This window comes from Heteronotia binoei, chromosome 18, assembly GCF_032191835.1.
Source record: "Heteronotia binoei isolate CCM8104 ecotype False Entrance Well chromosome 18, APGP_CSIRO_Hbin_v1, whole genome shotgun sequence".
Lineage (NCBI taxonomy): Eukaryota > Metazoa > Chordata > Lepidosauria > Squamata > Gekkonidae > Heteronotia > Heteronotia binoei.
In genome coordinates this window covers 29434591-29578273 of record NC_083240.1, presented here as the reverse complement: position 1 = coordinate 29578273, position 143683 = coordinate 29434591, and the positions used below count along the sequence as shown (strand labels likewise).

Below are 143683 nucleotides of genomic sequence, written 5' to 3'. Positions count from 1 at the left end.
CCTACTGGAAGCGTATTGATGGTCATACAGGTGTCATGTTGGAGACCCTTCAGCAAGAAGATGTTCTGTCCTGTTCTTCTTCCAAGAAGCTCCGGGTGACACCTGTGGTTCTCCCTTCCACAGTTTATCTTCACAAAACGAGGTTTAATGATGGGGGGTCCCCAGGTCCTACCTGGAGGCTGGCATCCCTAGCGCAATGCAGTGGTAGACATAACTGTTCTGTTAATCCTGCCAAATTACAGTCATTGCAAATGTGCATCAAATCATAGCTTCTGACTCTGGGTTGCTGGTCAGTTTTCAGGCCAAGGTCTCTCATTGTGCCAGGCTGTGCCTAAGGCTTTCTTGACTATAGTTTGGTGTGATCACTGAGCCTTAAGCACAGGATATGAGATGGATTGGGGGCGGGGAGGGGAGCTGTGTTGGCCTGAGCAGCAGAACAAAGCCGTGGGGCCGCTTTCAGACCAACTAAGTTTTATTCTAGGTATAAGCTTCTGTGTGCATGCTAATGAAAGGTTTCTGAAAATTTATACCTGGAATAAAACTTTGTTGGTCTGAAAGGGGCCCCTGGACTCAAACTTTGTAGGCCAGGAGTGGCCAAATTTGCTTAAGTAAGAGCTACATAGAATAAACGTAAGATGTTTGAGAGCCATAATACATGAATATCAGATGTTTGAGAGCTGGAAGGAAGGAAAATAGATGGGGAGGGAGAGGTGGAAAAAAAGCAACTTTAACTTTAAATGCCTTCAAGCTGTTGGCTGGCTTGGATAGGAGCAGTGATTTAAAGAGAGAAATGCTTTCTCCAAGTCAGCCAACAGTGTGGTGGGGGCTCTGAGAGCCACACAATACATGTGAAAGAGCCACATGTGGCTCCCTAGCCACAGTTTGGGCATCCCTGTTGTAGACCATAGGATGGTTACCTCTGTGGGTGCATTCACACTACACTAAAGAATGCGTTTTGCAACTGGATTTTTACTGGGTAAGAATAGCAAAAATCCACTTGCAAAATGCATTGTTCAATTTAGTGTGAACTATATGACTGCACATAAAAATAAATTATCTGACCATGTCAGAGAGGCATGGGTCTAACACAAGCTATCAAGCACTTAAGACACTGTCTGGCATCTTCTGTTCCCATATGACTTATATTGCATGGTCTTTTTTCATTTTACCCTGATTAGGAATTTACCAAGCTGAGGTCCTAAGATACCAGAACTCGTTGTTGTTTGTTGACCCAGCTGCCTTCTCTGTGCTGCCAAGACACGTATGATCAGAGTTATAAATTAAGCTTTCTTAGTAGTAAATAATATTTTTTAAACGTATGGGTCCTCTGGGTTTTTCTCTCTTTGCAATTTAAACCTTTCTTTCATGCCTCTATGCTCTCTAGTAATGTGAATACAGAAAGACCACAGATTTATGCAAGATGAATAAAGAAGATATTGAAGATGAAGAAGATATTGCATTTATATCCTGCCCTATATTCTGAATCTCAGAGCAGTCACAATCTCCTCTATCTCCCCCCCCCCCACAACAGACACACTATGAGGTAGGTGGGGCTGAGAGAGCTTTTTATAGCAGCTGCCTTTTCAAGGACAACTCCTGAGATAGCTATGGCTGACCCAAGGCCATTCCAGCAGCTGCAAGTGGAGGAGTGGGGAATCAAACCCGGTTCTCCCAGATAAGAGTCCGTGCACTTAACCACTACACCAAACTGGCCTTAATTATAGGGTTGCCCTAGGGTTGCCAAATCTGACTCAAGAAATATCTGGGAGCTTTGGGGGTGGCGCCAGGAACAAGGGTATGACAAGCATGATTGAACTCCAAAAGCAGTTCTGGCAATCATATTTAAAGGAACCTAAGACCCTCCCCTCCTTCCATAGGAAATAATGGAGGATAGGGGCACCTTCTTTGGGGGCTCATAGAATTGGACCCCCTGGTCCAATCCTTTTGAAACTTAGGGGGTGTTTTGAGAAGAGGCATCGAATGCTATGCAGAAATTTTGGTGCCTATACCTCAAAAAAACAGCTCCTCTGGAGCCCCAGATACTGATGGATGAATTCTCCATTATACCCTATGGGAATTGATCGCCATAGGGTGTAATGGAGTGCAGCAATTTCCCTCCCCCCCCTCCATTTCTGATGACCCTGAAGCAGGGGGAGGGCCTCCAAACCAGGGGATCCCTGGCCCCCAACTGGGGATTGGCGACCCTACTTAATTAGTACACAAATGTTAATGACTGCAGGTTGCATGATATTGTGGGAAGGTTCCAAATGTTGCACATGGGCTAAAGCCAAGCAAGTCTGGGCATGGTCAGCGCTTGGAGGGGAGGCCTCTTGGGACCCGCCCCCCCCCCCCATTTGCTTTGAGCCTGCTGACCGAAGACAAGCAGGATACAAAGGAAACACGAGTAATTGCTTACAAAGGAAAACAAACTATTATGCAATTAAGATTTACAGCGTTCTGAGCAAACAACGAAATAAAAGTATGGAAGACGCACTTCATGGCTGTAAATCCTAATATTCCCTAAGACCGAATTGAGTTAAGAGAAGCAAACAATTTAGTTTCCATAATTTAATTGCCCTGCGGTTTTAATGCTGTCTGGTTTAGGCCACCGAGACCATAAATTAGTGTCTCTTATATGTCTCAGATAGAAATAGTGATCTGACAATTGGAATCCAGTGGTTTTACAGCACCCTCAATTGGATTGTTATTCCAAACTAATTTTTGTGTAGCTCAGCAAGGGGTGTAATTTTGCTAGTCTTCTAAGGTCACCCCTGGGAAGGCAGAGCTGTTCCAATCTATGGATAGATGAAACAATGCCTTTACAACCCTTAGCGCTTTCCCCTGTATATTTGAAGAGGAAAGAGTTGGTTTAAAATTTATTTTTCAACACCAGATGCTAGCTAACGGACTGACGAGAGGGGTACCAAACGGATCTTTCTGAAGTTCCTTTCACAGAACTGCCTGATTTCTTGTGGGGTGAGAAAAAAATGATCAGAAGAAATGCTGATAAGGACCATGAGGACCAGAAGATTTTGTTCTTAAAAGTAACACCTGAATAAAGGTGCCCTGAAGTTAAATCCTGGGAATGTTGTTGCTAGCAAGATCTTCATCATTTGCTCTCTCCCTCGCCATCTTTTGGAGTACCATTCTGTCACAGCACGCAGTGCTGGATTAAACCCTGTGGATGCCCCTAGGCAGTCAAAATCTTGCAAATTATCTCAGAGTCGGAGCGCTGGCCCAGCCCCCGCTGCAGCCTGCAGGCACCCTCCTAAAAGCCTCTTTGACAACACTGCAGGGGAGAGGCAGAGAGAAGCAAACTTGGTGACAACGCCAGCACCAACTGCACCAGGCAAATTGGCCAAAGAGCGGCTCAGTTGCTGGCTGCAAGGCTCCGAGGGCTGCAAGCAGGGGGGAGGGGGGAGGAACACGGGGAAAAGCTGGCCTGAGGCCCCTAAAGGTATGGGGGCCTGTAGGCCAGTGCCAGCTTGGTCTAACTGTTAATCCGGCCCTGACAGCACGACTACTACATCTGTCATGAGAAACTAGGGAGACTTGGGTACAGACAGATGTGAACCAACCCTCCCATTTTCTCCACTTGGACCAGAGAAGCCCCACCTCCTATTTCCCCCAGAGACTCTTCTGTCCAGTGGGAGAACAATGATGTCATTTCAGTGAAAACCCGGAACAAATATCAGTCTTCATTAGGAATTCTGTAGGAACCTCTGGTGATTCCTAGAGAGGCATCCTCCCATGACCTACCCCCAGCTGGCTGAAAATCCTAATGTTGATAGCCAGCTTGGACAACTTGGAAAGAATAGTATATTTTTGGGGCCAACAACGTTTTATTGAAGGCGTGAGCTTTCGTGTGCACACACATTTCCTCTGGCGCATCGGAATGGAGGTTAACAGACAGATGCTTCTACATAGACGAGCAGCAAATTAGCATACAATTTAAATAAAATGTTTTGACGTATGCAAAGGCCAAACAGCAACGACTAGCTAAGTTCATCGGGTCACCATTTGTTTGGATTGAATTAGGGGGGAACAGCAAGGCAATAAATATGTCTAAACAGGAGACAGGTGTAAAAGTATCCTCCTTAACTGTTAAGAGTAATACTGATTATCTGTTATTGTGCCCTATTAGCATTGCCAACTTCCAGATGGTGGCTGGAGATCTCCTGGGATTGCAACTGATCTCTCAGTTCACCTGGCTCCACCCCCCCCCCCAAAAAAAATCTCCAGGTATGCCCCAACTTGGAGCTGCACTCTATCCTTTTCAAATTCTTTCCTATCAAACATGGAGTTAATTAGCAGCATCCTTTTCTTAGGGGTCAGGGAATACATTCCAATATATCACACAGCATTGCAATCATTATTCCGATATACTATTCCAAAAAAGTAAAACACTAAAATACAGAGGATATATAGCCCTTCTTGGTGGGAATACATATGTAAGGACAGAATGAGTTTGGCATACCTTTGCAATAAAACTACTACTTTGAGGTCACCCATTGAAAAAAAAAATGATTTTTTGGTTGTTTCTACATAAGCTTCAGACCCCCTAAAACCATTCCTCTCTGTCCACCCTCATGTATTCCATTCCTTTTCCAATTATTTATTAATGCTCACAGACCAATTGGTCATAAGGAAATGAAGAAAAGGTACAAAATACATCACTATAAATACAGCATTTACGTTATAAGAGACCATTATTAAATGCCATAGGCAAAAACTTTACCCCTGCAAGAGTCACATGAGGACTGGCAACAGCTAACAATTTGTCTACAGTCTTCAGCGTTACAAAACCACGGATTTATGGTGTCTTGGGTTGCCAACTTTGGGTTGGGAAATAGCTGGAGATTTATAGGAGCAGCCTGGGAAAGTGGGGTTTGGGGAGGGGAGGGACCTCAGTGGTGTATTATTTATTTACTATTTTATTGGATTTATATCTCGCCCTCCCCGTCGAAGCAGGCCAATGCCATAGATTCTACCTTCCAAAGCAGCCATTTCCAGGGGAAACTGATCTCTGCTGCCTGCAAATCAGTTGTAATTCTGGGAGACCTCTGAGAACATAAAAGGACTGCACATCTACATTTTTAAAAAAAGAGCTCAAACACAATTTTGCAGCATTTCCCACCATCTTTCTTTTTCTTTTTTTTATAGTCACAATGCAAGGGGGAAATAGTACCACCGATTTAAGCAGTCATTCACTCCCTTGCCTTTGCTCTGGGCTAGGGTTTTCAGCTAAACACTGGCAACCAGCAGGAACGTTTGAGGGGAGAGCAGGGGAGTGACGTTACATAATTATATGTGATCGCACTTCCAGTTTGCACCTGAAAGCGATGTTATGATGCTCTAGGACAATGATGGCAAACCTTTTAGAGACCGAGTGCCCATACTGCAACCCAAAGCTTACTTATTTATTGCAAAGTGCCAACAAGACAATTTAACCTGAATACTGAGGTTTTAGTTTAGAAAAAACAACTCATAGTGAAATTAACAAACTGAAAGAACACTTGGTCTGGATAGCATTTGCTTAGGAAACCAACAAAATAGTAATATGTCAGAATGGGAGAATGGCGGTAATTGGAGAATGAAGGCAATAAATGGAGGCTGTTCATTGCTCTGTTGCTTGCAGGTTTGGGTTAAACTGAGAACATGCCTTTCCCAGAGGTATTCCTGTCTAATTTACTTTTCTACATGTAACATACATTATAAACATCATTCTAGTTTGCCATAGGAAAAAAGAATACATTAAAATATAGTGTGTTTAGTAGGAGCTGGTGGTTAGGGTGTTCAAATCAGATCTGGGAGGTCCTGATTCATATGCCCACTCTGCCCTGGCAGCTTGCTGGGAAACCTTGGACCAGTAATATACTCTGAGTTAACCTGCCTCATAGGTTCGTTGTGAGGATAAAAGAGAAGGGGAGAGTGTGTCAAACCACTTCAGTGTCCTATTGGGGGAGGAAGGCAGGGGATACATGATATTAGTCAATAAATTAAGTTGATGAAAGGATTCCACTGATTTATATGACTAAATCTGAGTCCAGCAGCACCTTAGAAAACAGGATTTTTGAGAGTCAACGCTCCTTTTATCTAATCAAGGGAGCTCTAATGCTGGAAAGCTTGTGCCCCCTCCCCAATCTTGTTGGCCTCTAAGGTGTTCCTGGGCTCGAATCTAGTTGTTCTACTATGGACCAGCACAGCTACCCTTGGAAATTTCAGGGATAGTCTGAATGGTATTAACTAGAAAGTTTGATGTGAGAACGGAGGGCCAGTTTGATGTAGAGGTTAAGTGCGTGGACTCTTATCTGGGAGAACCAGGTTTGTTTCCCCACTCCTCCACTTTCAGCTGCTGGAATGGCCTTGGGTCAAACCATAGTTATCATAGAGCTGTCCTTGAAAGGGCAGCTTCTGGGAGAGCTTCTCTCAGCCCCACCTACCTCACAGGGTGTCTGTTGTGGGGGAGAAAGATAAAGGAGATTGTGAGCTGCTCTGAGACCCTAATGGGTCCCACTTCTTCAAACCAAGCCAGCCAGTGGCTTGGAGAATGCATTTAAAATTCAAGTTGCTTTCTTTCCACCTCAATCTCTCTCCCTCCTCACCTATTTTCCTTCCTTCTTTCTCTCAGACATCTGACGTTCGTGTCTGGTGGCTCTCACACATCTGACATTTATTCTATGTGGTTCTTATATTAAGCAAGTGTGGCCACCCCTGCCCTAATGGGTCCCATCTAACCCCCTCAAAACTGCAGGGACACCTGCAAGGAATTTTCCTCTGTGTGTTGTGCTTGGGGGCTGCATTGTGGTTGCACCCACCCACCCACGTCAGAATTCCAAAGGTGCTCAAAAAGTTTGGAGTGCCCTGTTGTCTCTCTGAAGGAGGTCCAGTTAGGGTTGCCAGGTTTGGTTTGGGAAATACCTGGAGATTTGGGGGAAGGAGCCTGAGTTTGGGGAGAGGAGGAGCTTCAATGAGATATGACTCAGAGCCTTGTGCGCGGGGGGTGAGGGGCGAAGGAGCGCGTGTGCCCACAAAGAGGGCTCTGAGTGCTGCCTCTGGCACCCGTGCCATAGGTTTGCCGCCACTGCTCTAGGAATTCACCAAGGCCTATAGCTATGGTGGGGCCTGTGGGAGCCCTGCCCCCCTGATCTCCTGTTGGGTGCCCCTGACCTTCCCTCCCCCTGCCATTGCAGTGGGGGTGAAAGCTGAGAGGTTGGGGGCTGCCCCCCTCCCCCTATGATTTAAATTGCATGGCTGGGGTACCCAAGAGCAGCCACTGCCCCTCCCATTCCCAATGGCTGCTCCTGGGCACCCCAGCCATGCAATTTAATTCGCAGGGGAGGAAGGGGACAGCCCCCAGCCTCTCCGCTTTCACCCCTGCAGCCCCTCAAGCATTGGCGGCAGCAGGGCTGGGTGGGTGGGAAGGTCAGGCATCCTGAGTCACGGTGGTGGCAGCCAGGGGAGGGGAGCCGCTAAGTGCCCCCTTACTTTTAAAATCCCGGCTACGGGCCTAAATTCACCCATCTTTGGGCTTTTTACCGTAGAGACATGGGAATTGCTAGAACAGTGGGATGTCATTTCTGGATATCAACTGAATGTCACTCCCTGTCCTTTGCTCCAGCTGGACAGAAGAGGCCTGACAGGGTCTGGAGGCTGAGGGCGGGAGCTTGGCTGCCACCAAAAGGAGGATTAGCACTCAAATGGGAATCTACACGGTTCTCTCCAGGACTACCCACAGGAGGATGGCAACCTTAAACTGGGCTGACTTTTTTGAGATCAGGCGAGATGTCCACATTGTCAGTGGAGGACAATATTGGTCCCCAGGAGACCCAGGGGGTCGACTCACAACTAGAAGGCTGTCATTTAATTTTTGTAAGAAATAAATAATTTTTTTTTTTTAAAAATACATAAGTGGAAAAAGGTACAATTAAAACTTTTGCAAAATATGTTTTCAGTAATTACGGTGTACATATATTGTACGTATTACTGGCAGCATACAGTAGATACTAAATGTAAATACAGGCTGCATTTTCTCCAGGGCAGCTGACCTCTGCCCGCTGGAGATCAGTCGTAAAAGCGGGAGATCCCCAGGCCCCACCTGGAGGCTGGCAATTATAAATACAACATAAATTTTAGTTGCATTACAGTAATGATACTGGAACTTCTAATATATTTTTAAGCTACTAAAAGGTCATTAACATTTTAAACACATTGTTTAATGTTTAAGTAGGGTTGCCACGTGCAATTCAAGAAATATCTGGGGACTTTGGGGGTGGAGCCAGGAGACATTGGGGGTGGAGCCAAGATCAAAGCTGTGACAAGCATAATTGAACTCCAAGGGAGTTCTGGCCCTCGCATTTAAAGGGAAGGCACACCTTTTCAATGCCTTCCTTCCATAGGAAGTAATGAAGGATAGGGGCACCTTCTTTTGGGGCTCACAGAATTGGACTCCCTGGTCCAATCTTTTTGAAACTTGGGGGGAATTTTGGGGAGAGAAACTAGATGCTATATTGAAAATTTGGTGCCTCTACCCCCAAAAACAGCCCTCCCAGAGTCCCAGATATCTGCGGATCAATTCTTCTTTATTTTCTATGGGAATAAATCTCCCTAGGGAATAAGAGAGTTCCCAGCAGACATTTCCCTCCCCTCCCCCCCCCCCGCTTTCTGACGACCCTGAAGCGGGGGGAGGGCATCCAAACCGGGGGATCCCCTGCCCCCACCTGGGGATTGGCAACCCTATGTTTAAGGGGGTCCACAGGGCCCACTTGCCATTGGGCAAGCTGACACACTGGCCAGTCCGCCACTGCGCACTGTACTCATAAAAGGTTATCAGCCAATCCGCGGTTTGATTGACTCAGAGAGCAGGTACACTCAGAAACCTACTCTGATCTCGTCAGCGGAGGGGTAAGTCCAGAAAAGCGTTCTTAGGATTTATTTTGTTATTTATTAAGACATTTATGTACCACCTTCCCCCATGGCTCAAGGCAGCTTACGGCAATGAAAGCATCTAACATCAAAATCTCCTGGGATTACAGCAGATCTCTAGGTGGAGAGATCATCTGGAGAAGATGGCTGCTTTGGAAGGCGGAGTCTGTGGCATTGAACTGCATTGATGTCCCTCTCCTGTGCTAGGGATGCCAGCCTCCAGGAGGGACCTGGGGTTCCCTTGGAATTATAGGTCATCTCTAGACTACAGAAATCAGTTCCCCTGGAGAAAATGGATGCTTTGAAGTGTGGTCTCTCTGGCATTGTACCCCAATGAGGTCCCTCTCCTCCCCAGGCTCCACCCCCAAATATCCAGGAGTTTCTCAACCAGGATCTGGATAACTCTCGGGGGTGGAATTCTAGCAGGAGCTCCTTTGCATATTAGGCCACACAACCCTGATGTAGCCAATCCTCCAGGAGCTTACAAGGTCTCTTTTTTTGTTAGCTTTTGGAGGATTGGCTACATCAGGGGTGTGTGGCCTAATATGCAAAGGAACTCCTGCCAGAATTCCACCCTTGGTAAGAAGACTGCAGATTTATACCCCGCCCTTCTCTCTGAATCAGAGACTCAGAGCAGTTTACAATCTCTTATATCTTCTCCCCCCACAACAGACACCCTGTGAGGTGGGTGGGGCTGAGAGGGCTCTCACAGCAGCTGCCCTTTCAAGGACAACTCCTGCAATAGCTATGGCTGACCCAAGGCCATTCCAGCAGCTGTAAGTGGAGGAGTGGGGAATCAAACCCGGTTCTCCCAGATAAGAGTCCTCACACTTAACTTTCTTAGGCTGCACCCCCCAATCTCCAGGTATTTCCTCAATACAGAGCTGATGACCCTAGACTGAAGAAATGTGACATTTTAAGCAAAATAAGCATTTTGGATGTCTCAAGAATTTCCTTAAGTGTTGAAAATTCTATTTTTTTTCCTCAACAGCAGCAAAACAACAAAAAGGAAACCCAAAGCTGCCAGTGTCGCCCATTGAAGGCGTGTAAAACAAAAAAAAAGGAAACTCCAAGCTGTGTACTGGGTAGCTTGGGGAATTTAATCCCCGCAATTATAATTGCAATTTCTGAGAATAATTTGTTGCTACTGGAACCAGCAGTTAGAGCCCCCAAGAAAGCGGCTCACAGACTGGCAGCTGCAGGGAAAAACAAAACCAAACGGGTGATTTTCCACCTCCATTTCTTGCTGTTGAAATAAGGAACAATTCTCTCAGTAGCATGCAAATTGTTCCAAACTAATGGGTCCTTTTTTCCCCTTAGGAAGGGGTGTGCTTTCTGGAAGGAGGGGGAAATTATAGAGTTATATTAGGATAAAATAAGCTTGTTGAAAGACTAAGGTGAAGGAGAGTGGTGCAAATTGCCAGCCTCTGTACTTCAAGGATACTCGAAAATGGCTTGCTATTCTGCAATTCGTGGTGAGGAAAGAAACAAGAGCATTAAAAGGGGAAATGGCCTTGCTTCTAATGGGCAAGAATCTCTGCTCTAAAAATCTTGATGTTGCCTTATCTGGGGGCTTCCCTTGGCCTGCTAGGGTTGCCAGCCTCCAGGTGGGGCCTGGAGATCTCCAGCTGGCAGAGATCAGATCCCCTGGAGTAAATGGCTGCTTTGAAGGGTGGACTCTGTGGCATTGCACCCTGCTGAGGTCCCTCCCCTCCCCTCCCCAAAACCCACCCTTTCCTAGCTCCACCCCTAAAGTCTCCAGGTATTTTATAGCACAGACCTGGCAACCTTATTTTGCCACTGTCTTTTTAAATGGTTTCCATGTGCATAGGCAAGCATAGGGCTGCCAACTCCTGGTTGGGAAACACTTGGAAATTTTTGGAGGGCAGGGTTTGGGGAGGGGAGGAACTTCTGCAGAGTGCAATACCATAGATGCAGAAAGAAGCAAGGGAGAGAGAGGGAAGCAAATGGCAATGAGTTGTTTGCGGGCCTGATAAGAGTCCTCTGGGGGCCTGACACAGCCCTTGGGCCGCGTGTTTGCCAACCCTGGCCTATGGGATCTCTGTGAATCGACTGCAACTTTCTACCACGAAGCTAGGTGGATATAGGGTTGCCAAATCCAATTCAAGAAATATTTGGGGACTTTGGGGGTGGAGCCAGGAGCAAGGTTGGGACAAACATAATTGAACTCCAAAGGGAGTTCTAGCCATCACATTTCAAGGGAACCGCACGCCTTTTAAATGCCTTCCCTCCATTGGAAACAATGGATAGGGGCACCTAATTCTGGGGCTCATAGAATTGGACCCCCTAGTCCAATCCTTTTGAAACTTGGAGAATGTTTTGAGGAGAGGTGCCATATTATATGCTGCAAATTTGGTACCTCTACCTCAAAAAGCAGTCCCCCCTGCCAGAGCCCCACATACCTCCAGATCAATTCTCCATTATACCCTATGGGAAGCCCTCTGCCCCCCGCTTTCTGATTACCCTGAAGCGGGGGGAGGGCCCCCACAGGGGGATCCCCTGCCCCCACCTGGGGATTGAGCAACCAACAAAAGAACTATGCAGATAATGGAGCAGGAAAACAGGAAAAACCCTCCGCAAAAACCAGCCTTTGAATTATAAATAAATCACAATTTTCATTAATTGCATAGATAGCTGAGAACTTACAATAGAAAATACTCTATAAGTTTATGAAAGTGCATAAGGAACACCAACCCACACCCAAAGTCATTTAAGAGACAAGTCAATGTCCAATCCTTCTCAATAGTTGGGCGTAGACAAAATACCATAGGCGAAATATAGACGGAGGTCCACACTCCGGAGAATATTTGTTCAGTGAAGCAGTCTTCAAAGGAGAGCCTTGCCGTGTTGTACGGAAGAAGACATTTTTGGAGCAAGGCTCTCCTTTGAAGACTGCTTCACTGAACTAATATTCTCCGGAGTGTGGACCTCCGTCCATATTTCGCCTATGGTATTTTGTCTACGCCCAACTATCTATGCAATGAATGAAAATTGTGATTTATTTATCATTTGGAGGCTGGTTTTTGCGGAGGATTTTCCCTGTTTTCCTGCCCCAACTGGGGATTGGCAACCCTAGGTGGATATGAAAAACAGTGGAAAGGATGAGTAATTTGGATATTCTGCCTCTTTCCCCCCAAATCTCTTTCTCTCTCTCTGAAATTCTCTATAAACCGTATGAGCAGCTCTCTCTCCTGTCCTCCAGCTGTTCTCAACATTCTCTGTACTGATGCTGTAATCGTGAAGCATAACGTGACATAATTAATATTCTTAAAGAAATTCTTAAAGGTCATTCCCCAAGCTTAATTTTAATTTGAGATTTTATCTGTTTTTTAAAAAAATACAAACTGTGCTTTGTTGCCATCTTGAATCACTGCCTGGATTAATGTGGTTTAAAAGCAGGGCTTTTTTTGAGCAGGAACGCAGTTCCAGCTGTCTTGGCATTAGGACAATGTTCCCTCTCAGCTGCAGAGTCTTGAGAGCAAAAATTCTACTCTGTGAGCTACTGGCATTAAAGTGGTGAGCTGCGGCATAAATTATTGTGCTCTGGGGTCACCCTTCCTGAGCTAAGACAAAAATCTGTGAGCTGGAGGCTAAAAACCAGTGAGCTGGCTCACACTAACTCAGCTTAGAGGGAACACTGCATCAGGGGTGTGTGGCCTAATATGTAAATGAGATCATGCTAGGCTTTTTCTACAAAAAAACAGAAATAAAACAGTGTGAAATAATGATGACATCAGGGGTGTGGCCTACTGTGTAAATGAGTTCCTGCTAGGCTTTTTCTACAAAAAAGTGTGAAATAATGATGACATCAGGGGTGTGTGGCCTAATATGTAAATGAGTTCATGCTAGGCTTTTTCTGCAAAAAAACAGTGTAAAATAATGATGACATCAGGGGTGTGGCCTAATATGCAAATGATTCCTGCTGGGCCTTTTCTACAAAAAAAGCCCTGGTTAAAAGATTCCTGTGTGTGTGTGTGTGTATTCATATCTCCATTTGTAGCTTGAGAGATTTGGATTCTGTAGGCTAAAATGACATTCAGAATCGGCAAGGCTTAAGAAAAATGTTCTACATCGGTCTGGTTTTTCATTACTGACTCCAAATCACCGAATATGTCAGGTTGTTTCCCATTTTTAATATAGAATTTCATACACAGTGTGCTTTTTTAATACAAGAAGCATTAGATGTGCACAGTTCAGCTAAAGGCTGATTTAAAAAACAAAACCCAGAACAGGAGATTCTCATAACTTCAGAAGAGATTTAATAAGTCTGGAGTACTTGAGAATGTTTAAATAATGGATGGGCTGCACTGACTTAACATAACGAACTCCTCCTGAAGTTTTATGTCGCTGAAAAGAAGCTCAAAGAGACAAGGAACAAAATTGCCATTCACAGGCAGCAAACACATTTAATTGGACCATGAAATGTCAGTGTGAGGGTATTTAAAAAAAAGAAAAGAAAAGAAACGGACGTGCTGCTTTTCAGAGAGAGGCACATATGTCAGCTTCCTGCACGGCTGCATAAATTGAGTAGTATTCACTTGATGGTTTCCCTGCCCCTCACTCTTGGAAAGCTCCCTCTCACCCCCTGCCACCGCAAGGTAAGGACCTGGCAACCCTAGATCAGGGTCACATGCTCCTGAGAGCTCCCCCCCTACTGCGACCTTTTGTCCCCGACCTTCCAGGAAAGAGGAAAGCCACTGTAAGGCCAACCCCTGAATCCCCGCGTCGGCGAGGCGGCACGTCAGTAGCCGATGGACCTGGCAACCCTAGATCAGGGTCACATGCTCCTGAGAGCTGCCCCCAACCAGAAACCCAGCTCAGTGTTCTGCACGACCTCCAGCTTCCAAACCCTCTTCAAGGGTAGCCCCAAATTCGATGCATTTCAATCGTAACTAAGATTACGATCGGGGTGGATCGGGGTGGCTCGGCGGTGGATCGGGGTGGCGGTGGATCGGGGCGGCATCTGGATCGGGGTGGCTCGGCGGTGCTGATGCTGTTAGACCTGTCGGCGGCGTTCGACACGGTCGACCATCGGCTACTGACGTGCCGCCTCGCCGACGCGGGGATTCAGGGGTTGGCCTTACAGTGGCTTTCCTCTTTCCTGGAAGGTCGGGGACAAAAGGTCGCAGTAGGGGGGGAGCTATCCCAGAGGCGCACACTTGATTGTGGTGTGCCCCAGGGGGCGGTTCTCTCCCCGATGTTATTCAATATCTACATGCGGCCTCTTGCCCAGATAGCCCGAAGGTATGGGCTGGGGTGTCACCAGTATGCTGATGACACCCAGCTCTATCTACTGATGGACGGCTGGCCGGTCTGCGCCCCGGAAAATCTGGACCGGGCATTACAGGCCGTGGCTGAGTGGCTCAGACTGAGTGGGCTGAAGCTAAATCCTACGAAGACAGAGGTCCTTTGCTTGGGTCGCCGCGGCCCGGGGGGGGGGATCCCCCTGCCAGCTTTTGACGGTGCGCTGCTGATGGCGGCGGACAGAGTCAGGAGCTTGGGGGTGCTGTTGGAGCCTTCCTTAAAGATGGAGGCTCAGATAGCAGCCGCTGCCAAGTCCGCATTTTTTCATCTTAGGCGGGCAAGGCAGCTGGCCCCCTTCCTGGAGCGCGACGACCTAGCAACAGTGATCCATGCTACGGTCACCTCGAGGTTGGACTACTGCAATGCCCTCTACATGGGGCTGCCCCTGTCCCAGACTCGAAAGCTGCAGCTGGTGCAGAATGCCGCGGCCCGGCTGTTATTGGGTCTCCCAAAGTGGGGACACATTCGGCCGGGTCTTCGGACTCTGCACTGGCTTCCAGTGATGTATCGAGTCCGGTACAAGGTGCTGGTTATCACCTTTAAAGCCCTATATGGCCTGGGACCTGCCTACCTGAGGGACCGTCTCTCCCCATACGTTCCCCAGAGAGCACTGAGGTCAGGAACACAAAATCTCCTCTCTATCCCCGGGCCAAAAGAAGCCCGCCTGAAAGTCACTCGAGATAGGGCTTTCTCCGTTATGGCCCCCACTTGGTGGAATCAGCTGCCGGAAGAGGTGAGGGCCCTGCGGGACTTGGCTCAATTCCGCAGGGCCTGTAAGACGACCCTCTTCCGGCTAGCCTACACCTAGCCGGGATGGAACCTGACGTAACTGGCCTGCCATCTGTTTATATAAAATGATATGTTATTGGTTTTAAGCTGCATTGTTTTTATGAATTGAAATGTATTGGTTTTAATGTTTTAAATGTGAAGTATTTAATTGTTTATATTTAAATTGTTAAATTGTTATTGTTGGAAGCCGCCCTGAGCCACTCGTGGGAAGGGCGGGATACAAATCCCGAATAAATAAATAAATAAATAAATAAGGCATGCATCGCTGTGACTAGATCTAGGGTTGCCAAGTCCAATTCATGAAATATCTGGGGACTTTGGGGGCGGAGCCAGGAGACTTTGGGGGTAGAGCCAGGAGACTTTGGGGGTGGAGCCAGGAGACACTGGGGTGGAGCCAGGAGCAAGGGCGTGACAAGCGTAATTGAACTCCAAAGGGAGTTCTGGCCATCACATTTAAAGGGACAGCACACCTTTTAAATGCCTTCCTTCCATAGGAAATAATGAAGGATAGGGGCACCTTCTTTGGGGGCTCATAGAATTGGACCCCCTGGTCCAATCTTTTTGAAGCTTAGGGAGTATATTGGAGAGAGCCACTGGATGCTATACTGAAAATTTGGTGCCTCTACCTCAAAAAACAGGGCCCGCAGAGCCCCAGATACCCGCAGATCAATTCTCCATTATTTTTTATGGGAATAAGCCTCTTTAGGGAATCATGAGTTCTCAGCAGACATTTCCCTCCCCTCCCCCCACTTTCTGGTGATCCTGAAGCGGGGGGAGGGCCTCCAAACCGGGGGATCCCCTGCTCCCACCTGGGGATTGGCAACCCTAACTAGATCTGACTGACCCAGGATAAGGTGCAGATGACACAGCTGCTGAAGCTGGGCAAAAGTACTGCGAACCACTGCAGCCACCTGGTTTTCTAAGGTGATCACTAGGACCCTTTCCGCACTAACCTTGCTCCGACATTGCTCCGGGCCAGGCTTCTGTTTCTCTCTGGACCAAGCTAGCGATATTGCACCAGCCGCTCTGCACCGCCATTTTGTGCCAGGGCAACCCGCGATTTGCCGCGCAGCAGCGTAAACCTGAAAAAACAGATTTAAGTTGCTGTGCAGCAAATCGCAGGTTGCCCCGGCACAAAATGGCGATGCGGAGCAGCTGGTGCAAAATTGCTAGCTTGCTCTGGAGAGAAACAGAAGCCTGGCCTGGAGCAATGTCGGAGCAAGGTTAGTGCACAAAGGGTCTAGGATTCCTAACCTCAAGGCGGTGGCTGGAGATCTTCTGGGATTACAACTGATCTCTGAGTGACAGAGATCAGTTCTCCTGGAGGAAATGGCTGATTTGGAAGACAGACTCTATGGCACTATACCCTATTGAAGTCCCTCCCCAAGCCCTGCTTCCTCAGTCTCCACCCCTAAAATCTCCAGGTATTTCCCAACCCGGAGTTGGTAACTCTGGTGATGTGTTTGAGTAGTACTCCCAAGCTGTGAACCCATTTTTCAAGGGGAGCATGCCTTCATCCAAGATGGGAGAGATCTGAAATCCCTAGTCTGACGTTCTGCTAACCCAGAGAAACTCTGTATTGTCAGGATTAAGTTTCAGCTTCTAACTATTTTGAGGGTGGGGGACTGGAGTTGAAGGCAGGGAATTTGCCGCTGGGACTGGACAGTTGGGAAGCCTACACTGAGAGTGGGTGTATCCTGGGCTCGCTCTTTTTTTGTAGAAGAAATCAGGAACTCATTTGCATATTAGGCCACACCCCTGATGCCAAGCCAGGTGGAACTGTGTTCCTGTGCATTCCTGCTCAAAAAAAGCCCTAAGTGTATCCTTGTTACTTGAGTTGCTCGAGTTCAGTTCCATCCCTAGGGTTCCTTGAAGATTCAGTCTCCATGTTGGTAATGGATGTATCTTATCTCCAGTGCATGTGCTGTAAAACTTTGCACATTAGTAATGTGCTACATAGAGCACAGCCTGCTGTTTCTAGGCTTGTTAGCTCTTGGTTTGAAAACACTTGGAGATTTGAGGGGTGGAGCCTGCAGAGGGGAGGGACCATCAGCAGGATATGATGTCACAGAATCCATCCTCCAAAGCAGCCATTTTCTCCAGGGGAACTAATCTCTGTCATCTGGAGATCAATTGTAATAGCAGATATCCAGCTGTCCCCTGGAGACTGCTGTAGGTCTGAAGACTTTTTGAAAATTGTAACTTAATTGTGTGCAAAGAATTGGGATCTTGCCGTGCTCTGATAGAGTTATTGAAAGCTGGTCAAAGCTTCTAGTGAAACGAGGGAATATAAAGTACTACGTCGTTGCTGTGTTATGCTGTGTACATAACATATTTGGAATTGGAACTATTCAGAAACACAACGGGGTCTCCTCAGGAGCAACTGGAACGAGGATTCCTTTGAATGTGGAAGGACTGATTGTTGAATATGTGGGACTGCTTATTATGAACTAGGGTTGCCAAGTCCAATTTAAGAAATATCTGGGGACTTTGGGGGTGGAGCCAGGAATATTTGGGGGTGGCACCAGGAGACATTGGGGCGGAGCCAGGAACAAGGGTGTGACAAGCATAACTGAACTTCAAGGGAGTTCTGGCCATCACATTTAAAGGGACTGCACAAATTTTTAAATGCCTTCCTTCCATAGGAAATAATGAAGGATAGGGGCACCTTCTTTTGGGGCTCATAGAATTGGACCCCCTGGTCCAATCTTTTTGAAACTTGGGAGGTATTTTGGGGAGAGGCACTAGATGCTATACTGAAAATTTGGTGCCTCTATCTCAAAAAAACAGCCCCCCCCAGAGCCCCCGATACCCGCGGATCAATTCCCCATCATTCCCTATGGGAATCGTTCATAGAGGTGCATGATGGCTCTGGGGGAGGGGCTTCCCCCGCCGGCCAGCTGGCTGGGGGAGGGGGGAAGCCTGTAAAACCGGGGGATCCCCCTCTGGGACCTGGGGATTGGGAAGCCTATTATGAACTTTCTAGATTATGTCCTTCCTTTGTTTTCACTTTAGGTGTTCTGTATATCAGGGTATGTTTATGATGGTTTGTCTGAGAGTGTTTGGAATAATATAGAAGTGTGGTTTGTATATTTGTATAAGTGTCTTTATGCTTCTTTGGAGGCTGGTTATCATGGAACCTTTTCTCCCATCACCTGGAGATTGGCAACACTAGCCACTTCCCATAATGCAGACTGCAGGGGTATACTTTGGTAGTCTACTTTGGGAACAATTGTATTGCCTTGCTGTTTCTTTTTTAAGAAGGAGGAGGAGGTGGTTGGATTTATACCTCGCCCTTCACTTGGAGTCTCAGAGCGGCTTACAATCGCCTTCCCTTCCTCTCCCCACAACAGACACCCTGTGAGGCAAGTGGGACTGAGCAGGGCTTTTTTTGTAGAAAAGCCCAGCAGGAACTCATTTGAATATCAGGCCACCCCCCCCTGATATTACCATTGTTCCACACGGGGCTGCTTTGTGGGAAAAGCCGAGCAGGAACTCATTTGCATATCAGGCCACAGACCCCCTGACATGAAGCCAATTGGAACTGCGTTCTTGTGCGTTCCTGCTTTTTAAAAAAAACCACTTGGGGCTGTGAAAGTTCTGTCCGAGAACGGCTCTTGGGAGAACTGTAGCTTGTCCAAGGTCACCCAGCAGTTGCATGTGGAGGAGTGGGGAATCAAACCTCGTTCTCCAGATTAGAGTCTGCACTCTTACCAGAGCTGCACCATGCTGGCTTTTTAAAAAGTAGTGAAAAGACTAGCTAGAGCTAAATACCTAAATGTAGCAGATACAGGGGCATTCGGAATATTCAGGAAACATATAATAATAAGCTAATGTGTTCCTTCCCTTCTTCAACTTGCTGCTTGTATATCAATTTAGAATCTTTGTGTTCCTCCTTCCTCTCTGTTTTATCCTGTGTAATAAATAGAGAAGCATGCCAGAGACTCGGTAGGCTCTGTTATTGGTGGCGAGGGCCTCCTAATGAGAAATCTGATTGCAGTTTGGGGCTTCCTTTTGATTTATATCTTCTCCTCCCAGCAGATGGGGAAAAGGCCTTTCTGTGATTTAATCATTCTGAGTGGTGCTTTGGCAAAGCAAATAATTTCTTTTTTTTTTGCCTTGTTAGATTGTTTTCTAGAAATGGGTTTCCAGGAAGAATGCTCATGTTTGCACATTTAGAGAGGGGAAAAAATCTGCTGGGGGGGTGTACGTACATGCTTGTTTTTAATAATGTTCTGCTTTGATTTCCCTCTTGCTATAAAGCCCAAACTCAGAAAATTCCACGCTGCTAAAACTAGCAGCACTGTGCTCAGCTGTTTATGTTTCTGCAAGTTGCTGTTCATTTGGATTTTGTGACAGCGGTGCAGGGAAGGGTATGGGAAATATGTGCCACTACCCCTTTGTTCAAGCCATTCCAGGTTTAGCAAGGTGACTTCTGCAATAACAGGTATGATGACTAGACTTCTAAGCTCCCGCCCTCACCCTCAATTCCCCATGCTTGGTCAAGCAACAGGAGAAATAATAAATGTAAAACCGGACATGGAGATAATATGATCAGTTGGGGCATTCTGAGCATCGTGCTTGGCCTAATATTACAAGGATGATGGGTGAGATCCAACCAGATTCTTGGGTGTATCTCTTCCAGTTCTCCTCCTTTCTTGAGCCACTGCCCTTGGCTTTTGTCCATGCAGTCCCATTTCTCCCTCGCCCCCCCCCCCCCAGCATAGCTTGTTTGGATATACCACCATCTTTCACCGATAGAAAAGCTGCTTGGATTTCACCCAGTTTGTTTCTGTGATTCTTCGTGTTTAGTGTTCAGTTCTCTCCCCACCCTTCCTATTTTGAAAAGAGCAGGGAGAAAAATATGAAGAGGCCCACAGCCTTGGAATTTCAATTCCTGATCTTTTGCTCTTTCTGCTGACCCACTGAAATCTTTCCAAAACAAATAATCAAATTCTGTTCAAAAATATGACATTCCTCTTGACAGACAGAAGCAGCTTGAGAGGAAAGGGGAAATGATAAATTTTTATATATATAAAAAAAATGAAGCAAGCAATATCAAACTCATTTTAAAAAACCAGGCCTTGGGGCAAATGGAGATAGGAGTGTATGATGCTAGATCATTCTTGTAAAAGCATTTTCAAAGTCAAAGGGGGAAAGACGGCTCTTCGTTCAGGGTTGCCCCTTCTGAACAGTTCATGGTTGCGAATGCCTTGTGATAGCTGAATGAATTGTTAGCAAACTGCAGATTCTGCCAGTTTAAGAAGAAGAAGACGACGATTGCAGATTTATACCCCGCCCTTCTCTCTGAATCAGAGTGGCTTACAATCTCTTATATCTTCTCCCCCCACAACAAACACCCTGTGAGGTGGGTGAGGCTGAGGGCTCTCATAGCAGCTGCCCTTTCAAGGACAACTCCTGCGAGAGCTATGGCTGACCCAAGGCCATTCCAGCAGATGCAAGTGGAGGAGTGGAGAATCAAATCCGGTTCTCCCAGATAAGAGTTCGCGCACTTAGCCACTACACCAAACAGGCTATCTTAAGGCTTGGTGAGGCATATTTTCTTTTCAGTTACTGTTTGAACGATGTCCCATCAGAGTGTTTGGATCGCAGTGATTGCTTTTGATCAATAGATATCCATTTTCTGCCTTCTCTGTGTATTAAATAAATGCTGGGCTAAAACTGTGGCTCAAAGCCAGCCTTCAGTTCAGTCAGTAGCTAAGTTCTGTTTGACTTCCAGAGCTAGGCAGCCAAATTTGCTGTCACTTCTCCCCCCCCCCCTTTTTTTCTCTTCCTCAGAAGCTTTTAATCCTTCATAAAAGTTATTGTAATAAAACTGACATTAACATTAGAGTGAGTCTTTTGAATCTCAAAAATATTAAGGTATGTTGAAGCACAGGAAGTTTGCTTGATCATTTTCCAAGCTGAATACTTAAGACTGCCGTCCACTGGTTTTGTGATTCTTGATAGTGCTTTGTGGGCATACAGAGGGAACAAATTTGGGCACAGCTTGCTTCTAACTAGCTCTGTCCCAGTTTCCATAGATTCAACATGCAATTTGCATGTAGCCTATATAGATACATGCAAACATGTAGGCTCTTGTATACTTGTATCTGTTTAGGGTTGTCAGACCACCTGCCCCCTGGTAGAGGTGAGGATCCCTCTCCCCCAGGCCCTACCTCCAGCCGCCAAACAGCTAGCCGTCAGGTGGGACCATCAGAAGGAAGGTGGCCTAAGCCTCGTGGTTGGCATTGCACAGGAAGTGATGTCATTGCACCAACAACATCAAGGTGATGCTCTGATATTTGGGCAAAAACTCTGTGGTAGAAGTTGATTTTACCATAGAGATTTTGCCCAAATACCAGAGTGTCACCCAGACATCACTGGCGTGATGACATCACTTCTGATGTGACCAGGGCTTTTTTGGTAGAAAAAGCCCAGCAGGAACTCATTTGCATATTAGGCCACACCCCTGAAATCCCCATTGTTTCACACAGGCCTTTTTTTGTAGAAAAAGCCCAGCAGGAATCATTTGCGTAGAAGGCCACACCCCCTGACACCAAACAAGCAGGTTCGCTAAAAAAAAAAAAAAGCCCTGGATGTGACACTGGCTACAAGCCCTAGGCCAGAGGTGGCCAAACTTGCTTAATGTAAGAGCCACAGAGAATAAACGTCATAGAATAAATGTTTGAGAACCCCAAGACATGAATGTCAGATGTTTGACAGTCACAAGACAGGGAGGGAGGCAGGCAGGCAGGCAAATAAATGAGGGATGGAGAGAAGGGTGGAAAGAAAGCAACTTTAATTTTAAATGCATTCTCCAAGCCACCGGCTGGCTCGACTTGGAGAAGTGATTTAAAGAGAGAAATGCCTTCTCCAAGCTGGCCAACAGGGCAGTGGGGGCTTCAAGAGCCACACAATATGTGTGAAAGAACCACAGTCTGGCCATCCCTGGCCTAGGTCTTTCTCTTTTTCCTCATAAGTCTCCCCCATCCTCTGCTGCTTGCTTGGCAACCCTATAGCTCTGGGAGAATTATTCTTGGTGATCTAGAAAAACTTTTATTTATAACCCATTTTTCTTCCCAATCGGAACCCAAAGCAGCTTACATTGTTCTCCTCTCCTCCATTATACACTCGTGAGCTCAGTCTCTTACCCTAAATCTGCCTTTCTCGGCCTTTGCCTCCAAATCTCCAAGAATTTCTGAACCCTATTCTATATAGCTCTGCAGAGATTGCTTCTGTGGCTCGAGCATTCTGCCCAGGAAAGCCTCCAACCATGGCCTTGAGAAACAGAGCTCGGCTAAACCCTTTATAGAACTAAATGCGGTAACGGCTAATCTTGCCAATGTCACTTAAGTCTAGCGAGAGAGAAAGAAGCTTTGCTACTCTTAACAGCCCCTGGCAAAACACACACAATCTTTGTGCACTTTCTTTTTCCTATCACAAATCCTCTTTTAAAACAGCTTTTTGGTCTCTCTGCTGGGAATTAGTAGGAAACACAGCAACTGGGTTTCTATACCTTGTTCCCTTTCATGTTGGCCTATAGATTTCATTTTATTTCATTCATTTGTACCCTGCCTTTCTCCCCAGCAGGGCCCCAAAATATCTAACATTGTTCTCCTCTCCTGCCGTCACAACATCCCTGTGAGGTAGGTTAGGCTGAGGGAATGTGACTGGCCCAAGGTCACTCAGCGAGGTTCTATTGCATCAGTGGAGATATGAACCTGGTCTCACAGATACAGTCTGACACTCTTAAATACTACACCATGCTGTGATTCTGTAGTAGGGTTGCCAAGTCCAATTCAAGAACTATCTGGGGGCTTTGGGGGTGGAGCCAGGAGACTTTGGGGGTGGAGCCAGGAGACATTGGGGGAGGAGCCAGGAACAAGGGTGTGACAAGCATAATTGAACTCCAAGAGAGTTCTGGCCATCACATTTAAAGGGACAGCACACGTGCTTAGATTTCAGTATTGATCTTTATCTTAGTCACTGGTTTCCTTACCAGCCCACTCCTCAGAACTTCACTCACACCCCCAACCAAGCTAAGGGAGCAAAGGCTACTCAGCTCTTGTTGAGCCCCATCGGCCCCTGTCATTAGGGGAGCGGACGGGGCTGAGGGCACCGGTCTGCCCTGAGATCCCTCCTACTCCCCGAGAAGAACAGACTACTATTAGAACCCCCAGCCTCCCCTCAGAGCGCTAACCCCTTTCAGTGGCCTACGCGACCACTGAAAACTGACTGACACCAGACTTCAGCCGCCTCCCTCCCCTTCATACTTATATCCAGGTACCTGAACCACTCTCGTGAAAGTCTTCCGACCACAACTGCTTAACTCTCCGGGATCGGAGAACCAGACGCCTCCTTCCTGGATTGGCTATGCTATCAGCCTATCAATGAACAGAGGCGTCTTCCTCGGCTGAGTGGCAGGAGTTTTGGACAGTAGGTGTAGAGAGATGCCGTAGGCCAGGAGAGAGCGGAACCAATGCAAGAAAAGAAGGCGGCTAGCTTTCGGTCGCGATTATTTCGATGCTGCGGTTTTCCCGCGTGCCCGGGGTTAGGTGCCATATTCGAGAGTGGGCTTAGATTGTATGGCCGAAGGGAAAAGAGACGGCTTTTGTGACTGATCATGGATTTAATATGTATGATTTTGGAGATCGTAGAGCTGTTGTTTGCCCACACACAGTGGGAAGGGAAGGGGTGAGGAGAAGCTGCTGGGATCGAGGCTGGGTGGGAAGGGCTTCCATTCCCCATCCCCCCCCCCCGCGCTTTCCGGATTTTTGGCGAGCGGGAGGCTCCAAATCGGGGGTCCCCCGCCCAGGCGGGGGATTTGGGAAGCCTATTCTGTAGTGAGTGTAGAATATCATACTGGGTTTAGAATTTGGTTTTCAGAGGGGAAGGGTAGCCAGACTGCTGCTCCTTATGACTGCAACAGTTATTTATTTAAAATATTTTACACCCTGATTTTCTCTTTAATGAGGACCCGAAACAGTTTGTAACATTGTTCTCCCTACCTTTATTTTATCCTCGCAACAAGCACCCTGTGAATGATATAGGTTAGGCCTGGAATCCCCAGCCTTTGGCCAGCTTTGGAATTCTGACACAGGAAAGCGGAGCCAACCACAAAATGTCGGAGAGTGAGGTTATGCAAAACTTTGATAGGAGATCTTCAGCATTTCAGGCAGAAGCTCTGTTTAGCAGGATGCCTTTAAAAATTGCTGGAAAAATGTTTTCTTCCATGCACAAATAGTGAGCTAGCTAAGAGACCTACATCTGGCTTCGTTTGGCATAAATGTAATGCACTTCTGCAAAAAAGAAAAAGGAAAAATGCTGCTTCTCCTGACTTTCACATTACATGAGCACTGCTCCCATGAGTCCAGTCATTTTCAACCTGCTCTAGTCTGTTTCTTGAACCAATGATGGTTGATGCTGAAGGGCAGGTGAGAGCTCCTTGCTTGTGTGCACAGTGAAAGACTGTGGCCAGATTTTGATCAGACCATAACTGATTTTTGGGAAGTGACAAAATTTGATATAGTGATTATCATCTTCCACTTTAATTATAAAAAAGACTTTTAAGAGTGGGAAGACCTGATGACTTTAATAGAAGTTACAGTTAAGTGCATTCAGCATTTTAGCAGTGCAGAAGACCAGTCACATTTAGGCAGAATCAGTTCCCACTGTGTTTTTAGAATATCCCCTTGCTATTTGCACAGGTAAAGCTCTCCTGCTATGGCAGGAGGTCTTCTGGAAATCCCTCTCGTTCCCCAACAGTATCTCAAAGACAGGTGTGTGGGAGAAATGGGTGAGTGCACTGGCAATGTACTACCATCAGGGGTGGAATTCTAGCAGGAGCTCTTTTGCATATTAGGCCACACACCCCAGATGTAGCCAATCCTCCAAGAGCTTACAGGTAGGGTGGCCAGACCGTCCCGGGCACCCGGGAATGTCCCGGTTCTGGCCCCCTATTCCTGCCTCCCGGGCTGGCTATACCGGGACCATTAGAGGTCCCGGTTTAGCCAGCCCCGGAGGCGGTGGGCCGCGGGCGCCGGCGAGGGAGGGAGGGAGCGTCCCTGTGCGTGCGCAGGGATGCTCCCTCTCTCCCTCGCCGCCTTCCCCGCCCGCGCGCGGGGCCCGGCGGCGGTGGCGGAGGCCTCTCCGCGGCCTCCGCTGGTCGCTGGAGGCCCTCCAGAGACTCTGGAGGGCCTCAGGCGACCAGCGGAGGCCGCGGAGAGGCTGCGGAGCGGCGGGCTCTGGTCCCTGGAGGCCCTCCAGAGATTCTGGAGGGCCTCCAGCGACCAGCGCCGACCCGCGGAGGCCTCTCCACGGCCTCCGCTGGTCACTGGAGGCCCTCCAGCGACCAGCGGAGGCCGTGAAGAGGCCGCGGAGCGGCCGGCGCTGGTCCCTGGAGGCCCTCCAGAGACTCTGGAGAGCCTCCAGCGCCGACCAGCGGAGGCCTCTCCGCGGCCTCCGCTGGTCGCTGGAGGCCCTCCAGAGTCTCTGGAGGGCCTCCAGCGACCAGCGGAGGCCGCGGAGAGGCCGCGGAGCGGCCGGCGCTGGTCCCTGGAGGCCCTCCAGAGACTCTGGAGGGCCTCCAGCGACCAGCGACGACCCGCGGAGGCCGCGGAGAGGCCGGCGCTGGTCCCTGGAGGCCCTCCAGAGACCAGCGGAGGCCCTCCCCGGCCTCCGCACCCGCTGCCAGCCTCGCCAGCAGCACCAGCCGCCGGGAGGAGAGGCTGCCACCCGCCCTGGAAGAAGGTAAGCAGGGAGGGTGGGGGCCGAAAGCGGGGGGGGGGCTGGCGGGAGGAGGCGGCCTTCCTTCCTTCCTTCCTTCCTTCCTTCCTTCCTTCCTTCCTTCCTTCCTTCCTTCCTTCCTTCCTTCCTTCCTTCCTTCCTTCCTTCCTTCCTTCCCAGCGGCCCACTGAAGCAGCCTGTCGGTCACTTCCGGGTTCCTGTCCTGCATCTCGACCTGTGTTATTAGTGACAGGCTGCTTCGGCGTGCCGCTGCGCCAGCCCCCTGGGTCCCACAACGATGGGACCGATGCCACAGGGACGGGCTCGAAACACTCTATATCCCCTCAAAAGAACAGCAGTCTAGCTCGCTTCCCCGAGCCCTGCCGCCATAAGCCTCAAGGGGGCTCATTTTGCGGCATCTCCCGGCGGGAGGGTGGCACCCGCACGGGACACATATCAAATGAAAGAGGGGGCGCAGGGCTATCAGAAATAGCCGGCGGAGGGAGTCGGGAGACCACCCCACTGGGGGATCCACACCCCGAAAGTGATGAAGGTGGCGCAGATAGAGCCAACAGAGCAAACAGGACAAAATAAATAGGCTGCATTATGCAGCACAGTTGGGAAAGTGCCTTATCCCATATACTGATGAAGTATATACAGGATTTGAGAACAAAATTGTTTCCGGCGGTGATATTTGGGGGATTTTTGGGGACGTCACAGGAAGTGCTGTGAAGTCACTTCCTGTTTCCGGCAGTGGCATTTGGGGGAAATGATGTCATTTGGGGGAAGTGATGTCACAGGAAGTGATGTCACTTCCCGTTTCCGGCAGGTGATGCGGGGAAATGATGTCACAGGAAGTGGTGTCACTTCCTGTTTCTGGCTGTGGCATGACATCACCGGAAGTGACGTCACCGGAAGTGACATCACTTCCTGTTTCCGGCGGCGCGCACGCTTCGCGCGCACACACCCCTACCTCCCCCCATCCCCCAAGGTGTCCCTGGCTGGCCTTCAGACATTATGGTCACCCTACTTACAGGGCCCTTTTTTGTAAGCTCCAGGACGATTGGCTACATCAGGGGTGTGTGGCCTAATATGCAAATGTGCTCCTGTTAGAATTCCACTCCTGACTACCATGCAACATTTGCATTTTTTTAAAAGAAAGAAGATGATGATATTGGATTTATATCCCGCCCTATACTCTGAATCTCAGAGTGGTTACAATCTCCTTTATCTTCCTCCCCCACAACAGACACCCTGTGAGGTGGGTGGGGCTGAGAGGACTCTCACAGAAGCTGCCCTTTCAAGGACAACTCTTCGAGAGCTATGGCTGACCCAAGGCCATTCCAGCAGTTGCAAGTGGAGGAGTGGGGAATCAAACCCGGTTCTCCTGGATAAGAGTCTGCACACTTAACCACTACACCAGGGGTGGCCAACGGTAGCTCTCCAGATGTTTTTTGCCTACAACTCCCATCAGCCCCAGCCATTGGCCATGCTGGCTGGGGCTGATGGGAGTTGTAGGCAAAAAAACATCTGGAGAGCTACCGTTGGCCACCCCTGCACTACACCATGTGATGGCTTCAGGCAGGGGCACTCGAGGATTTGCCGAAACCTCTGCCTTATATGAACATATGAAGCTGCCTTATACTGAATCAGACCCTCGGTCCATCAAAGTCAGTCTTGTCTTCTCAGACTGGCAGCGGCTCTCCACTCCAGGGTCTCAAGCTGACGTTTTTCACACCTCTTTGCCTGGACCCTTTTTTGGGAGATGCCGGGGATTGAACCTGGGACCTTCTGCTTCCCAAGCAGATGCTCTACCACTGAGCCACCGTCCCAAACTGTCCCTCCCATCCCTCCCGTCCCACAGCCTTAACCACAGGACTTCCCGCAGAAGCACAGACCTGGGAAGGCTGAGCAGAGGCGGCAGAGAGGTGCTTGGTGCCACACTGCCTGCTGCCACCATGCTTGCCTTCGCCGCTGCAGGCATGGGGCGGAGGGACGGGGCCTTAGGGCACCAAAATCTCTGGAGCTGGCCCTGGGTTTTGCAAGTCCTAGTCTGACCCTCTGACTGCTACACTAAGATCGATCAGTGAAATCCTTCACGGGGGTGACTAGATATGGTTGAAGGATGAGATTTAATTCTTCCAGGCCCCTCCATCCTGTGATCAGCAGGGGGAAAAAAAAACCTTGCAAAATCAGGGAAATAATAGAAGTTGTAAAATTCCACTTTTTTTCTTGGCAGTGAATAGCTGTCGCAGGATTCCAAAGCCTCCGACTTTCACAGATGACCATATGGATGTGCTTGTGACAGCTCTTGTTCTCATTACCAAAGATCACTTTGTGAGCTCCGCCCCCTTCCCTGTTGACAGCTCTGCCATATGTTATATATTGTGCTGTTTTATTCCACAAACAGCCCGAATTGCCGTTGATTAAGAGGCCAAAGAAGGGCGATTTTAGGAAGCAAAGCTAATGGTTCTGTCATCGATAGTTCGAAACCTTCTCAAGTAGCGACAACATGTGAACAGCAGATACCACATTGATGTTGATGTATTGCATACTGTCTTCCTGGTTATTTATTGTTTTGCTTCCTTTGTTTATTGATTTGCTACTCTCTCCCAGATTGAGAGAACTAGTAGCTGCGTTATTGTGCTACGCACGGGCTATTATATTTCTAGGCAAAGACTATGAACATTTGACCAATTTTGCTTCTATCCACTGCTTCTCTATGATATCATTTTAACTACCCCTTGGACAGTATAACTTTTACTGGATTTTACCCCTTCTGATCTTGCCTGTACTTTTATTTCACTCTTTTATGCCATTAAAGGTTTTCTGAATTTGATTTTTTGATTCGCTGCTCTGACTTTCTCCCTGAGGAGCCAAAGAGGGCCTATGTTGTTTTCTTCTGTATTATTTCCCTCACAATGTTCAGGGCTTTTTTTTGAGCAGGAACGCAATTCCGACTGGCTTGGCATCAGAGTGTGGCCTAATATGTAAATGAGTTCCTGCTGGGCTTTTTCTACTAAAAAAAAAAAGCAAGCCCTGACAACGGCCCTGTGACAGAATTTATGCGGACAGATCAAGGTTATCTGATAAAGCTTCTATGACAGAAGGGGGACTGGAACCGGGATCTCCCAGCTTCTAGTTCAGGGGTGGCCAAACTTGCTTAACATAAGAGCCACACAGAATAAACATCAGATGTTTGAGAGCAGCAAGAAAGGCAGGAAAGGGAGGGAGGCAAATAAATGGGGAGAGGGAGGGGTGGAAAGAAAGCAACTTTAACTTTAAATGCATTCTCTAAACTGCTGGTTTGGCTTGGAGAAATGATTCAAGGAAAGAAATTCCTTCTCCAAATCGGCCAACAGGGCAGTTGGGGGCTTTGAGAGCCGCACAATATGCATGAAAGAACATGTGGCTTCCAAGCCAGTTTAGTCACCCTGTCCTAGTCCAGCAGGGTAATCACTACATGAAATTGGCTCTCTATGTGTCTGTGTGAGTGTTAAGGTTGCCAGCCTCTAGTTGGTGGCCAGAGATCTCCTGAGATTATATGTGATCTCCAGGCAACAGAGATCAGTTCACCTGGAGAAACTGGGTGTCTTGGAAAGTGGACTCTTATCTCTGGCATACCCCACTGAAGTCCCATCCCTTCCCTCCCCGAGCTCCACCTTCCTCAGGCTCCATTCCCAAAGTCTCCAGGTATTCCTTAACCTTGTGCTGGATACCTCCATGTGTTACTGTGTGTGCTTTTATAGGGTGTACCCTAAAGGCAAGGCATCATTCACAGATCAAATTTCTAGAGATTCCGTGGTGGGAGCTGCCTCCCTGAAAACTAACAGCGTCAGAAGCTCAAACTAACAGAATTTTTCACAGGGCATCTCCCTAAAGAATATGAAAATGTACCTGCATGAGATGCCAGAAGATAAGGGCTGTTCTGTTTAATCTTTTGAACTGTTTATATGTCCACATTTCTCCTCAGCATCTCAGGACCCATGGCAGGTAAAACAGCATATAGCAAACATTGAAAACAACAGGTATAAAGACCAGTTGAGAATCGCTTTATTTAATTTATGTCGCTTGCGCCTGTACAGTCCCCCTCTGCCAGGGCTCAGGCTACCGCCAAAGCTCTCCATAAGTTCTGCTTTGCATAGGTGTCAGCTGGAGTGTGTGACGTTCTGATTAATTGTATGCTGCTGAGTAGACCTAGCCTTTAATAGAAATCAACCCATGAGAAATGTGCTCATCACTATGCTCAGGGGACACTTTACTTGTGGGTTTGGACTGTTGAGGAACCTCTACACACCTGCTGGAGAATCCTAGCAACAGGGCTTTTTTTGAAGAAAAAGTCAAGTAGGAACTCATTTACACATTAGGCCACACCCTCTGATGGTATCATTGTTTCACGTAGGGCTTTTTGTAGAAAAAAGCCCAGCAGGAACTCATTTGAATATTAGGCCACACCCCTGGTGTCATCATTGTTTCACATAGGGCTTTTTTGTAGAAAAAGCCCAGCAGGAACTCATTTGAATATTAGGCCACAGCCCCTGATGTTATCATTGTTTCACATAGGGCTTTTTTGTAGAAAAAGCGCAGCAGGAACTCATTTGCACATTAGGCCACACCCCCTGATGTCATAATTGTTTCACATAGAGCTTTTTCTACAAAAAAAACCATCAGGGGTTGTGACCTAATAACAAAAAAGCCCAGCAGGAACTCATTTGACTATTAGGTCACACCCCCTGACATTGTTTCACATAGGACTTTTTTGTAGAAAAAGCCCAGCAGGAACTCATTTGCACACACCCTGATATTCCACACCCCCTGATGTCACCATTGTTTCACATAGGGCTTTTTTGTAGAAAAAGCCCAGCAGGAACTCATTTGAATATTAGGCCACACCCCTGACACCAAGCCAGCCAGAACTGCATTCCTGTGTGTTCCTGCTCCAAAAAAGCCCTGCCTAGCATGTTTTAGAGGTTTCTAAGTGTCAAATGCCAAGGAGTGAATGGGGCAGAGTAGAGTTGACCAAGTTGGGCGAGAGGTCTTGTAGCCAGAGGTTCAGACAGATGACATGATCAGAGAGTAGGGCAGCAACTGAATTTGAAGTAGAGCCAGAAATTAGGATCTTTGGCGCGTTGACCAAGGTTTAGAAAATGTGTTGTGTGTAGTGTTCCAAACATTGCCTCAGCAAATTCTGGGAGTACTTGGGGAAGGCAGTGTTTGAGGAGGCGGTGATGTCATTTCCAGGTGACAGTCTAGTCTTTACCATACGAGATGAGAGGACATTCCTAGATTGTCATGCTATTTTTGCTACTCTTCAGGGGTGGAATATTGGGGCTGGGGGCAAATAATAACCATAGAGTTTTGGCTGAACGCTAGAGCGTCACCCACCAGCACAGTGATATCACTTCTGAGGTGTGCCCTCCCAAAACAGTAATTTCTCACCTCCCACATCTCCTGCCTCTGCCAAGCTATACCTGGCAACCCTTACAGGTGACCACAGTGACTGGGTTTAGACGTGATCTCCAACATTGTGGATTCCATCACATATTAAGATTTGTTGACAATTCTGACATCGTTTTTAAATTCCGATTTCTTGTTTGGGATCTCTCTCTTTGAATACACATTCGGTATGTTATAGCAGAAAAATTATGGCATTACTATGGATTCCTGTGCAACTTGAGAGATGTTTTTGCATTCTGGCAAATGGGGGGGTGCTGTTTTCAGAGAACAAAAAGCGAAATCTGGAAAATTAAGGTAACAGAACTTAGCAAATACAGTGTGGGAGGTAAACTTCAGCGCTTGCCTATATTTCTTTCCCAAACGGAGATATTTTTGTCAAGCTCTCCTCCTCCTCTTCGAAAGCCTCATGAAGAAAGTGATTTATTCTCCAAACGATTCTTTTCTTTGTGCTTGTAAAAGACCAGATCTGCTTGAAGAGACGCAAAATGTTTATAGAGCTCTAGGAATAATGAGCTCGGCTTGAAGTCTGCTGTATTAAACAAAGTTGGAGGCCCTGCATCAAAAGGGAGGTGTGGGAGATGATAAAAAGTGCTCTTGGCCTTGAGAGAAGGAGAAGCAGCCTCTAACAGGGAGGGCTTGTTCAGGGAGGGGCTGTGGCTCCGTGGCAGAGCATCTGTGTGGCAGGCAGAAGGTCCCTGGTTCAGTCCCCGGCATCCTCACTTAAAAGGATCGAGACCCTGATCTGGATAGCCCAGGCAAGCCCGATCTCGTCAGATCTTGGAAGCTAAGCAGAGTCAACTCTGGCAGATACTTGGAAGGGAGATCTCCTTGGAATACCAGAGCCTGAGGCAGGGGGTAGGTTTTATTCAGCCACCTCTTTAAATATCCTCCAGGCCCCAGTAGGGGTCAGTCACCAGAGGTCGCCATGATTTCTAGGCGCACGCATGCACACACACACACGCGTACAAAAATACCAAAAGAAGAAAAAGGATCAGCGAGAAGGTGGCCCTGTTTGGTCAGGCTTGATACCCAGCTGGTCCAGCTGAGCTAGGTTTGCCAATCTCCAGGTCAGACCTGGAGATCTCCTGCCGTTACAACTGATCTCCAGGCAACAGAGATCAGTTCCCTTGAAGAAAACGACTGCTTTGGAGGGTGGGCTCCATGGCACTGGGGCATGCTGAGGTCACTCCCTTCCCCAAACCCCGCCTTCTCCTGGCTCTATCCCCAAAATCTCCAGGTATTTCCCAATCCAGAGCTTGGAACCCTAACTCTATGGCACTCAACCCTGTTGATATTCCTTCCTCTCCTCAATTCTGTCCTCCCCAAGCTCCTGCTTTAAAATCTCCAGGTATTTCCCGGTCTGAAGCTGGCAACCTTATCTTTCTCCCTTAAAAATGTAGTCCCCTGTGCAAACACCAGTCATTTCCAACTCTGGGGTGACGTTGCTTTCACACCGTTTTCACGGCAGTCTTTTTACGGGGTGGTTTGCCATTGCCTTCCCCAGTCATCTACACTTCCCCCCCAGCAAGCTGGGTACTCATTTTACCTACGTTGGAAGACTGGAAGGCTGAGTCAACCTGGAGCTGGCTACCTGAACCCAACTTCCGCCAGGATCGAACTCAGGTCATGAGCAGAGCTTAGGATTGCAGTACTGCAGCTTTACCACTCTGCGCCACGGGGCTCTTTCTATCTTTCTCCCTTACTAAAGAACAAAGTTGGAGTCCAGTGGCACCTGTAAGACCTTTCTCCCTTACTGCCAGCTACCATCTTCTGCACCCAGACCCCCCTGGACCCCACCTCTATCCAATCAGGTCCTGTCCCTAGAAGGGGTGCCAAGTCCAACTCAAAGAGTATCTGGAAATGTTGGGGGTGGAGCCAGGAGACTTTGAGGGTGGAGCCAGGACATTTTGGGGGGTGGAGCCAGGAGCAAGGGTGTGACAAGCATGATTGAACTCTGAAGGGAGTTCTGGCCATCACATTTAAAGGGCCTGCACACTTTTTAAATGCCTTCCCTTCATTTGGAAATAATGAAAGGTAGGGACACCTTCTTTGGGGGCTCATAGAATTGGATTCCCTGATTCAATTTTTTTGAGACTTTGGGGGGGGGGTGTTTTGAGGAGAGGCAGTAGATGCTATGTTCAAAATTTGGTGCCTCTACCTAAAAAAGCAGCCTCCCACCTCCCCCACCCCGAGCCCAGATACCCATAGATCAATTCTCTATTATACCCTATGGGAATTGGTCTCCATAGGATATAATGGAGTGCCCAGAAACCATTTCCCTCCCCCTGCACTTTCTGATAACCCTGAAGTGGAGGAAGGGCCTTCAAACCAGGGGATCCCCTGTCCTCAACTGGGGATTGGCAACCCTAGTCCCTAGCCTCCGAAGCTCTGCCCCATAACTTCCTGGCTCTGTCCACTCATTTCAGGGTCTTGGGAGATTTGTCTGCCTTATCCCAACGCACTTAAAACAGAAGGCAAGCAGCTTGTCATTCACATACCTTGCAGGGGGATATTAACAGGCCTCGAGACTTCGTCTGACTTCGTCTGACTTCCCTGTATTCTCATTTATGGATGCTGTTGCCATAAATTGGCCTTCTGAGCTTGGGATTTCCTTAGGCTTCAGCCCGAAACATATATTAATATATTATGACACAGTGGTCGAAGTCAGCATGGTGCCGGTGCTTCATACAGCCTTTCCCAGGAGGCCCAGCTGTGAAACAGAAAAACTCTCTTATCAGAAAGGAAGGCTCGGTTATCCAGACAATTCCTGCTTAAGCCTTGTCAGCAAAAAAGAGTGCCGTGCAATTACATATTCGTGCTTTTTATTTAGCTGTTTATTCCCTGCTTTTCTCCCCGAAGGGGACCCAAAGCAGCTTACGCTATCATGTGAACACATGAAGCTACTTTATACTGAATCAGACCATTGGCCTAGGGATGCCAGCCCCCAGGTGGAATGTGGGGATCCTCTGGAGTTAAAGCTACTTTCCAGACTACAGAGATCAGTTCCCTGGAGAAAACTGATATACTGGAGGATGGACCCTACAGCGTTGTACCCCACTGAGGCCCCTGTCCTTCCCAGGCTCCACCCCCTAATCTCCAGGAATTTCTAGACCTGGATCTGGCAACCCTGCCTCCCCATTCCCTGATGGTGGCTGCAGAACAGAGCATGGAATGGTAGAGCTTGTGGTGATCTCCGGACAAGGCCTGCTGTTTGATGCAACTGTTAGAAGACTCCTTGCCTATATAAAATTTTTTGCCACTGTGACACAGAGTGTTGGACTGGATGGGCCGTTGGCCTGATCCAACATGGCTTCTCTTATGTTCTTATGGGGGGTGGGGGCTGGCTTTCTTACATTGGTCCATCAAGGTCAGTATTGCCTCCTCAATAAAGAAAATCAAGAAAGAAGCGTATGCGCAGGCTGAAGCGCAAAAGGAGAAAGATGAGGCAGACGCCCAAGTAGACATCTCCTGCAGTGTTTTGCTCTTAGAGGGAATCAAACCTATTCTCCTTGAATCACTTTCCCACCAGTCTCTCTGTGCCAAGTGTAGCCGCTCATCTGCCTTGGAAATCTGTCCTTTCCCCCACCCTTGCCCCCCAGAAGAAGAAGAAGATATTGGATTTATATCCCACCTTATACTCTGAATCAGAGTCAAAGCGGCCTGCAATCTCCTTTACCTCCCCCCCCCACAACAGACACCCTGTGAGGTGGGTGGGGCTGAGAGAGCTCTCCCAGAAGCTGCCCTTTCAAGGACAAACTCTGCCAGAGGTATGGCTGACCCAAGGCCATTTCAGCAGCTGCAAGAGGAGAAGTGGGGGAATCTTCTCCCAGATAAGAGTTCCCACACTTAACCACTACACCAAACTGGCTCTCCTTTCTCCAGCCCACCTTTCCCCAGTGCTTTTCAAGTTCAGAGTATGAAGACTGTAATCTTTCAAGCACCTTTAATTCTGTTATGCAACACCAAGGGAAGAAGGAGGTGAACATCAAGGAAAGTGTGCTAATGCCCTGGAAGTGGGGAGATGCAGCCAGGGCTGCACAGAAGCGGAGCGCCGCTACAGGCTTCCAGTGCATGTGCTCTGAGCATGCTGAGTTGCGGCTCTGGGATGCATTGGGGTCTAGTGAGAAGGAGTTCACTAGGCTGGGGAGATTGTGGTGAATGTGTCTAAAACATAACTGCTAAACCTCACTTCCCATCTGACAGCATTGCAGATTTTGTGAATTTAGGCAGATCTTGAGAGGGAGAGCTGGAAGTGATAAGCCAGTGTTCAGCTCTTGTGGCCCTTTTTTACATGCCCAGGGAAATGGCAATTGCCCTTTTGGGGTCAGGAAGGAATTTTAAGGTCAGATTGGCCAGGTTTTTTCACTTCCTCTGGGTTTTTTCACTTTCTCTGGAGGTTTTTTCACTTCCTCTGGGCATAGAGCAAAAGTCATTGGGGGGAGTAGTTGTGGGTTTTCTAAACTCTGCAGAGGGTTAGACTAGATGACCGTTAAGATCCCTTCCAGCTCTATGTTTCTATTTAAGAGAAAAAGAAGAGAAGAGATTGGATTTATACCCTGCCCTTCACTACCTGAAGGAGTGGTTTACAAGCTCCTTTCTCTGCCCCTCCTCACAACAAACACCCGGTGAGGTAAGTGGAGCTGAGAGAGCTCTCTCAGAACTGCTCTTGAGCAGAACAGCTTTGAGAGAACTTGTGGCTGACCCAAGGACACATCAATAGGTGCATGTGAAGGAGTAGGGAATCAAACCCACTTAACCACTACACCAAACTGGCTTTAATGTGCATATACACACAGGGATGGAATTCTAGCAGCAGCTTCTTTGCATATTAGACCACACACCCCTGATGTAGCCAATCCTCCAAGAGCTTACAAGGTTCTTTTTTATTGGCCGCATCAAGGAGGTGTGGCCTATTATGCAAAGGAGCTCCTGCTAGAATTCCACCTGTGTATACACACATGTGCATAAGTATATGTGTAGACATACGCATGTGCTCTCATGCATGGCCAGTCATGTACACGTTCTTCCCTTTCACCTTTGTGTTACTTTATACAGGTTAAGATTTGCAAGAGGTGGAGAATCGCAAAATTAACAATAGCTTTGTGCTGGGGATGGGGGTAGTGGCAGGAAAGAAACCGCCTGTTCCTGTTGTGATTTGAAATAAGGATGCCAAATCTGTGAATTAGCATTTGCCTGGTGGGGAAGCAGATGTTTTGGAGTTCTTGATAGGGTAGGTTGCCCTTGCTTTGACAAGCCAACAGCACACCTGAATAAAAACATCTCATCGTTCCCAGTGGCGGGCCGAAGGACTCCAGATGGAACTGAATAATTGCAGCAGCGCCTTAATTTAGATACACAGAAAACACAATTAACCAGAGTTTGGAGGAGGGTTCGCCTCTCCCTCTATTTTTCCTAAGTGTTTTTAGAGCCAGCTTGGTGTAGTGGACTCTTATCTGGGAGAACTGGGTTTGATTCTCCACATGCAACTTGGCCCAGTCATAACTCTGTCAGAGGCTGTTCTGGAAAAAGCTGTTTCTGTCAGAGCTCTCTCAGCCCCACCTACCTCACAGAGTGTCTGTTGTGAGGAAGAGAAGGGGAAGGAGATTGGAAGCCGCTCTGAGACTCCTTCAGGTAGTGAAGGGTGGGGTATAAATCCTATCTCTTCTTCTTAGAGAGTCAGTTTGATGTAGTAGTTAAGTGTGCAGACTCTTATCTAGGAGAACTGGGTTTGATTCCCCACTCCTCCACTTGCAGCTGCTGGAATGGCCTTAGGTCAGCTATAGCTCTTGTAGGAGTTGTCCTTGAAAGGGCAGCTGCTGTAAGAGCTCTATCAACCCCTTCTACCTCACAAGGTGTCTGTTATGTGGGGGCGGGGAAGGTAAAGGAGATTGTGACTGTTCTGAGATTCAGAGTATAGGGCAGGATATAAACCCAATATCTTCTTCTTCAATAGCTATCACAGGAGTTCTCCTTGAAAGGGCATCTTCTGTAAGAGCTCTCTCAGCCCCACCTGCCTCACAAGGTGTCTGTTGTGGGGAGGAAGGTAAAGAAGATTGTAGGCTGCTATGACTCTGAGATTTGGAGTGAAGGGGGAATATAAATCCAATATCATCATCATCATTTATAAAGACAGTACCTCCAAAGCTCTAGACTGTGAGCATAATTTTCAACTGAAAAGCAATCTTCTAAAAACAATTTGATATCTGCTGGGCTCACAGCTAAAGGTCTTTTGGGGGCAGGGGCAGGCCTCATTTTGGGCAGGAGCTCACAGAAGCAGAGCTCCGGAACCTCTAAATTTTATTCTTTCTTAACCACCGCCCCCCCCCCCCCATACTTGCTTCTGGGCTCCATTGTTCAAACCTCCTTTGAGAATTTTGCTGAACTATAAGATTTGACCAACTTTCTAATATTTCCCCCCCACAAAAAATAGGAAAATAACCCAAACATATAAAGCAGACAGATGGAAATCATCATGCCACTATGGCCACATAGGAGAAAGTAATTTAAAAAGTATGATGGAAGTAAGGTTTTAGGATGACAATTATAATTCAAGAAGCATTTTAAGGTAGATGCTGAACAGTGTTCCCTCTAAACTGAGTTAGTGTGAGCTATGTCACAGGGTTTTTTTGCCTCTGGCTCACACATTTTTATCTTAAAAATAGCCCCAAAGCAAACTAACTTATGCGGTAGCTCACAACTTTCATGCCAGTAGCTCACGAAGTAGTTGCTCAGAATACTCCATAGCTTAGAGGGAGTATTGGTGCTGAGCTGATATAGCAAATCTTTTTGTTGTGTTTGGCAACTTACGTTGCTACCCCTCTGGAGTTCTTCTCTGCTATGTAGCTAGCAAGGAAAGCACATAAAACTTTGCCCCCCCAAGTCAGAATAAAGAGGCGGACACAATTAGATTGGTAAAAACTATGGGCCACTTTATTAAATAACACAGCAACGGCAAGGGCAACCGAACTGCAGCCAGGTCAGGGCCAGGGGTCTCCACAGACTGCTCCCCTGCCTTTTCAGCGGGTGAGAGACCCAGCCTCTCAGCCGGAGCTGTGTGCCACAGCTCCCGTCAGGCTGGCCCAGCAGGGAGGCTCCCACCAGAGGGCCCAGACACCAGACGCGAGTCTCAGTGAAAGGCACCCATCCAATCGAGTCTCCAGGACAGTCTGCATTCACACACCTCGGGCCACACCCAAAGGTGGATCCTGCCAGACCCCTAAGGGGGAGGCGAACCGGTCCTCCCCAGGCCACATGGTGCCATAAACCCCGTAAAACCTGCCCTAAAAAGTGACCAATCTATAATAAGGCACCATCCCGAAGCCAATTCCTCAATCCACTGATATGCTATGCAGGGTAGGCAAAAAACACACCCCAGCCATAAGCCAAACAGCCGAGGAGTAAAAAATTCCTACCTGGCCCCTCCACAAAAGAGGTGACCCGCAGATGCCTACATAACAAACAGGGCGGGCGGGAGGGCTGAGCAACTCCAGAGGACTGCGAGGGGGGGAGCGGAGGCTTCCGACGGCACGCGGAAGCCATGCCCCCTGCAAACGCGCCAAAAGTGCGCTAGCTAGCCCACTCTCTCCTCCGGAGGGGGCAAAATCTCCTCAGCAGCCACGCCTGATGCGGCGGGCTGCAGGAGGCTCCATTCTATACAAATGCAGAAGAACCAACCCCTGCTGGATGAAAGCCACACAACCGTGCTGGGATGTGCATTTTAGGAGAGGGGTTCGTTTTGAATGTCTCACCCCAGTGGTTTGATTTGAAAAATCCTCATTTAGTTCTCTGTTTGGCAGTTCAAGCCTGTTATTGTAATGCCATGTTCTGTTTCGTAGACTGATTTTTTCCCATAGTATAATGTACACATTTTCCCAACATTATAGGCCCCTCAATACTTCACCATCACACATTTTGCCCCGTGGCACAGAGTAGTAAAGCTGCAGTACTGCAGTTGGAGCCCTCTGCTCATGACCTGAGTTCGATCCCAGTGGAAGCTGGTACAGGTAGCCGGCTCCAGGTTGACTCAGCCTTCCATCCTTCCGAGGTTGGTAAAATCAGTATCCAGCTTGCTGGGGGGGGGGGGGGGAATGTAGATGACTGGGGAAGGCAATGGCAAACCACCCCATAAAAAGTCTGCTGTAAAAATGTGAAAGCAACGTCACCCCACAGTCGAAAATGACTGGTACTTGCACAGGGGACTACTTTTACTGTTTTATACATATAAATGGCAGAGATTATGTACAAATGCTGCATAAATAGGATATAAACTGTACAACATGCATACACAATATAAACAAATATCCAAACCAAGAGCAAACAGTGGAGAACCAAAAACCAATGGGAAAAGTATACATGAACGTAAAAAGAAATGAAACAGTACACTACACTGCCTGTTATACAAGTTTTCTTTAATCCTCTCGCCTGAGTTTCTTGCTGTTTACCTTCCCTACCTCTTAAAATCCTGAGCCTCAAAGTCTGTGAGAGAAGTTTTAATCCCCTCCAGGCAGACAACATGCCCTTCTCTCATGAAAGTTGGACTGCGGACCTTCTGACGGTTTTGTTCCCTGAGCAGTTAGAATGTTCATGAACACTCTGTGCCATCACACCAGCTTAGCCAATCATTGCTAGAGTTGGTTCAAGGTTTTTTGCTTCTTACGGAGCAGTCTCCTACTTGTACAGTTTCCCATAATAAATTAGTGCCTTCCAGCACTGACACCCAAAATATGCTTGTGATAGCCCAATTGTCATTACTAAAGAGCTCATAAGTGTCCTGGTAATAAAGTCCCCCCTCTTCTCATATTGTTAATGGCACTTTTCTGCCTACTTGATACTCTTTTCATTTCCTTGGCAATAGCCTGTCTTGGTGGTTTAAATACCAAGGGCGTGTTTTTCTTTTGAGACATGAGAGACAGTAAAAACCTCCTTCTGCTACACAGTAAGTTCAACATTTAGTTGAGCAGAAACAGGGTACAAAATGTCAACTGTGCACTGCAGGGTATCTTAGTGTTCAGTCACTTCTATGTTTACTAGAGACAAGCCCTGTCCGCTCCTCTCTCAGAGATTTCACTTCTAGAGACTCTTTGGAAGAAACTGAACACTACAATCAAGCAGGGTGTATTATTATTATTATTTTAAAAACCAGGGCTTTCCCTCAAATGCACAAACTGTGGGTTTCCTGGGACAGATGTTTGTTTAGTATGTTTACATTACACTTTTCTCTCCAATAGGAACTGAAAGCAACTAACAATACAAAGAGAAAGAATGCAACAGAACAAACAAGGAAGGAGAGGGAAATCGCCAAGCAATTATTTTTCCCCCTCTGCTAGCTAATCTTCTGCCTAGCTCTAGGCTTAAGGTTCCCAACAATGCCTCAGCAAATGCCAGGAGATCCAGGGGTGGGGGGTGGGGGGAATACCTGAGGAGAACAAGCTTTGGACAGAGTGTGATGTCATTTCTGGGTGATGCTCTAGGATGCCTCTCCTAGTCTCTATGGTGTTTACTGTAGGGACTAATGGAAGTTCCTAGAGCATCACTATGCGGAGGGCATTTTTTCCCTCCTGTTCCTCAGTTCCTCGGGGATGGGAAACTGCGGCTGTGGTGGGTAACTCCTCAATCTGTGTGAATAAATTGGATGTCTATCTGGGCTCCAGTTGACAGACTAAGAGCTGAAAGACAGGATCTCTGGGCCTATCCAGGTCTTAAATGTGTGTGTGCTGAGAGGAGACCAACTTCAGCAAGTTGTTACTCAGCTTGTGCTAACTTGCTCTTCCACAGTTCCTCCACACTGCCAGAGTTGAGGCTTCCTCTGAGTAGGACTGTGCATGCTTTGGACGTTGCCCCCCAGACACAGAAATGACACGGTTTTCTCCCGTCTGCAGCTTCTCATTTTTTCGTCTTTTCCTTCCCAAGAATGACTGTAAGCAATCTGTTGCCATAGCGACGACAACTACCCCATCACCCGGGAAGCGCATAAATACTTAAAATGCCTGGCTTTTCTGTCAGCGGCAGCCATTGTCAACTTCCTCAAGTTTTATTGTCATTCTCACACTAAAGCCTTCCAAATCTCTTCCCACTTCATAGTGGGTTTTTAGAACTATTAATAAAACGAGCTGTTGGGGGAAGGCGAGGAAAGAGCCTTTATTCTCCAGAAGTATTAAGTATCACCAGCCTCTAAGCTCTCAGGCGGTGCTCAGAAATGCTGTCTTTAGAATTGTCAGCCCTGGGTTGGGAAATTCCTGGAGGTCAGCAGGGTTTGGGGATAGGGTTGCCAATCCCCAGATGGGGGCAGGGGATCCCCCAGTTTGGAGGCCCTCCCCCCCCCGCTTCAAGGTCATCAGAAAGCAGGGAGGGGGGAGGGAAATGTCTGTTGGAAACTCTAACCGATTCCCATAGGGTATAATGGGGGATTGGTCCATGGGTATTTGGGGCTCTGGGGTGGCTGAGCAGAGAAACCAGTTTCAAAAAGATTGGACTAGGAAGTCCAGTTAATTCTGTGAGCCCCAGAAGAAGGTGCCCCTATCCTTCATTATTTCCAAATGGAGGGAAGGCATTTAAAAAGAGTGTGGTCCCTTTAAAATTTAATGGCCAGAACTTCCTTTAGAGTTCAATTGTGCTTGTCACACCCTTGCTCCTGGCTCCACCCTCAAAGTCCTCAGGTATTTCTTGAGTCAGACCTGGCAACCCTATGTGGGGAAGGGCCTCAGCAGGGTGTTAATGCCATAAAGTCCACACCGCCCCCCCGTGGCATTTTTCTCCAGGGGAATTGATCTCTGTTGTCTAAAGATCAGTTATAATTCCAGAAGAGCTCCAGGACCCACCTAGAGGCTGGCATCAGCAGCTAGTCTGTCAGTTCAGAGGTCATGATGGTGCCCATTTTTCAACGGCTAGAGTTGCCAGCCTCCAGGTGGTGTCTCGAGATCTCCTGCTTTTACAAGTGATCTCCAGCTGGCAGAGATCAGCTCCCATGGAGAAAACGTCAGTGGAGATCGGGACCACAGAGGTATAGAAACTGGAGAAAAACAACAAACTAACTCCACGTGAAAAATAATACTCTATATAATCCGCAATATAAACCACAATATACAAAAACTTAGTATATAGTGCCCCACCCGCTTTCTAATTCTAATTACTCTGAAGCAGGGGGAGGGCCTCCAAACCGCGGATCTACTGCTCCCACCTGGGGATTGGCAACCCAACATAGAGCCATTTTCTCCAGGGGAGCTGATCTCTACCAGCAGGAGATCAACTGTAGAAGTGGGGGATCTCCAGGTCCCACCTGGAGGCTGGCAACCCTAGTTTCCCATGGAGATGGCAAAGATACTGGATCTCAGGCCTGCTTGCTCGACCGCCAGAAGTCTTCCAGAAGTCTTCCAGAGTAACAGCCTTCCTGGAAGTTTTCCTGTCAGTTAAATGGCCAATCCAGTCCCATTAATGGATGCAAATGGAACTCTAGGATAAGAAGTGAGTTTGAAGTTTTGGTTTTGTCAGTGATCAATGGATCATTGACTTTTGAGCCCATAAAAGCAGCAAAGTCAAGAATTGTGGCTTCAGTTCGCACATCAGAGAAGGAATATCAAAAAGGGTGTTCTGGGATTGAAACAGTAGAGGTGAGAATTTTGATTTCTTGGTAAAACATTGGTATTGACAAACAAGTTCTTTGACTAGGAATGCTTGGCTCAGAATTAACAACTGGAAACAGGCTGGGTCATGCTGAGGTATTTAAATCCAACCTCCCCCCAAAATCCCTCCCAGTGATGCATAATGAATGGTGTTAATGACACAAATGCTTTAAAAAGTAGTTAGCATCTATTCCTATAAGATTGATAATCCCATTAAAAACCTCATTCTGTTCTCTCAAAGATGATAAGATTCTTGATCTTCTGTTCTATTTTAATGTCACATTAGGCTTGTTCTTGTGTTGGGGATACCCTCCACAAGCAATACCAAAGGTCAAACTAGGCTATGGAAGTGAAAGGGTAAACCTTGCCCCCCCAACCCCCCCACCCTCAAGAAATCGAGGAGTGTGTTAGGCTGGATGTGGCCTCCCTAGTGATGTTTTAGGACAGGGGTGGCCAAACTGCAGCTCAGGAGCCACATGTGGCTCTTTCACACATATTGTGTGGCTCTTGAAGCCCCTCCCCCACCCTATCAGCCAGCTTGGAGAAGGCATTTGTCTCTTTAAATCATTTCTCCAAGTCAAGCCAGCCGGTGGCTTGGAAAATGCATTTAAAGCTAAAGTTGCTGTCTTTCCACCTCTTCCCACCTTCCTTCCATTTTGCAGCTCTCAAAACATCCGATGTCCATGTCTTGTGGCTCTCAAACACCCATGTCTTGTGGCTTTCAAACACCCAATGTTTATTCTACATGGCTCTTACATTAAGCAATTTGGCCACCCCTGCTCTAGAACTAGGCATCTCTCCATGTCTCTGTGGGGTTTGCCATCGAGATTAGGGAGGAATTCTTAGAACCTCAACTGGAAATGATATCACATCCTCCCCAAGCATCACCCACAAGAGATTCTGCTTTTTAAAAGGCAGTACTGACGGTGCTACCAGTGATCCATCTAATCCATCATCCAGTTTCACACAGTAGCCACAGAAAAGTTCAACTTAAAGATATGCAACAGAACAGGCCCTTCATGTGCCCTCTCTTGAACTACAAGACCATCCCACGCTATTGCTGCCAGCACATCGCACAGAACCAGAGCCAAGTTCTAAGGGCTGTTTGTGTCTTGCCCTTTGCCTTGCAAATCAATGGAGGGGCTGATCTCAAATGCAGGGCTTACTCAACTGGCTCAGGTCTTCTCAGTTTCCTCTACCTTTGTGTCTCTGGCAAAACCCCAGTTTCAAATACTACTCATGTGGGAGAAACTGAAGCGGGCACTCTTTGCTCCCCTTTCACCAGAAGTATCATAAGTCTGCTTAGCGCAATGTTAGCACACATTCTTAGCCCCTGTCTATTTCCTTTTGCTGGCACCCAAAATTTGGTGGGCAATGAGATGAGAGGTCTGGTATCCCTATTTGGTGCCCAGAATTCAGGCACGCCTTGTGTTTGCCAGTACTTGGCTACTTGCTGTAAAGTTGAGCTTTAGGATCAGCATGCCAGTTTGCAGCCATTTTCACGAGGACTAGCACCCTTTCAGAAATCATGTTCAGTTTGCAGCAAACGACATTATGGGTAAGCTGTGTTTCTGGGTATTTTTTCCTTGTTCCAAACATTTTTTATCTTGTCAAAACTACCAGGTTACAATCACAGTTTAACTTTTTCCTTAATGTATTTTGTTGGTTAAATTTCCTTCTGGGAGATATATTTCCCCCACTACTACCTTTTCTGGGTAATTTTTGGTTGATTATTGCTTATACATGCAATTAGGATAATTGCATCTGATTATGCAAATGGGCATCATCATGTAATTAGAACATGGAACGATAAACTAGAGCGCGTTTGTGTGTTCTCTTTTTCTCTCTCAACTTCCTAAACCAGCTACATTAACATGAAAGGTGGCTCTAGATCTTTTTCCTTGAGGGCTCTAGATCTTTTTCCTTGAGGGCTTCTTCTGAGCTCGGATCTTGGGTAATATCATGCTTGTTTGCTTATCTGAAATGCCAAGATTGCCAATGAATTATAAATTTGACTGGACAGACTTCAGGAACTGTAGAGACTTGGTTTGAGCTGGAAGCTGATGTCTGGGGTTGGCATTGCTGGGAAGCTGCCTTGCAAGATTTGGGGGCCACGCTGCAGCAGTCCTAAGGGAAGGATTTGGGGCTCCAGCCCCTGCGGTGACCTGGTGCTTGAGCCTTGGCCCTACTTAGCTTGGGGTAGTGCAATTCCTGGAGATTTGGGGGCGGAGCCTGGGGATGGCGGGATTTGGGGAGGGGTGGAAATCGAGCAGGCTATCATTATGGAATTCTGACTTCAATTGAGCAGCCATTTTGTCCAGGGGAACTGATTTTTGTAGTCTGGAGATCAGTTGTAATTCTGGGGGGATTCCAGGGCGAGGGATGCCACCCTCAAGGTGGGACCTGGGGACCTCATAGTACAGCTCATCTCTAGAAATCCGTTCCCCTGGGGAAAATGGATGTTTTGGAGGGTGGACTGTCCGGCATTGTGTCCCACAGAGGTCCCTGTCCTCCCCAGGCTCCATTCCCAAATCTCCAGGATTTTCTCAACATGGATCTGGCAACCCGTCCAATCCCTGTCAGTGGCCAGAGAGGACCTAGCAACCCTGCCCAGGGCCTATCTGGAAGTTGGCAACCATAGCCCTGCTCCTTCCTTGCATGTAGCCTTTTAAATCCCAAGCTGACCTGGAGATACAAGATGAAGAGCAAAACTCAAGGGGCTCTGGACTTTCTTCCGTGCAGCCCCCTGACAAATAATACTCCCCAGCAGTGTTCCCTCTAAGTTGAGTTAGTGTGAGATAGCTCATAGATTTTTGGCCTCCGGCTCACACATTTTTGTCTTAGCGCAGGAAAAATAACCTCAGAGCAAACTAATTTATGCAGTAGCTCACAACTTAAATGCCAAAAGTAGAATTTGTGCTCAGAAGACTCCATGGCTTAGAGGGAACATTGTTCCCCAGAGGGGTTGTTTTGGGTTAGGAAATAGCAGGGAGGGAAAGGCTGAAGTTCCCTGCCCCACACCTTGGTCCCAATCCAAATTGAACTTCTGAGGCATCTGAGCAGGTGCTGTCTGGAATCGGGTCGGGTGAAAAAAAAATAGCATCTCTTTAGTCCTTAGCCTGGAGCCAGAAGAAAGCTCTGCTGCCAGAGAGGCAGATCTGCCCTGCACTTGGAAACCATCCCCCTCCTTCTCCTGTTAGAGTGTTTACACTGTGGGTTTGTATTATAAACGCCTTGGAATCCACCCTTCTCGGATGAGAAAAGCAGCATATAAAGGCATATGTGTGTATGCATTTATATGCTGCTCTTCTCATCCGAGGAGGGTGGATTCCAAGGCATTTACAATACAAAATCACAGTGTAAACACTCTAACAGGAGAAGGAGGGGGATGGTTTCCAAGTGCAGGTCAGATATTTGTAGAAATGTGTATAATCTCTCGGCTTGACTTCGCGAACGAAGATTTACGAAAGGTGCAGTAGTCCACGTCTGCTGCAAGCTCGCTGGTGGCTGACAAGATCAATGCGGGACAGGCAGGTCCAGCCACAGTGGCTGCAGGGAAAAGTGCAGGTCAGATATTTGTAGAAATCTGTATAATATATTTGTAGAAAAAGCCCAGCAGGAACTCATCTGTTTATTAGGCCACACCCCCTGATTTCACCCTTGTTTTGTACAGGGCTTTTTGTAAGAAAAGCCCAGCAAGTCCTCATTTCCATATAGGCCACACCCCCTGACACCAAGCCAGCTGCAACTGTGTTCCTGTTCATTCCTGCTCAAAAAAAGCCCTGATCAATATCCTTGCACTTTGAGAAAAGACAATGGGGAACGCGGCTCTGCTGGAAGGGTAAGGATTAGTCCTGCCCCTCCCACCCTCATTGCCCCCATTGCAGGTGGACAGATTGATTCCTCCGCTTTCTCAACTCTATCCCTACCAGGTAGTCAGAGGGCAGCAAGTCTCCCTGACTGCCAGCTGCCCCCAGCTGCTCACTAGCCCAGAGTGTTCAGCTTTGACTTCTTGGAGCAGCCACCTACCAGAGAGAGAGCAGGGTAGTCACATGTTCTGCAGTTCCTAGTGGTAGCAGGTGCTCATTCACCTGGGCAGGTGATCAGCAAGCCATGGGGGCTGGGAGTGCCAGCTGCACTTCAGGTGGCTGTGTTCTCAGCCTGTGTCATGGCCACACTTACGATGTGGCCTGCCGGACAGCATCCTGCCAAAAACAAACCCAACCTGGGACCTGGCCCTGTTTTGAACCAGAGCGGCAGCCTGTGTGTGTTTGCCTATAGGTCTGTCACATGGACCCAGCTGCATAGCGCTAACAAGAAACCTGGCAATAAACGGCACGGAAATGCAGCCGTTTTTAGAGCGGCTCTGGGGGTTTCTCCTTAACAGATGCTCTGCAGGGACGGAGATGAATTGTAAACAATTATGGACTAGAATCTCGTAGGGAAAGTTGGGGTTTTTTTGTTTTGGAACGGTTTCATTTCCTTTCTGGCAAGACCTCAAAATACCGGCTTATGGTTCCCTTCCTGTGGATTTACCTTCACGAGGACAGAAATGTGTTTTTGGCATTGGAGAAGATGATAACATTACCAATAATAATGGACTCTTATTAATATTGATGATGGTGGTTAGCAAAACGTTCCCCATGCATTGGCTCCTTCGTATTCTGAACCAGCTGGGGAGGGAGGACTGTGGCTTAGTGGGTAGAGCATCTGCTTTCCGTGCAGAAGGTCCCAGGTTCAATCCCAGGCTTCTCCAATGAAAAAGATCAGATAGCTCATGGTCAGTGTTCCCTCTGAGTTAGTGTGAGCTAGCTTGCAGTTTTGTAGCCTCCGGCTCACACATTTTTGTCTCAGCTCAAGGAAAATGGCCCCAGAGCAAACTAATTGATGCGGTAGCTCACAAAGCAGAGTTTTTGCTCACAAGACTCCACAGCTTAGAAGGAGTATTGCACATGATATGAAGGATTTTTGCATGAAATCCTAGAGAGCTGCTGGCAGTCCAAGTAGGCAGCATTTAACTGGATGGACCAAAGGTTTGACTCTGTACAACGGGCATGGCAATCATATGTGTTGGTGTACATAGGAAGCAATTAGCCTATTAGTTTAGGATCAGAGAGATGGATGGTCAAATCCTCACTGCTTTTTGGGTGACCTTGGCCAGCCACAGTCTCTTGGCCTAATCTACCATATAGGGTTGTTGTGAGAATAAATTAGGGAAGGCGGTAACTGCTGCACTAAGATCCTGGCAGAAAGGTTGGGCTTGAAATGTAAGAAATAAAATCCTCTTCCTTTGGAGTACTCGCTACTACATCTACAAATGTCATGCCAAACAATTTCATTTCTTCTTCCTCTAAGGTTTGTTTCAAGATGAGCTAGAATGATTGACAGGTTTTTGTGGCTGGTGCCCTTATGAGAGTGTTGTACTACAAAAGGCGGATAGGGCTTATGGGACCAAGAGCTCTGTCCTATGAAACAGATTCGTGGTGTACAGAAAATTGGTTTAATGGAGAGGAAACCACTAGCGCAGCATTCTTCCTTGATGGATGCATTTTCTGTATTGTGAGATTTAAATATATATATATATATATATATATATATATATATATATATATATGATGTTCCTTCTAACCTGCAGTCTAAAAACAGTTGTAGAATACAGTTTCTCTTGGAAGATGGATACCACACTGTGCAGTTTAATGCAAGTGCAAGGAGGAAAACCCTTTTCTCCAGAACTTGTGACAAGAATTTACAGGGATCACAGCTACGATTTCAAGACGTTCCCTTATATTTTCCTGTGTTGAGGAACTGACGATTTGTGGATTTACCTCAAGTGGTAAAACAAAGCTTAGTTATTGATGTGACAGTGGATCTCCAGGGTCTCAGGAAAAGGTTTTTCACATCACCTACTCCCTGAACTTTTTAACTGGAGTTGTTGGGGATAGAACTGGGATAAACTGCAAGCAATGCAGATGGTCTGCCTGTGAACTACATGCCCTCTCTTTAACAAGAACACATGAAGCTACCTTAAGCCAAAACCAAAGCCAGTATTGTCTGTTCTGACAGGCAGAGCCTTTCAGGGTATCTGGTAGAAGTCCTCCACATCCCCTATTTTTTTTAACTGAAGATGCCAAGTACTGAACTTGAAATCTTCCACATGAAAAGCAGATGTTCCACTACTGAGTTACTGGCAATCCCTAAGAGCAATGAGCAAGCAGAGACTTTAAAAGAAATACACACCAGCTGATGCTGTGATGTCACTTCCAGGTCTGAAACACCACAGCATCGGTGATGGTCTAGGAATTTCTCAGATCTACTGTTTTCACTACAGAGATCTGGGAAATTCCTAGAGCATCACACAGTACTGTGAACCAGAAGTGGCATCATAGTGTTGTGGTGATGCTAATCTTTGGTCTCATTTTGCTCTCGCTACTCCACAAAGCAACATAGCGGGCAACTGGGCAGCCCTAGTCATGTCTTCTGACTGTGAGCAAGCAATCAACTTTACAAACAGGGATTGATCAGTGGCCACAACAGCGTTTCTGTCAAAACTCCCCATCAAAGAGGAATTAATGACATTGCACATTGGTTTCGTAATGTGAGCATATTCTGGGGGGGTTTTTCCTCCCTCAGGGGAGGCTGCCCTCTTCCACTGAACAGTTCCTCCTCCTCCCCCTTCATGCTCATTTCCTTTGCTTTCATTTAAAAATAGAACTGCCTGTTGACTGGGATGTTAGAAGCAGAAGTATCTTTTCACCCAGTTTGCAAAGATTTGTGCTTTGAGAGCTAGATTTAGAAATGGTCTTTGCTCTCCTCCCTAGCCTTAAGTACCTCTAGCCTAGTCAGTGCAAGAGGGCCAACCTGTGTTTGTTCTTTTTCATGAAAGCCTTTCCCACTTCCTTGTAGATCAGGTGTTAAATACTTTTGCAAGCTTGTTTTTCCAGAGAATTTGTACCGGTAGGGTTGCCAAGCCCCACGTGGGGGCAGGGGATTCCCCGGTTTGGAGGCCCTCCCCCCACTTCTTCAGAAAGCGGGCGGGGGGGGGGGAGGGAAATGTCTGCTGGGCACTCCATTATTCCCTATGAAGACTGATCTTCATAGGGTATAATGGAGAATAGATCTGCAGGTATCTGGGGCTCTGGGGGGGCTGTTTTTTGAGATAGATCCACCACATTTTCAGAATAGCATCCAGTGCCTCTCCCCAAAACTCCCTCCAAGCTTCAAAAGGACTGAGCCAGGGGGTCCAATTCTATAAGCCCCCAAAGAAGGTGCCCTTATCCTTCATCATTCCAAATGGAGGGAAGGCATTTAAAAGGTGTGTGGTCCCTTTAAATGTGATGGCCAGAACTCCCTTTGGAGTTCAGTTATGCTTGTCACACCCTTGCTCCTGGCTCCACTTCCAGTGTCTCCAGATATTTCTTGAATTGGACTTGGCAACCCTGTGTACTGACCTTCTAAACTGGTGCGGGCCAGAAGGTGTAGATCTGTTGGCCAGTTTCTCATAGGCTGCATTGCACATGTTAGTTGCTGAGTCACAGGCTGGTGGTTGGATCCTCCCAAGCATTTCTGTTTATAAACAAACATGTGGATTCAAAACCACAGTTTGGGAAGCTTCAATTAATATGAAGCACAGCAGTGAGATACTAGGAATCGGGGTTGCAATCTAGGGTTGCCCACAGGGCCCAAGGATTCCCCAGAAGCACAGCTGATCCCCAGATGGCAAACATCAGTTCATCTTTGTGGCTTCTGTGCAGTCCCACAAGCAACAGGCTTGGCAAGATGACAACACATCGCTCTGAGCCGTTTTGGCTCCACACTCAGTACATTTTTAAAAAGAGCCATTCTCAGAAGTCCTGAGGGAAATAATTTCTCTCAGGAAGATTGTCAGCTTGCTGATAAACGTCCTCTGTTCGCAGTAACGGAGGGAAGAGTGCTCCCCCTTCCCACATCATGTGATTTTGGGTTGGGAAACTCACAGGAGGAGGAGCACTCTTGGGATATTAGGAAATTCTTTAAAATGCTTGCTAGCACCTCTCCGCAGTAGGCCTGTGGTGGTGCAGTCCTAAGTGTGCCTGCACAGGAGACCAATCGATGAACAAAGGTTTCAGGAAAGTGCAACCCCTTTCCCTCCTGGAGAAAACATCTGCTTTGGAGACTGGTCTCTATGGCATTATAACCCGTGGAGGTCCCTCCACACTCCACCTCCAGGTTCCACCCTCAAATATTCAGGAATTTCCCCACTCTGAGTTTATTTATTTACAGAATTTATATCCTGCTTTACTGCCCTTAGAACGGCTGCCAGAGTTGGCAAACATAGCAAATACATTTTATGCGCTGTTGTATGTACCATAATGGCAAAGCCATAATATGAAAGGTCCCCAGTTCAATCATGCCTCTAATAATTTTATTGGGTTTTCCCAATATGACGTCACCCAGACGTTTATTGGGAAAACCCAATAAAATTCCCAATAATTGAGTTTTCCCTCCCAAATTGCTAGAGCATCCAGGAAAACCATAAAGTTTTCCTGGAAACGCCTAGAGTGGTCGCGCGCGACATCGTCGGTGCAATGACGTCACTTCTGGGTGTCATCATTGCATCGTACATGCAAAGCGCACGTGAAAGTCACCCGCCAGAGGACACAGGGAACTTGGCAACCCTATTAGTAGTAAACCAGAAGCCATTTGGGCAGGGGTGGAATTCTAGCAGGAGCTCCTTTGCATATTAGGCCACACACCCCTGATGTAGCCAATCCTCCAAGAGCTTACAAGGGTCTTTTTTGTAAGCTCTTGAAGGATTGGCTACATCAGGGGTGTTTGGTCTAATATGCAAAGGAGCTCCTGCTAGAATTCCACCCCTGCATCTTGGGCAAATTCCTACCTGGCCCCACCCAATTCCTAAATATGCTTGATGGGTACCAGAAAAGGTGTCAGGGGGCCCTTGGTGCTCACAGGCACAATGCTGGAGACCCCTGCTCTACTGAAGTTCAAGCCCACTGGCTTGTTGGTGAGACTCATGTACAAAGATCCAGGTTTGAGCTTGCTTCAGTTTAGTATTGAACTACGAGTTCTGCTGTGTCAGGCACCCATGTAACGTAAAAGACACAGATGAAGGGAATAAACACATAAAAGAGGGAAACAGATACTAGAGAACAGAAGCACAATGGTTATGTAACATCTGAGGCATCTTGTTATATAAATAGAACAAAATGTTAGCTGTTGTTTAGGTTTGAAACCCAAACTCGTATTGGAAATCTAAATGTTCCTTCCTTCCTACTACGACGTCCACAACTCAAAATGACAAGGTTTTAGGGATTTAGCCAGAAAAACTGATGTGTACACTAAAATGTGTTTAGAGGGGGGAAATGTTCCTTTCCAGTAAGCTGCTTTTAACAGCCTCCCTGAAATTTTCCTGCGCATAGCATTGTAACTAAATTGTGGGATTTTCTGCCACATAATGTGGCATGAGCTCAGATTTATTCATTTATTTGTTTGCTTGTCAGATTTTTTTGGACTTCCGGGGTTGGAAAATGGCGAGCTGAGTTGCTTTCCCTAACGGGGGCAGGCTGGCACTTCTGTTCAGGGTAGTAAAAGATTTTTTGGGACTCTGTTGACCTAGAAGGTCTTGCAGTGACTTGCAACACTGAAACAACCCTGACCTGGATAGCCCAGGCTACCCTGATCTGGTCTAATCTTGGAAGCTAAGTAGGGTTGACCTTGGCTAGTATTTGGAAGGGTGACTTCCAAGGAATACCAGGGCATGAAGCAGAGGCAGGCAATGGCAAACCAGCTCTGAAACATCCCTTGCCTTAAAAACACATTTTGCTTGTCACCTAGAGGCACATAAAGCTAAAAGAGCTAGAACTTCTGGTTGCCAGACAACCTTAGGAACTCCTGGCTATACTACGCACACTGCCATACAATAGAACAAAGCGAGAGTCAAGTTTCACCTTTAAGACCAACAAAGTTTTATTCAGAATGTAAGCTTTTGTGTGCTAGAAGCACACTTCATCAGACAAAAGTATGGCATGGCAAGCAGTCCTAAATATAGAGATAGTGGGCAGTGAGTTAGTATGCAGAGTCACTCACTGCCCACTTTCTCTATATTTTGGACTGCTTGCCATTCTATACTTTTGTCTGATGAAGTGTGCTTCTAGCACACGAAAGCTTACATTCTGAATAAAACTTTGTTGGTCTTAAAGGTGAAACTTTACTCTTGCTTTGTTCTACTGCTTCAGACCAACAAAGCTGCCCATCTGATGAAACCTAACAAAAAACAAGTAATACATATCAGATATTAAGATATATTACTCAGCTCCATAACATTGTCAGACCAGCCCCCATCATCTGGTTAACTTCCAAAGGCCAACCTGAACCATTCGGTTTTGCAAACCCGGTAGAAGGCAAGCAAGTCCTGCAGAAAATGGGTGTCGTCCCAGCGTGGTTTGGAAATAGTTTTGAAAAGGGAGCAGACCAGTTCAAAGAGGGATAGATCTATTACAGGGGTGGCCAAACTGTGGCTCTCCAATCCCCTGCCACCCAGCTGGCTGGCTTGGAGAAGGCATTTCTTCAAGTCAGCCAGCCAGCGGCTTGGAGAATGCATTGAAAGTTAAAGTTGCTTTCTTTCCATCTCTTTCTCCCTCATCCCTCCTCTCATTTATTTGCCCTCCTTCCTGCCTGCCTGCCTTGCGGCTCTCAGAGATATGACATTTATTCTATATGGCTTTTACATTAAGGAAGTTTGGCCATTCCTGATCTATTAGCTATGATGGCTAAGTGAAACCTCCATGTTCAGAGGTGGTCTACCTCAGAATACCAGTTGCTGCTGAGGAAGAACTGGGTGGGGGGTAGCTGTTGCGGTCATGCTTTGCTTGTGAACTGCCTGGGAACATCTGGCCATTGTCTGAACCAGATGAGTTTTGACTAGACTGGATGAGCTTTACAGTTTGTCCCTGCAAGACTCTTGTGTTAATTACTAATTTTACTGTATTGTGCCTCTCAGGCCAACTGGGCTTTGCAAAGTGGGTTGAGGATCAGTCTTTTCTGTTCGCTTCGCCTTAAAAAAAAAAAGTTGTTTTTGTTTGATTTTGTTTTGCTGTTCTGATAGCAATCAAAATTCAATGCAAACGATAATTAAAATTCAATACAAATGTTATGTGGGAGTGGATTGTCAACTGAAACTAGTTATGACTGATGGATGACTGTATCTGTTTTGATGGAGGAAAGTGCCATCAAGTCACAGCAATTTATGGCAGCCCTGTCTCTTTCAAGGCAAGAGATGAACAGAGGTGGTTTGCCATTGCCTACCTCTGCGTAGTGAGCCTGGGCTTCCTTGGTGGTCTCCCATCCAAGTCCTAACCAGGGCTGACCATGCTTAGCTTGTGTGGGCAGGGCTTTTTTGTAGAAAAAGCTCAGCAGGAACTCATTTGCATATTAGGCCACACCCCCTGATGCCAAGCCAGCCAGAACTGCGGTCCTGCTCCGAAAAAGCCCGGATTGTGGGCAAGAAAGAAAGCTTCTGGACTTCCCTGAAACATCAGGCTGACCACTAATTAAAACAGAATGGTGAACAAAATGGACGCCTAATCTAATCTTGCATGGCTCTTCATATGTTCATACATAAACCAGAGGTTTCCACTGACAGGTCCTCGGCTCAGAGGTTACAAAAGCGAATGAATATGGAAACAGTTTTGATAGTGAAAAGATAGGATACCCGTTGAATGAGGAGCCCTGTGGCGCAGAGTGGTAAGCTGCAGTACTGCAGTCTAAGCTCTGCTCCCGACCTGAATTAAATCCCAGTGGAAGCTGGGTTCAGGTAGCCAGCTCAAGGTTGACTCGGGCTTCCATCTTTCTGAGATCAGTAAAATGAGTACCCAGCTTGCTGGGGGGAAAGTGTAGATGACTGGGGAAGGCAACGGTAAACCACCCCGTAAAAAGTCTGCCAAGAAAACGCCATGATGTGACGTCACCCATGGGTCCGTAACGACTCGGTGCTTGCACAGGGGACTACCTTAACCCTTTTACATGCTGAACACATCAGCTAGTCACTGAGAAATCGTAAAGCTGTGCCATTGCTTAACTCTTCCTTGTTGTGATTCTTTCCAGAAATTCATGCCGGCAGAGCCTCTGCTCCACATGCTTCCCATGACCTGTGAAACAGCCTCCATCGCGGTCTGAGAAACCCTGAAAGCAAAGAGGAACTGAGGATGGGAGATTCTCTAGCTGACAACACAGGCAGAAGCCCAGAGATGTATTGTAAAGACACCCAGACAGAACTTGCCGAAAGAGTAGCTGCTATTGATGTTGACGTGGGTCCCGACATTGTGACCCAAAACGGTCAGGAAACGGCAAAAGAGAATGAAACTGTGTGTTCTAAGAACTCTGCTAACAACCAACGGAATGGGGTCAGCCTTGAATTGGGATCATCTGAAGAACTGGACGGGGCTCATGAACTGACGGCGCCCAAGAGAGTGCCAACGAGGCCCCTTCTGTCTGGTAGGAAGTACTCTCTTCAAGAGAGGCCGGCTGGAAACTATCTGAGCTCTGCCGACCCCCAAGGCTTTGGTCTTTATGCCACTGGGCCTTCCCCGCGGATTGTGAGGAGACCAACAATAGAGTCCCATCGAGTCTCCATCTCTGATGCTGCGGTAGGTTTGCCGTCCGCTCTTGATGGTGGCCCACTGTTGTTGCAAGCAGAAATAGCAGCCTAAAAAGATCTTTTTGGACATTCAAATGACGCAAAGTTGTGAAATGGGCGCATGTGCTGCCCACAATCCGCCCAATATGTGTGGTCCCTCTGTTGTGTGAATGAGAGCCATCTATGTATTTACCATGCATGTATAACTTCAGAACAAACTGACCACTGGGTTTTTCAGGGTTAATTTTCACATGTACCTGACACCTGTACGCACCTGGTAAATATGCATGTTGCCTTGGAGCTGTCCTGCTCTTAGGCTGACTCTTGAACCGCTATGGCTCTGTAGGAAAAACTGTCCAGGGGTAGAAGATGAAGATATTGGATTTATATCCCGCCCTCCACTCCAAAGAGTCTCAGAGCGGCTTACAATCTCCTTTACCTTCCTCCCCCACAACAGACACCCTGTGAGGTGGGTGGGGCTGGAGAGGGCTCTCACAGCAGCTGCCCTTTCAAGGACAACCTCTGCCAGGGCTATGGCTGACCCAAGGCCATGCTAGCAGGTGCAAGTGGAGGAGTGGAGAATCAAACCTGGTTCTCCCAGATAAGAGTCCGCACACTTAACCACTACACCAAACTGGCTCTCCTAGAAAGGGTAGACCCTGATTAGGGTAGGGTAGACCCTAGAAAGATGGAAAGGGCAGACCCTGATTTCTGATCCCTGTTCTTGGTAAACGATTGTTCCTTTTGTCTTGGAGAAATACTTTGTTAACAAATTTTATTATGGAATGCTGGACAAGTTCAGGGATCAGCTCTCTTCCCAGAGGCTCTTGGAATCTGGACACATGAAGCTGCCTTCTACTGAATCAAAATATTGTTCAATCAAGGTCTGTGTTGTCAAAAACTCTCTGCAGTGTAGAAACGGAACCAGAGCAAACCCTCCATGTGGAAGCAGCCTTGGTAGAATCCTGTTTTATCATGGAGCTATTCACTGATGATGAAATCTAGACCGATTTCCCACTCGCCTTACGCCACTCTCAAGCTCCTCTTCTTAGCGGGGCTTCCCTCCGATTTCACACTATCTGCCCTGGAGCTGCAGCTAGTGTTGGCTTTTTCACTCTGCAAAGAGAAACCTCTAAAAACTAGTTTCTCTTTGCTGCACGAAAAAGCCGATGCTAGCTGCAGCCCTGGGGCAGGTAGTGTGAAATCGGAGGGAAGCCCTGTTGAGAAGAGGAGCTTGAGAGGGTGTAAGGCGAGTGGGAAATCAGTCCTAGCTTCTCAAATGTCCTAGAGCTTAGTTGGGGCCTCAGTTGGAGCCTCAGAAGGGAAAAACATTTCCCTAGGCCAGTTGTGACCAGATAATTTTTCATGTTCTTTCAGAAAGTCAACATCCATAATTTCTTCTAAGGTTTTTCAACCCTTAGCCACTTCTGCTACTCTGGTGAGCAGTGAGAGCAAACATGGAATGGGGAAGGGTGTCATTTGACAGCTTTTTGGCTGAAAAAACAGAAGCGACAACCACCACATTGCACAACACTGTAGGAATCCCTCTTATGTCTGCAGTAAAAACCAAAGAGCCTGGGGGGGGGATTCCTAGAGCGTTATATGACACCATGATGTCACTTCCAGTTTTTCAGCTGGAAATAACATCACACAATGTTTGGTCCTGCTGCTCCTTAGAGCAGCAGTGGAGACCATAGCATGAAGAGTGGGAGGCAGCCCTAGTATTAATAGCTGTTAACAATTTGACACACGATGCCTGTCTCCAGACACACAGAGATGCCAAAGAACCTAATTAATATAGATTACCAATATAATTTGATGACGTGTGTGTGTGTGTGTGGGAGGGAGATCTATAATGTCTGTGTGGAGAACTCCACAGTCCACATATTGGCAACAGCTCTCTGTGGTTTCAGGCAGAGATAGTTTGCACTGCCTGTTTTCTGATCCTTTTAACTGGAGATGCTGGGAGTTGAACCTGCATACGCGGCAGACACACTATCACGGAGCCACAGCTCCTCTTCTAGTACAGAGTGGATGAATCTTGTCTCTTCTGGACATGCCTGTAAATGCATGAACCCTAAGGCACCTTGGAATGCTGTTTTACATCCTGCAGCTGCAAGAAGCGTGTTTCCAGTTGCTTCCGCACAGGGCACAACCCTCAGGTTAAAATGGGATCAAAAATAAAATGATCTGGTTCAGAAGGAGTAATTTGAAGTCATGAAAGTCAGAGCATTTATGTGACTACTTTGCTCACATCCAGTACAGGGCGGGGGACTGGACTAAGCTTTGCCTTCAAAATGGTGTGGCTAAGTTCTGCATCTTTCCACCTTTTACTGCCCCTTATAGGGCTTTCCCCGCCCCTCCCCCACCCCCCGCTGAGTATAATATTACAGCCTAGCTGGGCAAAAGAAAAGAGAGGGTGGGGAGGGTTTCCAACATCCAGATAGCACCTGGAGATCTTCTGCTAATACAGTTGATCTCCACAGGGTTTTTTTTGTAGCAGGAACCCCTTTGCATATTAGGCCACACCCCCATGATGTAGCCAATCCTCCAGGAGCTTACAGGGCTCTTAGTATAGGGCCTATTGTAAGCTCTTGGAGGACTGGCTACATCAGGGATGTGTGGCCTGATATGCAAAGGTGTTCCTGCTACAAAAAAACTCCTGGATCTCCAGACAACCAAGCTCAGTTCCTCTGGAGAAAATGGTAGTTTTGGGTGGTGGATTCTGTGGGATTAAACCCTGCTGAGGTCCCTCCCCTTCCCAGCCCCCACCCCCCCAAGCTCCTTCCCCAAAATCTCCAGTTCTGGCATTTCCCAATCCAGAACTGGCAGCCCCAGTCCCACACCACCATGTGGTAAGGCAGCAAGGAAAAATGGGGGAGAACTGTTGTCACTTCACTATGGTGAAATTTCTGATACACACCCAGAAATGACATCAATCAGCACATTGAGGTCAATGCTCTGGGAACCCCAGGTGTTTGAGGGAGGCCATTGGTCCGCCTAGTACAGTTCTAATTTCTGAGTTGGGAATACCAGGTGATTTTGGGAGCGGAGCCTGAGAAGGGTGGGGTTTGGGGAAGGAAAGGATTGCAGTGGGGTATAATGCCAAAGTGGCCATTTTTTCCAGGCAGACTGCTGTCTGTCGCCTGAAGACATCCTAGCATCCCTAATGGCCAATCTGCCCCTGCTGCTATAGCCCTTTCAGTCTACCTTGCTGCTTACCCCCCTGCTTTATTCCAGTTTGATTTTTATTGTAAAATTTATTGCATTTTTGTCAAATATTGACAGTTAGTACCTCAGAATTTTTTTTTTTTTTTAATCAGCAGGATGGCATAAAAATAAATCGCGTCAATCAAATGCTGTCAGTTGTGCTCAAAACAGATGCTTGGTGATTCATGATCACATTTTCTTGGTGTCTTTTAAAGCTTGATGACAGCTTTGTGGGGCCCTTACTTGAGGGTCAGGTTGAGGGGCTTTGTGGGGAGAAGAGTTTAACCCTTTCATCCCCACACAGTTTTGCAAGTCAAAATTGCCTCCTGCTGCTCTGTTGTGTATCTTGAAAGAAGGAAAAAAAGATAATGGATGGATACTTGCAGTCCTAGATGAACCATTAAGCAAAATAAGCTCGTGCTTCAAGGGAAAGGGGAGCAACACATGATTTTTTTGCTTATCTTGCTCACTGCTAGTTAGTGTTAAATAAATAATTTTTTATAAGTTTATATTTAATATAGTTGTGGGGTCTGGCCTGGAAGAAAACTGAATAAAATATCTTATTTCACTTTCAGCATTTATCGAGTCTTAATGTTTTGTCAGTTAAGCAATGGAAAGGCTGAGGGGGCACCATTATTGGGCTGCGTTTAGGGCATCATCTGGCCCTGGATACCTTTCTTCTATCACATACTTATAGGGTTGCCAATCCCCAGGTGGGGGCAGGGGATCCCCCCATTTGGAGGCTCTCCCCCCCCGCTTCAGGGTCGTCAGAAACCGGGGGGAGGGGAGGGAAATGTCTGCTGGGAACTCTGTTATTCCCTATGGAGATTTATTCCCATAGAAAATAATGGAGAATTGATCCGCGGGTATCTGGGACTCTGGGGGGGCATTTTTTGAGCTAGAGGCACCAAATTTTCAGTACAGCATCTAGTGCCTCTCCCCAAAATATCCCCCAAGTTTCAAAATGATTGAACCAGGGGGTCCAATTCTATGAGCCCCAAAAGAAGGTGCCCCTATCCTTCATTATTTCCTATGGAAAGAAGGCATTGAAAAGGTGTGCCGTCCCTTTAAATGTGATGGCCAGAACTCCCTTTGGAGTTCAATTATGCTTGTCACAGCCTTGATCTTGGCTCCACCCCTAATGTCTCCTGGCTCCACCCCCAAAGTCCCCAGATATTTCTTAAATTGGACTTGGCAACCCTACATTCTTATCAGGCCTTTCCTTCAAATAAATTCAGGGCAGCATAAGCAATTGCTCCCTTCCTCCATTTTATCCTTACAACAGCCTTGTGAGGTAATTCAGGCTGAGGTAGAACGGCTTGCCCAAAGTCACTTAGCTGGCCAAATGCAGACATAAACCAGGAATCATGTAGCATACTCGTACTCATGCACTTTAACCATACACCAGACTGTCTAATAACAGAACAACCTGGTTTTGATTAGCAAAACTCTGCAGGGGTGGACCCCAGAGGCCATCATTCCACTCTAAGGTCTGTCCTTCCAGGCTCACTTCTGCTATTCCCAGGGGCCATCATTCCACTTTAGGGCCTGTCATTCCAGACCAGAAATTCTGGTACGTCTGCCCACACCTTTGATAGTGAAAAGCTGACACAGAGCTGAGATGACTCAGCACTAATTGGTGTGAGGCTCTAAGATTTGTTCACAAAAAAAGGCTGCAATTTGCTGCCACATTGTAATTCTTGTGATTACCAAAACCTGAGATTACATTCTGAGGTAATTCTGAGGTAATTTTAAATTTCAGATTTATAATCCAAAATCCTGAGATTTTTAAAAAAATAAAATTCAGAATCTAGCGGTGATTTTTAGTCCTAAATTGGGCATTTTTCAATTGCTTCTGTTTATTTTTTTAAAAATGAGTAGCGTAACCTGTGCAATCTGATTTTTACATTCTGAGTGTGAAATGCGCCATGCAACCACATCCTGTTCATGTAACAATACACTGTCCAGTAATTACCAGCGTTTGTGCTGGTTTACCTACTGCATGTGCTATACTGAAATAGAAAAGTGATTCATGAGAGCCATTTGTTGATAGGGTTAGACATGGATTTTAGGGCTCGCTTTTAAAAATTTAATTACCCAGCTTTAATCTAGGCTCATTTTATAATCTTGATCAAGTCATTATAGCTTTTTCGAACCTACATCTCAGGGTTCTTTGGAGATATTTATTTACCTCACTGGTACCCTGTCCTACTTCCCAATATAGGGTTGCCACTTGCCAGCTCTGGGTTGAGAAAACCTGGAGATTTGGGGGGCGGAGCCTGAGAAGGTTGGGGTTTGGGGAGAGGAGAGACTTCAGTAGCCATAGAGTCCACCTTCCAAAGCAGCCATTTTCTCCAAGTGAACTGATCTTTGTCACCTGGAGATCGGTTGTAATAGTGGGAATATCCAGCTATCACCTATCAGGGGTGTCAATCATGCAGTTCAGGGGCCGAATCAGGCCCCCAGAGGGGTCCTAGCAGACCCCCAAGCAACTGGCTGTCAATCTGTTTCCTTCTCCCTCTCTCTTGCTACCTTCTGCATAACAGATTGCTTTGCAAGGCTTGCTCAGTTGCACAAGAGCTACAGAGCAAAACCTCTGTTTTCTCCATTGACTGAGGCTCCTCCCTTGGGGAGAAAGGGGGGAGGAATAGCTTGCTTTGCCAGGCTCTCTCAATTGCACAGTAGAGCTACTGAGCCAAGCCTCTCTTCCTTCTATTGGCTGAGACTCCCCCCAGTCCCCTGGGGAAGGAAGCAAAGAGCCAGGGTTTCCTTTGCCCAGTTCCCTGGTTCCCATGGAAGAAATACAAGGAAAGCATCTTTAAGACCAATGAGTGCTAACATTTTAAGCTTGTTTTAAGTTTTTTTAAAAATATATGTATTTGTGTTTGTCTGTGTTCTTTATAAAATGTATATCTCTGCTACGTAATCTTAAATAGGTACACACACGGCCTGGCCCAACATGGCTCAGCCCAACCTGACATGGCCCAGCCCAACAAGGTTTCATTTATGTCAGATCTGGCCCTCATAACAAATGAGTTCGATACCACTGACCTAGATGGTTGGCAACCCTATCCCAACAGGGACTGAATGTGAGAAAGGGGCCCTGGCTATACATTCTTGCTCAGCACCTTCAAAAACCTGGAATCAGCCCTGTCTCTGACCTTCAGTTTGATTCTCAAGGGAGACCCAGTGGTAGCTGATGTAGTGGTTTAACCGAATACAAGACAGCTTCTTAAAGGTTTGCTGTATTTCCGTCCATTGTGGCCCAATCCTGTTGCAGGACTGCAGACCTGGAAAGGTTGAAGCCTCTCCCATTTTGTCTCTGCTCGAGTAGCAGGCATTGATTTTCATCCTCTGTCTCTTTGTTTCAAAAGTCTCCTTGCAGCTGGCACTGTATGAGTTTGTGTTGGTGTTGCCCTCAGGGAGTTTTCTCTGCTGTAGCAGCTTGGTCATGATTATTTTATCAGCCAATGTGGGTGATGTTTCCCAGTGCGGTGCACACAAGAGTTTAAAATTTAATGTAGGCGAAGGGTGGGTGGGTTGTTGCCACTGTGGTACCAACTGTTTCCCCCCCACCCAACAATCCTACTTTAAGATTCATTGCTAGTTTTAGGCACCAGAATATCAGCAAAGTGGCTTTTTGCATTGTGAAGACTAACAGGTTTGTTGTGGCATAAGTTTTTGTGGATGAAGTCTCACTTTGTTAGATGCATGAAGTGTTATCTTCAGTTTGCAGTTCACGCACACACACGAGAACAGAATACTAACTAAAATAAAGGGGAAGGGAAAAAGAAGACTGCAGATTTATATCCCACCCTTCTCTCTGAAACAGAGACTCAGAGCGGTTTACAATCTCCTATATCGTCTCCCCCCACAACAGACACTCTGTGGGGTGGGTGGGGCTGAGAGGGCTCTCCCAGCAGCTGCCCTTTCAAGGTCAACTCCTGTGATAGCTATGGCTGACCCAAGGCCATGCTAGCAGGTGCAAGTGGAGGAGTGGGGAATCAAACCCGGTTCTCCCAGATAAGAGTCTGCACACCTAACCACTACACCAAACTGGCCCTGGAGACAAACTGGAGACAAAAGACCGTTCAGCGTAAAAGACCAAACACATACAAGATGATAATCCTTTCACAATAGCTATGATTGCCAATCCCCAGATGGGGGCAGGGGATCTCCTGGTTTGGAGGCCCTTCCCCCACTTCAGAGTTATCAGAAAACAGGGGGTGGGGGTTGAATGTCCACTGGGCACTCCATTGTACCCTATAGAGACTGGTCTCCATAGGGTATAATGGAAAATCAATCTGTGGGTATCTGGAGCTTGGGTGGGGGGGGCTGTTTTAAGGTAGAGGCATTAAATTTTCAGCATAGCATCCAGTGCTTCTCCTCAACCTCCCCATTTGGAGCTTTTCTCCAGTAAGACTTCTGATTGACTGACTGTGCAGATTTAAAAAAAAATGTTTTGGCAGTAGCTGGTACAGTAACTTGAGGATCTTCACTGTGTGACTGGAAAAAAGCTGCTGCAGCCATTTTGTGGTTGGTTCCACCTCCTGAGGCAGCCTTTTTGTGGCTGCACCCACCACATTGTGTCAGAATTCCAAGGACACCCACATGGACCCCAATGCGGTGGGAAAGAGTCCTTATTAAGTCCTAATGGCCTAAATTCACATATGCAGATAAAACACTCACTTTTTATGTCATTGTTGAAGTAGTGGTGCTTCGGGGTTGGTGGCGGTTCATCCTGGGAGACTGAAATTTCTGAGGATTACCATGTTTGATATCAGATTTGTGTCCATTTTTTTTTTCATTTGCTTCTGACCATTATGCCCTGTTTAAGCAAGAGAAGGGCCTTGATGGCAAATGTGACAAAAAAGGCCAGGCCTTTTTTTGTAGAAGGAGCTCCGTTGCATATTAGGCCACACACCCCTGATGTAGCCAATCCTCCAAGAGCTTACGGGGCTCTTAGTACAGGGTCTACTCCAGGAGGATTGGCCACATCATGGGTGGATGGCCTAATATTGGAAGGAGTTCCTGCTACAAAAAATGCTCTGAATATGGCATTGGATGCTGAGCAGGTAAATCTGGCCTTCATAGTATGGATAATAATGGGGGCTTATTAGCTCTTGTGACAGAGTGTTTCCTGAATGGATATTGTGACAGAGTTGCAGGGCCCAATCTAGGGTTGCCAAATCCCTGGTCAGGATGGGTTTCCCCTGGCTGGCAGTGGAAGCCCCACCCCTGAAGAGCCCCCTCCCACATCAATGTTTAGTGTGATGGCACCACCCAGAAATGACATCATTGCGCAGGACATGTCCCACATTGACACTCTGGCATTTTGGCCGAAAGTCTACATTTACCATGGAGATTTAGGCCAAAATACTAGATCGGCATGCCCAGCATAATGATGTCACTGCTGGGTGACATCATTGTGTTCATGAGAGAGAAGATGGACCCAGGAGCCCCCTGCTGGATATCCAGTAAGACCTGGCAACCCTAGCCCAATCCTTGGATTTCTGCATCTTTTAAAACAGTCCGTTGGTGCTGACGAACAGCCACAGTAGACTTTCCCCACTGGTCTGCAGATGTTAATCGGATAATGGATTCAATTCATTAACTAAAGCTTTAGTTTGTAAAAGTACCCCCTGTTGACTGGACAAATCACTAGCCTTGAGGAGCTGATTTTCTTTTTTTAAATGACCTCTTCTTAAACAAAGAAACATGGGACTTAATTTTTAAACCCCCCGAATCTTTACAAAGCTCTGCTGTTTTCTTCCAGTCAGTACTAATAAAATAATAATCCACCAGTTAACTTCTGGAACCAGCAGTAAATCCATGTGGGGGAAATAACCTTGGGGAATCGGGGTATTAACAAGGGCAGGGGGGTGGTGGTAAATGAAATATACTGGAGTCCACTGACAATGCATTGAAGTTCACAAGTTTAGAATAGGGCTACCAGCCCTTTGGATATGAGGATTCCCTGCCCTAAAATGCAAAGAGAGAGAGAGAAAGGGGGACATCGGGCTGATGGCAGAACATCACTTTTGGAGAAACCCAGATGTGATATCACACCTCTCTAGGAATTGCTGGGAACTCTATGGTAAAGCCATAAAAACCATATGGTAAACCACTAATGGAGAAATACAGATGTGATGTCACACCTCTCTAGGAATTGCTCAAAACTATGGTAAAGCCATAAAACCATAAATTTCTGGTGATTTCTATAAAGACTGAAATTATATCTGAATTTCCCCCATAATTGATGTTATGCCATCAGTTCAATGGCTATTTCTTTTTATTTGGCAGGGGTGGGGGGCAGAACATCTTACAGTATTCCCCAACTGAAGATGCCTATCCACCTTGCGTTAAGCATGAAGCCTCTGTGTGTGTGTGTGTGTGGGGGGGGTATGATGTGTGCCAGTGGTCCAAACATAATTTTGGGGTTCAGAGGGCATGCAGCCATTTCAGTTCCTTATTCAAATCTTCTTAGCAATACCAGTTTCTTGGTGGCTACCAACTTCTTGGTGGCCAAAAAGAAGCTTGTGGTACCAGAACCAATGTTTGGATTGTGTACCACCAGGGCTTTCTTTTCCTGGGGGAATGCGGTAGGATGGAGTTCTAGAACCTCTTTGTGGAAACAAAATACTCCAAAAAAATGAGGGGAACCTATGTGTTTCTCCTTCATTTACCCCTTGAGAGTTGCAGCACCTCTTTTTCCAGAATAAAAGCCCTGCACCCACTGAGTGTTTTCCTGCAAGGGGCAGTGTCTAGGGTATAGGGATGTGTCATTTGGGGTGGTCCAGAGATTGTTTTGAGGTCCATCTTGGCCCGAGTGTCTGTATGTCCTGGTTGCACCCCACTTAGAAACAGGTGGTTGGGGACAGCCAGGAGACTTTGGAAGTGGAGCCGGGAGCAAGGTTGTGACAAGTGCGATTGAACTCCGAAGGGAGTTCTGGCCATCACATTTAAAGGGAACATGCTCCTTTTAAATGCCTTCCCTCCACTGGAAATAATGGAGGATTAGGGCACCTTTTTGGGGGGCTCATAGAATTGTACTCCTTAGTCTAATTTTTTTAAAAACTGGGGGGGGGGAGTGAGGAGAAGCACCGGATGCTATGCTGAAAATTTGGTGCTTCTGCCTCAAAAAACAGCCCCCCTCGAGCCCCAGATACCGATAGATTGATTCTCCACAGGGTATAATGAAGTGCCCAGTGGACATTCAAACCACCCTCTCCCCACTTTCTGATAACCCTGAAGTGGGGGGAGGGCCTTCAAACCAGGAGATCTCTGGTGTGTGGACTCTTATCTGGGAGAACTGGGTTTGATCCCCCAGTCCTCCACTTACAGCTGCTACAATGGCCTTGGGTTAGCCATAGCCAGGGTGGAATTCTAGCAGGAGCTCCTTTGCATATTAGGCCACACACTCCTGATGTAGCCAATCCTTCAAGAGCTTAAAAAAAAAAGAACCTTGTAAACTGTTGGCGGATTGGCTACATCAGGGGTGTGTGGCCTAATATGCAAAGGAGCTTCTGCTAGAATTCCACCCTTGGCCATAGCTATTGCAGGAGTTGTCCTTGAAAGATGCTGCAAGAGCTCTCCCATCCACCTCACAGGGTGTCTGTTGTGGGAGGAGAAGATATAGGAGATTGTAAGACGCTCTGAGTCTCTGATTCAGAGAGAAGAATGGGGTATAAATCTGCAGTCTTCTTCTTCTTCTTCCTGCCCCCCCCCAACTATCCCTGTGTGTTTCCTCTACTTGGAATAAAAGGGTATCTGAAGGTAGGGGACACGGTACAGTGGAGGAAGAACTTGTCCCCTTCTCCAGAACTTCATGCCCAATCCATACGAAGCCTCTGCCTTTCCCACCACAGGGCTAAATGTGTTTCTTTTAAAGCATACCTAGCTTACCTTTCTGTCAAATAATCAATGACCATCTGTCCAAAAATTCCACCCCACCCCCACTGCAAATCAGGCTATTACCTGTTAGCCATAATCACCATAGCTATAAGATAAACTAAGAACAGACTCGGTCAGATTAAAAGAGCAGATCACAGAGCTCATTTCGGCCACAGTTGGAAACAAATTAGAAGAATCCCCAGATAAAAGCAGGGGAGATAGGGCAGCTTTTAAAAGACCTATTCTTAACTAGCAAGATTGGTTGGAAAGGACTGTATTTAAATAGGTGGAGATTCCTATGAAAAGGCGCAGACAGATAAGCGATTTGGCTGTTGTTCATCAGGCCGTAGAAAGTAAATTGTGTGCACAGCCACAGTTTGGATCAGGGAGACGCAGGAAAGGAAGAAGGGGGAGGGGAGGTAATCCTGCAAACCCTGCTTGGTTTTGATCATCTCCGCAGTGTTAGGGTTGCCAGGTCACCTCAGCTGCTGGCTAGGTTGCCAATCTTCAGCTGGCACCTGGAGATCTCCCACTATTACAATTGGTCTCAAGATGTTAACATCAGATCCCCTGGAGGAAATAGCTGCTTTGGAGGGTGGAGTCTACAACATTATACCCAGCGGAAGCCCCTCCCCTTGAACCCCACCCTCTCCAGGCTCCACCCTCCAAATCTCGAGGTATTTCCCAATCCAGAGCTGGCAACTCTAGCACTGATGGAAGATGGGGGTAGAGTTGCCAGATCCAGGTTGGGAATCCCTTTGAGATTTGGGGATAGAACCTGGGAAGACAGATATTTCAGTGGGGTACAATGCTATAGAGTCCACCCTCTAAAACAGGGGCGTCAAACTCATTTGTTATGAGGGTTGGATCTGACGCAAATGAGACCTTGTCATGATGGGCCATGTGTGTCATAAAATGTAATGCCAGGTAGCAGAGAGATAAACTTTATAAAGGACACAGACAAACACAAGTAAAGATTTTTTAAAAACTTAAAATAAAACATTCTTAAAAGATTAGCACGGACACCTCTTGCTCTGAATTATTGCATCAAAATCTGGAGACAATGTCTATGCTGTAGTAGTCTTGAGTACGCTGTTCAGGTGTTCAGGTGTATATCTGTTAAGTTGCAAACCTACTTTTGATTTATTGATAGTCATTACAGAAATCTCACGGTCAGAACTTTCAGCCTAAGACCCAGAGGATAATATGAAATAGCTGGGCATTGCAAGCTTTTGTACATAAGTTGGTTTGTGTGTTGGTCAAGGACATGTGAAAGCACCATGACACAGCCTTTGGGCTATGTTTTTGTCTACGAAAGTATAGTCTTTCCCAGAGAAATAATTACAACTCCTATGAGGAGACTTAAGAAGAAGAAGGTGAAGATACTGGATTTATATCCCGTTCTATACTCTGAATCTCAGAGTGGCTCACAATCTCCTTTATCTTCCTCCCCCACAACAAACACCCTGTGAGGTAGGTGGGGCTGAGAGAGCTCACAGAAGCTGCCATTTCAAGGACAACTCCTGCATAGCTATGACTGACCCAAGGCCATTCCAGCAGGTGCATGTGGAGGAGTGGGAAATCAAACCCGGTTCTCCCAGATAAGAGGTCCACGCACTTAACCACCACCACACCAAACTGGCTCTCAAATCGTAAATCTGTCTCTCAAATCTTAAATCCTCTCATACTGCAATCCTGATCCAAATAAGGCCATGTGCATTACTCATAATGGAATGCCTAACATCTCCTGTATAGGGTTACTAATTGTGGAGCTGCAGCGTCACGCATGATTAGACCTTTAGATGCATGTTGCAAAAATCATTTAGGAGCTTTCCTGCAGCGATTGATCCTGTCCATCAGCAGCAGAAGCCTTGCTGGGCAGTAATCTCTTTGCAGTAAGAGGTTCAAAGCCTGACCTGGATGGCCCAGGCTAGCGTGATCTCAGACCTAAGTAGAGTCGGCTACTGTCCGTCCTTGGAGGGGAGACCACCAAGGAAGTCTACGGTTGCTCCTCAGAGGCAGCCAAAGGCAAACCACCTCTGTTTGTCTTTTGCATTGAAAACCATATGGGCTTCCCATAAGTTGGCTGTGCCTTAACAGCACTTCACACACACACACCAGGCCTGTAGCCACAGGGGCCCTATGATGGCACTGCCCCCCTGACTTCCTTCATGGGGGCAGCCTGCTTTTTTTCTTTTTTGCCACGGCTGAGCCACTGAAGCAACACCAGTGGCAGCCGGAGCTAGGAGAGCCGAGCAGGGCGCAGTGCAGTGCAGCAGCAAAAGCAGCAGGCAGAGAGGAGGGAGGCGGAGGAGCGGAAAGCAGAGGAAGCCCAGTGGAATGGGCTAGGGAGGGGGGGATGGATGGACCTGCTGGCTACGAAGTGCCGGGGTGGGGGAGGTGGAGGTGGAAGGAAACCCCCCTGCTTGCATGCAAGGTGCAGTCCCTTCTTGACTCCAAAGTTTTAGGGTTGGCTGCCTCGACTTGGCTGCATTCAGACTTGGCCAGCTTTTGGAATAGTTTTCTGTGGCTCCGAAGGAAGGACCAGAACCAGTGAGTTGAAATTAAATCAAAAGAGCTTCCGGCTCAACATTAGGAAGAACTTCCTGACCGTTATAGCGATTCCTCAGTGGAACAGGCTTGCTCGGGAAGTGGTGGGCTCTCCTTCCTTGGAGGTTTTTTAAACAGAGGCTAGATGGCCATCTGACAGCAATGCTGATCCTGTGAATTTAGGGGGAGGTGTTTGTGAGTTTCCTGCATTGTGCAGGGGGTTGGACTAGATGACCCTAGAGGTCCCTTCCAACTCTATGATTCTATGAAACAAGACTAGACTGAAAGCATGCCATTTAGAAAATATCAGGCTTGCTTTTGGTTTAGCTCTCCCACACCCCTGTTCTTCCCTATTTAGCAGTGTTTGGCAACCCGCTCTTTACAGCGGGAATTAATTCCCTCCCCTGAGACCTTGTCAATACCAAACCTCTTGGGAATTTCAGAGGCATCTGCACACCTTTGAGAGCAACACTTCTTGCTTCTGCAGGAACCCGCCAGGCATCATCCATCACTGTCAGCCCCGGAGGCAGCGCATCCGTCATAGGCGGCTGCAAATCATTATGCAAGTTAAGTTGCAGTCGTTGCAGAGGACACACAAAAAAAGCAAAAGCAACAAAAAAGATTAAACCTATCAATGCTCACGCTCGGCTGCCTTGTGCTCAAACAGGGCGCTGTCAGTTGGGGAGTCGAGATGGATGTGAGGTTGCTGCTCCTGCGGCAAGAGAGAGGCGACATTCTGCGTCAGCCGGTTTGAAAGGCGTAGAAATGCCCCCGCCCTGAGCTGGATAGCCCAGGCTAGCCCAATGTCGTCACATCTCAGATGCTAAGCAGAGTCAGCCCTCTCTAGTATTTGGATGGGAGACCTCCAAGGAATACCGGAGTTGTGATGTGGAGGCAGGTAATGGCACACCACCTCGGAACATCTCTTAGAACCCCCACACGGTCCCCATAAGTCAGCTGTGACTTGGTGGCACTTTCTATCACCCAAATGTCCCCATTGTCCTCGTTTGGTGTAGTGGTTAAGTGTTAGGACTCTTATCTGGGATAACCGGGTTTGATTCCCCACTCCTCCACTTGCAGCTGCTGGAACGGCCTTGGGCTAGCCATAGCTGTCGCAGGAGTTGTCCTTGAAAGGGCAGCTGCTGTGAGAGCTCTCTCAGCCCCACCTACCTTACAGGGTGCTTGTTGTGGGGGAAGAAGTTAAAGGATATTGTAAGCCGTTCTGAGACTCTGATTCAGAGAGAAGGGCGGGGTATAAATCTAAGGTCTTTGGTCTTCTTGCCCGCCTCCAGGCGGTAGAGATACAAAGCAACGCTTCCGTGTATAAATTAGTCTCAATTAGTCTCAATTGTGCTTCTGAAAGCTAACACAAATAAAATTACTCTAACACAAAATATAACTGGCATCAAAATATATTTATAGCAAACGAAACATCAGCAGAAGAGCAAACGCCTAATGATGTGTGTGTATGTATGTGTGTGTGTATATATATATATAAAGGTAAAGGTAAAGGTGCAAGCACCAGTTGTTTCCGACTCTGGGGTGACGTTGCTTTCACAACGTTTTCACGGCAGACTTTTTACGGAGTGGTTTGCCATTGCCTTCCCCAGTCACCTACACTTCCCCCCCAGCAAGCTGGGTACTCATTTTACCGACCTCGGAAGGATGGAAGGCTGAGTCAACCTGAAGCCGGCTACCTGAAGCCAGCTTCCGCTGGGATCAAATTCAGGTCGTGAGCAGAGGGCTCCGACTGCAGTACTGCATCTTTACCACTCTGTACCACAGGGCTCTTTATATATATATATTTGTTCCCCTTGGTGTTTTTAAGATGGTCCTTCGTTCTGTTTGCTTCACAGGAGACTGAATCTGCACCTGCATCGGCAATTTCCTTTTTCTTAAGTCAATTTCATGGAAGGTGCAGGTTCAATCTCCTGTGAAGCAAACAGAACGAAGGACCACCTTAAGAACGCCAAGGGGAACGGGTGAACTTCGACTGGTCAATGTAGATTCTTAGAGATGTAGAAAATTTCTATTTTTACTCCATAAGAGCTAAACGAGCTATCTGGAAATTCAAAACTGTTTTCGCCTTCCAGGCTTTCTCTAAGCTCCAACCATGAAAGGTAACGTCTCACTAAGATCCATAGCTTCAGTTTTTTACCGTTCCAGATAGGTGTGTTTCACTTTGGTTGCTTACTTAGCCTCCAGGTGGTGGCTGGTGATCTCCTGGGATTACAGTTGATCTCCAGGTGACAGAGATCAGTTCCTCTGGGGAAAATGGCTGCTTTGAAAGGCGGACTCTGTGGCATTATACGCTCACTGAAGTCCCTCCCCTCCCCTCCCCAAACTCTGTCCTCCTCAGGCTTCAACCCCCTAAATCCCCAAGGATTTCCCAACTCTGAGCTGGCACCCCTCCTTGCTAAGCATATAAGGTGACAACATTTTAATTCCTTAGGGGCAGGGAGAAACTTTTGGCCAGTTGTGCTTGGCAGCCCACAAAACGCCCTCAAAAACTGACAGCCTGTACGTATATGTGTCAGACCTTTTTTAAAACGGGAAAAGCTGTGTTTAATTCATCTGAGTCTGTGCAGTGGAAGATCAGCCACAGCAGCAGGCTTGACAGGGAGATCGAGTAGAAACGACAGGCAGAGGGAACAAAGTAAACCGTTGTCTTGCTCCTGGGACGGCCCTTCTTGTTCTGTGGATTGGAAAGGTTTCATTCTCTTTTCCGTATGACAAGGAAGCGAGAGAGGATTTCTCAACTGCTGTCTGGAAATGGGCTTTCCAGCAGCCTCCATTTCAAGAGTCTCCAAACCAGTGAGGTATTGTGGTTAGAGTGTCAGGCTCTAGGACCTTGGGAGTCCCGGGTTCGAATTTCCACTCTGCCATAGAAGCTCCCTGGATGATCCTGAGCATCTGTCTCTCTCTCTGTGTGTTACAAGGGGCGTTGTAAAGATAAAGTAAAGGCAAGGAGAGCGTAGTTGCTTAGAGGGAGGGCAGGATAAAATGTGCTAAATAATAACAAAACAAGTCTCCAGCCCTCCTGTCTTAAAAAGATAGAAGTTCTTTCTATAGATGTTTGAAAATAGTGAAGGAGAGACACAGGGCTTTTTTTTTCTTACAAGGGATGCACAGGAACACAGCTCTGGCTGACTTGGCCAGGGCTTCGGCTTAAAAAAAAGCTCTGCAGCAGAGAAGGCCCTAGGCAGCCACATGCTCCCAAAGCGCATGCTCCATCCTCTTTGCCACCACCAGCCTCCAACGGGCTTGTGAAGAGAGCAAGAGATGCAGAGCTGCCACGAGCACCTTCTCCTGGGAGAAGCTGAGCCTGCCGCTGACTGCTGCACCGCATGTGGCTCTCTCTCTCTCCGGCCATGTTTTTTTTTTAATGGGAGGGGGCACAAAACAAGGTCTCTCATTGGGCTGTGTGAGAACACACATCCATGAAATGCAGCTGATGCACTGTACTGTGCCGTCTCAATATGCGGAAAGTAACCTACTGAACGGGTGATGTCACTTCTGGGGATGTCAGTGGTGTGGTCTAATATGCAAATTAGTTCCTGCTGGGCTTTATCTACAAAAAAAAAGCCCTGGGGAGACATAATCCCCGCCTCCTGATCTGAATCAAGCCTTTACACCTGAGCCACTTGTGGGAAGGGCGGGATAGAAATCCCAAATAAATAAATAAATAAATAAATACATGCTTGAAAACCAGAAATTAAAGAAATCACTGGGAGCTTTAAACATGGACCTTCTGATGCATGTCTCTACCAAATGTCAACTTTCTGTCAGTTTTCTCTTATCGTTTTTATCTCATTCTCCCTCCAGGAAGCTTAGGGTGGTCTTCCATTTTCCCCTCACAGGCAACCCTGCGAGGTAGGTTAGGCTGAGCGAGAGAGACAGACAGAGAGAGACAGGAGTGAGGTCACCTAACAAGCTTCATGGTTGAGCTAAACCAGGGCCTGCCTGCTCCGTCTGACAACAGAACTATGCTAAGCTAACTCATCTATTATTGAACTCACGTTATCAATGAGTCTGAGGCTTCTTTAGGTGGGAAAATGTCTTTCATTTTCTCCTGCCTTTCTCTGCAGGGAGCTCACAGAGGAATGAAACTGTATCAGCTGCCTTTAGAATTTTAGCTGCTATTCCCAAATAAAATTCTTTTGAAATAACGACTTAACTTTTTTTTTTCCCGTTTCAGGATTGTGTGCAGTTGAACCAATACAAGCTGAAAAGCGAAATAGGAAAGGTATGTTTCCATAAATGATGCTTTAATTTACAAAAGGGGCAACTCGGAGGCTTCAGCTGTACCTGCTTGCAAACCTGGCAGGGGTTTTTTTTGTGTGTGTATGTGCGCCTGCCTGAAAGTCATGGTTGACTTCTGGTGGCCCCTACTGGGCCTGGACATTCAGAGAGGTGGCTTGCTATTGTATGCTCCTGCGTCCTGGATTTGGTATTCCTTGGAGGTCTCCTATCCAAGTACTTAACCCTGGCAGGATCTTAAGTGGAATTGTTCTTCCTTTCTGCTGGGGAACTTGGATGCTAATTTGAGGGGAGTCTTAATCCCCAAAGGCTCAAGGTTAAAAGTTTGTGATAGTCAAGTTGGGTAGCTCTGTGGCTTCTCAGACGCCAATCGTCAACATTTAGGAGAATTGCATGGCACAACCTTCTTTAGACTATACTACCTTTAAATGTAGGCAGGGTATGATTGAATGTTCATTGCTTTCAAAATCCCCTCCCCCACCTGTAGAAACATAAGACTGTCAAACAAACCTAAATATTTTTGGCCTTATTTCAAAGGGCATTGTGTTGCCCGTTTTGGAGGGGTTACCTACTTGTCTCTGGCAGACTGCATCAAGAGCTTTGGGGTTATTTTGATTTTAACTTCAGTAGCAGCTCAAAGATATTGAAAGTTTTATGATGTAAGCCACCCTGAACCCATTTTTGGGGTAGGACTGGGGTATAAATTGATTACATGAATGAATGAATTAATGAAAGTGGCTTCTTCTGATTACATCCTGTTTGGATATCACTCACCTTCTAGAACCAGCTGATTTAGTAATGTTAAACTATTCTGTGTAATTCTGAGGCTAGATTAAAGCTAAAAGTACAAGCACCAGTCGTACAAGCACCCTGTACAAGCACCAGTCGTTTCCAACTCTGGGGTAATGTCACACCATGACGTTTTCAGGGCAGACTTTTTACGGGATGGTGGCTAGATCACTGCAGTGTATTTCACATGGGGCTTATCCTTGAAGACTTTGTGGAAACATCAGTTCATTCAGAATACAATCCCCTGTCTATTGACTGGAGTAAATCCTTTCTATAAAAATTGCGCTCGTTTTGGAATGATTGCATTTGCTGCTGACTTTTCCCCCACTGGCTCCATTTCAGATGCTGATTTTGACCTTCAAAAGCCTTTCCGCCAGCTCTGTTCTTTCCACCAGTTTTTTCATTTTGTCTTCCCTCCCACTGGGATTTTCTGTGTCTGATGGCTTGTTCCAAGGCTTTCTCAGTGGTTGCTCAGATGCTCTGAATTGATCTGCCAGTGATGTTGGCGAATCTGTTCCTTCCTCCTGTGTCTAGCAGGGCATGTAAGACTGCACAATTTCAAAGGGCCTTTTTTTATTTTATCCTCCTAGTATGGCATATCGACTTTCAGGGCAACTGTTAGTTGCTGATGAGCTAATGTTTTACGGTGCTATTGTTTCTAGTGTTGGCATGTTGGAGCACCCTTCTGGCTGGCATGGCTGGTTTTTGAGGCCAGTTCAAATTGCTTGGCTTGAACCATAACATTCCTAAATGCTGGTCAATTTCTCCTGCGCCAGGAGACCTTTAAGGATCATTGTCTCCCATACAAACCTGTCTGCTCACTTAGATTATCTGCCCCATGTCCTTCCACCACCAGAAGTGCACTGGGTACCCTTCATGAGCTACACCAGGGGTGTCGAACTATTTGTTATGAGGGCCAGAACTGACATAAATGAGACCTTGTCGGGCCATTTGTGTCATGAAATGTAATGCCAGGCAGCAGAGATATAAACTTTATAAGGGACACAAATACAATTAAATATTTTAAAAAAACAACACTTCAAATAAAATATGCTTAAAAGATTTGCGTTCTTGCAATATTTTGTTTATTTAGCAGTTTCTGATAACTGACATTTCTTGCTCTGAATTATTGCATCAAAATCTGGAGACAATGTCTATGCTATAGCAATCTTGAACATGCTGTTCAAGTGTGTGTGTGTGTGTAAGTTCTAAACCTACTTTTGATTCATTGACTTTCATTACAGAAATCTCATGGTCAATGCTTTGAGTCTAAGACCCAGAGGAAAACATGAAATGGGTGGGCATTGCGAGCGTTTGTACATAAGTTGCTTCCTGTGCTGGTGAGCCAATGGAGAGAACAGAGGCTTTGCTCTGTAGCTCCTGTGTGATTGAGCAAGCCTGGCAAAGCAAGCTGTGATGCAGAAAGAAGCAGCAGAAAAAGAAGGAAGCGGATGACAGTGAATTGCTCATGGGTCTGATAGGAGCCCTCCAGGGGCCTGATCCGGCCCTCGGGCCACACGTTTTGACACCCCTGAGCTAAACTGTGTGGCTTATAGAGCTTCCTCCCAGAGGAGCTCTCCCTTGCTCACAAAGTTTAGGTGACAAGCTTGTTTTTATGGGCGGGAGTTCAAAATACCAGAGAATAAGCTCCCCCGATTCCTGTGTTTCCACTCTGCTTTGTCTTTCTCCTGTGTTGTTGCCAGGCATACTCAGGTTCTTAATGAGATTTTCACATATTTTTTGTTCTTACACTGATTGAAGTCACCTTGTGAATCCTCTGGGGGAGGATGGGAAAGCAGGGTGCCACGATTTGACATGCGTAAATATGACGGAAGTTTCCCCTTCGTTGGCAGAAAATAATTGTCCTTTCTTCCTGGGTTATCTCTTGCCCAAACGCAACATCAAGGCCCACAGAAGCCTTTAATGCAGACAATCAGAGGGCGAGCGAGAAGCAATCTTTCACCATCAAACCTGGTTAAGCCCTTATTTCCATACAAACGTGGTGTGATTTAATTCCATCCTGCATTAAAAGCCGCCCAGTGAGTAACTGAAAGGTATTAAAAGCCTGAATGGGCAAGCAGGGCCCCCCCCCCCACACCCTCGTTTCTGGATTGATGCCAGGGCTGCAGATGGCACCCTGGAGGAGTCTGTTCTTGCCTAGAGGAGGCGTTCTGAAAAGTCCGCAAATGCAACTTCCGAAAAGGCTATTCGAAAAGGCAGATTGGTCTGAGTTTTTCCTCTTTTTCTTAAAAAAGGAAGATCTGATTCTTAGCAACAAATGTCTTAGGAATAACACAGCATCAAGAAGCGTTCCACTTCATCAAGCACCGGTCTGTTCTACCTGCCCTCTCTGGACTGAATTTCTCCTTTCTTCCTTTGCTTCCTAGTTGGGATTGATTTATACTACTAAAGACCCGCAGGTCAGAGATGGGGAGAGAGAAGCCGCTTAGTTCAGACATCTTGCAGAATGGTGGTTTAATTAAACTGTCTTCTTTTTAAAATGTATTGTTGCTTATTACATTCACACAGAGAAAAGGGGGGGGGGATATCTCTCTCTGTCTCTCTCTGCGCACACACACACACACACACACACACACACACACACACGGAAGGAACCAAATAGCTTTACTGCAAAACCTTAAAAGCAAACAGGTAAATCTTGTCACTTATTTTCTTGTTCCGGAAAGTAATAAGCATGATCGACTTTGTTACTAGGACTGCCAGAATACTGGCCTCTCTGCTAACTATAGTTAGTTAGGGGCCATCAAGCCCAAATCTGAAACTGTGGCTTGAAGTTGGTTTATTAACCACAGTTGATGGATGGTTTTGCATAAAGCATGAACGTAGCTTCGTCCTGACTTGTTCCGCAGCACTGCCCTCCCTGGCTACAAAACAAGGACAATGCAAGCAGCATTTGGCAAGGAAAACCAAGGTGGTGATTTGCAAACTAAGTACAAAACCAAAGATTTGAATTATACCTGAATCTGAACCAAACCATGCATAACCGGCTTTTAATGGCTTTAAAGCCAGCATCATCACGTCACCTTTGTTCTTTTGCATGTGTTGTATACAGTGTCCAGAACTCATAAAAGTAGATAGCTGGTGAAGAAATACAGGGATTTGAGGATATCACAAGGGTGGGCAAGACCAGGAAAAACTCTTCCCACTTCCCAAGAGCCTTGCACAAGTTCTGTTCCTGCATTACTGCTAATCACTTGGGTGGTGGGCCCTTTGCAAGCCCTTCGGTACAGATGACACCCATTCAGCCCCAGGCACCCATCAATTAGGTAGTAGGAAGCACCCGTAGGCCTGAACAAATCCAAGGAGTTGGCAGGGGAGAGTGTCTGAGGAGGGGTGAGTTTGGAATTATGTGATGTCATTTCTGGATGATACTTTCTGTGTCCTTTACTATAGAGACTGAGGAAATTCCTAGAGTGTCGCTCTTTGGAAGCCATTTTTTTCTTCCACTCCTCAGTTCCTTGGAGGTTGAAAATCAGCATCAGGGGAGGGAAATTTCCCTATTTTGGGTGGATAAACAGAAGAAGGCCTTTCCTAGTCAGCTAGGCTTCCCAATCCCCAAGTCCCAGAGGGGGATCCCCCGGTATTACAGGCTTCCCCCCTCCCCCAGCCAGCTGGCCGGCGGGGGAAGCCCTGCCCCCACAGCTATCATGCACCTCCATGAACGATTCCCATAGGGAATGATGGAGAATTGATCGCGGGTATCGGGGGCTCTGGGGGGGGCTGTTTTTTGAGATAGAGGCACCAAATTTTCAGTATAGCATCTAGTGCCTCTCCGCAAAATACCCCCCAAGTTTCAAAAAGATTGGACCAAGGGGTCCAATTCTATGAGCCCCAAAAGAAGGTGCCCCTAGCCTTCATTATTTCCTATGGAAGGAAGGCATTTAAAAAGGTGTGCAGTCCCTTTAAATGTGATGGCCAGAACTCCCTTTGGAGTTCAATGTTGTTCCTGGCTCCACACCCTTGTTCCTGGCTCCACCCCCCAAAGTCTCCTGGCTCCACCCCCAAAGTCCCCAGATATTTCTTGAATTGGACTTGGCAACCCTATAGTCAGCCTCGAGAGAGCCAGTTTAGTGTACTCTAAACTTGAGAACTGGGTTTGATTCTCCACTCCTCCATGTGAAGCCAGCTGAGTGGCTTTGGGTCAGTCACAGTTCTCTCGGAGCTGTTCTCTCAAGAGCAGCTTTCTCAGCTCTGATCTGGAGATTGAAAGCTGCTCTGAGACTCCAAGTGATGAAGGGTGGGGTATAAATCCAATCTCCTCCTCCACATCCTCTTTCTTCTTCTTCTTCGGGATTTATCAAGGTAGCACAGCTCTGGTCCCAGGGTAGTTGCCCTGTTTAGCTGTACCTGCAGAACAGCTCAACGGAGGGTTCTTTAGAAGAGACACTGCAAAAAAATATAGCCCAGTACCTGATTGTCACTCACCTTACCTGCAAAACTGGGGGACACAGAGCTGGGCCCCAGAAGATGATCTTGACAGGCTCAGACAGAAGCAGACATGCCTTGAGCACTGGAACCAGCTCAAAGACAGAACAATTACACCAGGGTTCACAGTTCTCTCCTATCCTAATGCCCTTCAGCCAGCCACCCACCCCAATTGTGTGTTTAATTGCAAAACGCCTTTTGAGATCGGGTAAAGGAAGCAGCCCCGTGGCGCAGAGTGGTAAAGCAGCAGTACTGCAAGTACTGTGGTCTGAACTCTCTGCTCACGACCTGAGTTTGATTTCGGTGGAAGCTGGATTCAGGTAGCCAGCCTAAAGTTGACTCAGCCTTCCATTCTTCCGAGGTGGGTAAAATGAGTACCCAGCTTGCTGGGGGGAAAGTGTAAAAGACTGGGGAAGGCAATGGCAAACCACGCCGTAAAAAAAAGTCTGCCGTAAAACGTTTTGAAAGCAACGTCACCCCAGAGTTGGAGACAACTGGTGATTGCACAGGGGACCTTTCCTTTCCTTCCGAAGGAAGTTGGGTTAGCAAGCCAGTGGACCCAGTAAGTGGAACAGCTGGCATGAAGCGAGTCTGTGCTGCAGCCAGCCTCTTGCAGAAGAGATAATTATTGTGTATATCAAAATATACACATGGCAGATTTCCAGAGCTGCAGCACCTGGGCTCTGCGTGACTGGAATCCCAGGGCTGACTTCTTGGTTTGGTTTTCTTGTGCCTTTCACGGACTGAGTCAGGGGAAAGGCCTCTCTTCATGGATCGTGATGGATTTAAAGAATCTCAGTGCATCGGGCCTCTTCTTTTCTTTGAGAGCCTCTTCTCTTCTTTGAGAGCCAGTTTGGTGTGGTGGTTAAGTGCCCAAACTCATCTTTGGGAGAATTGGGTTTGATTCCCCTCTCCTCCACTTGCAGCTGCTGGAATGGCCTTGGGTCAGTCATAGCTCTTGCAGAGCTGTCCTTGAAAGGGCAGCTGCTGTAAGAGCTCTCTCAGCCCCACCTACCTCACAGGATGTCTGTTGTGGGGGAGGAAGGTAAAGGAGGTTGTGAGCCATTCTGACCCTGAGATTCAGAGTGAAGGGCGGGGTATAAATCCAGTATCTTCTTATTTTGAATCAATTAACAGAATAGTTTTAACATGCTCAGGTATTGCAAACCATGTTGAGAAGGAAGCATGAGAGAAGTTCTATTTTAGCAACTGAAAACTACCACCTGTCTCTGTTAATTTAGCGATATGATGACCTGGTGGTTTTTAGGCACCACGGATCTTTCAAATAGTGATGGATGGTTCCTTCAAATCACAGCTGATTTACCGAGAGCCTGTAGGGGTTTCAAGGCAAGAGATGTTCAGAGGTGGCTTGCCATTGCCTGCCTCTGAGTTGCTGCTACCTGTAAAAATGTGTTTATATCCCCTGTCTTCCATTTTAAAGATAGTTTATGATGCTGAGTTCGGATAAAAACAAAACAAAAGGCAAGAATCCAGGCATGGAGGCAAAAGTCAAAAAGTTGCAGCCAGATTTTTATCTGTTATATCTTAAACATTCTGCTGTCATGTATTAAAGTGACAATCCTGTGATTTTACTAGGGGCATATCGGTTATTGTTATTGAAAGGGCTTTTATTGAGCAGGAACGCATAGGAATGCAGTTCCGGGTGGCTTGGCATCAGGGGGTGTGGCCTAATATGCAAATGAGTTCCTGCTTGGCTTTTTCTACAAACAAATCCTGGTGTGAAACAATGATGACACCGGTGTGTGTGGCCTAATATGCAAATGAGTTCCTGGTTGACTTTTCCCTACTAGAATCCTCGTGTGACACAATGGTGACACCAGGGTGTGGTCTAATATGCAAATAAGTTCCTGGTTGGCTTTTTCTACAAAAAATCCTGGTGTGAAACAATGGTGACACCAGGGGGTGTGGCCTAGTATGCAAATGAGTTTGTGTTGGCCTTTAAAAAAAACTCCCCCAAACCCCCTGGTTATTGATATTTGAACTGTGATTTCATTGTATGGCTCAAGACCTTCAGTCGAAAGAGCTTATTGTTAATAAAGGACTTGTACAGATCTGTAAATCGGAATGTCATCGGTCAATAAATGACATGCTCAACTGGAGGTTGGCTGCCCGAACCATAACACAAGCTTGATCCAAGTGGGCAGCAGTGTTCCCTCTAAGCTGAGTTAGTGTGAGCTAGCTCACAGTTCTTTAGTCTCTGGCTCACACATTTTTGTCTTAGCTCAGGAAAAATGGTCCCAGAGCAAACTAATTTATGCAGTCACCAAATCTCTGGCTCATAGCTTTAATGCCAGTAGCTCACGAAGCAGAATTTTTGTTCACAAGACTCCACGGCTTAGAGGGACCATTGGTGGGCAGCCATGTAGGTCTGCAGCAGTAGAACAAAGCTTGAGTCCAGTGGCACCTTTAAGACCAACAAAGTTTTATTCTGGGTATAAGCACTGGTGTGCAAGCACGCTTCTTTCAGCTAGGCAGACTATGACAGTCAGACTGATTTTGCACTAGGCTTGTTCCAAGTGGAGAGCCCTTTTGCTCCCGGGGCTCCAGGTGTGCCGTTTTTCTGCAGCAAGGGAGATCCTCTTACAAGCGGTTTCTGCTGGCTGCAGAAAAGCAGCACGCCAACTCGCAGCTCTGGGGCAGCTTGTGTGAAAACCGAGAGAAGCGCCGGGGGCAAAAGGGCTCTCCACCTGGAACAAGCCCTAGTGCAAAATCGGTCTCACTTTTTATGATAGGTCCATTTGTGGTATGTGTGTAACTAAGAAGCATTTGAAACCGATGGAATCTAGAGGCAGAGTTCCTTGTACAAATTCCTTGCACGTGTATTAGAAAGACAGGCAATTGGAGGGTGGGGGGTGGCTGAAATGAAGGTGTGAGAATCTCAAAAGGCCCGTTTCCTCCTTGTGGCTTTTGCTGGAAAGACAGTGGTGACCTTGGCTGAAGGTTTGTGCAGTGCTGCTGAGGAAGAGCCACTTGCTGAAGTTAATGGCCCTGAAGTGTGTTTCTTTCTAACCACCTGGGAATCCTTACAAAACACACTTTGCCTCTACTCCTTGAGCTTTCCTTAAGAGACCTGCAAAGATTCTGTGCATGAAGCGGAAAGGGCCGACCTTCACCTCTTTCCATAACCAGCTTTCATTGCCACTTGCTTCTGTGCAAAGCAGGCTGTAGCTCCTGGGGGATTAGGGGATGTCATGTTGGCTGCAATAGGCTCCTTCTTCCCCTAGTTACGAGGGACCTTCCTGATTTTTTCTAGCACCTCTCTCTGTAAATGACTATGGAGCCAGTTTGATGTAGTGGTTATTGTGTGGACTCTTATCTGGGAGAACTGGGTTTGATTCCCCACTCCTCCACTTGCACCTGCTGGAATGGCCTTGGGTCAGCCATAACTCTGGCAGAGGTTGTCCTTGAAAGGGCAGCTGCTGTGAGAGCCCTCTCAGCCCCACCCACCTCACAGGGTGTCTGTTGTGGGGGGAGAAGATAAAGGAGATTGTAAGCCGCTCTGAGTCTCTGATTCAGAGAGAAGGGCGGGGTATAAATCTGCAGTCTTCTTCTTGGAGGAGAGTTGTGGGTACCCTGAACTGTCCCAACCTCATCTTAGACTCACTAAAGGGGGAAAAGTGGAGGTGGGATTTAACTTCTGCATATGTGGGAAGGAAGCTGCCATCCCTACAGTATAATACAATGCAATAGAAAAAGCTGCCTAAGGCTGTCGCAGACATTAAAACTACAACCTTGTTTCCTCTTTCTCTCTCTCTCTTTTTTTTTAAAAAAAACAACAACTTCCTGAACAATTAAACCTGTTGGGGGGGGGAGCTTTCGAGGTAGGGATGCCAACCTCCAGGGGATGGCTGGGGACCTGCTATTCTGACTGATTTCCAGGTGATACAGATCAGTTCCCCTGGAGAAAATGGCCACTATGGGAAGTGGACTCTGTGGCAGTGTACCCACTGAAGTTCCTCTCCCTCCCCAAATCCCACCCTCCTCAGGCTCCACCCCCAAAATCTTCAGGTGTTTCCCAACCCAGAGCTGGTAACCCTATTTCTAGGGCAAAATTATATACCTGCAGTCAAAACCTCAGCTGCCACCGATCACTAGAGGAAAGGAAAGGTCCCCTGTGCAGGCACCAGTCATTTCCAACTCTGGGGTGACGTTGCTTTCACGTTTTCACAGCAGACTTTTTACAGGGTGGTTTGCCATTGCCTTCCCCAGTCATCTCCACTTCTCCCCCAGCAAGCTGGGTACTCATTTTACCGACCTCAGAAGGATGGAAGGCTGAGTCAACCTGAACCGTCTTCCTGAAAACCCAGCTTCCACCAGGGATCGAACTCAGGTCGTGAACAGAGCTTAGGCCTGCAGTACTGCAGCTTTAACATTCTGTGCCACTAGAGAGACCATCGGAAAGGAACCCACAGCCCTCTCCCTGCTGGACTGGAAGATTTGTGAGAGGACTTTTTCCTTCCAGGATGTGAAGCCTCAAATGGTATACGACAGGGACAAGGCTTCTGGTGCTTGACCTGAATAGCCCAGGCAAGCCTGATCTCATCAGATCTCGGAAGCTAAGCAGGGTCGACCCTGGCAAGTACTTAGATGGGAGACCTCCTTGGAATACCAGCAGCTGGGAGGACATGGGCAGGCTTTATTCAGCCACCTCTCTGAATATCTTCCTGGCTTCCAGTAGGCGTCAGTCACCAGAGGCTGCCATGACTTCCAGATGCATGCACACACCCACACACATACAAAAAGATTTAAAAATGAGGAATAAGTTGTCTGAACTGATGTGTGTTTATTTCCAGGGCTCTTATGGTGTTGTGAAGCTAGCCTACAATGAAAGCGATGACCAATATTATGTAAGTATCTTTTGTCTCCAAGCCTGCATGACTGAGCTTGGCGGGGGATTCCTCCAGTACCCTTTGTAATGTGGGGAATGAGCTGTCTCTCCCACCTCTGCTTGTACCTTTGTTTCTGTCATGTGCCACTGAAAGAGAATAACCTTTCCTCTACGGCAGGGGTGGGGAACCTCCATTCTGAGGGCCGGATGCAGCCCTCGAGGTCACGGTGTGGCACTCTGGGATTGCTGGGCCGAACCGAGCCATGTGGCAGCCTCCCTGGGGCCTGGCTGGCCAGCGAGGATTGTGGGGCCCAGCAGCGCTGTGCAGCAGCCTCCCCAGGGCCAGGCAGGGATCACAGGGCTCAGATGCACTGTGCGGCAGCCTCCCTGAGGCCTGGCTGGCCAGCGAGGATTGTGGGGCCCAGCCACGCTGTACAGCAGCCTCCCCAGGACTAGGCAAGGATCACAGGGCCCAGATGCACTGTGTGGCAGCCTCCCTGGGGCCTGGCTGGCCAGTGAGGATCGTGGGGCCCAGCTGCGCTGTGCAGCAGCCTCCCCAGGACCAGGCAAGGATCACAGGGTCCAGATGTACTGTGCGGCAGCCTCCCTGGGGCCTGACTAACTGGCCAGAATTGCTGTTGGGCCTGGAAAAGTTACTGTCACAGTTCAGTTTGCACTTGATTATCCCAGATGGTGTGGCCTAATATGCTAATGAGCGTGTGACCTAACATGCTAATATTAGGGGATGTGGTCTAATATGCTACAGAGTTCCTGCTGGAACTCTGCATTTGCCTAGGGCGGCAGGCTGTGTGTGTGTGCCAGATTAGGCTTTCCCCACATGACTTCAAATAGAAAAACAATTATTTGCATTAATTTTACTGGCCTGAATCATTCTCCCTTGGCGGAGCACTGTTTTTTAAGCTGATAGTTTTTTATTGCCCGCGAATGATGTTATAAATATCCATATGGCCCTTGGCAGAAAAAAGGTCCCCCATCCCTGCTCTACGGTTACAAGGACCCACTGTTCCGGGAGGCATTTCTCCTCCAAAGGAACTGATTGCCATTGCGCTGTGCCACATGTGACATTTCCTCAAGATTAAATGGGAGAATTGAAATCATAGGGAGAGTGGGTGGGAACAATCATCCTATATGTTTAAACGAGTCCTCAAAAGAAGCATTTTTGCAACGGTATGCTAAATTATGTGTTAGCGTTCCTGTTCTTCTACTAAGGCACTGTGGGTGGTGTACATGGTCTCCCCTCTTTTATCTTCACAGCAACCCTGTAAGGTAGGTTAGGTGACTTGTCCAAGGTCACCTACATAAGTTTCCTAGCAGAGTAAAGACTCAAACATGGGTATCAAAGCCCTTTCCAGGGATTTTGTTTTGTCTTGCCAGCTATACGTGATCGGAGTGCATTCCACCCACAATCCTCCCAAAACACACTGTTGTCATTTTGTGTGATTGCACATGTTCTTCCATGTGTGTAGCACTTTGGGGTGTGTATTTGCATACCTTCAAGAATCCAGTGTTTTGCTTGCAGGTACTGAAGCTGGAAAAGATACATGTTGCGCTGTGAGCACAAGATGGTGACCAAATGGGAAGTGACCATACGGAAGAGCTTCTAGTGTCCTGGGCCCACTGATGGACCACCTGATGGCACCTGAGTTTTTGCCATCGTGTGACACAGAGTGTTGAACTGGATGGGCCATTGGCCTGATCCAACATGGCTTCTCTTATGTTCTTATGTACATGTGTGAACAGAATTGCAGGTTGCACACTAGGCTTGCCAATCCCCAGGTCCCAGCAGGAGTTCTTCCGCTTTCCCAGGCTCCTTCCCGCCCCCAGTCAGCTGGCCGATGGGGGGGAAACCCCGCTCCCAGAGGACCATGTGCCTTTGCACCTCCGGAGGCTTCAGTCTCCGATTGAAAGGCTTCCTCTTGGGATGGTGTGTCTGTGTTGCTGTGAAGATGTTGGCAGCAACTCGTGGGTAGAGAGGCCAGTCCCCTGCTTCAGACTCGCCAGAAACGGGGTGAGGGGGGGAGGGAAACGTCTGCTGAGCACTTCATTATTCTCTACGTGGAGATTGATTCTCATAGGGTATAATGGGGAATTGATCTGGAGGTTTCGAGAGCTCTGGGGGAGAGCTGTTTTTTGAGGTAGAGGCACCAGATTTTCAGTATAGTATCTAGTGCCTCTCCCCAAAGTACCCCCCAAGTTTCAAAACGATTGGATCCAATTCTATGAGCCACAAAAGTAGGTGCCCCTATTCTTCATTATTTCCTATAGAAGGAAGACATTTAAAAAGATGTGCTATCCCTTTAAATGTGATGGCCAGAACTCTCTTGGAGTTCAATTATGCTTGTCACACCCTTGTTCCCGGCTCTGCCCCCAATGTCTCCTGGCTGCACCCCCAAAGTCTCCTGGCTCCACCCCCAAAGTCCCCAGATATTTCTTGAATTGGACTTGGCAACCCTATTGCACACACTCCTGGTTGGTGCGCCATAATCAAGTAACTGGATAGACAGTGAAAGCGTAATCCTGTGTAGTTCCTTGTTTGTGGTCTAGAAGACCTTCTGAGCAGAGAGTTGTGGCCCAGGATCCAAATTAGAGGGGCAGCTAACAGGGGGGTCTTGGCCCCACTTATTTGCTCACTCGTGCCTTGTGCATTTGTCATGGCAGTCACTAGAGTACCTGTGCCAAACGCTATTGCAGCTATCTTGAGATACTTAGCGTTGCCAGATTCCCCCCCTGCCAATTCCTTATCTTGCCTTTCCACATTTGTGCATTAGCAGGCCTGCATGAGGAGCTACTGGCCATATGCGCTCCTTAACCCTTCCTCTGCCAGTGAGCCCTTCCTGTTTTAAAAATCCTGTTGCTGTTCTTTCTGAGTCGAGGTGCTGAGAACCTTCAACCCAACAGGTGGCAATGAAGTGACGAAAGGCCTTCTGGGATTTCTCAATCTAAGTGGAACTAAGTGATCTTTGTTTCAAGAAAGGAAAAGAAAATGAAGAAATAATGGAACCTTGAGAGGAACAGCTCCAAATGGCATAATTAGCTAATGGTCGGTTAGCTTCCTTCACATTTTCTTGATTGGCAGGCGGCTTCGGAAACCGAGATGAATCCCATGTTCTCCTTATTGCTGCTTTGCGGAATCATTTGATAACAATACACCTTGACGAGAGTTTTCAGGGAGGCAGGGGACGGTTTCATACAATCGTGTTGCCTCGCCAATTACCCAAGGACAATCTAATCCTAGCAGTTGGGAACAATCCCCCAAGACAATATGCTGGTTTCCTCTTGTGTTCTCTTTGTCTTCCTGTAGAAAAATCATCTCTCATAATATAAGGGAATGTTACTCCTATGTTTGATGCTGTGGGCTCAAACAGGGAACTAATTGGCACTGCCACTCTTGCAAATAAATAATAAAAACATAAGAACATAAGAAGAGCCCTGCTGGTTCAGACCAGTGGTCGCTCTTGTCCAGCATCCTGTCTCACACAGCAGCCAACCAGTTCCTCTGGAGGGCCAACAACAGGGCACAAAGACAGAGGCCTTCGCCTGATGTTGCTTCCTGGCTCTGGGATTCAGAGGCTAAGTTCCTCTGAATGTGAGGTTCCCTTCAGTCACCATGGCTAGTAGCCACTACTACTAGTCCACAAAGATGACTAGGCCACACACAAAAAAAGAATATTCACTAACACTACACTTACTCATCATATGTGACACAGGAATAGTCTCTGAGAGGAATTTTTTTTAAAAATAAAACTTTTGCCACTTCTCTTCCCATTCCTTACGTATCATCTACTACCAGTGTGGTGCAGTGGTTAGTGTTTTGGACTATAATGTGGGAGACTCAGGTTCAATTCCCTCTCTGCCATGGAAACTTACTGGCTAACCTTGAGTCAGCCAGTCAGGCTCTTTCTCTTGGCCAAAACATGCCTCATGAATGGGGTTGCTCTGAGAATAAAAACAGATGATAGGGAAAGGGTGTTGTCAGTTATCTGGGTCTCTGTTAGGCAGAAAAAGCAGAGTGCATCTACAATACATAAATATAATATAATAATAATAATAACTTTTTATTTGTATCCCGCCCTCCCCGCACAAGCAGGCTCAGGGCGGCTCACAACATAGGAATGCAATACAACATAGTAAAATCATAAAACAATAAAATTGATATACAATTACAATAAAATTAACATTGAGGTGCTAAATAGATCTTAATTCAGTAGAGGAGAAGAAACATACACAGCGACATTATCTTAGTTCGGTATGGGCGAAGGCTATTTTGAAGAGGTATGTCTTACAGGCCCTGCGAAATTGATTTACACATCGCAGGGCCCGTACCTCCTCCGGGAGTTGGTTCCAGAGTAGTGGGGCTGCAACGGAGAAGGCCCAATCCCGGGTGGTCTTTAATCTGGCCTCCCTTGGCCCAGGGATATTCAGCTGGTGCTTACCAGCTGACCTCAGTGCTCTCTGGGGCTCATATGGGGAGAGACGGTCCCTCAGGTAGACAGGCCCTCGGCCATATAGGGCTTTAAAGGTCATGACCAGCACCTTGTAACGAACTCGGTAGACCACTGGCAGCCAGTGCAGTTCGCGCAGCCCTGGCCGTATGTGCTCCCATCTTGGGAGCCCCAATAACAGCCTAGCCGCTGCGTTCTGCACCAGCTGCAACCGCCGAGTTCGGCACAAGGGCAGCCCCATGTAGAGGGCATTGCAGTAATCCAGTCTGGAGGTGACCGTAGCATGAATCACCGTTGCCAGGTCCCGGCGCTCCAGGAAGGGGGCCAGCTGCTTTGCCCGCCGAAGATGAAAAAACGCGGACTTAGCAATGGCCGCTATCTGTGCCTCCATAGATAGTGAAGGCTCCAGAAGAACCCCCAAGCTCCTGACTCTGTGGGCCACTTTCAGTGGCACACCGTCAAGAGCTGGCAAGGGAGTTTCCCCTCCCGGGGCACCGCGACCCAAACAAAGGACCTCTGTCTTTGCCGGATTCAACTTCAGCCCACTCAGCCTGAGCCAGCCAGCCACGGCCTGCAATGCAAGGTCCAGGTTTTCTGGGACGCAGTCAGGCCGGCCATCCATTAGTAGATAGAGCTGGGTGTCATCTGCATATTGATGGCACCCAAGCCCAAACCCCCGGGCAATCTGGGCAAGGGGGCGCATATAGATGTTAAACAACATCGGAGAGAGAACTGCCCCTTGTGGCACTCCACATACTAGTGGGTGCCTCCGGGACAGCTCTCCCCCAATTGCCACCCTTTGTCCCCGACCATCAAGGAAGGAGGAGAGCCACTGTAAGGCCAGCCCCCTAATCCCTGCGTCGGTGAGCCGGCGGGTCAGTAACCGATGGTCGACCGTGTCGAACGCAGCCGACAGGTCTAACAACATCAGCACCGCCACGCCGCCTCGGTCCAGATGCCGCATGGTCAATCAGCATGGTGTAGTGGTCAAGAGTGGCGGACTGTAATCTGGAGAGCCAGGTCTGATTCCCCACTCCTCCTCCAGATGAGGAGGGGTGCTGGGTGACTTTGGGCCAGTCACAGTTTTCTCAGAACTCTCTCAGCCCCACTACTTCATGAGGTGCCTATTGTGGGGAGAGGAAGGGATTGGAAGCTGCTCTGAGGCTCCTTTGTGCAGTGAAGAGGCGGGATATAAAAACAACTCTTTTTTTTCACCTTCTCCTCCTCCTCCTGTTTTTTGGCCTGTGCAGGACAGGGAATCAATCAAAGGGATGATCATAAACTCAAGAAGCAACTTACAACTTGACGCCTATCTAGCTTTTGTAACACTTCTTCTCACCCCACCCCTTTCCTTTTTTCCCCCCCTTCAGGCCATGAAAGTCCTCTCCAAAAAGAAGTTATTGAAGCAATATGGATTTCCACGTAAGTATCTCTTGCATTTAAAAGTTTGGTTTAAAGTTCTAAGGAAGGCCTTGATTTATGTAGGCAGCGCTCTGTGGAAATGTTTGCTCTGAGGCAATGGTAGAATCAGAACCCTCTTCTGATGCTGCATAATTTGTTGGGAATGGTGAGAGAAACTATTTTGTTGTAATTGCCTCATCAGTGGTCATGGTACTCTGCAGGGTACAGGAATAGGCCCCTGCCCCAAAGAGCTTGCATTGTAAAGTGTAACTTGGGGAAAGTAATAGAGAGAGGGGAAGAAGATAAAAATGAAGAATTATGTTAGATCAACCAGCATTCCATGTAGTTTAGAATCTTGTTTCATACACTGGCTAACCAGTTACACCAATAAATAGAGCACAGAGTCTTCCCATGATGTTGAATCCTGGAGCCTCGTATTTAAGGGTTGGCTGCCTCTAGATGTGGAGGTTCCTTTAGTCACAATGGCTAGTGGCCATTGGTGGATCTCTTCTCCATGAATCTGTTTAGCCCCCTTTTAAAGCCACCTAAGTTCATAGCCCCGTGGTGCAGAGTGGTAAGCTGCAGTACTGCTGTCCAAGCTCTGCTCATGACCTGAGTTCGATCCCGATGGAAGCTGGGTTCAGGTAGATGGCTCAAGGTTGACTCAACCTTCCATCCTTCTGAAGTCAGTAAAATGAATACCCAGATTGCTGGGGGTAAAGTGTAGGTGACTGGGGAAGGCAATGGCAAAGCACCCTGTAAAATGTCTGCCAAGAAAACATCATGATGTGATGTCACCCCTGGGTCAGTAATGACTTAGTGCTTGCACAGGGGACTACTTTTTACCTTTAAGTTCATAGACACGAATCTATCTGCTAACAGTGAATCACCTTGTTTAAGTGCTTGCTCAGTATAGAAGTACTTCTGTCCTGAATATATTGCCCATCAACTTCATGGAGTGCCCTGAATTCTCCCTCTTTCCACTTTCTCCACCCCATGCAAAATTTCATAAACTTTTACCATGTCCCCCCACTCATTTGCCTTTTTTTCTAACCTGAAAAGTCACAATCTGTTTGGCCTTTCCTCATAGGAAAGATACTCCAACTCCTTAATCATGTTGGTTGCCTTCTTCTATCTGCTATACGTACTTAGACATACTTACTGTTTGGGATGGGGACAAAGGACCAAGCTGGACTTGATGGTGGGAATTTGGATGGAAGGCCACTGAGAAATTCTGTGGTCACTATGCAGAGGCAGGCAGTCTGTTGTTTCAAAGCCTTGTGATTCTGATGTCATATATTTCAAATACCATGCAATACAGTTCTTAACTGTGTGTACAAGTATTGCTGTTCGTACGGCTATTCAAATTGACATTCCCAGGCCCTACCCCATGACAACACAAGCTCCACCCCATGACAACACAAGCTCCACCCCAAGACATCACCAGGCTCTGCCTTGTGAATCTCAGGGTTCAAAATGCTGGGGACCTGGCAACCCAACGGGTGTAACATGTGGGCTGGCTCTTACAGTCTTGTTTCCTTGTCGAAGGTCGACCACCTCCTCGGGGATCCAAAGCTGCCGCGGGTGGGCAGGTGAAACCGATGGCCCCTCTTGATCGGATTTATCAGGAAATAGCCATCTTAAAGAAACTGGATCATATCAACGTTGTCAAACTTATTGAGGTCTGTTTACATGTGTGTGTGTGAGTGTGAGAGGGTAATGTGTTCACCACTAGTAGAAAAAACTGCAGTGGGTTGGCTGTTTGCCTTACAGGGAAATTTCCTGGTTAGCTGCAGTCTAGAGGGCTGTTGGTGCCCATGGCTGAGCAACTATGCCAGATCCTCAGGGGCCACTTGGCTCAGACCCTGCTTTGGTAACCAGTTTTAACTCACTGATTGTATCTTACCACAGTGCTGCCATTTTGTGGAATGAAGGCAGGCCACTGTTCATTTTCTATCATGCCTCCCCCCATGCTTCTGGACAACTTTTGGCCTTTTACAAAAGAATGGCAATTGACATATTGAAGCATTAAGCTTCAGCAGTGCATCAATCACTGAAACTGGTAATTGACTGATTGCTATAGCACAGGGGTGGCCAACAGTAGCTCTCCAGATGTTTTTTGCCTACAACTCTCATCAGCCCCAGCCATTGGCCATGCTGGCTGGGGCTGATGGGAGTTGTAGGCAAAAAAGATCTGGAGAGCTACCGTTGGCCACCCCTGCTATAGCAGAAAATGTAGTGGTAAGCAGTGTTAAGTTAAGTTAGTGGTAAGTTAGTGTGAGCTAACTCACAGTTTTTTAGCCTCCAGTTCACACATTTTTGTCTTAGCTGAGGAAAAATGGCCCCAAAGCAAACTAATTTATGCAGTAGCTCACAGTTTGAATGCCAGTAGCTCACAAAATAGAATTTTTACTCACAAGACTCCACAGCTTAGACGGGAGTATTGGTGGTAAATCAATTAATGATTTTTTGTTGTTATAAAGCTCAAAAAAGCTGTTGTGAGGGAAGAATGGTGGCCATGGGACATGGCCAGCAGGGTTGGTGGGACTTGCAAAAATGTGCACCGTTCATTCCTGTGTTGTGTTAACACACTTTTACTGTGATTGTCCCTAAAAGATTGCTGTCAAACCATGTTTAAGTGAAAAATGAAGCAAAGCTGGAGTAGCGGATGATGAGGGAATGGTATCACGTGGATGCTAAAAACAACAACAAAGATCTACTCCAGACTGAATAACAAACTGGAACAAAAGCTCCATTTGGAAGCAACCCAAAGCAGTTAAAATGATATAAAGCTTATTTAGATTTATAATGTAAGCTGTGATTCAGATGCCTTAAACTCTGCCCCAGGGGGAAAGAAATATAAGCAAAGAGGCATCCGTCACTTAGAATAAATCTCTGTTTCTTTACAGGTGCTGGATGATCCTGCAGAAGACAATCTATACATGGGTAGGTTGTTCTCTGTGCTGGAAAATGGGAATATTTTGTGTCAAATCTTTGTGAGTAAAGCTGCCTCTGTTATGATCGAAAAAGCAGAAAAATCTGCATTTTGGATCCTGCCATTGGAATAGTTTCAGGTATATGGATTGTACCATTTTTCTCCTTCCTTGACTCAAAATTTCAAGTCATTTGGAAATGTTTGGAAGAGAAGAGGAGGAAGCAGATATGAGGAAGGGCAAGCGTGCGTTTGCAGAATTCCCTGCAATGAGGAATGCTAGAAACTTATTTTTTTTAAAAAAAGAAAATAAGCTGGGATTCTGGTTTTGCGTTACACTAACCATCTGAAAAGTGATAGATCAGGATGGGTAGCCATGTTAGTCTGTAGCGGTAGAAAAGAGCAAGAGTCCAGTAGCACCTTGAAGACTAAGGGCGTTTTCGCACTGGCCTTAATCAGCAGCGACGCCCCTCTTCACCGCGCAGGATCGGCACGGATTTCGCACTAATTGCCGCGGAGCACCCGGAAGAGCCGGAAAGTCCCGCGGCTTTTGCGGTGCAAATGGAAACTGGTTTTTGGCGGTTTCCGTTTGCGCCGCAAAAGCCGCGGGACTTTCCGGCTCTTCCAGGTGCTCCGCGGCAATTAGTGCGAAATCCGTGCCGATCCTGTGCGGTGAAGAGGGGCGTTGCTGCTGATTAAGGTCAGTGCGAAAACGCCCTAACAGAATTTGTGGCAGGGGAGGAGATTTCATGAGTCATTGCCCACTTCTTCAGATACAACTAGAAAAGCGGACACTCATAAGCCTGACTGTTGTCAATTCTTACGCCTGCTTTAATAATCCATAAAGGAATTGTGAAGCTCTTGGCTTCTTCTGTTGTTTTTTAATACACATCTCTTTTAGCAGTGAATGATATTTGCATTTCCCCCCCTCCCATCCAATAGGAAGACTGCAATGCAATCCTGAGAATACTTTCCTGGGGCTAAAGCTCATTGAATAGACCTGAGTGAGATTCTGAGTAGACCTGCTTAGAGTAGCTCTGTTTGCTGCTAAAATGAGAAAGAAGCATATGCAAAGAAGGAGGAAAGGTGACCAGAAGCCCTACAATCCAGTTTTCTCTATCCAAGGGTATTGTCATATTCTTGAGCAGGGCTTCTTTTTTTGTAGAAAAAGCCCAGCAGCAACTCATTTGCGTATTAGGCCACACCCCTGACATCACCATTGTTTCACACAAGGCTTTTTTGCAAGATTCAGGAGGAACTCATTTTCATGTTAGGCCACACCCTCTAATGCCAAGCCAGCCAGAACTGTGTTCCTGCTCAAAAAAAAAGCCCTGTTCTTGAGGAGCATTAAGAGTTCTCCATAGTTAAAACCTGAGTATTATTTTTAAAGAATAAGTATATTATGTGGCCATTAGCTTTGGGAGCATGACCATGCATGCTCTATGAGAACATAAACGGCAACTCTGGGAGGGCAATCTCCACCCGGAAAAGGGTGTGGGAAATCTCCCCCAGCATCACAATTCTGATCCAGTTTGGGATCCCCAAGACTTCTTATTTCAAGTAGATGAAAGAGATGGGAGGTCCCGTCCTCGATTTCTGACATATCTTCTTGTTTGACCCGAAGGTTATTTAGATGTTTACTAGCCATCTCCATTATAGTTTCCCACACATCCTTTTGACTTCCTCCGTTGTCCATTAAAAAAACAACAACAAAAAACACACTCCAAAGCACACCCTCCCCCAATTTTCCATTTGGAACAAATTATGGAAATACATTAAATACACATTAAATGCACATTAAATTCACATCATGCATTTGGAAGGCAGAATTGGTGTGTGCAGGATCTGGAATTTCCTTCCAAAGCCAGAATCCTTTTTCTGCTGTATCCAACCAACAGCAGTTTTGTTCTGCATTACTGGGGCCACTTGGCACATTATTATCTTGGTTGTACAGTTAGGATAAGCTCATACTAAAAAAGGAATGTAGGAATAAGACTTTCTTTTTACAAAAAAAAAAAAGGTGTGTGTCGTATAGGTAAATTCAAAGGAGAGCCAGTCTGTCAGGTGGCCTACATTTGGGCATTATAACTAACCGGGGTTTGATCAAACTGCAGTTTATAAACCAAAGGTTATCTCAATGTCTGTATGAAGCCCTAATATGAAAGGCAGCTTTTGCTTCTGTCTGTGACCACCAGCTTTTGGTGATTAAATATTGAGCTATTTTATATTTCCTTCGGTGTTACAGAAAGGCCACTCATATTTCAGTTTGGTAATTTACAAATTATTAAAATTGAACCATTCTTTATGTGGCTTCTATCCCTAATTTTATTTTATTTTATTTTTTCTCCAGTGTTTGACCTCCTGCGGAAGGGGTAAGTGGGTTTTTTCCTCTTTAGATCTCCCTGTATGGTAGGATTTTAGACGAGCCCAGAACAAGTAACAAAATTTAATGCTAAATGAAGCATCTTAGAATCTTGACTTTTAAAAAAGATAAACAAGTTTCTAGCCCTCATGGTACAAAAACAAGATACCATACAGGCTCTGCCTTTGCTGGAGTGTTCAGTACCAGTGTGGACTTGGGAGACCAAGACTGAAATCCCCATTCAGCCAAACAGATCAGTAGATGACATTGGGCCAGTCACTCTCTTTTCACCCTACCTATCATACTGGGCTGTTGCGAGGATAAAATGAAGGAGAGAACCAGGGCTTTTTTTGTAGAAAAAACCCAGCAGGGACTCATTTGCATATTAGGCCACACACTCTGACATCACCATTGGTTTGCACAGGACTTTTTGTAGAAAAAGCAAGAACTTATTTGCATATTAAGCCACACCCCTGATACCAAGCTAGCCAGAACTGCGTTCCTATGCGTTCCTGCTCAAAAAAGCCCTGGAGAGAACTTCATAGACCCTGAGGTCCTCAGAGTGAGAGGACAAAAATGTTGCAATGTGTGTGGAACATCTGCAGAAATCACAGTGCCCAGAAATAAATGTACCATTTGTCAAAAGGTCATTTTACTGCGCAGTGAGCTGCAGGAAATTGATTTCAATCAGGAAGAAAAAATTAGTTTCTTATATGTGAAGTCATTTCTCCCAAGCAACAATTACATTCGCAAACCATCTATCAACTCTGGAGACTAGTTTTCTAAGAAACCTGCCATTTAAACTACTGGTTTTTCCTTTCCTTCGTCCACAAATGGAGTCAAGGATTTCCAGTGGCAGCTTGCATGGCTGAAGCAGTACCTTATGCAGTGGTAGCTCCTTGTTTCCATCATGGAACCAAAGGTGACATACTGGGCCTTCCCAGGAGGTCTCACCTCCATGCATTGACCAGACCTAGGTCTGCTTACCATCAGCAGGACAGATCCAGGTGGGCAGCCTTGTTGGTCTGAAGCAGTAGAACAAAGCAGGAGTCAAGTATCACCTTTAAGACCACAAACTTTTATTCAGAATGTAAGCTTTCGTGTGCATGCATACTTCTTCAGACGAGGAATGAGGTACAGTAAGCAGAGCTACATATAGCTGCTGGGGTTTAGAATGCAAAGTGGTACAAAGTTAAAATCCAATAGCAGAATAGTAAAATTAGCAAATTCAGAAAACCTTTTATCTGGGTTGCATTAGCATGAGAAACCAATAAAACAGTAACATGTCAGAATGGGAGAATGTCTGTTAGTTATTCTATTGTTAATAAGCCTGGGTCAAAATGAGGGCATTTCTTTCCCAGAAGTTTTTCCTGTCCAACTAATTTACCTTTTAACGTGTAACATAAATATATATAATTCTAGTTTGCCATTGGAAAAAATACACTAAAATATAGTGGAAGATGGGTTTAGTATATGTAATGTCAGTAGGACACATTCAACAGGTGCTTTTCAGGCATGCCCTGAGGCTATTTTTTCAGCATGTTACAGTCAGGAGAATCATTTGTAGGCGACTGCTTAGACTGAAACTTGGAGAACATCAGGAGTGCCACTGAGGTATAATAGATTAGACTGGGATCTGGTTTGATACCAATTCTGCCATGAAAGCTTGCTGGGTGACCTTGGGCCAGTCACACTCCCTCAGCCTAACCTACCTCACAGGGTTGTAGCGAAGATAAAATGAAGGAGAGGAGATGCCACCACATTGGAGGCACATGCGCTCCTGCCTCCCCTGCCAAAAAAGAATTCTTGCTATGGGGGTAGCTAGTAATCCTGTATATGTGGACCATTTCAAACTGGGACCAGAGCATGCGGGGGAAGGGGGTACTGGCGGGCTGCCTGTAAGCACAGAACTCCCTGAACAGGTTCGATGGAAAGTCCTTGGGTGACATTTTATAATTTACAAGCTGTCCCTAACTGTCTTCTGATAAGATGGAGGAGCTGAGATGCTTGTTGGCAGATTCCCACATTGAAGGGTTTTTAGGTGTGGGGGGTGGTGTTTTAAAGTTTACACTGGACACTGTGAAGTGTGGACAAACTTGTGTTTGGAAACACCTGTAGTACCCATGTAGAAGGCAAGGACTAGCTGCAAGTCCCTTTCTGGTGGGAAGCTTAGGATTGTCCTGGGTAAAATCTGACAAAGGCTTTTCATCTTCTTGGTTCCGCCCCGTTTTTTAGGCCTGTCATGGAGGTGCCATGTGACTCGCCATTCACCGAAGAACAGGCTCGACTCTACTTCAGGGACATCGTCTTGGGCATTGAATATTGTGAGTAGAAAACAGCTGTTTCCTGTTATAAACATTCGCTCAGAGCAGTAATCGAACGCAAGAAAGGATGCAGCGGAATTCGCCACTAACTGAGGTTCAGTCAAGGAGGAAGCATTTCCAGAGTAGGGTCTGGACTTGACTTTACACCCTCAGGCAAATTTGCCATATGGGGTGCAAATTATCATGGGGGAGGGGAATCCATGAGAAGAAACTGCAACGTGTCCCTGAGCCCTCAGGAAAACTACACTCTGCACATGAACCAGTGGTGAGTAGGGGTAGATTTGGGATAGGGGTAGATTTGAGGGTAGAGCCTGGTAAGAGCAAGGGGTTGGGGAGGACTCCATTGACTCCACCCTCCAAAGCTGCCATCTTCTCTGGGGAAACTGATCTCTGTAGTCTGAAGATCAATTGCAGTAAAGGGAGATCTCCAGGCCCCACCTAGAAGCTGGCAACTGTAAGGCCCAGAAGTCCTGCCCTATGTGAGCAGCAATGTGTCCCCAGAACCCTAGAATAAAACAAGTTGTTCTTTAAAAAAAAACCAGGGCTTTTTTTGTAGCAGGTACTCCTTTGTAAGAAGAAGAAGGTGGTATTGGATTTATACCCCACCCTCTGCTCTGAATCTCAGAGGCTCACAGGGGTTTATAATCTCCTTTACCTTCCTCCTGCATGACAGACACCCTGTAAGGAAGTGGGGCTGAGAGAGCTCTCCCAGAAGCTGCTCTTTCAAGGGCAGCTTTTTGATAGCTATGACTGATTCAAGGCCACTCCAGCCGCTGCAAGTGGAGGAGTGCGGAATTAAACCTGGTTTTTCCAGATAAGAATCCACGCACTTAACCACTACACCAAACTGGCTCATGGAGCTTACAGTAGGCCCTGTACTAAGAGCCCTGTAAGCTCTTGGAGGATTGACTACATCAGATGGTGTGGCCTAATATGCAAAGGAGTTCCAGCTACAAAAAATGCCCAGGGGAAAAAAAACAGTGCCTGGTATTTGGGGTTTTTGCTATTTTGTGCTAGTTCTCCTCCATCTCTCTTACTACTGGTCTGGTCTGTCCTACTAAAATTAAAGTTGTAATTAAACTGTATCCTTTGTCTAGAATCTGTTCCCCCTTTCCGCCTTCTTTTAAGAGCAAGTCTCCAACTGCTTCCCGTTGGCGTAACAGAATGGCAGGCAGGGGGGGGAAATCAATTTCCCCTCTTCCCCTTGCTGCTTTCTTTCTACAAATTGTCGTGCTTCTTATTGATTGTGTCTGGGAAAACCCATGGCGGTTAATGTGGAGACCAAGCATCACTGCTCCCTCTGGGGAGCCTCTTTCATTACGTTGGTAGAACGTGTGGGTTTTGGAAAGAGGAAGAGACGGGAGCGTAATAAATGCGGTTTAAACTGCGGGGAGGTTAACTGTGGGGTCAATCTCAGGTGTTTGCAGCCATTCTTGAGTCAACCTACAATAACCCTGTGGAGTTGCTCTCTCTGTATTCCAGCCTAAGTGCTAGCGGAGAATGTCTCGATGAAGCACTAGGCTTGCCAACCTCCAGGTGGGGCCTGGATTTCTCCTGGCATTGTGACTGATCTCTCGATGACAGAGATCAGTTCCCCTGAAGAAAATGTCTGCTTTGGAGGGTAGACTCTATGGCATTATGCCTTGCTGATGTCCCTCTTCTCTCTAATCCCTGCCTTACTTTACCCCCAAATCTCCAGGAACTTCCCAATCTGGAGCTGGAGCCAGTTTGGTGTAGTGGTTATCTGGGAGAACCAGGTTTGATTTCCCCCTCTCCCACTTGCAGATCTGGAATAGCTCCCTTGCAAAGTTGTCCTTGAAAGGGCAGCTTCTGTGAGAGTTCTCTCAGCCCCAACCACCTCACATGGTGTCTGTTGTGGGGGAAGAAGGTAAAGGAGATTGTGAGCCTCTCTGAGACACTGAGATTCAGAGTATAGGGTGGGGTATAAATCCAGTATCATCATCTTCTTCTTCTTCTTCCTCCACAGTATCCCAGACTACAGCCTGGGAACCCATTTTGAGAAATAATATATGAAAGCTGGGGCCCCTAAGAAATTGGGGAGGGGGATTTGGAAACCTTCATCTTCAGGAGGGTAATTTCCACACAGGGTCATTTCAGGGGCTTGTCGGGGGCGGGGGACTTTGACTGCAAGGGGGCTGAGGTGAGGACAGAGTGTGGAGAATTGCCATGCATATATTCTGTTGCTGCTGCAAATGCCTCCGCATTCATAGAGGCAACAAAAACTCCATGGAGAATTCGTTGCCGAGTGAATACAGCCGTATCTTTCTGAACCTAAGGAACCCAGCCAAGGTCAAAAAATAGGTGATTGGCAAGATGATGGGGGAGGAGGCAGAGACGGGAGCCCAGAATTACTTTACAAAATGCACCAGCTGTGTAAACAATGAGGGTCTCTCTTCCCCTCGCCCCCAACCTGTGGTCCTGAATTGGCGTCATCATCATTGTCCATATCAAATCGTGTTTGGATTTCCTTCCCCCCCCCCCCGCGCCATTTTCTTTTGATAGGGTCTTAAATCACTTTCTCCTCTGTGAAGCAAGGCCTGATGGTTAATGTGTGCCTCCACACAGCAGTGGCCCGCTGGATTGGTTTTTGTCCTTGAACTGCAGCTAGCGCTTTCACTAATCAAATATAATTCGGTGCACAGCGGCTTTGCCAGACAGCATGATGTGCTAATGGTATTTCAAGTACATATACATGCACACACACACACCCCCCAAGAGCGACTGTGTGAATATTGCTCTCAGCTTTCTATGTTTCAAGGCATGGAGATTTTCAGAACGGGAAGCAGGGGGTGTGATTCATTTTAGACCCTTTACAATGGGCCTTTTCTCTTCCCGGTGATCGTTGCGTTGCAGAATCAGGGTTGATGTAGATAAAAGATGCAGCATACCCTCTGAGATTTCTCAGATGAAGATAGAGATGTGCTTGTAATGTGCCTTTTTTGATAACGGGGATCACAGCTCGAGTACCACCCCACCCACCCCCCCGGCTGCCCATCACACATAAAAGCTCTCTTTTATAATTTTATTCTGCAGTCGTTGCTCTTGCTGCAGTTCAAAAGCCAGAAGCCGATTGGTTCTTATGGTGAAAAATATATCAGAAACACAATAATTGGCCCTGAAATAGGTTAGCCACAGTATGCAACATACATCTTTACTACCCAGTTTGGTGTAGTGGTTAAGAGCAGCAGGCTCTAATCTGGAAAACCAGGTTTGGTTCCCCACTCCTGCACATGCAGCCAGTTGGGTGACATTGGGTCAGTTACAGCTCTCTCAGAGATGTTCTCTCAAGAGCAGTTCTCTTAGAACTCTCTCAGCCCCACCTACCTCACGGGGGGGGGGGGGGTCTGTTGTGGGGAAAGGAAATCTGCTGATTTCCCCTTGCAAGTACCATTCCCCGAGCAACTAAGCTTTAAAATAAGATGTGAGCTAAGCTGATAGAAAAACAGTCTTGGGGGTGGCGTATAAAGGGATGGGGCAGTGAGCACAGAAGGAGTTAAGCTGTCCTCTCTTGTGATTGCCTCCCCTCCCCCCACATTTTTGCAATAATGGGAACACGGGATTAAAAAGTTGAAATTGGTTTTTAAAAAATATTTGAAATTTTATTTGAAATTAAGATAAAACAGCAACAGCATCAACAAACGCAGCATTAAACTAAAAGGGCAGATTACAAACATAGGGCTATACAGAAACAAAATAAAATAAGTATATCGGTAGACTTTAAGGACTTCTTAATGATAATTAACAAAGAATGTACATAGTATTTAAACTATTACAATCTCCATACCATATTTCACATATAGTTAATAACATCATAAGAGAGCATCTAGTTTGGCTCAGAGGGAAGTTCAGCAAATATCTCCTGGAAGTGAGAAATGGGAACCGACGAGAAGTAAAGAAGCGTTCTTGTAATCATCACACACGCTTCCCTCCTCATTGCAGTACAGTATTGCATTGTGTGTGTCTTAGCGAACCTTGACGGTTCACGGCAGCGCTGAAGAGAAAGCACATCTCAGGTCCCAGGGAATGTGTCTGAGCGAGGAGCTGATCTGGCCTTCATCGCGTGAAATGATTTCCTGCCAAAGCTAACTGAGGAACTCATTTGTTAGGAAAGCCCTGGCACTGCGGCGGTGGAAAACCCGCTCGCAGCAGACACTGTGACTCACCCTGGGCTGGGTCTTTGTCAACGGGGAATCTGGGCAATGCACTGAATCCACTTGACAAGGTTGTTATGCTTGGCTCTAGAAGAGGGGTGAGAAGGGATTAGGCCCCTTTCCAGTGGTCTCTCTAGTGATCAGTGGCGGCTGAGGTTTTTGACTGCAGACATATCATTTTGTCCTAGAAATAGGGTTACCAGCTCTGGGTTGGGAAATACCTAGAAATTTTGGGGGTGGAGCCTGAGGGGGGTGGAGTTTGGGTAGGGGAAGGACTTCAGTGGGATACAATGCCAAAGAGTCTGCCTTCCAGCGTGGCCATTTTCTCCAGGGGAACTGATCTGTGTCACCTAGAAATCAGTCATAATATCAGGGGATCTCCAGACACCACCTGGAGGTTGGCAACCCTACCTAGAAAGCCCCCAAGGGTTAGGTTTTATTGTTCAGGAAGGCTTTTTTTAAAATAAAAAAGAACAGGGTTGTAGTTTTAATGTCTGTGACAACTTTAGGCAGCTTTTTCTATTGCATTGTATTATACTGGGCTTATTGCATTGTTCTTTAATTTTGAAATCTGTTTGATTGCAGTGTTTATGCGTGTTAGGCTCTTTTTATTGCATTTTTTTAAACAAATATGATTTGCCTTGAGTCTCTGTAAGAAAGGGACTCTATGAATGAATGAACGAACAAACAAACAAACAAACAAACAAACGAATGTTTCCCTCATCAGAAATGGTCCTTGGAGGCTGCATTAGAACCCAGCAGGGAATATTGTACTTCCCTTTTTTCCACATTAAGACTCAAAGCTGTGTGATCGGGAGACATTTTTGACCAGAGGGGTGACACCAAACTGTAGCCATAGTCCAAATGACTTCCCCTCAGCTGTTTTTTAAGGGTCAAGTCACAAGCCTGGAGTTCCAGTCACAGAAATCCAGCCTCACATTCATCTTTGACCTAAAAGCACTAACCTCTGAATCGGGAAATCCCAGGTTCAGATCCCTCTCTTACCATGAAGTCAGTTAGTTCCATTAGGCAAGGCCTCCTCCAGTATCTCCTTACTTCTTCCTACTTTCCTTTCTTGCAGGGTTATTGTAATGTTTCCTTTTGCTTGTTGAATCGTTTTAAGGACGTAAGAGCCAGTTTAGTGTAGTGGTTAAGTGCACGGACTCTTATTTGGGAGAACCAGGTTTGATTCCCCACTCCTCCACTGGCAGCTGCTGGAATGGCCTTGAGTCAGCCATAGCTCTCACAGGAGTTGTCCTTGAAAGGGCAGCTTCTTTCAGAGCTCTCTCAGCCCTACCTACCTCACAGGGTGTCTGTTGTGGGGGAGGAAGATAAAGGAGATTGTAACTTGTAAGCTGCTCTGAGACTCTTGAGATTCAGGCTGAAGGGTGGGGTATAAATCCAATATCATCCGCAGAGCTGCTGGAGCCTCTGTGAGCTAAGCAGGGGAGGTATTGAACAGTAACCATGAACAAGCCATTGATGATAAATTAAGCTTGCTAGAATCAATGTCACAGGTTGCAAGCAACTTAGACATCTGTTTTAATGCTCATATACAGGCCTTGAATTCAGCAGAAGCTCACAGGAGCACAGCTCCTGAACCTGTCTGATGGCCCCCCTCCTCCTCCTCACCTACCTTGTCCATTAAATAGGTGCAGCTGCATAACAATCCCTGGATTAGGAGAGCAGGCAGCCAGCCAGCCAGCAGGAGCTTTGCCACACCCCTAGCAGCCCTCATTAACCCCTGGAGAAGCCCATGCCACTCTTTCTCCACTTCTGATGTGATTTTGGGCAGCAGATGGCTTGCTGGCCTTTTGACTGGTTGCGGGGGCAGGAGAGCCCCAGGTGAGGTGGCTGGATCTCTAGCCAGCCCAAGCAGGCCTCGCTCGCCTGGGGCTCTCCTTTCTTGCATAGGGTTGCTTCTGGCTGGTGGAGAGTGGCATATGCTAATGAGTTATGCTAATAAGCTCCACCACCTATTTTTCTAGAAAACGACCCCCTGCTCATATACATTGCTCCTCGTCCCCACTTGCTCACACCACAATTCATACAAATTCTAGTATGAAGCTACAAAGTTGTCCTTGCATGGTGTCAGAACACTGATCCATCTGGCCCAGTACTGTTTCCCTTGGCCCTCCAGGGTGTCAGCCAGAGGCAAGCCTTTTCCAGCAGCTGCTCTTTGACACCCTTTCATTGGGGATGCTTGGGAATCAGAACTGAGACACAAAGATAGATTCAGGTCCGGTAACTGTGTTGATCTGAAGCAACAAAACAAAGAATACATGCTAAGCATACATTATGTCATTGAGGCACAGACCTTTCAGTCTGATGCCTGAAAAAAGTTAACTATTTGAGGATGAGTAAGAATGGCCTCCCTTTAGAAAAAACTGCCCCCTGTGTTTCTGTATGAGTCACTGCTCCGAGCAGTGTCTAAAGCAATGTCTAAAGCAGAGATGAAACATGCAGCCAACTTCGAAGCAGGTCATTCTACTGCCTCTTTAGGAGTGATTGGAGGAGCCAATCTCACCCAGTGCAGAGATGTGGTAGAACTGGCAGGAAGCAGAACCTGGGCAATGACTCATACAGAGATATGAATAGTATTCTTTGTGGATGGGTAATTGTGCTGTTACCCTGTACGGGATTGTACCTGAAATGATCCAAACGCGCCTTGTGCAGAGCTCTTAACAGAGGCTGGTTGAAGCAGGCAAGCTCCTGAACAGTGACTCTTACAGAGAAGCAACAGGCAGCCTCTTCGTCTTTGGTTTTAATCTGTTTCTTTTGTTATCTCGTTTATTTGATTCTTGCAGCACACAGACTGTTCTCACTAGAATGCCAGTTTGGTAATTACCGCTGCAGGCTATTCTGATGCATCCCTGTTAACACAGCCCATGTGCGAGGTGGCTGGAACGTCCTTCCCAGAAACTCCCCCCCTCCCGCCCCCCACACTTCATTGTTCATGCGGCAGATTGCAGGCCAGGCATTGCAGCACCCTCCTGCCACATTGGGGATGCAGATCACATCTGTGTGCTAAAGTTTTGCTGCAAGAAAGCAGACGTGCCAAGGAATTTGGCCGCAGGCTCCTTCGCTGTGGTGCCAAGAAGCACAAAGCTGTGGTCTGCAGCTTCAATGACGCTGAACTCGGTTCGAAGGCGAACGTGCTTTTTTAAAATGAAAAAAATAAGTTCCTTAGAGTGTCATATTGTACCAAATTTTAGCTGGGATCTTAAGCGAGGATGTTTGATGCCGTCTAATTAGTTCCTTGCTGATTTGCAGCTTAGAGAAGGCAAGGCACTTCTGGGTAGCAACACACATTCTCTTGAGAGGTGGTGGAAGGGTCGATGAAGAAGAGCTACAGTCTGGGAAGTCCCGGGTTTGAACTGCAGCTCTGCTACTTTCTGAGGCATGCCTGCCAATGATTCCTGACGCCTACTTGCTTCTTGAGGGTTGGGGATAAAATGGAAAGGGTCAGGAGTGGAATGGCGTGGGGGAAAGGATGCTTCAGGTTACAGGTTACCAAAGGACGGACTGGGGAAGTGCCGAGCTTATCCTGGGCAGGTGTGCTAAGAAGGCTAAACCCTAAGAACCAACATCTCTACCCAGGGCCATGTTTTATGGTCTCCTGGGCATAAAGTGCTCACAGGTCCCCCATGTCCACATCTAGCCCCCCTTTCTCGCCCCCCCCCACGTGCACCCCCACCTGCCTGTGCATCTTTCCTCTGCTCACTTGCAAGTTCTCCCACTAGGCCCATAGCCAGAAAATCCTGGTTGGGGGGGCATTTTTGGATGGAGGGCCCCCCCCTCTGGCGCCCCCCCCTCTCCACCACCACTTTTCTCCCCACGGCTCTGGCAACTATCCCCTCCCTCCCACCCAGCCACCCATTCGCCCACGGGTGAAAGAGTAAAGAGCGGGCTCCTGGGGCTCTTGCAAGATGCCCCCACTGCCGATCACATGATCGGCTGGAAGAGCTGCTTTGAAGCCAGAGATATATACACCGGCTTTCCGGCGGCGCGATCAGCAAGTTCAGCGCTGGGGTGGCCAGAGCTGAACTTGCTGATCATGCTGGGAAGCCGGCGTAGAAACCGCCAGCTTTGGCGCGTCTTTTCCAGCCACTCACATGATTGGCAGGGGGCAGCTTGCAAGAGCCTCAGGAGCCCACTCTTTACACTTTCACCCATGGGTGAGTGGGTGGCTGGGTGGCAGGGAGGGGGAAGTGCCGTGTGGAAGGGGGCTGCCAGAGCTGCGGGGAGAAAAATGGCGGCAGAGAGAACAGGGGCCTGGGAAAGAAGGGGCCATAAAGGTCCGAGGGGAGGTTGAGTGGAGGGGCCATGTCCCTTGCCTCCTCCCCTCCGTGGCTACGGGCCCGTCTCCCACCACCTCTTGCTATCACATCTGCCCCTGCCAGCTGCATGCCCTTTCCATGATGGTGCTGGGTGATTGAGGCAGATAGGATTGCTACTGCCCTGGCCACCAGAAGCTCTGGTGTGTTGAACACCACTCCCATGCCCTTTTCCAGCAGCACCAGGCAGGACGTGTGGCTGGAAGCAGAGGAGACAAAGCGCTCATGAGCAGGCAGTGGAAAGGAGGGAGGGCAGGCATCAGAGAAGATGGGTGAGCAGGGAGACAGCAGAAGCTGCAAGACCTAGCAGAAGCTACCAGCCCTACAAAGGTTGCCAACCTCCAGTTGGGGCCTGGAGATCTTCCAGAATTAGTACTGACCTCCAGACTACAAAGAAGGAAATGGCTACTTTGGTGGGTGGAGCGTTCACTTTATGGCAATTTTGCCCTCCTTCCCCAACCCCCACCCTCTCCAGGCTCCACCCCACAAATCTCCACGAATTTCCCAACCCTGAGATGGCAACCCTAGCCCTGGCAGCAGCCTCTTCTCAGGGAATGCTCGTGCTGGTTCTGTCTGTAGCAACTCACACAGATAAAATGTTAAGAAGGCAAAACGAGACAGCAATTTACCAGGAACAGATTCCAGAAAACACAGGCCGTCCCTAGTAAATAAGGACAGATGGACTGTATGAATCAATCAGAAAGCGTTTGCATCAAAAGGCAGTCACAAAGTGGGGCACGCATACATTTCAAATAAATAAATATCAAATGTTACGTGGGTTTTGCCAACTGGTTGCATAATTTCATTGTGCATCAATTGCCTACCTTTTTTGATGGTTAAAGAATACGGTCGGTTGAGTTGATGAATATTATAAAAACTTCCCCTATCAGACTTCTTTTGAATTTTTGAAAGGATTGTGAAAGAAATGACAATTTAATTAAACTATCTATTAGAAAGAAAAGCCTTTACAGTCGCATTTCAGAATTAAAAAAATAAGTACACTTTATTAAAATATTTGAGTTCCTTCGCCTTGACCTGGATAGCCCAGGCAAGCCCAGTCTTATCAGAAACTAAGCAGGGTTGACTGTGGTTAAAACTTGGATGGGAGACTTCCTTGAAATACCCAGTGGTGAGGACAGGGGCAGGCACTATTCAGTCACCTCTCTGACTGTCCTCCAGGCTCTCAGTAGGGGTCAGTCACCAGAGGTCAACATGAATTCTCTCTCTCTCTCTCTCTCTTTCTCACACACATAGATATACAAAAAACCAGAAAAAGGAAAGAAAGTACTTGAGTTCATTCAAGTAAAGAATGTAAACCTGTCTGTCAATTAAGATCTTGGACACTGAATAAGCTGTAAGAGATTTATCAAAGGCAGGGCCTTCTCTGTAGTAGCTCTGGAATGCCCTCTTCTCTGCTGTTTGCCTAGCACCAAGCCTTCTTAGCTTTAAAGTGCCAGGGAAGAAGTGAGGATTTCCATTGCATTTCTCTGAATTTAGAGTTCGATCCCTTTCCGTTTCTGGGATTTGAGCTTAAAATCTTTTATTGGAATTCACAAAATTTGACGGAGCAAGCAGAACATAGGGGAACTATTTTCTGCTTCCCTTCCATCATCTTTCCCTTCCCAAGTGTCCATGGAGATGGCAAACACTTGAGGGGGAAAAAATTTTTCACCAGGTGCCAAGGTATTTGCACTATCTTGCGATTTATGGAGTCTGGCAAATATGTTGCCGTTGCCATGGTTTCTCTAAGGGAAGTCCTAGGAATGTATTGAACAAGATCCCTTCATCCCAGTATCATCAAAGCATGTGCCCCCGGCACTTGGGGAGAGAATTATTTGCAGATGTCTTGCAGAAAAAACTGGGTACCCCCTCCCAGTGTGATAGTAGGGCTCCAGGGTTTTTTTCCGGCAGGATTATAATTTGAGGAGCACTGAGGTAGGAGCTATGGAAGGGGAATAGTTCTTTACATAAATGTGGAATTTGCTGCCAGAGGGTGTAGTGAGAACCACAAGTATAGACAACTTAAAAAGGGGTTTGAACAGATTCAGGGAGGACAGGTCTATTAGCGGCCTACTAGCCATGGTGATTTAAGAGTTAGCAGGCGCACCAGAGCGAGGAGGCAACATCAGGGGAAGGTCTCAGCCTCTAGGCCCTGTGGTAGCCCTCCATTGGTTGCCCACTGTGTGAGACAGGATGCTGGACTAGATGGACCACTGGCCTTATCCAGCAGGGCTTTCCCAATGTTTTTATCCTCCACGTTCAGAGGCCTTTCCACATTCAGAGATCCACCTTTGCTCCGTCCACTGCATGTTTATTCATGTCTGTTTTGGAATCTAATTATTACTGCAATCCTGCTGTCAACCCATTTTTTGATCATATTTCCTTGTATTATCGTTTTGTGAATGATGTCCTGTTGTTTGTAAGAGGTGAAGGCATGGCTGAAAGAGTGGCAGCGTGGATTAACTCTTGTCACATGAATATCCAGTTGTCTCATAATTGTGATAGACATGGTTGTTTTCCTGGATACAGTGATTTATAGAACTAGTCACAATACTATAGCTGTTAAAAATCATAGGAAGCCCATAGCTTAGAAGTTTCCTTCATTACCGTTCCTTCCATCCCCCCCATCTCCGCAACAATCTCCCGTTTGGTCAGTTTCTTCGGTTGAAGAGAAGACGACGACATTGGATTTATATTCCGCCCTCCACTCAAGAGTCTCAGAGCGGCTCACAATCTCCTTTATCTCCCTCTCCCACAACAGACACCCTGTGAGGTGGGTGGGGCTGAGAGGACTCTCACAGCAGCTGCCCTTTCAAGAACAACCTCTGCCAGAGCTATGGCTGACTCAAGGCCATGCCAGCAGGTGCAAGTGGAGGAGTGAGGAATAGCACATTGGAGAATGATTATCTGCAGGCCAGCCGGTCCTTATCAGAACAGCTTGTGGAACGCTGAATCCCAAAGCTAGCAGACAACGTCACGGCAAGGTCTCAGCCTCTAGGCCAGTGGTGACGAACGTATGGCACGGGTGCCAGAAATGGCACTCGGAGTCCTCTCTGTGGGCACGCGCACTCCCTCGCCCCCCCTGCGCACAAGGCTTGGCTCCCCCCCCCCGTCACTGCCTCCCACCTTCCCTCTCTCCCCGGAGTTGCAATGCAGCCATGCTCTGTGGCTCCCCCTCCTCCTCAGAGGCGCGCTGAGCCACGCTGCGCCAAACCTGGACCCTACCGGCTTCGATGTGGCCAGTGTGACTTCTAACTCTTTGAAGCCTGCGCGGGAGAAAGCTTAGCTCCCCTTCACTTCCGGCCTCAAAGAGTTAGCAGGCGCACCGGCTTCATTGAAGCCGGTAGGGTCCAGCTTTGGCACAGCGCGGGTTGGCGCACCTCTGAGGAGGAGGGGAGGCATGGAGCACGGCTGCATTGCAGCTCCAGGGGGGGAGAGAAGGCAGGGGGCAGCTGCAGGGGGGCCATGGGGGGGAACCAAGCTTTGTGTGTGAGGGGAGGGAGCACGTGTGCCCACAGAGAGGGCTCTGAGTGGATTGGTTTGGAGAGGGATTTAAAGAAAAAAAATGCCTTCTCCAAGCTGGCCAATGGGGTGGTGGGGAGCCACACAATAGTTGTGAAAGAACCATCTGTAGCTCCAGAGTCACAGTTTGGCCATCCCTGCTCCAGGTGGTAGCTGGGGGTTGCTGGCTTTTACAACTGATCTCCAGCTGACGGAGGTCAGTTCGCCTGCAGAAAATATCTTCTTTGGAAGGTGGACCCTGTGGCATTATACCCTGCTGAGCATGGGTGCAGAACAGGGTTGCCAACCCCCAGGTGGTGGCTGAAAACCTCCTGGGATAACAATGAATCTCCAAGTGATAAGAGATCAGTTTTCCTGGAGAAGATGGCTGCTTTGGAAGGTGGGCTCTGGAGTCATATCTCATTGAAGCTCCTCCTCTCCCCAAACTCAGGCTCCTTCTCCCAAATCACCAGGTATTTCCCAAACCAAACCTGGCAACCCTAACTGAGCCTCCTTCAGAGAGACAACAGGGCACTCCAACCTTTTTGAGCCCGTGGGCACCTTTGGAATTCTGACGTGGGGGGGGTGCAAGCACAATGCAGCCCCCAAGCACAACACACAGAGGAAAATTCCTTGCAGGTGTTCCTGCAGTTTTAGGGAGGGGATTAGATGAGACCTGCTAGGGCAGGGGTGGCCAAATTTGCTTAACATAAGAGTCACATAAGATAAATGTCAGATGTGTGAGAGCCACCAGACACGAACGTCAGATGTCTGAGAGAAGGAAAGATGTCTGAGAGGAAGGAAAATAGATTGGGGAGGGAGAGAGAGGTGGAAAGAAAGCAACTTGAACTTTAAATGCATTCTCCAAGCCACTGGCTGACTTGGCTTGAAGAAGTGATTTAAAAAGACAAATGCCTTCTCTTGGTGGGAGCTTCAAGAACCACACGATGTGTGTGAAAGTGCCATATGTGGCTCCCGAGCCACAGTTTAGCCACCCCTGCACTAGAGAGATGAGTATAAGGCAGCTTCACTTTTTCATGTGGCCAAGACCTGGTTGTGTTTCATATTTCAGAACTGTTGTGGCATGGTCCAAGCCGAAGGGAAGAAGAGAGCATGGGTGTGTGAGTTTTTTGGGGGGAGGAGAGATCAGGACCTTGAATCAAATCAGTTTTTTTTGAAGGATGTGAGTTTATTACAGGAAATGTTGGATCCCACTAATCTGGCAGAAACAACGGTCGGGATCACCTCTGGTTTAGGAGTGGAGGAAATGCAGGCTTCCTTGCTTTCAAGTATGATGCTTCTGATAGCAGTATCTTAGCAGAGCTCTTTCAAGCTACAGGGAGCATCAGGCAAATTGTTGATAAGCAATTTTTGAACGGTTGCAGTCCAGCCGCTGCTTAAAGAATGCCAGTGAGGGGGTTGATTGCACTGTTGAACAACTCTTACTGTTAAAAAGTTTTTCCTATGCCAGTCCTCTCCTCTGCTGCCAGCAGGAACAGCTCCCTGCCCTCCTCTAAGTAGCAGCCCTTGGGCTTGCTCTCTGTGGCTGATAAATAAAATTGTTGAACGGTAGCATAAAATCACAAACAAATAACTTTTAATTTAAGTTTTCTAAGTGTTAAATGGACTCTAAAAAGATTGTTTTATATAATTCATATCGTTTGATACATTATTAGAACTTTGGAGTAGGAGTAGGTTGCAAAAGGGAGATTGTGTAACACATATAAGGTTAAGGTTTACCAGAATGACAGGTGGCTGGACCCTATCATGTCGAAGATTGTATCTGATTTTACAAAAACATCTGTTAATAATACTGATCTCTGGGATCCAATGCCCTGGAACTGGAGGAAATACATGGATCCGCCACACTCATTATATGTTCCAGCAACATGGGAAAAGCTCTAGATTAATTTATGAGCATCCCACATCAGTAGCCACGCCGAGTCTGCTACCTGGACTAATAAGTGAGCCCCCCCATTAGTAGTAGGGTCCTTACAAGCATTATCTCAACGATCAGAACGCGAAATATTGTTTGTCTCCCCCTCAAAAATAGGAAAAACCGGATTAAGGTGGTTTAGATACAGCAAGTTGACCCCAGGCTTATGTTTCTGTTGCATTCATAGTGGGGTATGGAACTCCATAGTGCCAGGCTTCAAACAGGCACAAGAAAGAATGAGCAAGCTGAGTAACTACAGTGCTTGCACAGACTACTTCTGGTTGCCAAAACCAGGAAATCATACACGGGGGAACAAAACTCTCCTGTGGGGCAAGACAACTCTGGGAGATATTTTTCCTGACATACCAATGTTCCAGGCTGATTATTCAGGTAAAGGTAGTATATGTTCAGGGATGAAAATAAAAGATCCCAACCTGTGGTTTTTCTTTGATAAATGGGCCACTAATTATCACCCTGGGTACAAGAGAGGGGCATGTGTTGGGATAGGATTCTTAACATTCCCGGTGCAGGTGTTGCCCAAGCATTCCCGGGTAAAAAGGGAAGATCACCTCGGTCCCAGAGACGGACAGTTAGGAAGAAATTGCAAAGATGAAGTAATTGTGGGCCATCAGCTCTCAGATGATGCAGGCAGCCGCATAGGGGGAGGATTAATAACAGGTCTTTTAACATTAGGAGCCTATCCAGGAATAGTGGCACAAGAAAATCGTAAAAGCATAATAGGTCTGACCTGTAGACTAGAGAGAACGGTGAATGCAACAGGGAAGGTCATCAGAGAATTGCAAACTGAGATAGAAGAATTAAGTCAAATCCAGCTACAACATCGGATGGCCCTAGACTATTTGATAGCACAGCAAGGAGGATTCTGTAAGGTGATAGGAACACAATGTCATGTGCAGTTTCATGACTTAAACAAAAGCATAGAAATGCACCTACAAGAAATGCAAACTACTTCAAAGGAAAACTATGAAGGAATACAAAGTCCCTGGAACTGGCTTACCTCCTGGTTACCAGGCTGGGGATGGCTCAAGAGCATATTGCAGATCGGTATGATCATAGTAGTAATCAGCATCATCTGTTGTTGTTGTCTCCACTGCTTACCGGTGTGTAGCAGTGCTTGCCAGTCAGCAATAAAGAAGCATACCAAGAAAGGGCAAGCTCAGCTGATGGTTGCAAAGTTTGAGAATGTTTCAGCTCAGGTAAAAAAAATAGAAGAGTAGGGATTGAGAGGAGTGAAATAATGAAATGAGCTGAAACAGGAGGAACCAAATGTAATGTCTTAATGATTGTTAAGGTGCAAGGAGCAGAACCGGGTACAAACATTTAGTAACCATAGCACAGGGGTAGTAGCCATTGTTAAAACGCAGAAACCGAAAAGAAATAACACGGCTGAACAAGCCATGGCAACAGTAAGATTAATCAGCAATAGAGATTAATCAGCAACAAGTACGCAGGCGTAATCAAGTAATGAATATTAACTGACACACCCCACCTCGGGGAAAGGTAAATTTAAATGCACATGCAATGTATGTAACGGGAGGGGTACATGTCAAGGAGGGGGTGAAGTAGGCGTGCCGGGTAGCCTGTACCCTCTAAGTACCTCAGCCTATGGGGAAAGGAGGAGGGACTCATCGGCCGGGAGTAAAGGATAAAATGGCATGTATGGAACTAATCGGAGAGCTCGTTGAAAAGCGACTCCCCTCTTTCTTGATATCAATAAAGTTGTATACTTCGAAGGAGACTCCCGACTGACAGCTCTTTTTCTTTGCATCTCCTGGAGGGGCCAGGGGAGGCATACAAATTGTCTCTAACAACATGTTACTATTTTGTTGGTTTCCTAAGCAAATGCTATCCAGACCAAATGTTCTTTCAGATTGTTAATTTCACTATGAGTTGTTTTTTTCCCCTAAACTAAAACTTCAGTATTCAGGTTAAATTGCCCTGTTGGCACTTTGCGATAAATAATGGGTTTTGGATTGCAAACTGGGCACTCGGTCTCTAAAAGGTTCTCCATCACTGCTCTAGGCCCTGTTGTTGGCCCACCAGAGGAACTAGTAGCTGCTGTGTGAGACGGGATGCTGAGCTATTGGGTCAGTCCAGCAGGGCTCTTCTTGTGTTAACTACAAGGGGTGATTGCTACAGCATGAAGAGAGGGTGTTAGCAGATGGAATTGTTAAACAGAGCTACCCTATGAAGTTTTTAGGCCAGCTGTGGTTTTGTACCGTTGCAATAATTCCAACACGTCCCATCATCATACAATACATTTGTTAGGTGCTGAGCCTCAGCTGTGTTCCTCCTAGTGAAATGAGAAGTTTTGACAGAAGCCCATTGCTAACGTTTTCTTCTTTTTTGACTTCCCAGTGCATTACCAGAAGATCATCCACCGCGACATCAAGCCTTCCAACTTGCTTTTGGGAGATGACGGACATGTCAAGATAGCCGATTTTGGTGTGAGCAATCAGTTTGAAGGAAACGATGCCCAGTTGTCCAGCACTGCCGGGACACCGGCCTTCATGGCCCCTGAAGCACTTTCAGACACTGGGAGGAGCTTCAGTGGAAAGGTAAGGTTAGGTTTCTGCGCTGTGGCTCTTGTGTGTGACATGAATGACTGGAAAAGGCCTTGCAATCTCTGCACTCTCTGTGTCTGGACTTCTCCTCCGTTTGGGTGTCTCCTGAGTCCTGACCCAAAGTGGCACCTCTCACCTGGGAGCAAACTGGACTAGTCAGTTTTCTGAGAGTCTGGATTAATAGTTCCCCCATTCTTATTCCATCTCTGATTCCTGACCTCAGGGCACGAACCATTTTGAATACCACTACATCACTCTGAAAGTGATTGGGGCTGTGGCTCAGTGGTAGAGCATCTGCTTGGGAAGCAGAAGGTCCCAGGTTCAATCCCCGGCATCTCCAAAAAAGGGTCCAGGCAAAATGGTGTGAAAAACCTCAGCTTGAGACCCTGGAGAGCCGCTGCCAGTCTGAGAAGACAATACTGACTTTGATGGACCAAGGGTCTGATTCAGTATAAGGCAGCGTCATATGTTCATATGTTCAAGTGCTGAACGTAAACTCTGTTGTTAACACACCCAGCCACACATTCAGAGAAGATGGGAGAATGGGCGGAATATAAATAAACAATTAATAATAATTAAAAAAATAATAATAAAGATAATCACTGGACGACTGCAGAAATTGCAAGCTTTGATGTGATTAAAGGCCCCAAGTGGAAGAGCCTCGTTATTGGGGAGGGGGAGGGCGGGAAAGATTGCACACATATTTGTGTTTTGGGCTTTTGTGCTGCTTGCGCTGCTTTTTAATTGTAAGCCACCTTGAGCAGGGTTCTGAAGAAGTGGCATGGAAACATTCTAAGTAAACAATTAAACAATATTTAAGATGGAAGACGTGTACGCATGAATACTTCCTCGGTCTTAAAATGTATCATCTGTAAATGTGCTTGCCTTATTTCAGGCGCTTGACGTCTGGGCCATGGGAATCACACTGTATTGCTTCGTATACGGAAAGGTAAGATGGCTGTCAAAGAGGGGGATGTGGCAGTGTGGCGAGGGAAGGATCGAAGGAAATGTTGTTCTAACCAGGGAGCACTGATGTGTACCCTCAGCATGGTATATAGATCAATATAAGTAGCTGTGTAAGTCTGTTTGTAGCAGTAGAAAAGAGCAAGAGTCCAGCTGTGGGTTGGGAAATACCTGGAGATTTTAGGGGTGAAGCCTGAGGAGGGCGGGGTTTGGGGAGAAGAAGGGACTTCGATAGGGTATAACGCCATTGAGTCCACCTTCCAAAGCAGCCATTTTCTCCTGCTGAACTGAAATCAGTTGCCTGGAAATCCCTTGTGATAGTGGAAGCTCTCTCTAGCCACCACCTGGAGGCTATACAGAAAGAGATGGCTATACAGAAAAGTGATATTGCAACAAAAGGAGGGGAGAACTGTATAAAAGTAACAACTGTTGATAAAAGTCTTGGGTTGCTACTCTATATTTTGAAACGAACAATTTATTATCAATATTATTGACAAAAAACACTACACGCTAGATGCTAGAGTTTAACAACATTGGCAAAGTTACAATAGAGGGTTGATGTTACAGCAACGGCGGCAGCAACGGACTGCCTAGGTAGCTATCCATTTCATTCGCCTTCTTCAGGCTGCAGTACAGAGACATAAGCTTAACATAGAGACATTTTGAATCTGACAAAGGGTAACCCCTAATGGAAGACTGTTGATCTCTGAGGCTCCAAGTGTAACTGTCTGTACAACAATTTTAAAAGCTGGAGAGTGTCTAAACATAAATTTGAAGGAAATACTGGGCATTCCATTATTGAATTCAAGGCTTTACCTAGTGTACTGCAGCCTGAAGAAGGCAAATGAAAGGGATAATAGTTACCTAGGCAGTCCAATGCTGCTACTGTTGCTTTAACATCAACCCTCTTTTGTAATTTTGCCAATGTTGTTAAAATCTGGCATCTAGTGTGTAGAGGTTTTTTTGTCAATAATATTGATAATAACTTGTTTGTGTCAAAATATTGAGTAGCAAGCCAAGACTTGTATCAACAATTGTTACTTTTATACAGTTTTCCCCTTTTGTTACATCACCACCTGGAGGTTGGCAACCCTAGCAGGAACACCTTCAGGACTTACAAAATTTGTGGCAGGGTATGAGTTTCTGCGAGTCACTGTTCACTTCTTCAGTTATCTGAGCTTTCATGAGTCACTGCACATTTCTTCATCAGAAGAAGTTACCTGAGGAAGTGAGCAGTGACTCGAGAAAGCTCATGACCTATCACAAATTTTGTTGATTTTTAAGGTGTTTCTGGACTCTTGCTCATTTCTACTTCCTCAGCAGGGTACTTTATTTAGAAGAAGAAGAAGATATTGGATTTATATCCTGCCCTCCACTCCGAAGAGTCTCAGAGCGGCTTACAATCTCCTATATCTTCTCCCCCCACAACAGACACCCTGTGAGGTAGGTGGGGCTGGAGAGGGCTTTCACAGCAGCTGCCCTTTCAAGGACAACCTCTGCCAGAGCTATGGCTGACCCAAGGCCATGCCAGCAGGTGCAAGTGGAGTAGTGAGGAATCAAACCCGGTTCTCCCAGATAAGAGTCTGCACACTTAACCACTACACCAAACTGGCTCTCCACACCAAACTGGCTTTACAAGGCCATTCAAATATTCAGAATCACATGAGTATTGGGATGTAAAATTCAGCCAGACAATACCCCTCCCCTTGCTATTTTGGTTTGGTTGTACAGCTCAGGAAGTATTAGACAGTGAGCAGAGAGAGAATAGCCCTTTCCCCCCACAACAGCCATTTCATCCTGTGAGCATGGGAAACTGTGTGGGCTGCGTCACATCTGAGAAGTGGGAACTGATGAATCACCAGGAACCACTTCAGTAATCCTGGGGCTCAGGCTTCAAAGAGAGAGCTGGGAAAGGAAATTGGCTGATGTGAGTGTGAATGGGAAGCGAAGGAAGCCATCTTGGGGCCTGCAAAGCTACAGAGCCTCAGGTCCAAACTTGAAGTGATATTTGTTAGTCTCCTCACAGCCACATAGCAACTACGGAGTGAATCAGGTTTAAAATGAAGGAGAGCCAAATAGTTATCAGAACACTGCTGTGAGGGAAGGAGGGGATCTTGGCTCCCTCCACTGCATCCCATTTTTGCTCCTTAGTGTGGAATATTCTGTGCCTGGGCACCAATATTGTGACATCACACCCAGCATAAACCTGGAAGTCACGTCATCGTGTCTGCACAACACCCTAGGATTCCCCTGAAATCTTATGGTTTCTACCAGTCCTGGAGATGCAAGACAAGACAAAAAGAGAGAAGGGACCTGATAGGGCTACCAGGTGTCCCTAAGGAGACTTCCCACTTGGCAGCCTCAGGTGCCATAGTTTCATAGTGCCATAATCTCAGAGTACCACTCTGATATGATGATGTGTCATCTATCCCTGTTCCCATTTCCCCCTTATGACTCTGCTGAGTAGCGGCAGCCAACTAAGGCTTCTGAGTGGGAGGTGTGATGTCCCACTGGTGTGTGAGGCCTGGCAGCCCTATTTGTTCCTTGTTTTTTTTCGCTTCTTGAGGGGGTCTCCAGAACTGGCTTCCTATCTGCTGAACCAAACTGAATCTGTCTCCACATGTTGTTGGACATTGCAGCTTTGTTATGCTGAGGGAAACATTCGCTTTCTTGATTGCCACACAGAAGAATGTGATAGAAAATGACTGCTATAGGGCAGTGGTCTCCAACCTTTTTTGTCGCCAGGGACTGACTTTTGTGGAAGATCATTTTTCCACAGATCGGTGGGGGTGCTGGGGTTTTTGCTGCCCCTGGCTGCCCCCACACCCCATCCCTGCCAACCATGGGGGTCTTTAAAAGAGAGGTAGGCGAAGGTCACTGCCGTGCTGCCCCTTCCACCTGCCCATGACCCGGGTGAATGAAAGAGGTAGTGCTTTTGAATGAGGCTGCACTGCCTCTTTTGTCTGCCTGGGACCCTCACTCCGTGGCCCGGTTGCTAACAGGCCACAGACCAGTACTGGTCCATGGCCCAGGGGTTGGGGACCCCTGCTATAGGGTAACAGGCAATGACTTGTGGAAGCAGGCTAAATTGTCTTTGATTTGTCCGTATTAGTGTTCAAAAGTCCAAGCAAGGAATAATTTCTCTGTGGCTTTCCATTTATCAAGGCCCACTGAAGAGGGTGTTAATATTAAGCCAATTGTTAAGGCTGTTATGGTTCCCTATAAAGAACTCTGAGAACTGTAGTTTTTTCAGGGTATGCTGAAAAGAATGTCACCCATTATGTAGCTGCAAATCCTGATTTGCCACCCAGAGCACACTAGTCCTGGTTCACTGGTAGTTGTAGCCAGGGCTTTTTTTGTAGAAAAAGCCCAGCAGGAACTCATTTACATATCAGGCCACACCCCCTGACCCCAAGCCAATCAGAACTGCGTTCTTGCTCAAAAAAAGCCCTGGTCGTAGTTATGTAATGTGTGTTTTCAAACACTTGCTCTTTTCAGACATTAGACCCATGTACCCTGCAAGGCCACCAGCTGCCTTACCTTACCTGATATGCACGGTCATCATGTTCTGTGAACAGGATCAATTTGTGTATTTATGAACTGACCACTGGATTTTTCAGGGTACTTGTTCGCCCATACTGAAGCTGTATGAGCATGCAAAATACGTTCATTCCTCCTGTTGATATACTACAGTGGCCATTCTGATGGGCCGCTGGACTCATGGTACACACAGCTATTGCACCTGAAAAGGGCACAAGTCACATTCACGTCTGTAATGTTTCAGTGTAGTCGTAATAGTTTTAAGTGTGTCCCTTAAAATGTAAAAGTATTGTTTCAGCATGACAATATCACCATGGTTGGTGTAGTGATTAAGTATGTGGACTCTTATCTAGGAGAACCGGGTTTGATTCCCCAGTCCTCCACTTGCAGCTGCTGGAATGGCCTTGGGTCAGCCACAGCTCTAGCAGAGGTTGTCCTTGAAAGGGCAACTGCTGTGAGAGCCCTCTCAGCCCCACCCGTCTGTTGTTGGCGAGGAAGATAAAGGAGATTGTGAGCCGCTCTGAGATTCAGAGTGGAGGGCGGGATATAAATCCAATATCTTCTTCTTCTTGGTTGGTATGTACATGTACAAGCCTAGGAGATTCTCCGTTCACATGCTACCCCCCAAACCTGCACATGGCTCAAAAATTAAACACTTCCACAGCAAACCAAGATTTGCCATTGTGTCTGAATGGCAAGCTACAGTTTTCTCTCTTGCCTCTAATCCACCATTTAAATGAAGGAGTGTGAGGGGTTGACGTGTGAACAGGTGCTAGGAATCCTCCATAAGAATTATGCTGCCCTTTGGCGGAGTTCCCATGATCCTTTTGAAGACTGCCACAATGGCTATGCCCAGGGCTTTTTTGTAGCAGGAGCTCCTTTGCATATTAGGCCACACCCTTCTTATGTAGCCAATCCTTCAAGAGCTTACAGGGCTCTTCTGACAAGGTCTACTGTAAGCTCTTAGAGGATTGGCTGCATCTGAGGGTGTGGTCTAATTAGCAAAGAAGTTCCTGCTACAAAAAAAACCCCTGACTATGCCCATTAAGATTAGTAGTGTTGTCAGACTCTAAGCCTTTGATTGCAGCTGTGAACACAATGACCAGCCACTAGGGAAACCTTTGGTTTCTTTTGCAGTGTCCTTTTATCGATGAGTTCATCCTGGCACTCCACAACAAGATCAAGAACAAGCCAGTGGAATTCCCTGAACAGTAAGTAGAGTTTACATAGCACTGGAACAAAGAATTAGACCGACCATAACATAAACAGATCATAGGATGGGATTTTCTTCTTTTTAATATTTTTATTAACTTTGAGAAATTACATATTTACAATCGTTTAAGCAAAACCAACAATCATGCGTGGCTGGCACCATAAAACCAAGCCAAACAAAAAAAAAAGACCAATTTTGGTCAATATGTAAATATCTATTACAAAAATATCTTCTCTAAATATATCACGCACACCCTAATGACAAAGCGAGCCTTGTTTCATGAAAGCTTATCTATACCTTGGACAAATTTGTTGGCCTCTAAGGTGCTACTGGAGTCCAGTTCTGTTTATTTAGATAGACTTTTGTTAGAGGTTTTTTTTTGGGGGGGGGCATTCATTTCACCGCACACCCCTAAAAATTGTGTTTTGGAAGAGTGTGGTTTGCCCAAGAGTGCAGTTGTCCCACTGTACCAAGGCACAGAATTTCTGGCCTACTTGCATTCATTAATCGTTTGTTTTGCATAGCAATGTAAGGATGATATCGTATTACTGCTTAGAAGGGTGTACAAGAGGGAAGAGTCGGTGGGTGGGGGGTGGCGGCGGTGGCGAATGGAACATGATCCCAGCAAAAGCAGTGGGCATTCAGACAGTCTTGCTTTCCCTTTAGTCTTGGCTTATTGTCCCGCTTGAATTATGAATAATTGAAGACACAGAGGATTTTGTTATCTTCTGCATTCATTTGTTCTCTCAAATGGGAGATCAATATAATCTCCCTTGTTCAGAGAAGGAACGGTGGGAATAAGTTAACCGATACAAGGCGAGTGTTCATGTTATACAAAAGTCCTCCAGGATAAAGCAGTAAATGAGTGAAAAATATTGCTTTAAAAAAACCCAGTTTCCCTGAACAGTTGGAAATTCCAGAAATAGCCTGTTACAGAAGATCCTTTTCCTTGCAATAAAAGGAAAGACTGGAAGGTCATGGTATCTTTTGTAAGGTTGGGTTCTTTGCATCTATACAAGCTGAGTGTATTGAATAAGAACATAAGAGAAGCCATGTTGGATCAGGCCAATGCCCATCCAGTCCAACACTCTGTGTCACACGGTAGCCAAAAAAACCCCAGGTGCCATCAATGGGGCCAAGACACTAGAAGCCCTCCCACTGTGCCCCCCAAGCACCAAGAATACAGAGTATCACTGCCCTAGACAGAGAGTTCCAACAATACACTGTGGTTAATAGCCACTGATGGACCTCTGCTCCATATACTTATCCAATCCTCTCTTGAAGCTGTCTATGCTTGTAGCCACCACCACCTCCTGTGGCAATGAATTCCACATGTTAATCACCCTTTGGATGAAGTACTTCCTTTTATCAGTTCTAACCCAACTGCTCAGCAATTTCATCGAGTGCCCACGAGTTCTTGTATTGTGAAAAAGGGAGAAAAGTACTTCTTTCTCTACCTTCTCTGTCCCATGCACAATCTTGTAAACCTCTATCATGTCACCCTTCAGTTGATGTTTCTCCAAGCTAAAGAGCCCCAAGCGTTTTGAAGTAGTCTTCTGAAGCACACACCTTAACTGAGTGCAGTGTCCAGGGTGTGATGATGGTGCTCCGTATTATGTAATTGCATCAGGGATGGCCACACCCCTCCTGGAACACCCCCCCTACCAGGGTGAAGATTGGCCATGGCAACTCTATACTAGCAATGCCTGAAGAGCAACACCATCCATATGGAGGCTCCTACCCCAAGCAGGGTTGCCAGCTCTGGATTGGTGGAGCCTGAGGAGGGCGGGGTTTGGAGAGGGGAGGGACTTCAGTGAGGTATAATGCCATAGAGCCCACCTTCTAAAGCAGCCATTTTCTCCAGATGAGCTGAGCTGATCTCTATTGCCTGGAGATCAATTGTAGACCCAGGAGAGCTCCAGCTACCACCTGGAAGTAGGCAACCCGAACCCCAAGCCTCTTTCTTGGTCAGCTAGACTTTTATTTCTCCATCTGATTCTCTCAGTCCCTGACCAGATTGGAAGATCAAGGAAGTTCTTCTCTGCCCATCCACTTAGCTGAAAGGGTACGATACAAAGGCTAGAGAGATGGACTTTCAGCCACTAAAGACCATTAAGCTATTTTGTCTCCTTCGGGTGACAAGTATTGCAAAGCTGTTAAGAATAGGTCTGTTCACAGTTAGCAAGCTCAGTAACACTCTGTTGTGCCCTTCTAGCCAAATGCCAGGACTGCGAATTAGCTGCGTATTAGCTGCTCTCTTTGTTTACAGAAGCATCCTCAGTACAATTGGGATAGACATTTGGTTTCCTACCACAATTGCCTCAAGACATTCTAGTGCCTGAAGCAGAAAATCATCCAAATTAACATAGCATGCATTGCACCTGAAAATTCCCCTGTCTCAAATCTCAGTGAAATTAATTCAGCAACATATCTGACCAAATGGGCTTTGGAGAATGAAAACTGAGGCCACAATAAATATATTTGTCTTTGAGGTTGGAACTCTCTGTCTGGGGCAGTGATGCTGTGTATTCTTGGTGCTTGGGGTGGGGCATAGTGGGAGGGCTTCAAGCCCCACTGGTGGACCTCCTGATGGCACTTGTTTTTTTTTGGCCACTGTGTGACACAGAGTGTTGGACAGGATGGGCCATTGGCCTGATCCAACATGGCTTCTCTTATGTTCTTATGAGGTGCCACAGGACTCTTCGCTGAAATGAAAGTCTGAAAGAAAGAGTATATTTCAGCATGGCTTGCGTACTTCTACAAAATAATTCAGGAATTATTATTTCTAGAACAGCTGTGCAACAAAGAATTGGTGCGTTTCGGGTTGCTGATATACCGAAAGGTTCTTGAGGCAGTGTAGGAAGATAAAAGCAATTAATTAAAATAAATAAGAGCAATAAAGAATGTTAAATTACCTGTAGAAAGAAATCATGATTCAATTTTGTCCCATAAATTGTAAAAAAAAAAAAAAAGACCATTTAAAAGCATGTAATTTAGTTTAGCAGCAGTAAAAACTGGACAGCTTCAACAAGGAATCAGTCTCCTATAGGCTTCCCAAATCCCCCGCCTGGGCGGGGGACCCTCGATATGGAGCCTCCTCCCCCCGCTCACCAAAAATCCGGAAAGCGAGGGGGGAGGGGGAAATGGCGGCTTTCAATTATATTCCGAGTTCGCTACAAGGTGCTGGCTTCCAATTATATTCCGAGTTCGCTACAAGGTGCTGGTTATTACCTTTAAAGCTCTATATGGCCGAGGACCTGCCTACCTTAGGGACCGCCTCTCCCCATATGTTCCCCAGAGAGCACTGAGATCCAGCTCCCAAAGTCTTCTAAAGATCCCTGGACCAAAGGAGGCCAAACTGAAAGTAACGAGGGAGCAGGCCTTCTCAATAATGGCTCCCCACTGGTGGAATCAACTACCAGACAAAGTGCGAGCCCTGCGGGATTTTAACCAGTTCCGCAGGGCTTGCAAAACCACCCTCTTTCAACAAGCTTATAAGGAACCCTGAAAGCGACATCTAGCCATCTGAATATACCTTACTGAATGTAGCACCTTTAATTTATTGTAGTTTTTTAAAAAATTATGTACTGTTTTTTTAAATGTATTTATTAACTGTATTTTATAATTGACTTGTATAATAATCATGGTACACACCATGTCCTGTTAGCCGCCCTGAGCCTGCTTCGGCGAGAAGGGCGGGATATAAATAAAATGTATTATTATTATTATTATTATTCCCACCCAGCCCCAATCCCAGCAGCTTCTCCTCGCCCCTTCCCTTCTCTTCCCACCGATCCCGGATGCTTCTCCTCGTCCCTTCCCTTCTCTTCCCACCCCGGATCGCAGCAGCTTCTCCTTGCCCTTCCCTTCCCACCCAGCCCTGATCGCAGCAGCCGTTCTTCTGTTTTCCCAGGCTGCTTCCCGCCCCCAGTCAGCTGGCTGGTGGGGGGGGGGGAAGCCCCACCTGCAAAGGACCATGTGCCTTTGCACCTCCGGAGGCTTGATTGAAAGGCTTCAATTTGGGATGGTGTGTCTGTGTTGCTGTGAAGAAGCTGGCAGCAACTCGTGAGTAGAGAGGCTAATCCCCTGCTTCAGACTCGCCAGAAACGGGGGGGGGGGGGGAGAAGAGGGAAATGTCTTCATTATTCCCTATGTGGAGATCAATTCTCATAGGGTATAATGGGGAATTGATCTGGAGGTTTCAGGGGCTCTGGGGGAGCTGTTTTTTGAGATAGAGGCACCAAATTTTCAATATAGTATCTAGTGCCTCTCCCCAAAGTACCCCCCAAGTTTCAAAACGATTGGACCAGGGGGTCCAATTCTATGAGCCCCAAAAGAAGGTGCCCCTATCCATTATTTCCTATGGAAGGAAGGCATTTAAAAAGGTGTGCTGTCCCTTTAAATGTGATGGCCAGAACTCTCTTGGAGTTCAATTATGCTTGTCACACCCTTGTTCCTGGCTCCGCCCCCAATGTCTCCTGGCTCCACCCCCAAAGTCTCCTGGCTCCACCCCCAAAGTCCCCAGATATTTATTGAATTGGCCTTGGCAACCCTAGTCTCCTAACATACACATAAACAAATCCCCCCAAGTCTGTAAGCAGGGCAGTCTTTTGAGCAGGAACACACAGGAACGCAGTCCCGGCTGGTTTGGTGTCAGGGGGAGTGGCCTAATATGCAAATGACTTCCTGCTGGGCCTTTTCTACAAAAAGCCCTGACAATGGTGACCAGGGGTGTGGCCTAATATGCAAATGAATCCATGCTGGGCTTTTTGTACACAAAAAGCCCTGCCTGTAAGCATAAGAATATTTTAATTGAGCCATTAAAATTCAACAGGCATGTGGCTAAAGCATAGTTCTGTGACTTGATTGATCCTAGCTTAAAGCTGCTGTGCTTCAGTTCCCCAAACCAGCCTGATTTGCACGGTGTGCAAATTGTTGGCTAATTATGCATATCAAGGTCACATCACTCCTTGCATTATTGTCCAGTAGCTTTGTCTTTGCTCACTGTATAGAAGAGCAAGCCAAAAAAGGCACGCTAAGTAATTACCATCATAAAAAATATATCACTGTAAATGCTCTATTGCAAAGTATACAATAAATTGTGTTGGTGGTATACAACAAAGATTTTTAAATTTATGAATTTACAGTGCTCACAGGCACCCTGAAATTGTTTTCAAATATGTGAACATATAAGGCAGGTTGAGTACTGAACAAAGTAACACTGAAGTTCCAGTACAATTCAGATTAATGCATATAAAGTCACAAAATGCAGTTAAGCAGCAATTTTAAAAAAAGGTAAAGGTCCCCTGTGCAAACACCAGTCGTTTCCGACATGTTGCATCATGACGTTTTCACTGCAGACTTTTTACGGGGTGCTTTGCCATTGCCTTCCCCAATCATCTACACTTTCTGCTCAGCAAGCTGGGTACTCATTTTACTGACCTTGGAAGGATGGAAGGCTGAGTTAACCTTGAGCCAGCTACCTGAACCCAGGATCGAACTCAGGTTCCGCCGGGATCGAACTCAGGTTGTGAGCAGAGAGCTTCGACTGCCGTACTGCAGCTTCACCACTCTGCGCCATGGGGCTGCTAAGCAGCAATAAGCAGCAGTAAAACACCCATTCCAGATATTGTGGTGTTTCAATTTCTCTTCATCAGTTGCAAAAATCATCTAGTAGGCTGCTTCAATGGAACCAGATTTCAGCATCTCAATATTCTGGACATAAAGTTCAATATTCTGGACATAAAGTTCAATATTCTGGACATAAAGTTCGATATTCTGGACATAAAGTTCACAGCTTCATAATGGAATCCTGAAGGATTCCATTATGAAGCTGTGAACTTTATGTCCAGAATATTGAGATGCTGAAATCTTCTGAAAATCTCCTTCAAGTCTAGGAAGGCTCAAAGGAAGCATCTTTTCACTTGATTCTTTCTGTCAGGATTTGCTGGTATGCTCTTCTTGGGAGAAGATGTAGCAAGAGTGTCAGTCATATGAGCATGGCTTCCAAGGTTGGCCCTGCCACTAGGCAAACTATGCAATTGCCTAGGGTGCTGGCCTTCTGGGTGCTGCTCATGTGGCTCAGTGGCATTATCAGTGCAAGGGGGGGACACCAGAAGTTAGCCTTGCCTAAGGTGCTTCACTGTCTAGGGCCTGCCTTGATTGCTTCCCTCTTTGGCTAGAACACAGAAGGCAGAAGCAAAGTGGTTTCACTCTAAGTGACTGAGCGGAACACTGCCTGCCCTTTTGCCTCCTCTCTCTGAATCACTGAGGACTAGAGACATACTTGTTAGTAAATGGATTGAATGGGCACAGGTTGATGTGCCCAGAATTCAAGCAAAATTCAAACCAGTGAACTTGCTCTAGGACAGTTCCCTTAGAATTAGGGATGCCAACACTTGGTTGGGAAAGTCTTGCAGTTTTGGGAATAGAGCCGGGGTGGGGGGGGGAGGGAGAAGGGTTTGGGGAGGGAAGGGACCTCAGCAGGTCTAATGCAGGAGTGGCCAAATTGTGACGCGGGAGCCACATGTGACTCTTTCACTCATATTGTGTGGCTCTTGAAGCCCCCACTGCCTCATTGGCCAGCATGAAGAAAGCATTTCGCTCTTCAAGTCACTTCTCCAAGCCAGCCAGCGGCTTGAAAAATGCATTTACAGTTGCTTTCTTCCCACCTCTCCCTCCATTTTCCTTCCTTCCTTTTCTCAGACATCTGATGTTCATGTCTTGTGGCTCTCAAACATCTGACATTTATTCTCTGTGGCTCCATGTTAATTAAGTTTGGCCACCCCAGTCTAATGCCATAGAGTTCACCCTCCAAAACAGCCATTTTCTCCAGGGGAGACTGATCTCTGTGGTCTCTGTGGCCATTTTCTCCAGGGGAGACTGATCTCTGTGGCCATTTTCTCCAGGGGAGACTGATCTCTGTGGTCTGGGATCAGATGTGATTCTGGGGCCCACTCAAAAGTTGACAGCCCTGCTTTGAATGTTCCCTTTGTTTTAAGTTAGGCTGCTGTTCCTTTTGGGTTCTGGTGGATCTCAAAATCCACCTCCTGAGGTAAACCCCTCAGTTTCAAAGGGCAGCAGAGGGAAAGGGAGCTGACGTTTCCCTGGCAGTCGGTTTTGCCACTTTCTCAGATCCTAGGCGCTTCGCCCGTCATCTCCAAACCATCTTATATTTGAGTTTATTAGTCATCTCGCAAGTGACTGTTCCCATCTGCCTCCACAGCGAGAGATTAACATTTAATGGGCTAACTGGGTTGTATCGAAGAACATTTTCTCCTTCCTTCTAACATCTCCTGCGGCAGTCACTCTCACTGCCTGACTTATTTTGACTTTGTGGTGACCTGTTCTCCCCTTCTAAAAAGGCCGTTCTGCTCATTAGTGTGTGGAGAGGCAGAGGAGATGACTGTGTGTTGGTATTTAAATGAAGCCTATTAATTTGATAAAGCCAGAAAAGAGAAGTGCTGGTGGGCCGAGGGGCGGGGAGGGAAGAGAAAATTCCCTTCAATTAGTATTTACTGGACTGTCAACACCTCAAACCTCCCACAATCTTGGCGTTTTTATTCCGAGCTGTTTGGAAATTGAGTGTCTTCTGCCATGACTGCAAAAAGACACACATTCTTCTGTTTACTTGAGAGGCCATAGAAACTGGCCGCGTGATTGCCTCAAGGGAAATACATCCAGTCACAAATGGTTATTCTGCACAGTTGGAAGTCCGTAGGTCAAGACCCCTTGAGTTTTATGCTGCAGAACAGTTGAGGCTGTATGTGGTGTTCTGATACAGTTGATTGGACTGATTTACATTCCCAACAGTTTTGAACGGGAGGTAGTCCATTCAAGCATTCCCCTTCTTGTGAGGAGAAAAATGGTTAGAACTGTGCTCAGCGGTAGAGTAGATAAGTATGGTTCTGGTCTTAATGAAGATTTATGCCCCCTGCCCTTCGCTCAGAGCAGCTTACAATCTCCTTTCCCTTCCTCTCCCCACACCAGAAATTGTGTGAGGGAGGTAGGGCTGAGAGAGCTCTTGAGAGAACAGCTCTGGGAGAACTCTGGGTCACCCAGCAGCTGCATGTGGACCAGTCATGTGACTTGGTACGAGGTTGCTTCATGTGTTTCTGTTTCAGGATATTAGTATTTATGGGGATTACCCAATCAGTCAACATACCCATTTGTATCAACTTGGTTACATGTTTTATATTATTATATGCTTCCTGTGTGTAACTGCCATATGAAAGGGAGAAAGCTTTAGCATCCTGAAGTTTCAAATTGCTGGTATCCCCAGATAGTATCCCCAGATTTCAAATTGCTGATATCCCCAGATTTCAGGGAGCAGCTTTTGCCACAGCCCTTTCTCTTCTTGAGACCCTAGAGGGCCTTTGCCAGTCACAGAGCCTCTACCATGCTGGTCAGCAGTGGAACTGCTAGATTCCAGCCCAGCGACCTGAGAGAGCAACAAGATTTTTTTGGGGGTGGTGGTGGTGGTAATAAGCTTTCGAGAGTCAAAGCTTCCTTTGATACCTTTACCAGATATCTTATGAAGGGAACATTAACTCTTGAGAGCTTATACCCAGGGGTCACATTCATATTTAGTTTATTGTTACAGTCATTGACCAGAACATTTTAGTCATCTAAAACAACCTTAAAAGTACTGTATAAAAAGTCCCACAAAGAATCTGCATGTTAATATTTTGATGACAGTAAAAAAAAGAATTTAAAAGATTATTATTTAACCCTTTAAACCATTTTTAAAAGTCATTTTAAAATATGTTAAAAGATTTACAGTTTGTCCTATTTGTCTCTACCCAGGGGTCATTGTCATAGAAAAAGAGGCGCCAGAGCTCCTTAGCACAGCTCATTTACATAACTAATTTGCATATGCCACACACCCCTGGCATCACTGGAAGGGGGACTAAATTATATCAGCTCAGCATCTACCTTCAAATGCTTCTGGAGTTAGGATGGTCATAATAAAACTTGACTCTCATCCTCCTTTTAAAATGACTTTCTCCTATGTAGCCACAGCAGCAGGATGAAGATTTCCATCTGTCTGCTTTACATATTTTGGTTATTTTCCCAGTTTTTGTGGGGGGGAAATATTAGACAGTCTGTCAGATCTCAGAGTTCAGCAAAATTCTCACAGAGGGTTTAAACAATGGAGCCCAGAAGCAAGGGTGTTTTTTTTTCTGCAGGGGGGGGGTGGAAAGAAAGAAAGAAAGAAAGAAAGAAAGAAAGAAAGAAAGAAAGAAAGAGCATAATAAAATGTAGAATTTCCATAGCTCCAGTCCTGTGAGCTCCTGCCCAAAATGCTTAATAACCTCCCCACCCCCCAAAAAAATCTTGTTTTGTCTCTCAGGTGATTCTGGACTTGAATCTAGCTACCAAACGCAGTAGACTGTATTGGGTGTTAGATTAGAGTTCCCAGACCTCGAGTCCAGGCGGAGGATCCTCCAATTTTGGGGGCTTCTCCCTGCCGCCAGCCAGCCGGCTGGTGGAGGAAGTCGCACTCCCGAACAGCAGTTGCATGGCAATGGTCAGCTTTTGGTCAAAACTCTATGGTTTGAGCCCAATTTTAACCATAGAGTTTGCCCAAAAAGCAGAGCATCACCCCTGACATCACCGACATGATGACATCATTTACGTGTGATGCCATCATTTCAGGGATGTCCCTGTCCACTCCTGGGCACACACACACCCAAATCCCCCCTGCTGGTGTGATGATTGTGTTTGACAACCCTATGGTAGATGGATCAGTGGTTTGAATCAGCATTGCAGGGTTGTTGTTTTTTTAAAAATTTTGCAGGAGTTTGGAGGAAAGTCTGGAGTGATGGATGCTTCCTGAGAACTTCAGCTCTTTCATTATTTTAACACATGAAGTTGCTGTTCATGCATCAGGGTCAGTATTGTCCACTTAGACTGGCAGCAGCTCTCCAGGATTTTGGGCAATGCCTTTAACATCACCCACTACCTGAGTCTTTTAACTGGAGATAGTGGGGATTGAACTGGGGACCTTCAGCGTGCTAAGTGGGTGCTCCACGACTGAGCCAAGACCCCTCCCTAAAAAAGGTCTGTTTAAGAAAACAGCAAGTTTCTAGCTACTAATAGCCCGATGTTTTGTGTTTCCACCTGCCAGGCCTGAGGTCAGCAAGGAGCTCCAAAATCTGATTCTGAAGATGCTGGATAAAAACCCTGAAACCAGGATAACAATCCCTGAAATTAAGGTAAGCTTCAATGTGAGGGATTCACTCCTGTTTAGAAAGTTGCTATTCTGTATGTGGAAAGCCCTGAGATGGTGGTGTAATGTGTAGTCAGACTGGGATCTGGGAGGAAAGGAAAGGTACCCTGTGCAAGCACCAGACGTTTCTGACTCTGGGGTGATGTTGCTTTCACAACGTTTTCACGGCAGACTTTTTACGGGGTGGTTTGCCATTGCCTTCCACAGTCATCTACACTTCCCCCCCTCCCCAGCAAGCTGGGTACTCATTTTACCAACCCCAGAAGGATGGAAGGCTGAGTCAACCTCGAGCCGGCTACCTGAAAATCCAGCTTCCGCCGGAATTGAATTCAGGTCGTGAGCAGAGCTTAGGACTGCAGTACTGCAGCTTTACCACTCTGCACCACGGGGCTCTTCTGGGATCTGGGAGACCCAGGTTTAAATCTCTAGTCAGCCATGGAAGCTTGCTGGGTGACCCTGGGCCAGTCATACATTCTCACAGGGCTTTTTTTGTAGCAGGAACTCCTTTGCATATTAGGCCACACGCCCCTGATGTAACCAATCCTCCTGGAGCTTACAGTGGGCCCTGTACAAAGAACCCTCTAAACTCTTGGAGGATTGGCTAATATGCAAAGGAGTTCCTGCTACAAAAAAAGCCCTGCATTCTCAGCCTAATCTGCCTCACAGGGTTGTTGGAAGAGAGAAGAACAATGTAACCCGCTTTGGGTTCCCATCGGGGAGAAAGGTGGGATGGAAATGAAGGAGATAAAATAAATGACTGTTGTGGCCAAGCAAGTTAAATCCTCTGCCATTGGCTGTAGCTGTCCAGTGCCAAGCTGTCTGTCACTGAACATGATCTTGCGTATGTGCCTGCTACGTGGCCTGTTTGCATGGTAGTGCATATAAAGATCTGGAACATCTCTGATCTGGAACATCTCAGAATCACTCTGATCTGGAACATCTCAGAATCACTGCCCAATTTCTTAACACTCCCACACGTTACGTGCCAGGAAAACTTCTATTCCAAGATCGATTCTGCACGTAGCACTTGCCTCCTTTCTGGGCCGGGCTCCTCATGGTAGATCTTTTTCCCAGATTCTGCATTGGCATCTCCGGAGCAAGGCTGCATATTCCCTTATTGCTCCCTGCCCCGTTCAAACTTAAGAGCTGAGAATGAGACCAGGAAAAAAGCTAATGCACGATCAGCCCAAGAGGTTATTGTCATCGCTGTTCCGAACAGTAGAAAACGTTATTCAACCACAAAGTATTTCTATTATTAATATGCCCCGATGTGGCAAAGTAGAGGAATAGCCATGGTGCCTTGCAGTAAGCAGGGTGGCACCCTTCTACTCCTATTGACTGTCGCGGACTGGTGAGGTTGTAACTCTGCTCAGGGCGGCACCAGAAGCGCCATGAAGGCTTAAGCACATTCTCCATTAGGCGACAGACAGATGCTGGAAGGGGCGAGAGCTCTGAAATGTCCCAAACTTATGGCATCTAAGGTTTGTGGAGTGGGGGGGGGGGGCAGGCAATAAAAACGACAATTTAAATCATTAAAAAGAAACTCGTGAAGGAATGAATTATTTATGATGCTCAAAGACCAGCTCCAAAGTTTATACATTGTCAGTCCTGTTATATTAAAAAAAACCCCAAAATATAACCCATTAGATGAATACTGAACTCATATAATAGGGTTTAGCAACTGCACAAAATCTGGATGCTTTATCTGTGATCCAAGGCTCATGGTTATCAGCGGCTCTTAATCACAGGATATGGATGGAACTCTCTGTCTGGGGTAGTGATGCTCTGTATTCTTGGTGCTGGGGCGGGGGGCAACAGTGGGAGGGCTTCTAGTGTCTTAGCCCCACAAGTGGACTTCCTGATGGCACCTGGGGTTTTTTGGCCACTGTGTGACAGAGTATTGGACTGGGTGGGCCATTGGCCTGATCTAACATGGCTTCTTTTATGTTCTTATGTCCAAGAGGAGAAAGGAAAATGCACAATTTCTCTGATCTACCTGGAATTCTGCTGAGAATAGGAGTCATGAAATTGTGTTTAAGACTGCAATAAAAAGGACAGTGCAATAGAACACGCTCAACATTTTCAACTTCCCCACTGGCGCAAGAACGTATGTGTGCCTGATATTCCTTTCCACCACATCCCTCTTCCAGGGCAGAAAGTAGGGTGTTGATTCGGGCCAAAATAAAAGCTTTCCTAAATCTGGGAATTAGGAGACTGGCCAGATAGTTAGAGGGCACAAACTTCTCATCCCCAAAGAAATTTTGTGACAAGCCTTCAACACTGTGATTCTATATCCCAAATCCTTTGTTTAATGATGGATTTGGCTTTTGAGTATCCAAGAGCTATTAATCTACTGGGAGAATACCCAAAAGTGAAATTACTATTTCACTGAGAGGAATCTGTTCCATTTAGACTGAAAGGAAATGCATCAAGTAGCAAATAAGAGAATAAAACTGACTGGCCGCTGTTCACAAAAACATTAACATGGTTAAAAGCTTCTCATTCTCTCCTTGTAACAAGCATGTACCTTTGATGAATTCCTCCAGAAGTTGATGTTTTTAAAAGACACAGTACCACCCAAGGGTCCTCTAGTCACCAAGTAATTTGGCTGTGTTCTCCACACAGTTGCATCCTTGGGTGACCAAGTTTGGAGAAGATCCTCTGCCTCTAGAGGAGGAGCACTGCACAGTTGTGGAGGTCACAGAAGAAGAAGTCAAGAACTCTGTGAAGACAATCCCCAGTTTGCCTGCTGTGGTAAGTATTGATGCGGGTACCTTGGAAATATGGCTGTTGATGCCGCACCAGAGGTTCTTGCTTTTGTGAGCAATTGCGTAAATTAAAAAACCGCTAAGAGACACCATAAATTTTAAACAAGACAGTGAAATGTAGAGGTCAGTGGTGTTCTGACAAAGCTTGCACATGGCACTTCAAATAGACAAGAGCATGTAGCAAAAAGACATTCACAGAAGACAGTTCAAAAACAGTCTTTCCAATCACAAAGGAGTAACTATTCCAGTATTTAGTTCATAGAACTAAAAGAAGCCCTTCCAAAGACGTCTGTTCTAGATATCAAGACGTTTCATCCATCTTTCTTCAGTTTGGAGAGTTATCTATCACTGGTACCCATTCTTTACAATACATTCACAGAAGACCAACAAGGCTCAGAACATGTCTGTTAGATTTCCAGGAGAACCGCTGATTTGTTTCTAATTCTTTCTCTGATTTGTTTCTAATTCTCTCTCTTTTAATTGTCCTTCAAAGATTTTAGTGAAAGCCATGCTGAGGAAACGATCGTTCGGCAACCCCTACGAGACTCAAGCTAGGCGAGAAGAGAGATCTATGTCGGCTCCAGGAGACTTATTGATGTAGGTGCACCCTAACTATGATATCTTATGGCACTTGGCTTGTATAATTTGTGTTTGCTTTGCTTTATGGAAAGAGCAAGCAGGATGTAACAGAGAGAGATTTTGCCGGGGTGGTTGAAGAAAGAACTATTAGAGGACCAGTGGACCTGCATGAAAGTTTGTTATGGAACTATTTGCCATTAGTTTTGATTGCTTTTAAAATATATATATCAGATAAAAACATTAGTTTTTAAGCAGTCACAATACTCCCATTTTTGCCAAAACAGTCTTAACATGGCTACCCTAACAGAATAATGGGCTCAAGAATATGAAAAGGGAGGGACAGTGTGGGCATTTTTACGTAACAAGGGGGAGGAAGTATGAAATTGCTGAAGAGAATGGAAGTCCTCCAGGGTGAGCAAAGATCACAGAAACCATGTGGCTGCATAACAACATTTAGGGTGAAGTGTGAATATTTCAACCAGATAAGAAATCCCAAAGGGTCTTTGTGTCTCATTTTGGCTAGAGAAAAAGTGATATTCCTGCAACATTAGTGATACTGAGCTGCTTTCTTTTTTTCTAAAAATACTCTCCAGCTACATCTACCACCCCCCACCCTCTTCTTCTCCAGCAGCCTCTGAAGCAGAGCAAATTAGCGATTGTAAATGTTGTGTTGATTTCTACTTGCAAGAAGGAATAATGGCTTTCATGTTCCCCTGGAAGAAAATTAAAGGGGAAAAGGAAAGGCAATTAGAAATCCTTTCCAATTTCATATTTAATTTGTTTAATTAGGCTGCTTAGAAAAAAAATAATTGGATGGTTTTATTTATCCCCCCCCCCCCAAAAAAAAAAGAAAGAATTGAGCCTGCCAAGATGAATGTTTTTCCCCCTTTTCTCATTAAAATTTTGGACACCCGGATTTAGTTTCTTCACACCTAGTATTGAATCCTAATTTCCTGAAAAGGACTTTGACATTTTTGTAAAGATGGAAAGGGCAAGACAATTTGCAGCTGTCTTCTGTGGAAGTGGGTTAGAGACCCAGGGCTGTTTCCCTGGCCAAGCCCCCCTAAGTGACCTCTTGGAGTAGAACAGTGCTGGGGGGGATCGCTGGTGCCCAGTGGTACAGGAAATAACGTACCACTCTTCCCTAGAGGGAGTAGGGTTGCCAGGTCCAATTCAATATTTGGGGACTTTGGGGGTGGAGCTAGGAGATGTTGGGGGTGGAGCCAGGAGCAAGGTTGTAACAAGCACAATTGAACTCCAAAGGGCGTTCTGGCCATAACATTTAAAGGGACCACACACCTTTTAAATGCCTTCCCTCCATTAGAAATAATGAAGGGTAGGGGCAACTTCTTTTGGGGCTCATAGAATTGAGCCCCCTTTTTGAAACTTGGAGGGTGTTTGGAGGAGAGGCACCAGATGCTATGCTGAAAATTTGGTGCCTCTACCACAAAAAACAGCCCTCCCAGAGCCCCAGATACCCGCAGATCAATTCTCCATTATACCCTATGGGAATCGGTCTCCATAGGGAATAACAGAGTGCCCAGCAGACATTTTCCTCCCCCACCCCACTTTCTGATAACCCTGAAGCAAGGGAAGGACCTCTAAACTAGGGGATCCCGTCCCCACCTGGGGATTGGCAATCCTAAGAGGGAGTGGGCCGGGTACCTTGTTTAGAGCAAGAGAATACAGGAACCAACCCTTGATAGAGGTTCTCCTCTTTTGAAACACTTTAATAATTTGTTCTATAAGCATTCTTGGCCACACATCTGGATGAAATAATGGGCAGGCAAACCAGAGAGCTCTGCCTCTCAGCCAGGGTTGCCAACCTCCAGCTGGTGGCTGCAGATCTCCCTGAATTCTAGCTAATCTCCAAGTTATAGAGATCAGTTCCCCTGGAGAAAACTGGTGGTTTAGAAGGTGGAGTCTCTGGCATTAGACCCTCCTGAGGCCCCTTTTTGCCTCAAACCCCACCCTCTCCAGTCTCCATCCTCAAAATCTCCAGGAATTTTCCAACCCAGACTTGGCAACCCTACTCACAGCAGGCAATTTCTCTCTTAATTCTGGAGTTCTTTCACTCTTCCTCCTCGTCCCCTCACCCCAATTCTTATTGCCTCGGCTCTGCAAAATGCTGACATTCCATTTCATTCATGCAATTTCATTACCAGTTTCTTTCCCCCCCCCCTTTCCTTTTTGTTTTGTTTTTGTTCTCTGCCTCTAGGCATGGTTTTCGCTTAACTTCATCTATATATTTGCATCCATCTTTAAGGTAACTGAGTGTCATGTGTTTTCCCCCAAGTGCCGTGGAGTGGTGCGTGCTCCCATCCGTTTTTGCGGTGCGTGTGTCTTAGCGAGAATACCTTCCTTTCTCATCTCCCTAGAACTGTGGCTTTGTTGCGATAGCTCCCACTGTGTGGTGCCCGATATTCGGCTGTGAGGCTCCTTGGTGGTCATGTTCTTGTTTTGTTCTTCCTTCCTTCCTTCTTTAAATTTTATAGATTTGGGGTTGGGTGGGTGGGGGTTGTTTGCGGTGGGTTTTTGGGGAGCATGCCAGCGGGACTCCCAGAGCTACGGGCTGGAACAAATTCTTTGACTGGATCTGCACAGGGATGGTACCGGTTCAGATCAATAGTCCTTGTAAATGGTACGTTGGAAATCCCAGGAAATGACCTGCGAGACCAAATTTCACATGGTGTTTGAGGATCCATCGTTATAGCTCTCAATGTGTGATCAAGCTGCAAAAAGAAACTCATGGGGTCAGGGCTGGCCCTAGACTGTCTGGCACCTTAGGCAAAGCTAACTTCTGGTGCCCTCCCCCCGCACTAATAACAGCACCAAGTCACATGGGAGGCACCCAGTTCAGCACCCCCTGAAGACCAGCATCCTAGGCAATCACCTAGTTTGCCTAATGGCAGGGCTAGCCCTGCATGGGGTGGGGGGTGAGGAGAGCAAATCTACATCAAGGCCACGGTGCTGGAGAAGGGGACTTCTGCCTCTTCACCCCGGCACCATTCAGAATCATAGAGTTGGAAGGGACCTCCAAAGTCATCTAGTCCAACCCTCCTGCACAATGCAGGAAATTCACAAATACTTCCTCACACACATGCACCTCCACCCCCCCCCCCCTCCACAATGTAGATAGATCCAGGTGGGCAGCCATGTTGGTCTGAAGCAATAGGACAAAGTAGGAGTCCAGTAGCATCTTTAGGATCAACAAAGTTTTATTCAGAATGTAAGCTTTCAGATGTTTGATGATGATGATGATCAGGGCTTTTTTTGTAGCAGGAACTTCTTTGCATATTAGGCTATACCCCTGCCCCCCGATGCAGCCAATCCTCCAAGAGCTTAGTGAGCTCTTCTTACAGAGCTTACTGTAAGCTCTTGGAGGATTGGCTACATCAGGGGGTGTGGCCTAATATGCAAAGGAGTTCCTGCTACAAAAAAAAGCACTGATGATGATGATATTGGATTTACATCCCGCCCTTCACTCTGAATCTCAGAGCGGTCACAATCTCTTTTACCTCCCCCCCTCCCCAACAAACACTGTGAGGTAGGTGGGGCTGAGAGAGAGCTCTCCCAGAAGCTGCCCTTTCAAGGACAACTTTGTGAGAGCTCTGGCTGACCCAAGGCCATTCCAGCAGCTGCAAGTGGAGAAGGGGGGAATCAAACCTGGTTCTCCCAGATAAGAGACTGCACGCTTAACCACCACACCAAACTGCACACATGTGAAAGCTTACATGCTGAATAAAACTTTGTTGGACTTAAAACTTAAAGTTGTTCTTACTGGACCCCTATTTTGTTCTGCACACCCGCTCAGTGACCCCTGCAGGCTCCACACCCAGAAGATGGCAAAAAAGATCCGTGGCCAAACTGGTCTGGAGAAGAACTGCTGCCTGACCCCAAAGTGACGATCAGCATTTCAAAGATTTCAGGTTTTCACGGCTGGTAACATCATTAGGGTTTGTAGAATCTTTCAGGATCAAGTGTCGTGTTCTACTGGAGAAAGTTTTCCTTCCAGACGTTTCGTTCTCAGCTGCGGAGAACATCCTCAGTGGCGTTGCAGCCGGAGCAGGCGCTCAGACCTTCTTGGCTGCTGTGCATTGAGACAGCATTTCCCTGGGCGTGTAAGAATTAAGCCCTGGTGCAGCCCTTCCTGCCCTCTTTCTCACAATCTGCCTAAGTTCTGAACCCCAAGTTTGCTTTTAGCCCTGTAGAATGAAGACAGTTCCCTGTAGCTTTTGGGGGGGGGAGGGGTTTGCCATCAAGTCACAGCTGACTTCTGGTGACCCCTCATGGGGTTTTCAAGTCAAGAGACGTTCAGAGATGGCTTGCCATTGCCTGCCTCTGCATCATGACCCTCATATTCCTTGGTGGTCTCCCTTCCAAACACTAGCCACAGCAGACCCTGCTTAGCTTCCGAGATCTGACAAAATCACACCAGGCTTTTTTCTCCCTACTGGGACTTAACTCAGGGGAAAGTGTGCTGTGGAGCAAAGGCTGAATCCTCTCCCCTGAATCATATCAGCCTGCCCTTCTCTAGCAGTTCTCTTACAGTTCATCTCCATACTACTCCAGTTCCCTTGGAGAAAACGGAGGGTGGACCTTTTACCCCAGAGACATCCCTGCCCTCTCCGGGCTCCATCCCCAAATCTCCAAGAGTTTCCCAACCTGGGTTTGGCAACCCTACCCCCAATCCCCTGCTGGTGGCCAGAGTGGACCTGGAAACCCTCGCTTGTACTCACCGTTATCCTCTACAAAGGCCAGCTAGTCTCCAGTCCATTGCCATGCTTCCACTCCTAGAGAGCCAGTTTGGAGTAGTGGTTAAGTGTGTTGACTCTTATCTGGGAGAACCGGGTTTGATTCCCCACTCCGCCACTTGCAGCTGCTGGAATGGCCTTGGGTCAGCCATAGCTCTCGCAGGAGTTGTCCTCGAAAGGGCAACTTCTGGGAGAGCTCTCTCAGGCCTACCCACCTCACAGGGTGTCTGTTGTGGAGGAGGAAGGTAAAGGAGATTGTGACCGCTCTGAGAGAAGGGCAGGGTATAAATCCAATATCTTCTTCTTTTTCTATTCAAGACTATAAACCAAGGGTGCCCAACCTTTTTGTGCCTGCAAGCAGATATGGAATTCTGGCACAGCAGGGTAGATCCAGAGAACAAATGGCTGCTGCAGGAAATGGAGCCAACCACAAAATGGCTGCCACAGCTGAACTTCAGTCACACAGTGCAGATCTTGGTGCTGTGGGGGCAGTTGCTGCCAAAGCAACATTAAAAAAAAAATCTGTACAGTCAATCAGATCTTCAGTGCTCAGTCAGAAGCCTTGTGGGACATAAGCCCTACCTGGCCCCACCCACTTCCTAAAAACCAGGGCTTTTTTGTAGCAGGAACTCCTTTACATATTTGGCCACGCACCCCTGATGTAGCTAGTCCTCCTGGAGCTTACAGTGGGCCCTGTACGAAGAGCCCTGTAAGCTCGTAGAGGATTGGCTACATCAGGGGGGCGTGGCCTAGTAGGCAAAGGAGTTCCTGCTGCAAAAAAAAGCCTCGCTGGAAACACTTAACGGGCACCAGAAAAGGTGTTGGCAGGTGCCATGGCACTGTGTTGGGGACCCTACTATGAATCATTTACAAAGGCCAGCAGCAAGCCCTGAATTGGGTGCCAACTGTGTTCATTGATTGCTTCTTGGCAGCTGGTGTTCAGAGTGGCTTTGAGAGGGAATCAGCTGTCGATGGTAAAGGACACAGGTCTCTTGTTGAAACGACAGCGGGGTATATGGGGAGGGGAGTGGAACGATGACTACATTCATATCCCACCTTTCTTCCATGCTGGAACTCAAGGCAGGAGGTCTCCCATCCAGGCACCGACGAGACCCAGACCTCCTTAGCTTCAACACGATGGTGGCTTCAGGTGCTCCAGGCCTTCCAGACAGGATGGAGGTGATGCTGAAGCCGTAGATGAAATTGCTCCCGTCTGCCTTAGATGGGGTTAGTTTCTTCTTGACAGATCATGCCAAGAGTCTAGGGGTACTCTTGGACCTTGCCTTCCTGTTAGCGAAGCCAGTTGGTGTCATGGCTACAAAGTGCCTTCCTCCCGTTAGCATCTTATTGGTGGAAAGTGCCATCAAGTCAATTTATGGTGACTCCTGGGGCTGTTTTTGCAGCAGGAACTCCTTTGCCTATTAGGCTACACCCCACTCATGTAGCCAATCCTCCAAGAGCTTACAGTAGACCCTGTAAGAAGAACCCTGTAAGCTCCAGGAGGATTGGCTACATCAGGAGGGGTAGCCTAACAGGCAAAGGAGAGCCAGTTTGGTGTAGTGGTTAAGTGTGCGGACTCTTATCTGGGAGAACCGGGTTTGATTCCCCACTCCTCCACTTGCACCTGCTAGAATGGCCTTGGGTCAGCCATAGCTCTGGCAGAGGTTGTCCTTGAAAGGGCAGCTGCTGTGAAAGCCCTCTCCAGCCCCACCCACCTCACAGGGTGTCTGTTGTGGGAGAGGAAGATAAAGGAGATTGTGAGCCGCTCTGAGACTCTTTGGAGTGGAGGGCGGAATATAAATCCAATATTTTCTTCTTCTTCCTGCTTCAAAAAAAGCCCTGGTGACCAGCGTTCCCTCTAAGCTGAGTTAGTGTGCGTTAGCTCACAGATTTTTAGTCTTAGCTCGGGAAGGATGAGCCCAGAGCACAATCATTTATGCAGGAGCTCACAACTTTAACGCCAGGAGCTCACAAAGTAGAATTTTTGCACACGAGACTCTGCAGCTTAGAGGGAACATCGCTAGTGACACCAGAGAGGTTTCAGGGCCAGAGATGTTCAGAAGTGGTTTGCCATTGCCTGCAGCCCTGGGTGTCCTTGGTGGCCTCCGGTCCAAGTACTAACCAGGGCCGACCCTGCTTAGCTTCCAAGATCTGAGGAGACCAGGCCAGCCTGGGCTGCCCTGGTCAGGGCATTAACATCTTACACATAGATTATCTTGCCTTCTAAACTTAACGTGACCTGGCTTTGCCGACCCATGCTACGAGATGGGATTATGGCATTGTGCTCGACATAGGGCTGCCCTTCAAGGCAAAGTGCAGCTTCCTTTGTTCATGAAGCAAGTCGATTCGAACACATTATACCTGTGGTAGAACAGCAAGAAATGCAAGGTGCTGGTGCCCTTGAAACCATTTGTCCTCATCCTGACCTGGATAGTCCAGGCAAGCCCAGGCTCATTAGATCTCAAAAGCTAAGCAGGGTTTGACTCTGGAAGAACTGGGATGGGAGACCTCCTTGGAATACCAGGGCTGGGAGGCAGAGGCAGGCTGTATCAGGCCACTTTCTCTGAACATCCTCCGTGCCCAGTAGGAGTTGCCAGAGGTCGCCATGACTTCCAGGCACGGGCACACACACACAAAATGCAAAAAACAAAAACCATACTCCAGGGGCCACATATCTGGAAGACCTTGTCTCATATGAAACTGCCTTATACTGAATCAGACCCTCAGTCCATCAAAGTCAGTATTGTCTACTCAGACTGGCAGCGGCTCTCCAGGGTCTCAAGCTGAGATTTTTCATGCCTACTTGCCTGGACCCTTTTTAGTTGGAAATGCCGGGGATTGAACCTGGGACCTTCTGCTTACCAAGCAGATGCTCCACCACTGAGCCACCGTCTCCCTGCATGTACCCAGAGTCACATTCCTCCCGAGAATTCATATTCAGTGTCCTGCCCCAAAGGAGTTTATTTAATCCCACCACCATTACCATTGTCACGGGCCCACCCTTTGGAGTGGGTGGCCAGAGGAGAGCAGGAGTGCACCTTCATGTCTGGCTTTTAGAAGAGCCTGCGAAGAGGATGCCTGTTATGTCTTTGCGTAGAGGGGTTCCATTTGGGCAAGGAAACTACTGAGGGATTGCTGTTCTGGGAGATAAGAAGAGCTTTGCTGGATTAGACCAATAGTCCATCTAGTCCAGCATCCAGTCTCACACAGTGGCCCACCAGTTCCTCTGGACAGCCGACAACAGGCCGTAGAGGCCGAGGTCTTCCCCTGATGTTGCCTCCTGGCTCTGGGATTCAGAGGAGTAGTGCCCCTGAATATGGAGGTTCCCCTCAGCCACCACGGCTAGTAGCCACTGATAGACCTCTCCTACATGTATCTATGTAATCCCCTTTTAAAGCTGTTCATTCCTGTGGCCGTCATGACATCCTCTGGCAGCAAATCCCACTATTTCCTCTTGACCGTCCTGAACCTACTGCCCATCATTTTCATTGGATGCCCTCCAGTTCTGGTGTTTGGGGAGAGGGAGAAAAATGTCTCTTTTGTCAGCTCTCTCCACCCCCTGCATAATTTTGAAAGCCTCGATCATGTCCCCCCTCAGTCGTCTCTGTTCTAAACTCACAAGCCCCAAACTCTTCAGCCCCGCCTCCTAGGGATGGTGTATTAGCTAGTAGCTTCGCAATGGTTTATTTGAATTGTTTTATTGCAATATAATTCTGCTTATGGCATAGTTGTGTGTAAGCTATCTTGGTCCCCTTTTGTGGGAGAAAGGCTGGATAAATGAGACCTGGTGTGGGGTAGACTAAGATCGGGAAGACCTGGGTTCAAAATCCTTGCTCTGCAGTGACTGTGGGGCAATCGATCTTTTTCAGCCTAACCCACCACACCAGATACCTGCTGTATGATGGGTTTATACCAGGGGGTTTTTTTTGTAGCAGGAACTCCTTTGCCAATTAGGCCACACCTCTCTGATGTAGCCAATCCTCCAAGAGCTTACACAGGGCTCTTAGTACAGGGTCTACTGTAAGCTCCAGGAGGATTGGCTACCTCAGAGAGGTGTGGCCTAATAGGCAAAGGAGTTCCTGTTACAAAAAAAGTCCTGGTTTGTACACTTTGGAACAGCTGTTCTCTGCTAATTTACAAGCCAGAAAGATACTGAGATGCAGGAATGAGGCAAACATCCATCCATCAGTAACAGTGCAAAAGCATATCTCACTGTGAAATGGCAGCGTATACTCTATAGGGCGTCTTAGCATTCACACCTCTGTGTTTATGTGGGGGTGTGGGAGAGAGAAGATGTATTCTTGATCCACTTGGAGTTTTAATCTCAAGCAATGCTGCAAGATAATGAGCCTATCTCCGAACAGCGACAGCATCAGCACCTCACTCTAACAACATTTTAACAAGATATTCCTAGAAACTGTAGGGAAAGGGTAGGCCTTGATTTACCAAAGTAGGGGCTATCCTTTGTCATGGGGGATAGTTGGTGTGTATGAAGCTTCTGTTTTTAGAACCAGATTTTGAAGGAGTCTTCAGAAAATTCAAAGGCTTGTAAATGAAGAGTTTTAAAACAATGAGGTAGAAAAAAGTTCACACCAAAACTTTTAAACCCAAGAGCATCCATAATGGGAGATCTGCATATGAGAAGACTGTAAAGTGTAATATTTGCAAGCAAATCTGAGTACAGATTTCTTCAAAATATTTCCCCCAAATTTCATGTCAGGGATGTGTGAAGCCACTGTTAATTTGCCAACTGTAGGAAATTAAGTTATTTATTCTGCACAACACAAACCCTTATCCTGTCTTGTCTTTTGGGCCTAGTTCCTCCTGCATCCTTTAAATAAAAGAAAGAAACAACTGGCTACTGCCTGAAAGCAGCATATGTTTTTCTAGTCAGTGCTGCAAAACTGCTGTAAAGCGCTCTGCTGTGGGGGGGAGGTGGGGGGAAATGCTGCAAGCAGTTCCGGTGGAAATAAATAACTTTGTCTCTCTCAAAAGACAAGGTTCATCTAAAGCTCAGAGCTCCCCGGCATAATTTAATTTCTTCCTACAGTCCTATAAACAACTTCTTACTTAGCTTGCTGTTTTCATGAATGACATTTTCTGTTTCTTTCCTTTGACTGGTTCATGCAGAAAGCAAGCGAGTCGAGATGCGATAAAGGATCCAGAACTCCCCGATGTTCACGAAGATGAGGCAGCTTCGTGAATCCCTTGGCACGTCCCAGATCAACAATACAACTGCCGCTGCTGTACCCATTGTGCTGTTGTCTTGCACGCTGTAATGCCTCATCAACCAAAGTTTGTAACTTGCAAAAAAGAAGAAACAATAATAATCTTATACAATACAATGAAAACCCCAGCCGGTACAAGCAGCAAGGTACATGGACCAGTTGACTCTTGCCGTGACCGGCTTTTCCGCGTTTGTTATGTCATAAGACATTTTGGTGTTGTGTGCCTCATCTTTCATTTGTGCTTCATGTTGTGACGTGGTCAGCATAGCTTGGTAACTTGACTGACAAACGCTTGTCTGTTTTGTAAACTGAGCCAAAATATTAGGGACCGCTCAGTTAATGCCACCGTTCCTCTCTGAATCACAACATTTCAACTTTATCCTCATGATAAAACCGCTACGTGATGTGAGAAGTCAAATTTTAGAAATTGGATGCCTGTTCCAGTTGGGGTGGCTTATTTAATTGTTGTTGGCTTTTGATGAAGTGGGGCACAAAGTTCTGTTCTCTGCAGAGTTTTATTCTAAAGTATCTCTTAAATTGTGTTTGATATTGGGCCTGCCCAAATAAGTTGGGTCATTTCAGGTTTTGTTGCAATTGCAGGAAATATGCAAACTGTTACAGTTTCCTGGCAGAACACAGTCTAGCAGGATATCAAATATTTTGTGTACTCTACAGTCATAACTGTAAGCCCAGAGGCAAAAGACATTCGCTCCCCCAGCCATCCTTGTGTCAGTGGTCCTTATGTTTGGGAACAGGCAGGGATGGAATTCTGCCGGAGCTCCTTTGCATATTAGGCCACACCTCCCTGATGTAGCCAATCCTCCGGGAGCTTACAAGGCTCTTTTTTGTAAGCTCTTGGAGGATTGGCTACATCAGGGGTGTGTGGCCTAATATGAAAAGGAGCTCCTGCTAGAATGCTACCCC

General features: G+C 46.8%; 1 protein-coding gene and 1 non-coding gene across 3 annotated transcripts; both read left to right on the top strand.

The window, feature by feature from the left end:
• Window positions 1-47523: 47523 nt before the first annotated feature.
• TRNAG-UCC (transfer RNA glycine (anticodon UCC)) lies at window positions 47524-47598 on the top strand. Its single transcript has one exon. It is a non-coding gene; the product is annotated as a tRNA-Gly (tRNA).
• Window positions 47599-54979: 7381 nt separating this feature from the next.
• On the top strand, window positions 54980-143451 carry CAMKK1 (calcium/calmodulin dependent protein kinase kinase 1). 2 transcript variants are annotated; one of them, XM_060259344.1, is made up of 16 exons: window positions 54980-55483; window positions 73325-73372; window positions 83436-83489; window positions 89304-89355; window positions 90883-91016; window positions 92244-92280; window positions 94617-94638; window positions 96864-96952; window positions 113278-113477; window positions 114379-114432; window positions 119124-119197; window positions 129329-129416; window positions 132056-132184; window positions 132692-132795; window positions 134996-135043; window positions 142662-143451. In XM_060259344.1, the coding sequence occupies exons 1-16, from the start codon at window positions 55043-55045 to the stop codon at window positions 142732-142734; spliced, it is 1647 nt and encodes a 548-aa protein (XP_060115327.1). In that variant the 5' UTR covers window positions 54980-55042; the 3' UTR covers window positions 142735-143451. The 2 variants fall into 2 exon arrangements, with proteins under 2 accessions (XP_060115327.1, XP_060115328.1); XM_060259345.1 differs by lacking the exon at window positions 134996-135043 and having other exon boundaries at window positions 142662-143449.
• Window positions 143452-143683: the final 232 nt, after the last annotated feature.

Coding starts and splice junctions, on each gene's coding strand:
- CAMKK1 (XM_060259344.1), top strand. CDS start 55,043: ATGGGAGATTCTCTAGCTGACAACACAGGCAGAAGCCCAGAGATGTAT. Junction 73,373..83,435: donor TGAAAAGCGAAATAGGAAAG/GTATGTTTCCAT, acceptor GTTTATTTCCAG/GGCTCTTATGGTGTTGTGAA. Junction 91,017..92,243: donor ACGTTGTCAAACTTATTGAG/GTCTGTTTACAT, acceptor GTTTCTTTACAG/GTGCTGGATGATCCTGCAGA.